At 51.7% G+C, this 131,538-nt stretch overlaps 4 protein-coding genes and 1 long non-coding RNA gene across 8 annotated transcripts; 2 read left to right on the top strand and 3 right to left on the bottom strand.

Annotated features, from left to right (window-relative positions):
- Positions 1-23,192: 23,192 nt before the first annotated feature.
- Positions 23,193-29,221, bottom strand: DECR2 (2,4-dienoyl-CoA reductase 2). 2 transcript variants are annotated; one of them, XM_030459687.1, is made up of 9 exons: positions 28,912-29,221; positions 28,714-28,782; positions 28,291-28,342; positions 26,832-26,967; positions 26,359-26,483; positions 26,166-26,259; positions 25,385-25,489; positions 24,770-24,958; positions 23,193-24,079 (listed from the first exon to the last, which is right to left on the bottom strand). In XM_030459687.1, exons 1-9 carry the CDS (start codon positions 29,079-29,081, stop codon positions 24,045-24,047), a joined length of 975 nt encoding a protein of 324 aa, XP_030315547.1. In that variant the 5' UTR covers positions 29,082-29,221; the 3' UTR covers positions 23,193-24,044. The 2 variants fall into 2 exon arrangements, with proteins under 2 accessions (XP_030315547.1, XP_008494958.2); XM_008496736.2 differs by having other exon boundaries at positions 24,741-24,958; positions 28,912-29,219.
- Positions 29,222-30,254: 1,033 nt separating this feature from the next.
- Positions 30,255-32,763, bottom strand: NME4 (NME/NM23 nucleoside diphosphate kinase 4). The gene is made up of 5 exons (XM_030459700.1): positions 32,640-32,763; positions 31,108-31,238; positions 30,920-31,021; positions 30,521-30,633; positions 30,255-30,448 (listed from the first exon to the last, which is right to left on the bottom strand). Exons 1-5 carry the CDS (start codon positions 32,728-32,730, stop codon positions 30,328-30,330), a joined length of 558 nt encoding a protein of 185 aa, XP_030315560.1. The 5' UTR covers positions 32,731-32,763; the 3' UTR covers positions 30,255-30,327.
- Positions 32,764-32,875: 112 nt separating this feature from the next.
- LOC115599147 lies at positions 32,876-33,467 on the top strand. Its single transcript, XR_003988170.1, has 2 exons — positions 32,876-32,957; positions 33,063-33,467. It is a non-coding gene; the product is annotated as an uncharacterized LOC115599147 (long non-coding RNA).
- Positions 33,468-35,897: 2,430 nt separating this feature from the next.
- On the bottom strand, positions 35,898-82,228 carry XPO6 (exportin 6). Of its 3 annotated transcripts, none has more exons than XM_030459670.1 (24): positions 82,096-82,228; positions 67,428-67,518; positions 66,077-66,189; positions 63,169-63,366; positions 60,489-60,648; positions 60,087-60,164; positions 57,595-58,042; positions 54,408-54,534; positions 53,591-53,700; positions 51,284-51,392; positions 50,431-50,523; positions 48,794-48,863; positions 46,893-47,052; positions 46,127-46,219; positions 44,699-44,843; positions 43,804-43,950; positions 42,918-43,107; positions 41,624-41,779; positions 40,299-40,413; positions 39,642-39,813; positions 39,087-39,248; positions 38,746-38,844; positions 37,628-37,858; positions 35,898-36,423 (listed from the first exon to the last, which is right to left on the bottom strand). In XM_030459670.1, the coding sequence occupies exons 1-24, from the start codon at positions 82,096-82,098 to the stop codon at positions 36,322-36,324; spliced, it is 3,372 nt and encodes a 1,123-aa protein (XP_030315530.1). In that variant the 5' UTR covers positions 82,099-82,228; the 3' UTR covers positions 35,898-36,321. The 3 variants fall into 3 exon arrangements, with proteins under 3 accessions (XP_030315530.1, XP_030315531.1, XP_030315532.1); XM_030459671.1 differs by having other exon boundaries at positions 50,431-50,520; XM_030459672.1 differs by lacking the exons at positions 67,428-67,518; positions 82,096-82,228 and having other exon boundaries at positions 63,169-63,253; positions 66,077-66,150.
- A 5,459-nt stretch (positions 82,229-87,687) lies between these two features.
- SBK1 (SH3 domain binding kinase 1) lies at positions 87,688-102,602 on the top strand. The gene is made up of 4 exons (XM_008496734.2): positions 87,688-88,445; positions 99,517-99,719; positions 99,830-100,032; positions 100,485-102,602. Exons 1-4 carry the CDS (start codon positions 88,384-88,386, stop codon positions 101,265-101,267), a joined length of 1,251 nt encoding a protein of 416 aa, XP_008494956.2. The 5' UTR covers positions 87,688-88,383; the 3' UTR covers positions 101,268-102,602.
- The last annotated feature ends 28,936 nt before the right edge of the window (positions 102,603-131,538 follow it).

The raw sequence follows: 131,538 nt of genomic DNA, 5'->3' as shown, positions 1-131,538 counted from the left end.
TGGATGAGGCTGTGAGCCCAGGGAATGTACCTTCTCCTGCCTGACACAGTGGTTATTTGAGCAGCAGCAACCCCCCTGCACACAGGGGGTACCCATTCCTGGTGGGCTTTTCTCTGGAAGACAGATGTTACAGATGTTTCTGCTCAGAGCATGTGTGTGAATTACACAACTTGGTCATTGCTGCTTTTGAATTTGAGCAAGAGCACTGGTTTCCTACAAAAAGGAGACATTAAATACGTCCTATGGATGCCGAGAGGAAAAAACAGAAACATAAACCAGGCATATGAAGCTTAAAAGAATTTAAATATCCTGACAAATAAAGGAATCTGCTTTTGAGAACATATCTTGCTGGCTGTTTGCATCCAGCTGTGGCTGACACTACCTGGACTTTGTGTCTGCCAAAGAAATCTCCCTCCTGCACCCACCTCTCCCCTTTGGTTGAGGCACCCTGGCTCCAGATTACAGACACCACCTCACTACCCCCTGCCCCACGCTCAGCACCTTGCCATACAAACAGAGATCTTGTATCTGGTCTGAATTTCCCAAGGGGCTCACACATTCCCTCACACCCATTTCTCACCAAGAAGATCCCCCAGGAGCTGCTGCTTCTAAGCACGATGGATGCAGCAGTCCCTCTGGCTCCCTCCCCATAGCTTTTCCCCTGCAGACTCAAATATTCCCTGTTGGATCTCACCAACTGTAGCCATGTCCACCAGGTTTTCCTCTGGCTGTGGATTCCCCCAGCATTACACACCTTACCTGGCTTCTTTACACATGCTCTGTAACATATTCTCCTCCTTCAAATCTCTATCAGTCCTGACTCCACTGCGTTATCAGCTTCTCCAGTTTTACAATACAAGGCCATAAAATTTTACTTTTCAGAGTTATTTCTCATCCTGAATTGCCACCAGTGCCTGTGACCACAGTTTCCCCTCTCTGCTTTGCTGTTCCCACACTGCAGGACTGGCCAGCTGTCCAGGCACCATTCACACAGAGTAAAAGCAAGCAAACCACATGCTTTGTGGAGCAGAGACAGGGGTGACAAGGCTGTCCCAGCAGCCACACCACCCCCTGAGGACACAGCAGGTTGCAAGAGAGCTGAATGTGTCTCTGAGTCTGCCTCCCCGTGCCTGGGCAGTCCCTCTGGTCCCTGTGCCAGCCTCTCCTGAGAGAGGTTTGGAGCTGGGCTGGAGAACAGAGAACCCAGGGCTCACCAAGTCCCAACAGAGGCCTCCAGACCCCCCCACCCAAAGCACTCTAATGGCAATCACAGATATGAGCAGCAGGGATGGACACACACATTTTCCTATTAAGTCTTCTCCTTGGGGAAGGTAGGAGCCAAGGCAGCCACAACTGGCTGAAGACTCTTGTTGAAGTCTCAAATCCACTTTGCTCTTTCTCCTCAACCACCAAAGATTTGCTAGTTTTACACTTTGGTTTGCCAAGCTAGATGTAAAATCCCAACTGTTCTGCTAAGAGTCTCCAAGAGAGGGGGAGAGGGCAAGAAAAGACAAGCATCTTCATAAATAGATCCTTCCCTACATTAAGACAGACTCTGCAAGGCACAAGCTTACACCAGATCTCATTCAGTAACTGACCAAAGAACTACAGAGAACCAGGAAATGCAACAGCACTATCTCTGGATAAAAACAGGCCCAGCTAATTAAGAAAAACTTGTTAAAAGGGACACCCAAAAGCAAACATAACCTTTTCTTTCTTTCCAAAAGGGACAATCAATACTGACTGTCCCAACAGCAGCAGCAAATCCCCAAGATCACTTCAATGTGAGCAACTGCTCAGCTGGTGAGACTCAAAGAAACTCTCTCTGTACCCTATCCAGGATTTCTTTTATCACTACATAATAAAATATTCTGCTGTGCAACGTTCAAGAGCTCTGTCTTTCCTTGCCACTGCAATAAATACACAACAATCTCTTTCAAGTTCAATAAATAGAGATCCTAAAAGCTTTGTCTGGATCTGTTGTTTTCTTTTTTTTTTCCCCATTCAATTAATATAACACAATGCCAGAGTGATGAATTATTGAAGAGAAATACAAGCCAGAGCGTTCTCAAGCACACTTGGCTCCAATAGCAATTTATTGCAAATTAATAGCATGCTGCAGCTCCTCCTGCATCCTGGGAGCTGGGAACCAGCTGCACCACCAAGCCACACCAGCCACCCAAACTTTGAAGCTGCCCTAAGACATGGAGCAGGCTGGGGGTGGGAGAGGGGGAACAAAAAAAGATGGACAAGTCACAGAACAACAGAAGTCACTTCTACTTTGAACCTCCTCCTTGGCTTGACAATGACTTTCAGAAAACCAAACCCACGTTTGTTTTCACCAAGTGACTTCTCAGCTGGGGTAACCTCTGTGGCATTACTTTTGGACCCCTTGCAGCAGGCACCAAGCTCACCTCCATTTTTGATAGCTCTGATCCCCCGATGGAAATCTTCGAAGCTGATGACTCCAAGTCCACTTGGATCGAGGTACTTTGTTAGGTCCTTCACCTGCAACCACAAAAGCAGAGTTACCCAGAGAGCCCTTTGGGAAGATACCATCTTCCCCCAGAGAAATGCCTTGAAACAAATTTTACCTCCTTATGAAAGAAAAAAATTGAGCAAATTGTGAATTTCTTAAACCGACTCCAAACCGTGGCTGATCTCCTGGAAGGGAATGTAAGTGATCAGTGCAGAATGGGATGGTTACCACTTGGCTGGTGCTGAAATCATTGCTTAGTTTTGTAACATAGGTTTGGGCTGTATTTCTTGCAAGAGGGTCCTCCTCCTCCACCAGGGATTTGTTTATTTTAATGTTTTTTAAAGAGGTCCTACCTTAATTGGGAAAACAGCAAAAATAGGCTGCCCAGTAGGAGAGCCCAATTAAAAGGATTCAGTGATAATGAACTGCTCCACGTTACAAATTCAGGCCATGGAACTGAGACATTTTTACAATTAGACAATGCCTGAGGGGGAAGGAATCACATCAGCTAGAGAGGATGAGGATAGGGGTGCTGGGATAGGCACGGGTGGAGCAAAGAATGCTTGGAGACCTGGGAGGGTGATCTGGATGATCTTCAGACAGAACAGGCTACAAGCTGGAGGCAAACCCACCATGTTCAAAAAGGCACATTTGGTTCCTTCCTCCCACGCTGGCACAAGCCTGCCCTTCAGAAAACTCCTCACACCCCTGGATGCTTCTCAGGTTGAGACAATCAGACATTTTTCCACTTGAAAAATAACACAGACTCTCATTTTAAGGGATATTGAGGTACCTTCCTCTATTTTAGAACCACATCCTTCAGCCAGAAGCAAGCCCAGGACAAAGCAGGGTGTGAGAGGAGAAAGAAGGGCTTGAACAATCAGCTCCATACTCACTGCCCTGACCCTACCAAGCCCATCAGCCTCTTCTCCTCTGAAGCCAGTGCTCAAAAGGAAGAGTTCAGCTCTCAGGAGCACAAAATGCCTTTTCACTCATTTGGGTCATCTCTTGGGTTTGTTTTTTTCTTGGGGAAAAAGACAGTCAAACACCCAAGTCCCCTTCCAGGGAAGGAAAACCTGACATCCAAAGGAGATCCAACACCTGAGGGTGAGGAAGAGAAGTGAGCAGTGGTGCTCAGAGCTGCCCGACTCATTGGGCATCAGCAGGAGGCTTTGTTTGCTTGATTTCTGGGTTTTTGTTTAAGCCCTGCTCTGACTACACAAGAAAGTCACATCAGAGTGTGTCCATGTGGTTTAGAAGATGATGGGGGGAGGCAGGAGATATCTCTGCTTTGGCTGTGTCTCTTTGGGGCTGCCAGGAGGGAAAGCTCAGAGCCCCAGCACAGCCTTGCCTGCTGGGCTCACTCCATCACCACCAGGGAGAAGACAACACAAGCACCATCTCCAGTTTTCTAGGGAACCTTTTTGGTAGAGTTGTAACAAAATTGATTAACTCAGTGGCAGGCACTGACTGGAATCTGGGCTTCTTGTATGCTAAATAAAGGCATTTTAGAATAATAAAAACTACTCTTCAGGAATGTGTCAGTTCCAGTTGATGAATCTGGCAGCTTGAGTTCAAAAGCTGCAGCATTATTTGTATCTGTGTATATAGGTAACAGAAATGCAAGTGACATTTCATCACACTTGAAAAGCCTTCAGGTGATCATCCTGCCACACTCTGAAGTGATGTGAAGATCCAGCCCTTGAGATCAAGGAGGGCTTCCAACCCTCATGCCAACCCCCAAAAGCAACTCTCCCACCTCAAGGCTTGTGCAAAACCAATAGGGCAGCTGGACAAGGATTTTGTTCATGCAAAAGAAGCACCTATGTATTTCAGTTAAGGAGTAGGCAGTGGGAAATGAGAGGAAACCTTTCTGAAAAACATCACAACCCTGACATCACAATGGATGCAAACCAACAGAAGCAGTGCAGCTGATGAAGCTCAAGCCCAGGGCAGTATGTGCTGATCCAAACCTGCCTGTTACTTGCTGGCCAGGCTTTAAAAAGGACTCTGACCACGAAGCAACCCACTGAGATAACATGGCCAGACTGAGTGTGAGTGGCTGCTGGCACTCAGGAGAGCTTCTTACAACACACAGAAGACAAGAACATCAGCAGTGCCTGCAACAAGCTACGCAGGGAGAGCAGAGGCTGCAGATACCACCCAGCATCACCCAGCACCCACAGTGACAGTGCCAGGGGTACTGGGGGGGGATATACCTGACCAGGCTCTTCACTGCCACAAGCACCTAAACCAAACTCCACCACTGCAAGCTCCAGCAAGTCACCACCTGCGCTGGATGCGAGTGGTTTCTTTTAACTCTTCTACACCCCTCTCCTGCTATTTCATCAGCTTCCTCCCAGTTCTACCAACAAAGACATGGCAAGGTGCAAGTGTGATCCCCCTGGACCATACCCTCCTCGCCAAGGGATCCCAGCCTGTCCACCCTCCCATTGCAAGGCAGCTGCCCCAGCCCCTTGCCCATTTTAATCACATCTCCCATTCCCTCTCCAGCTCCCCTCACCATCCTTTCTTTGAAGCTGAAGGCCAGCAGTGGACACATCACTCAAGACAGGGCACATCAAGACCTGGAATGATGTCAAACAGAGGTCCTGGGTTTCTCTGAGACCTCCCTACTTGCTGACAGCCAGGCTGCCACAGCACTGAGCCATTCCCATGGGGAACAGCCAGATACAGCTCCAGCATCTCAGCCCTGGGTTGCAGCACCCAGTCTTCTCCATTGCTAAAAATTCCTCCTTATTAGGACAGTTGGGAAAAAGCTCAAGCATTATGGCTCAAACTGGTTTAGATTAGCAAATCTTAGCAGCTCTGAAGTCACAGATTTGTTGGTTTTAGCTGAAGACTAATCTGCAAGAGGGGAGTAGCTCACACTGCACTCCCAGTAGTGCAAAGCAAAAGTTAACACTCTACCAGGCTGCAAAAGCTAAATACAGGCAGATAAAAGCCACAGCCACAGGGAGGTTTCTGGTTTTGGCCAGCAAGACAAAATTCAAAAGAAAGGTTTTGCTTACTGTGCAGCTGGTTACAAACTCTTCTTGAAGAAACAAGCTAGAAATACAGAGCATTAAGGAGTCAAAGGGGATGATGTGGTTTCAATAACATGCAAATCCTGGTGGCAAGGGAGATGTTTAAACTCCTCCAGGTCTATCTGCCTCCAGCTGAGCAGCAGCAGAACTGGTGGGAAGAGGTGTCTGAGGGGCTCTGCTCACCCTGTGCTGGGGGCAGGGCACAGCCCCGACTCAGGGTGGAACCAGCTCCAGGCACGAGTCTGTCAGGGATTTCTCCTGGCAAGGGACAGGGAGAGGGAAGCAGACTGGGGAGGAGGAGGAGGGTCACCTGTCCATCTCAACAACAGAACAGGAACATTTCACCAACCACACTACCACATCTCCTGTTACTAAAGAGCTCTGCACACTCACAGGGCATTTCACCTGCCAAAAACCAACCAGACTTTCAGCCAACCAACACCCATCTCCAACCATCCCCTCCAGCACCATGCCATGCCCGCTGGGAGCAGCTTTCCCAGCAGGCAGGACACAGGAAGAGCTTCCTTTGCTTCCATGCAGTGACAGCAGCTCAGTAAGGGATTTCCAGCCCCAGCTAAGCCAGCAGTGACAACTCCACATTTGAATTAACACAAAGGCTTGGCAGGCACACAATGAAAGTTTTCTGGGGTGGTGAGGGAGTCCCCAGCTGTGAGTGGCCCTGTTCAGCAGGCTGGAGGAAAAAGAACCTCCAGCCTTTTTTCTTTACCTTATGGATGCTTCATGCCTGCACGACACACCAAATGGATTCAGCAGAACAAAATACCCAGTGTGCTTGTTGTAATGTGGACCTCTGAAGGAAGGGAGGGCTGAGCTGGCCAGATGATACCCTCCCAGTAACCCCCAAGCCTGCCAGAAGCCTTCCTTCATTTTCTGTCAGAGACTGGGGATGAATCAGCTTCCAAAAAGAAATTCTCCAGAAGCAAGGGTGGGAGATTTCCAGTGGCCACAGCACCCCACAGGGAAGAGCTGGCAGAGCTCAGCTTCTACAGTCATAGGGTATCTCATAGAGATGATGCCCCCAGCCCAGCCACAACCAGGGCCACATCTTGTCCTCTACACAACATCAACTCCTTTTTGATGATACCACAGCAGGAGACATCAGGCAACACTGCAGCACTGTGTTATTTTACACAGGACCCACAGGAGATGTAGAGGAGGCATAAATACTGACATCTTCCTGATTCCACATGCTCAAATACCCCAGGCAGGCCAGCAAGCAGTTCCCAAGAACCTGTGCACCTGCAGCCTCACACACACTGCAATCAGCAAAGACAGAGGCTTTTGCCTTGAAGTTGCTCCCTCCTTTCCTTGGAAAGGATTTGAAGTGTGAATCTTCTGAGTAACAGCACAAGTGCCAAGGCAAGTCATGGGAAACAGAGTGGGAAGATGTGGCCTGCTCAAGATATGACTTCTCAGGCCCCCAAAGGGACCAACTGCAAGGATTATGTGCAAAAAGAACCTAGAGAACCCAGACAGCTATTAGAAAGACACCCAGAGATAAGGAACAACACGCTGGAGACTTACCAAGAGTCTGGTTAAAGCAGGCATCTGGCTGGGCATGTTTTGGTGACTTGAGCAATCAACAGGGACAGGCCAGCTCACCCAGCAAAAAGTTCACAAAACCAGTAAGCCCAGTCCAGATTCTCAGTGGGTAACACAGCATGGTTATTACTGGCTGGGCCTGGATTTTATCCCAAATTACCAGACAAACTGTTAACCACCAGAGGAAGAACTTCACCAGGGAACTCCTTGCCATACACTGACCTGGTGGCAGCTGCCAAGCACTGCTCAAAACTTGTGTTTCACTTATTAAAAACTATTTCTACAGAAAGGCAAAGATTTAGCCTAAAAAGTGAACGCTGAGGCATTCGGCCTGAAGCTTTGACGGCAAAGGAGAACAGGGAGACCTGACACCACATATACAGCACAAACCCACACCAGCCCCACCACCACCTCTTACCAAACTCTTTATCAACAGGAAATTTTTCTCTCCTGCATTTAATATTACAGGCAACTAATAGGTTTAAGGACCTCACCCTTGTCTCTTCCCCTTCAGAAGAAATGGGAGCCTTTGTGGTCAAATTTAAACACCAAGTGAGGCAGGAGCAAGGAAGGAAGCAGGATCCTGGCTGGAGAAGCTTCCACATCAGCTTCCAAAGAGCCAGTTTCCACCTGGTGCCTTTGAAAAAAGTCTACAGAAGGAAAGGAGCCAGCCCTTGGGTGGGCAGAAAGGGAGGCAAGTAACTGCAGCCCTTCACAGGCCAGAAAGGTTTCCAAAACATTTCTGTAGCTGTTTAATCAGCTTTGCATGATTAAACACAGCACAAGCAGACATCGTTCCCCAGGCATCCGGATGGTCGGCTTGAACACCAACTCTGAAGCAGTACAAACAGAAAATAAAACTTCGCTTTTAATCCAATGCTGAGCATTCTCTATCAGCCTCTACTTTCCTTTTCCTCCAGCTGGACACACACTCTGCTGCTTGGATCTCTGCCTGGCTTGGTGAAAGTCTCCACCCCAAGTGAAACATGCCCAAAGCCTGCCTTTATCTTCTGTTTGGCCTCAAAAACCAGGCTGCTCAAACCACCTTGCATCTGAAGCCTTTGGCTTGTAGCAGGATCTGGTTTACAAGGACCTGTTTGCAGACACCCTGCTGTGCCCAGCAGCACTGGGTTTGCTACTTCATACCACTCACAGAAGGGTCTGGAGAAGGGACAAGCCCTGGGACAGCAGGGCCAGACCCTTGCCAGCCAGCAGCCACTGCTCGTGCCAGCACACTTTCTACCCCCACTTACAATCTGGGGAGCTTCAAGCAAAACAGAAGACAAAAAAAGTCCTAAAATCCAGTGGGTCTTGGAGCTTTAAACACAGGAACCTCACTTCCATTTAATAACCAGGTCCAGATCAGTTATGGGCACACAGGGGATCTCTCAAAGCCTGCTTGACCCAGGACACACAAATCCAGGCACCTCCCATGAAAACTCCAGCTTACCCTCTGCTCTGCAAAGAGCTCTGAACACCTTTTATCACTGGGGGGGAAAAACAGCATTGTAAGTCAAACAATCCCCGAGCTTGGCAGAGAGCAAGCTGAGTGCCACACTGGCACAACTGCCAAGGAGAAGGGGTTTTCAGTAGTTATACCCTAAAGCACAGGGGAGGGCTCAGACCAGATGCTCTCCTCTTTATGTTCAGGCAGATCTTTGGCCTGAAGTGGTACACAGGAATTTAACAGAGCGAGCCTATGCAATATAAAAGCTTTCATGGTTATGCAAAGGTGGATGCAGCATCTCTACCTGCCACATTTAATTGAAGGGCATGAGCCAGCATGCTCATTCAACCCACTTTGTCTCTCAAGGGTAAACCCATCCTTTCAAGACAAAAAGAATTGTATTTTTAAACGCTAATTTAAATTCTCTTCAGACAGAAGTCCAAGTGGTTGTGGTTTTTTTTCATCTTTGGGAAACGTGCACACTGCTGAGCCTCCTGCAGCCAAAGCCCAGCTCTGCAGCCTGCCAAAGGCACAGCTCTCCCTCTGCAGCCCTTCCCTCTCACTCATGCAGCCACCAAATCAATGGGTTGCAACGTGATCAGCTGAAATGAACTGATCCCTCTTAATGCAGCATTTGTCTGGGCTAAGGCCACGTCTGTCCCCCCCGTGCTGGGTACTCAGAGACCATGAACACGCCGAGGACACCAGGGTACCATACCAGTGCTTTACGTGACATTACTGCCCAAGGGCTGCCGGGATCTGATCCACGAGTGCACAACCACTGCACTAAATACAGTGACTGATGGGCAGTCCCCAAAACCAGGAACACCCTTTCCAGCCCTTCACTTCTGTAGCTTCAGCAACATAAACAAATGGAGCTGAAGGCTGATAACTTGGGATTACAGTGGCTCCAGCAGTGTTTATAGGAACCCACTTACTTGTTACAGGAGCTGGCATCACAGAAAGCAGGCAGAACCTGGGAGCAGGTTGCTATTCTGATGCAATTACATCTAATTAACCAACCTTTAAAATACCCTCAAGGGGGCAGATCTCATTACAGGGAGAAGCCATGGTCAGTTGTGAGTAAGCAGTGCAAGTGCTGCATTATTTATTTTGCAAGTGGCAGCACTTATCCCAGGCTGCTATGGAAGAAACATCAAACCTACTGCTATGGGAGGCCAAAGGGGATAAGCCTTTGGTGGTTGTCCATCAGCCTGCAAGGATTAAAAGAAATGGAACTGGAGAGGGATCACCCACAAAACAAGCAAGACAAGCCCCTGAACTTTGATCATTTCCTTGGAACTAGATAACCAAGTTGCCCGAGGGGGACAATTCCCCTCCATTCCTACCTGCCCAGGAAGATGATACTCTCACCACTTAACACATCCACTTAGCTAAATCCTCCTTCCTCCTGTTTATCCAGGAGAAAAGCTGCTTGGCATGCCATTGAGTTTTTGATGCATGTCACCTCCTTTGGGCAGTTTTTACACTAATCTTGCACCCATCCCACCTTAGCTCTGAACCCTGAGGCACGATGATGCTCACCAGCCCCTCCCAGGGTCAGGCTCTCCCTGCAGGTGCAGGAAATACCAGAGGAGAGAGATGTGAATACATCATGAACAGGAGATGATTCCTCTTCAGCAAACCATGCTTTTCCCTTTCAGGAAGAGGAAGGGAGAAGTCTCTAAAGTCAACTGTGAACCAAGAAGAAACACAAAGCTGATGCAGAGGAGGGAATCGACTGTGCTTTCCTCCCAAAGCAAGTGTCCCAGTGCCACACACACCAGGAGCCCACAAGGAAAAGCCTTTCCTTCCAGCCTTGAGTTCAACAGGAAGAAGAATAAGTAGCCAGAATTCGTTTTATAGAGTTTTGTTTAATTTTGTTTTATGGAAAAGCCTGAGGACACAGAGCCTTCCTGGCCACCCTCAGAGAAACCCCACAACAAACCAGTGCATCCAGCCAGCCCCTCACTCACAGCGTGGAGCTGAACTGCAGGATGTCTTCTCCAGCCTGGCTCTCTCATTTTCAGCAGTTCTGGGTTTTTTACCTGCTGGTAGAAATTCCTCTGGGCTGTTCTACATACAGGCATGAGTACAGGACCTTTTTGGACTAACCCTACCAGCTCCAAGGCTCATCTGCAGGCAGCCCCAATACCTCTACACTCTCCAGGGCTTCAGAAGCCTCTCTTAGTGCACCCTCAGCCATCAGGTATGAGTATTTCCAAGCTGTCCATCAACTGCTGTCACTGAAGTGTAAAAACACATTTAAGGAAACAGCTCCAAGGATCGTTTGAAAACATTAACAGGAACCTAAGTTACACTGAAATGGTTTCATCCAAATTTAATTGCGTTTGTCTGGAGCGTTCCAGGTTTCCTGTCGCTACCCAAGGGCTCAAAGGCTTTGGCAGTGACGCTCTGCTAGAAACATATTCATTTGTTTAATGAAACTTGAAATGTCTTCTTCCTCCACCCTCCACAACACTGATGGCTTTGTTTTAAGCTTTTGTTCCTCTAATGACAGGGGAAACCTGTTCTCACCCTTCCAAACACACAGCTCAGAGGCAAGAGACTGGATTAAAAAAAAAAAAAAAAAAAAAAGAAGAAAAAAAAAAAGGTTTAGTGCTAGGTTACTTCTTATATAAAACCCAGGCATTAATGTAGGCTGGAGCCACCCCCGGGGGAAGAGCCAAGTGCCACAACCGAAGTCACCCCAGGCTGGAGGCAGGACGGCTGCATCCTGAGGAGCACAGAACTGGGGCAGGAAAGTCTATGCAGGACTTGAGAGCTGATCTGAACAGACAAAAAACAACTCTATAAACAGGCCTTGTAACAAAACTTGCAACAAAACCAAGTATTTCTGTGATGAGATGTATTTCTGTTTGCTTACAGGACAAACTGTCCAAGGTTTATAATCCCAGGACTGCAGCTTTTCCTCCCAACCAGGTTAGAAAGCAGCACAAAAACTTCATGGGATTACCCAGAACGAATCCTGTCACCACTTCCAGATTCACTTTTACTAAGTCACCCTCTCCAAAATGCAGTGCATCTGCCCTGCTCCCTAAAACAAGAAGACAGGAACCAGAGGAACCCATCACTGCCAGTGCACAACCAACCAACCACACTGAAAGCAGGGCAGCGAGTTGCATCTCAGCTCCCAAACCCTGGGAATTTGGTGAGCACAAGAAGCCTCTTGGGCTGCAGAGGTGAAGCCCATGTGGGTACAGGACACCAGCCTGTCCCCAGCCAGGCAGGAAAATATTAGAGAACTGAGCATCAGGCAACCAACTCTCCTTCCCCTGCCACACTGTCAAAACTAAGTTTATCATACTACAAACAAGCAGGATTCAGAGACCAGCAGAGCATAAAGACTCGTTTCATTTTTAGCTCCGCTTCAAATCATTCCCCTCCTTTTGGCAACCCCTCATGTAGCCTTCAGAAAGGGCTGTTTGTGCAAAGGCAAGTACCCAACACAGACATGCCCAAGGGAAAAAGAAAAAACAAAACCAACCCAGAATGGTTTCTAGGCTGAGAGGTAGATTCTCCGCAGAAGACAGAAGAAGCTGAGATGCCATGCACAGCTTGGGAAGTCTGGGACTTCCAGGGCAGGGATTTTAAGCAGCAGGCATACAGCCTGCCCACAGCAACAACAAAATCCCCCATGACAATGTTAATGCTCCTGCAGCAGCCACCAGGTCCCCAGATATCTCACCAAGCCCAGCACCCCCCAGCTCCTTCAAGCAGCAGAGCAGCAAGAGGTCTGTGCCAGGCTGGCAGCCAAGTCTCCTGCCCTTCACCAGGGATATGCCTCTGTGCTCCAGGCTTCAGTCCCACCTCCCCACCAGCACCCCTCCTCTATCTGCTACACCTCTGCCACATCCATGCTGCCAGCCTGCCCCCACGGTGCCACCAAGGATGCTCCATGGAGCCTGAAGGGGTGCAGCACAAAGCCCAAGAGCAAGCTGCTGCACACCAAGATCTCCAGCATCTCCCTTGGACCTTTTAGGGCAAGCAGCACAAGAGTCTGCTCTTTGCATCCTTCCCCTGTGCTCCTGCCAGCACAGTAGTCCCAGAGCTCCAAGTAGCCAGGAGAGGATTAACAAGTTGTTGCGTCCATTTAGCAGGCATAGGAAAAATGTTCCACAAGAAAATCCAAATTTTGGGCTGTAGTCTCCTCACGCACCCACAGTGAGGTGAAAAACTGCCACTCTCCTGGAAAAAAATAAGGAAGGTGGCCATGCCAAAAGGAGACAACAGTTGTCGTTTAATCCCTCTACAGCCAAAGGTGGCATTGGAAGCCACAATGACCTGCTTGGCTTTTAAAGCCAAGGTGGAAATGAACAATTTTTTCCCATCAGAAGGGTTTCACTTCCAGCACAACCACACATTTCCAGGGCCCCTCCAGCAGCCCCATTCCATGCCACGCTCCCTCGGGACCCCCTTGGGACAACCATGCAGCAGCTGCCTGGACCCCAACCTGGCACCACATCCTGCACCTCACTGCAGCAAACACTCCCCATTTGTTTCCTGCCCTTGACAACTTCTCTTCTTGCAGAACTGCTGGTCTGGGCTCCTTCTACCTCCTGCGCATTTTGCTGGAGCCCAGTTTCCTACTGGACTCTGGCAGATGGATTTTCCACAGTCGTCTCCACCCAAGCCTTGCCAGATGATGCAGCTCCCAGCACCACGTCCTCTCCCTGTGGTTTTACTCCTTCTCAGGGGAGAAGGATCAGCTGGACCAGCCTGGCAGCTTGCAAAGCTGAAAACGCCTTCCAGAAGCAGCAGTGGCTCCAACTCAACGTAACATTTCTGGTATTTCACCAAGGGATATTGCACAGAGGAAACTGCAGATCTTTTCTTTCTGAAGACCTACAATGTGTTATCAAACAACAGAAAAATCAGAAGAGTGTCAGGCTGCTGACATCATAACCCAACAGAGGGACGTTCAGCCTGCAAACAAAGCCTGGCCACCAACTGCAGCCAACCCTTGTAGGATGGACAGTGGGGCTGCTCTTCCCACACAGGGAAGGCACACTTCCTTATCTCCATCAGGAAAAATCCCAACTCAGCCCCAAAAGCACAACAGCAGAGCACTGCCAAAGGACCTTCCAACACCTATCACAGATTCCTGGTTGGAAAGGATGTTTAAGATCATTGAGTCCAGAGCTAAACCCTGTCCCTCAGCATCATGTCTACACAGCTTTTGAATACCCCCAGGGATGGGGATTCAACCACCCTCTAGGCAGCCTGTCCCAGTGTTTAATTACCCTTTCAGTACTGAGGTTTCTCCTCATCTCCAACCTAAACCTCCCCTGGCACAACTTGAGGCCAGAAGTTCCTCTTGTCCCATCCCTTGTTCCTTGGGAGCAGAGCCCGACCCCCCCTGGCTCCAACCTCCTCTCAGGGGGTTGCAGAGAGCCACAAGGTCTCCTCTCAGCCTCCTCTGCTCCAGGATCAACACCTCCAGGGCCCTCAGCCCCTCCTGGGCAGACTTTGTGCTCCAGACCCTTCCCCAGCTCCATTCCCTTCTCTGGACTGGCACTTGGACATTGCTGACTTTGAGTTCTGCCTGGGCTCCCCTGCATCCTGCTTTCCCTGTGGGGCAAATGCCATCCACTCAGCAGCTGGGGAGGATGCTGTCCCCAGGGCTGCCCTTGGACTTGTTTCCTCTTCTTCTCTCCTCCCCCATGAGCCCAGCAGGCTGCTAATAACTTACTCTGCCCTGCCCTAACTGCAATGGAGTCTCTGAGATGGGGAAACCTCAGCATGAACTGAAGTTTAGCAAGAAGAAACAACTTCTGTCCAACTCAGAGCAACACCAAAAGCCCAAGCTGGCATTTCCACTGCTCTGTTAGATCTTTGGAGCTATTCCTTGGGCCTGGATGCTTTGGGTTCCCAAACCAAGGTTCATGTTAGGCATCGCTGATGTGGGCAATGACCCCTTCTTTGAATACAGAAGATGAGGGAACCCTTTAGGCCTGAAGGTATCCCAGTATCTTCCTGCTATCAAACACCAGGGATGAAGGCTCAGTGATTTTTATGCTGCATGAAATCTACCACGTGGCAGCATCTCTGCGTCACCCATGATGCAAGGGCCACTGCAGCCCCGCTGCCACCAGCACCATGCAGCTCAGCACCCACCTCCTCTAGGCAGGAGCATCAATTTGAAAGGGGAATGGAAGTTGCAATGGTTTTAAAAATGGAAAATGAAGATACAGGAGCTTTAGGGAGGGGAGGAGAGGGAGGAAGGAGAGGAGGTCTGCTGGACTTGAACAACTTAGAGGAGCATGACTGTCTTGCAGATTTGGCTCAGTGAGTTAAGCAAGCATCTGTACTGCAGATGTCATGAAAAAGCACAGTCAGGAGAGCAGCTCCGGGCAGCTGAACAGAGCTCTGAGAAAAGGGAGGTGGAAATGATTTGGCACGTGGGAGCACAAGAGTCGCTGTGAGTACAAAAAGCCCCGTTCCCCAAGGACAAACCCACTCTGTGTCAGCAGGCACATGTCACAACATCAACACAGCAGAAAAGCTCTCAGCTCACTACCTAACCCTACCCCTCCCCACCAACCTGCCCTCCTGCCAAGCTGCTGGCTGGCACCTGAGCAGTCCAATGGCATTCTGAGCTCCAAGATGCTGGAGATGACTTTCTATCTCGTCCCCACCGTGACACAGCAGGTAACACGTGAGAGGCACCACTGAGACCCTGGCCCTGGGAAGCTGTGGCTGCCCCTGCCCTGGCACTGCTGTTGGATGGGAGGTGTCCCTGCCCATGGCAGGGGGTGGCACTGGGGGAGCTTCATGGTGTTCAGTCTGGGGTTCTGTGATTCACCAGAACCAGTCTGGCACTGCTGCACCCATGTTTTCCTCAGGTCTTTGAATTTAAGCAAACAAGGAGGGGGAAAGGCTGGCACTGCTGACTCCAGTGCAGGAACCACTTCTGTGCCCTAGACCAGAAACCCAAGCAGGACTTTAAAGGATGCAGCCAGGCAGGAGAAATAGGGAAACGCAAGGCACAGTCCCCCCATCCCAGTGCCTGCTCTCACAGGGCCCAAACCAGCAGCTGGGAACCTGATGGTCCCAGGGGACACCCCGGGTGGCCCAGCGGAAGCAGATCCCCTGCCCGAGCAGGGCCATAGGCTGCAACTAATGGGAAATCATTCATTTTGCAAAATCAAAAGCTATTTTAAAAAAGAGTCAAAGTTCAAAGCGACTCTGATTTGACAGCAAACAGCAAATGAAAGAGAACATAAGAATAAGAAGGAGAGAAATTATGGAGAGAATTGCAGTAAAGACTATCAGTTACTGGCTGCATTGAGTTACACAGTGGTACGGGCAGCTCTGAAATGCTTTGAGAGCATGCAGTTATAGGCAATATCAGGTCAAAATGACTCTGAAAGAGGCATATCACAGTGCTGTGCTGCAGTATCATATTCCAGCCAGTTAATTATGATGACCCCAATTCAATTCCTATTAGTCATAGCCTTAGAAAATACCCTGAGAAAGGAGAAAGCCTTTTGTGAATCCACCTCTATCTGGCAGAGAATAACCTCACACAGTGCAAGCATTATGGAAAGGGTTTTATTGCATTAAAAAACACAATCCCAGGAAAAAGCCCCTGCAAGCATCTCAAACAGATAATTTTAAAAACACAAATGCTTTTGACAGGGTCCTCTTCCCCTGCAGGGCTCCCAGCCCAGCCCCCAGCAGCACTCACCAGTACAAACTGGCCTCACAGATGGGGATTACTGGGTGCCTTCTTGCCCACAGGATTTGCAAACTCTACAAAGGTGGCACTGATGTTTTTAATTTCTTCTGGGACACAGGGGGAAGTGAGCATTCCTTTCTTTGCAGAAACAGTCTCAAATTCCAAAGGAACAGATCTAAAACTTTTATCAAAATCTCTAATTAAAACGAATCAACCCCCTCTGCTCAGCAATAATTCTCCACGTGAAGGAGAAATTAAGACAAGGAGGGTTCTCAAATCAACCAGTAGCTGGGATTAAGTTACCATCCTGCTCATGCAGACAAACTGTGCCTTTGAGCACTCAGTCCTGCCAGACCAGCTCCAGCCTGGATAAGCCATCAGTCTGATTACAGCCACAAATGTAGGTAAGAAATGTATCATCAAAACGATCTGTTTGTGGTACCAGACACTCCCAACCCTTCCCAGCCACCCTGAGAAGGGATGCCTGAAAGAAGCTTCAAGCCAGAAAACTTCAGCAGGAGAAGCCCAAACCCAGGAGCACAGAAATAACCTCTTTATTAGAGTCTTTGGGACATTTACAAATGAATAAACTTCTCTGCAAATTCCATTTCCAGCTAACCAACAACCACCTTGCCCAAAATACATGACATGAAATATGTTGGCTTGGAAGTGTTTGCCTCTTGGGGGGAGAAAGAAAAACTCCAAGCCTCCAATCTCCCATCTCCTGCAGCAGACAGATGTGCTGTTAATGGGGATAAAACACCCTTTGAAGAGGCAGATCGGCCGCTCCCAGCCAAGCCAGCCCCGGATCTGAGGTGAGGAAGGGCTCACGTCTCAACCAGCAACACCAACAGGAGCTTTGCCATGAATTTCTGTGGTGAAAAACTGGGCCCTGGGTCAAAGCAAGGGAAATATTTCAGATCCCTTCCTCTTCCAAACCACGCAGAGGCCCGAGCGTGTCCGCAGGCGTGCTCAGACCCACTCCACACCCACAGCATCGCCCTCCCTGCACTCCCAGCTCCACTCCCAACAGCAGACACCAACCTTAAAATGCAATTAAAAACCTCCAAAGGGTGCAGCAGAGTTGGAGGCAACTGAAGCTGCCAAACAAATGGCAGGAGGTGGGGATGGGATGGTCTTCAAGGTCCCTTCCCAACCCAATGGCCTGTAAATCCATGCAAGGTAATTTTAGAAAATCTCTTCACAGGCAAAGCCAGAATTTCCTTTGCTCAAAGGGTACAATAATAAAAAAACCCAAAAAACCAAACCAAAACAAAACCCAACAAACAATCAAGGTTTCCTCATGACAGAGATCCAAACTATTAGATTTCACAGGGAAGTAGGAGAAGACCAAGAGGAGTACAGAAGGCAGCCAAGATCAGATGCAATGTCAGCAACTCCAGAAGAGAACTACACTGGAGGTAAGAAGCATCTGATCCAGGGTCTGCACAGTTCCCAAGGGAGCCACTGGAGCTGAGCAGGAAAAGCAAGCCTGGATTCACCAGGGGGAACCCTCTAAAAACCTGTAGCTTGATACTAGCCTTGGTTCCATAAAATAATTACCAAATCTTGTCAATTGTTCTATTCAAAAATCAAAAATGCCCAACCCTACAGTGCAGCCACCTGCTACCCTCAAAACGTGATGTTTTTCTGCAGCACCCAGCTCAGGCTGGGCACTTCATTATAAGAAGCTGGAAAGCTGGTGGGAGGGCAGAAAAGCACAACAAACCTGATCAAAAGCTTCAGAAACCAACTGGCAAGGAAAAGTTAAGAGCTGGAAACGGAGAGCTCAGCTGAGGATTAGTGGAGGGGGGAGCAGAGAAGGGCTGGTAGTTAAGGACAGACACTTGGAGGATGCACACGTTAAAGGAACGAAGCTTGCACTGACCATCAAGAGAAAAAGAACAAAAAGTGAAGTCTCTGCCAGAGCATGGGGTGCAGAGATGCCATGGAGCTGGGAGCGTTTGAAAACTCTGGGACTTCTCTTAATTGAGCAGAAGCAGAGAGCTCCTGTGGTGCAAGAGGCTTTTCCACCTCCAACTGCCTTCTGGATCACAAAAAAAAAAATACCAAGGCACCAGCAGGAGACTTTCTCCTCATGCCTTACAAACACTGGGTTCTCCTCCACCCCAAGGGAACTCTGCCTTTCCAGACAGTACCAAAGCTGGTGAGAAAAGGCTCTGTCACTGGGCAGACGGGGAGCAGCTGGACCCTGAGTGAGACAAAGTGATGTCTTTGCTGTTGTAAAGATATGCACAGCAGCCTCAGATTCTGTACAACCCACCCAACTGCAAGACACAACTTCCCTCGCTTTCCAAGGGGCCGTAACAGCTATGGCAACTCTGCTTCTACCTCCTGACTACACCAACCTTACACCAACTACACCAACCTTACTCCAGTCTCTGGTACCAGCCCAGGGGCACCTCTTGAGCTGCTACAGCAGCTCGGAGGGAGCATCACATCCCTGGTGTGGTGAGAGAGGGGAGGGAAAGGAGACAATAAAAATACAGCAGCATTATAAAGAGACTCATGGGCTGCTAGCGAGTGGTCCAGAAGTTTCTGCATCAGCTCAAGTGACCAGCAAGACCTTTTGCCCTCACGTCTTGTTTACAGGTCCCCAGAGCGTGCCCGGGGCCCTAGCAAGCCTTCCAAGGGGCACTTGGACAAGCAGCCACTGTCATACAGCTGTATCTCCTCTGCTCAAGGCCACCCCTACCTGGGGCTGTCATCCCCAGCTGCTGGGACTCAGCACCACCCTCCTCACGCACACTGGCTGCAAAACCAGCACCCTCAAACCCAGAAACTTTTGCCATCTCAGGAGAACAAACTGCCTTTAGATTTTCATGCCTTGATCTCCCTCAGTCCACACCAACACTTCAGTGCCAACACCACAACCATGAAGCTCTTCAGGACAGGCTTTCAATGAGCCAAGCTACTTAAGAAAAAAAAAACACCTTTCCTTTTCCCCTGTTTCCTACTCATGGTTTTCATCACATAGAGAAAAAAAAATCGTAACAAGAATTTGCAATCATGTCATTTTTAAGGAATAAATGCCAGTTGGTCTCTATCCTTTGACATTTAGCCGATAATTGCTTCAGCCAAATAATCTGACAGCACTGAGCTCAGCAGCCCATAAATGCCTCTGGTGTTTTACTGAACACTAAAGATAACACTTGCTGCTCTCCAGCTCCCCAGTCCATGTGGTTATACACACACATGCTTCCCTTACCCCCCAGCCTGCCCCAAACCCTGGGATCAATCAGCCATGACTTGCTGTGCTGAAATGCAGCAGTTTGTTCCACCTGTGCATACCTTCTACCCATCCACTTGTGGGAGAAGAAGGCAGGAGGAAGGAGGGGGAGAAGAAAGGGAAGCAGATGCCTCCTCCCCTTGCCAGGCAAGAGGGACAGAAAAAGGACTGGAATTTGCTCCTCTGGAGCCATCAAACTCTGGCACCTCTCTTGGGAGCTTCCCAGTGCCAGCTGTGGCACAACCTTTATTGACATCTTGAGATTTCATCTTAATGCCATTTTACCCACCTGGTGATGTTCCTCTCCTCTAACTTTCACCTGAACTAGATTTCCATTTCTCAAAAAAACCCCCTCTCTTTTTGGCCCAATCTACACCTGCTTAAAACATATGTCAAAAAACCTCCCTAGAACTCCTCCCACTATAACTCTGCACATCCAGTGGGAGCTTCCAGATCCCACTGCCAACCCGTTCTCCTTCCCAGTCAGTGTGTCTCCTTGCTTTGCTAAGCTCAGGTAATGCACAAACATCATTTTTCCTCTCCTGGAACGCCTCTGCCAAAGGCACCAGGCTGCCCTCCCTGGGTGAGCATTTACCCTTTGGCTCAGCCTCTGTCCCATGAACCTCACCAGGGTGTTCAGCACTGGCTTCACCAAGCAAGAGGCACTTGTTCTGCATGCACAGAGCTAGCGAGCAAGTCTCCTGCTGAAGATAAATGTATCTAAAAAGCATAATGTATTTCAGCATGGCCAGCATTCCTGGTAGCTGTGCTCAGTAGGAACGAACACCACCTTTAAAGGGACACCCAGAGCAAGGAGCCTGCAGACAACACCTCCTCAGCTGGATTCCATCCCAACCAACAACTTTTAGTGGCACAAAACCTCCCTGCACGCCCTGCTTGAGTTCAGGAGAGACCTTTAAGATCAAACAGCCGCCCCTGCAGGCCAAGATCTCCAAGCACTTCCCAGGCTGACCGTGGAAGCACTGGCACAATTCCCACCTCAGAGCCAAGGCTCATGGTGGGGGCAGATGGGGCTGAGCTGCAGAGGCTGCCGGCACCCAGACGTGTCCAACCCACCTGCCAGGCACAAAACATCTCTTTGCCTTCCCTTCCCACTTCCTTCCCACTTCCTTGGACTGCTCCACACCAAGAGCACCCGGAGAGGCGAACAACGGGAGGGCCTGGCAAAGAAGTGGGGTATCTACACTTTATAAAGGTGTTTTCTTACATGAGAGTCTTTATTTTATCCTGAAGAGGGGTTTGTACAGTGAGGACAGAGACAAAAAAATCCACCTCCTCCACCAAACCCGCTCCTCCAGGCAGGGTAATTTGCTTTGTCATGCCACTTCCACACACGCACAGCAGCTGCAGGCAGAGAATCAAAGCACATCTCCTGGGTAACCACATCCAAACTTCACAGCAATGCCTGCACACCTTAAAAAAATAAACTTATTTTCTTACAGCACAAGTACCAAAGGACAACCGATTCGTTTCCATCCCCTAGCATGCTGCCAGAGCTCTCTCTCCATTTTAGGTCGTACCAGGCAGCTTCAAATTACATCGCATCTGATCCTCTGCAAGGAAACAGGAGCTCAGCGTGGCACAAAGCAGAGGAAAGGAGGAAAAAAAGTGCAACGAGGATTGTCAAAACTGTGAGCAGAGAGCCAGCAAAGCCCACGCAGGGACCCTCAGGTGATGGGGACAAGGAGAGGCCTGAGGTGCTGGGATCTCCCTGCTGGTCCCTGCCCGGAGCTGCTGGGACGAACCTCGATGCATTATCGATGGAGAACAAAGAGAGGAGATGCGGGCTCCGCCGGGATGCTCTTGCTCCCTGAGGGATGGGACCTGGAAAAGGAGATCTCCAGCCCCTCCAGGCTCTCTCCACACCTGCAGCCGCTCATCCCTCCCCTGCCCTTCACCCGGAGGGCCCGCATGCCACCGATGCAGACGCTGTCCTTGGCCACGGCAAAAGCTCACCCGAGGGCAGCCGCTGGCCACACCGCCCGCCTTCCCGCACCATCCCGCGGGGACCGCCCCAGGCTCCGCACCGGGGGATGCCCAACCGCGGCAGGAGGCACCACCCAGGGTGGGCGTGAGGGGAGAGACCCCCAGGCCTGACCGGGCCGGGGTCCCGGATGGGTCGGGGCAGCCGCCAGCCTCACCTGCTCGGCTCCGTAGGCCGTGGCGAACTGGACGAACTCCTCCACACGCACGAAGCCGTCGCCGTCCCGGTCCAAGGCGTCGAAGACGGGGCGGAGGCGCGGCTCTTCCTCCTCCTCCGGCCGGGCCGGGGGCTCGGCAGGGTCCTGCAGGGCCGGGCAGACCCCATGCTCCGGCGGGCACCACGGCGGCGGTCCCGGGGCGGGCTCGGCGGCCTCAGGTGCCCATAGTTCCGGCTCCGGCCCGTCCCGCCGCAGTCCCCGGGGCAGCGGGGGCTCGGGCACGGCCGCCGGCGGATGCGGCTCCATTTTCACCGGCGGCGCTGAGCGCCCGCCGCCGCCCGCCCCGCCGCTGCCCGGCGGCCATGCCCCGCGGCCATCCCCCCCCCTCACATCACGGCCGCCCGGCGGGGCGGTGCCGGTCCCGGTGCAGCGATGCCGGTGCGGTCCCAGCGATTAGCTCCGCCCGGGCACACACGGCTTTGTGCGAGGCGGCGCCGGCTCCGCCCGCTGCACCGCCACCGGGGGCGGCTCCGACGACCCGCCCCGCCGGGCCGGGACCGGCGGCGGCTCCGGGAGCCGGGGATGGGGGAAGCAGGGAAGGGGAGGGGGGACGGCGGAGCCGAGAAACAACCCCTCACTCCCCCGCCCGCACCGCCCTCACGGGGCAACCCGCCCGCCAACCACCGGATCCACCCCGGGAACCGCCGCAGTAGCCGGGGCGGTGACGTCACCCGCTGCCTGTGCCCCCCCCCCACGCACCCCGAGGCCGAGCGGAGGCCCCGCCCACTGACCCCGCCCTCAGCTCGTGCGCCGCGCGGGGCTGGCGCGGGAAAGGGGCACGAGGCGCGCCTGCACGTGCCGCCTGCGCCCCCCCGCCCAGCGCCGGGAACGGAACCGAACCGCGGGGAACGGAACCGAACTGCGGGAAACGGAGCCGAACCGCGGGAAACGGAGCCGAACCGGGGGAAACGGAACCGAACCGCGGGGAACGGAACCGAACTGCGGGAAACGGAACCGAACCGCGGGGAACGGAGCCGAACCGCGGGGAACGGAGCCGAACCGCGCACCGGGGCTCTGCACCCCCTGAGAGGCAGTCGCGCCCGGGGGCAGCACCGTGAGCCGAGCCCCATGCACCGCACCGGAGCAGCCAGCCCTGAAGAGCCGCCCCTCACCCCAGCCCCGGGGCGCTGCCGGGCCCAGCACGGCCCCGGTAACGGGCACAAACCCACCACGGCTGCTGAAGGCTTCCGGATCCGGTTTCGGGAGTTTGGCATCAGGGAAGCAGCGCTGGTCCGGAGCGCTGGACCACCCCGGCCAACGCTGGGCAGGGCCCAGGGGCCCGAATCGGAGCACCAGAACCGGCCCACACCGCAGGGCAGTACCGCTGGCTTTGCTCCCAACAGCACCAACCCCGATGCTGTGCCCGAAGCCTGGCCGGGCTTGGTCAGCTCAGGGACAAGGAGCTGGGGAAACCTCCCCGTGGTCAGGTCCAGAGGCTGCAGGATCAACCTCCCCCCAGCACCAGGAAAGGGACCAGACGTGTGGCAGCTCAGGGTGGAAGTTCTTTATTCCTGGCCTGGAGGAAGGAGCAAAACCTGGCAAGTCTACAATCAAGTAGAAAACACAATCAAGGAGGAAAAGAAGCTTCGTGGGATTCAGGATAAGCTTCAAAATTGTCACCAGCAGCAGGAGGCTGCTGCAGGCAAGCAGGAGGTGTCCTCTGAGCTGTGGCACCGAGGCCCACGTCCCCCGGGGTGCCACCAGAAGGGTTTCAGTGAGCAGACAGGGGTCTGACAGACAGCTGGACACCCTACAGAGCACAGTGGTACAGAACCAGCTCCAGTGGGCTTCCACCTCACAGCACATCTGCTCCTGGGACATCCCAGCTGTGTCTGCACCAGCCTGTGGGGACAGTGGCCCTACCCAGGAGCCCTCTGAGGGGACAGGGCCATTCCTCCCTGCCAGGGGACAGTTTGGTCCTTTGTTCCTCTCTGAGAGCTGCCCCCAGCAACCCCAGCTTGGCTGAACCACTCCCCCCTCCCAAAAGGAGCTGCTGGAGGGGGCCCTGTCCAGCTCTCAGGCTGTGGTGGGGGTGGGAGAGGACAGAAATCCATGGACATCACTGCCTGGGATCACGGAGATGTGGGGAGAGCAACTCAGAGGGAGATGCAAAGGGACAGTGGCAGTCACAGCCCCCACACCCCACACCCTCCCTGCGCTCTTGGCCACCGCAGCTCCCAGGACAGTGACAGCAGAGAAGGGGGGTGGGCCAGCTCCCCACCCAGCACCCTGGGGTTCCCTCCCCCCCGGCAGGATGAGCAGTGTCACCACCACTGGCTGAGCCCAGGTGTCACCCCACTGTGTCCAGCAGCAGCAGGGTCAGGTCCCAGTCCATCACTGATTCGTGTTTGCTCCTGCAGCCCAGAAACCTGCAAGCAGACAGTGGGGAGGTGGGTGCACAGCCCTGCCCACCCCTGCCCTGCTGGCACAGCCTGCCAGGCAGGACACAGGAGGGGGGCAGAAAGGAGACCACCCCCCCCTCTCTGTTGGCACCACCTTCTGCAGGTGTACAGAGTCCTGGGTGCAGCTCAGCACAAAATGTGGCCACCTAACCCACGGAAGAAAAAAAAAGGGAAGCAGAGGCAGGAGTCTTTGTGCCCGACCCTGCTGGTGGGGCACAACAAAAGGAGCTTCAGGAGACACTGAAGTGTCTAGACAAACATCCTCTGGCAGAATGACAAAAGACAACACCATCACCCACAGGCTCAGAGGAAAAACTTGGCAAGTTCTCCTGCCCTTCCTAAATCATCTCTGGGACTGTCCATGAGGACTCGGAGATGGTCCCTGCTCCACCACCTTCCCAAAACCAGAGGAAGGCTCTGGAAAAGTGCTGACAAGTTGAAACCTGGGCTGGCTGCCCTCATCTTGAGACCCCAACACCCGTGGTCTGCCCCCTCTTCCCTCACAGGGCATGGCACAAGGTGACCAAGGCGATGCCACCACCCCTGGCAGCCACATCCCTGTGAGAGGGTGACGGGACTTGTGACAGGAGCCCTGCCCTAACCCCGCGGAGGGGAAAGGCACAGTCACCTAGAGCTTAGCAGAGGATGAAGCAATACCCAGCATGGCAGGGAAGTTGTTGGCAGAGGTCAGCCAGCTCCCACCATCCACCACCAGGGTGGTGCCTGTCACGTAGGAGGAGAGGGGGCTGGCCAGGTAGAGTGTGCTGTGGGCGACCTCCGTCTTGTTCCCCGCACGCTGGAGGGGGATCATCTCAAACTGGTTGGCCTCCTTGGCAAACTTCCCACCTAAAGGGTAGAAGAAGAGGTCAGTTGGGACCATGGGACCACAACCACCACTGCCTGCCAGACACCCACAGCACTGCTTGGACCCCAGGGGAGATCCTGGCACGATCCCCTTAGAGCTTCCCCAGCCTCCAGGGCAGAACAGGCACTGCTGACAGACTGCAAGACCTACAGCACCAGGCTGAGCTCTGGGAGAACACATTGAGGTGGCAGAGAGCTCAAAAAGCTGCCACGCAACAGCAAAAACAGCCCCCTGGGAGGTAACAGGGATGTGGGAAGGGCTGCACCCCCCAAAGGGATGTGCCAGCCATGCCCAGCAGCAACTAACTGGATCACAGAGCCTCCAACATCCATGGCACTGTCACAGCCCCCTCCCAGACACCCCCTGGCCACCACCAGGGCAGGGACAGGAGCCCCTGGACACCTTACCCAGCCTCCTGTAGCCCTCAGTGCCTGTGATGGGGCCTGGGGCCAAGCTGTTCACCCGGATCTTGTTGGGTCCCCACTCCACAGCGAGGTGACGGGTCATGGCATCTGGGGAGGGGTTGCAATGGGAAGGAGGAAATGGAGAGCAGAGCCATTCTGATAACTTCTGTTACTTTCTTTTGGGTTTTATTTTCTTGGGGGGGAAAGCCACAAGTGACTGTTCAAAAGCAAAAAGCCCTGGAAAAGCAAGCCCTGGGGGAGAGAAGAGCCTCATCCCAAGCACAGGCACCTACTAACCAAACCTATTTAAAGTCGCCTCTCACAGAATCACAGTCATGGTTGTATAGGACCTCTGAGATCACCCATACACACAAACAAAAAACCCAAAACCAACCAAACAAAAAAACCCACACCAGAACAAAACCCCTACAATCTTGGCCACTAGAGTGTGCCCTGAAGTGCCACATCTACACATTTCTTAAATGCCTCCAGGGGAAGGTGACTTCAGCACCTCCCTGGGCAGCCTGTGCCAGTGCCTGACCACTCTTTCAGTAAAGAAATTCTTCCTCGTATCTAATCTGCTGCAACTTCATAATCATATGCTGCAACTTCAGACCATTTCCTCTGGTCCTGTCATTATTCACTTGGGAGAAGGGGCCAAGCCCCATCTCCATGCAACCTCCTTTCTCCCACAGACATCTTCCCATTCCAGTATCTGGGAAGACTCAGCTTCCTTCCTAACCCCACAGAGCTGACAGAGCCCCAGCATGGAGCATTCAGGTACCTATGGCAGCTTTAGCAGAACCAGCATGCACCTGGAGGGCCTGGCCTCGGTAGCTCAGGGTTGCTGTGATGTTCACGATGACCCCACCATGGTCCTGGGGAAGGATTGAGGTGGCATTAGGTGTGTGTGTGGGGTCAGGAGAGCTGGGCTAGGAGGGACAGACACAGAGTTCCCTGGCTCCAGTTCCACTTACCCGGAAATATTTCTCAAAGAGGACTTTGGAGGTGTTGAAGGTGCCAATGGTGTCAATATCTATCACTGTCTTGAAGGCGTTGAAGGACAGGGAGCTGGCTGGGCACAGGAAGTTTCCTGCAGCATCTGAAGAACAGGGATACAGTCAGGATGGGGCCAGGAGGGGATCGGGCAGGTTCAGGGCAAGTGGGAGGCTGAGCAAAACTGCTTGGGTAAACTGGAGGGGGTGTAGAAACATCCTTGATAAGGGGATAAACATCCTGTGGCTTGGGACAGCCAGCAGCATGGCCAGGCTGAGGTTCTGGGGCAGCCAGAGCAGGGATGGGAGAGCCATGCAGTGAGCACAACTCTCTGCTTCCTCCATTCCCTCTGCTCCCAGGCACACAGACACTGGGCAAACACAAGCCCCAAGTCAAAAGCCACCCAGCAGTAGGTCTGTGGCAGTTCTCCCCCCTGCCCACCCCTGCAGCTCACTGTTAACCAGGATGTCAATCCTCCCAAACTCTTTCAGTGCCTGCTCCACTGCTGCCACGATGCTCTGGGGCTGCCTGACATCTATGGAGAGAGGGAGGCACTGCTGGCCCGTGGCTGCCACCAGCTTTTTAGAGGCCTGGAAAAAAAAACAAGCAACCAACCATAAACCAAAACAAAACCAGAGAGGTGAGGTTCTTTTGGGGACTGTTTCAGCAGGGGTTGGACCCAGACCTTGTGACAGGCAGGAGCACACAGCAAACACTGCAGGCAGGGTAAAGACCTGCCCCACAGCACCCTGCAGCCCTGGGCTGCCCAGAGGAAAACCCTGCAGGCCCTGTCCCAGCTCAGTGCCAGCCTGGCCCTCAGGACACAACTCCTGAGGCCAAGTTATCTCCAGGGCCTGTCATCCACACAGCACAAACCAAGCAGCATCTCTGCAGAGCAAGTACAAAGGTTGGACCCCAACGAGGCATCTGTGGCATGAGCCCAGAGATAATTAACCTTTAGATTAAAAATAAATAAATAAATAAATAATGACTGCCAGCAGGCAAAAGGGCAAAGGCAAACTGGCTGCTGCCGGGGTCTCTGAGAGGCAGAGCAGACTCCAGCTCTGCAGCTCAGCATCTCCCACAAACCCTCCCCAAAATGTTCAACAAATGAAGCACAGGGCATGGGCAAGCTCAGCAGCTGCCCAACCCCCAGCAATGCTCCCCAGTCCTGCTTGGGCTCCTTGGGACCTTCTGGGAGAAGCTTTCAGCTCAGCTCTGCACATGTCCGGAGTGCAAGAACCTGGGCAGGCAGTCCCTGTGTCCTCAGGAGACCCCAGCCCCTGAGGGCTAAAAAGCTGCTGAGCTCTGCATCTCCTCTTCTGGCACAGGAGTGTGAGGGAATGTGGAATGACAGCACTGACCCCCTCCAGCAGGCAGCTGGGTGATGCCAGCCTCCTCCCAGGCTTTGATGTTTATTACATCTCAGTGGCATCCACACACAGCTACCACAAACCTTGCTCTGCTCCATCTCAAGATATAACTAAATTTTAGGGTTCAGTGTTCCCCTCAACCCTACTAATCCTTGGATAAAGGGTTTCTGCCCTCCTTGAGGCTGATTCCAGCCTGACCTTGGGCTCTGCTGACAAACCCTCAGCACCACAATTTGTTTCTTTCTGCCTCATCAACAGAAGGGTGATCTGATCCCTGGAACAGAGCCCCTCAAGGCTGGTGGGGGAAGGCAGCAAGTTCCACAGTTAACTGGGCTCTGCTGTGAGGTGCAGCCCCCCCTAAACCATCCACCCTGCTCATCACCTCTGGGAGGAGACAGGGCAGCACTGCTCAGCCTCTTCTCCTGTTGCACTATTCCCAGGGCTCCTCCCAGTTTCACCCAGAGGAGATGGCAGAAGGTTCTCCAGGGGTTCCCAGATCCCCCTTCTGCCTGCCCACCCCACTGCAGCCCAGGGCCTCACCTCTGACACCCGCTGCAGGTTCCTGCTGGCAATGACCGTGTGGCAGCCGTGCCTGCAAAGGAGGGGGTGGTGAGGGGAACCACCCAGCACCAGCTCCTCAGCCACCCCGGGACTCTGGGGACAGCCAGGAGTGTGGGCAGGGAGGTGGCACAACAGCTTTGGAAGGGAGGAACTGCTGGCTGCTCCTCCAGGCTTGCAGGACTCAGGAGTCACAGCACAGCAGAAACCTGTCCCAGGGGAGAGGGTGGGGAAGGGCAGGGAGGGGAAGGGAGGGGAATGGGAGCGAAGGGAAGGGGAGGGAAGGGGAGGGAAGGGAAGGGAAGGGAAGGGAAGGGAAGGGAAGGGAAGGGAAGGGAAGGGAAGGGAAGGGAAGGGAAGTTCCATCCCCTCCGCCCCCCTGGCGCCCAAGGAGAGCTCCCCCACCTCATGAAGATCTCGGCGATGCGGAAGCCGATGCCGGAGCCGCCACCGGTGATGAAGGCCACCTGGCCCCTGCGGGAACAAAGGGACACTCAGTGCCGAGCGCCAGGCACGGACCGGTGGCCCCGCTCAGCTCTTCGGCCGTGCCACCCTGCCAGCCCCAGGCCGCGGCCCTGCAGAGCGGGGGCTCCCGGCACTCACGCCAGGATGTCGGGGCTGAAGAGGTGCCGGTACTCCCCGAGGCAATCGTCCGTGTCCAGGTCCGGCGGCGCCCGGGGGGCTGCGGGCTCCGCCATGGCGGCAACGGGAGGGCCGTGCCGCAAAGCCTGATGGGAACTGTAGTCCCGGCCGCCCCCGCCGCCGCTAAGCATGCCGGGAGCTGTAGTTCTGGCTGGGGTGCGCTCCACCAGCAGCGCATGCGCAGCGTCGGCAGCCGTTGCCTGGCAACAGCGGATCCCGGCTCGGGGTCCCACAGCGCCGCCCAGTGTTCCCAGTGCCGTAGTGCGGGGACAGCGACAGAGCCCTGGGCAGAGCCTCCTGGCTCCCAGTACCGCCCAGTGTCCCCAGTGCTGTAGTGCGGGGACAGCGACAGAGCCCTGGGCAGAGCCTCCTGGCTCCCAGTACCGCCCAGTGTTCCCAGTGCCGTAGTGCGGGGACAGCGACAGAGCCCCGGCCAGAGCCTCCGGACTCCCAGTACTGCCCAGTGCCCCCAGTGCCGTAGTGTGGGGACAGCGACAGAGCCCCGGCCAGAGCCTCCGGACTCCCAGTACCGCCCAGTGCCTCCCAGGGACAACCCGGTACTTCCCAGAGCTTCCCGGTGCAATTCCAGTTCCCCCAAGACACAGCCCAGTTCCGCACAGAGTTTCCCAGTATTGCCCAGTGCCCCCAGCAGGGACAGCTCAGTGGCACGCGGACCTTTCCAGTACAGCCCCTCGGACAGCCCAGTGCTTCCCAGTACAGCATCAGTGTACACTGGGAACAGCCCACTGTCTCCCAGAGCTTCCCAGTACCCCACAGAGCTGCCCAGTGCACCCTCCATGGACAGCCCAGTGAATCCCAGGGCTTCCCAGTACCACCCCAGCGCTCCCCAGGGAGAGCCCAGTCCCTCCCTAGAGCTTATCAGTATCACCCCAGTGCCCACTGGGGATATTCCAGTGCTTCCTAGAACTTCCCAGTTCCACCCCAGTGACCCCTGTGGACAGCCCAGTATCTTCCAGAGCTTCTCAGTAGTGCTCTAGTGGCCCCCAGGAACAACCCCAGTGTCTCCCAGGGCTTCCAGTACTGCTTGATTGTCCCCCCCACGGACATCCCAGTGCCTCTTATAGCTGACCAGTATTGCCCCAGTGCAAGCCCAGTGCTTCCCAGTACAGCCCCCATGCACCATGGGGACAATCCCAGAGATTCCCAGTACCACATTGTGATCACCAGGAACATTCCAGTGTTTCCCAGTGCTCCCCATGGACATCCCAGTGCCCTCCCAGTGCCCCAGGGGGACATCCCAGTGCCCTCCCACAGCCCCATGGAGCTTGCGGGTGGCACCCGAGGGCAGTGAGTGGCCCGAGGGGGAGGCCTTGGGGTTTATTGTGGGTCTGGGGGTCCCTCAGGCCGGGGGTCTCTTCAGGGTCCATAGGTGAAATCCCGATCTCCGCTCTGCCAGGCCACCAGCTCGTTCCTCTGGAACCAGAACCCGATCTCCCTCTGGGCCGTCTCCACCGAGTCGCTGGCGTGGACCACATTCCTGGGAGGGGACGGTGACAGTGAGGGTGACAATGGCCTCGGGGGTCCCACTGCTGCCCCCCACCCTCCTCACCTGCTGACGTGCATGCTGAAGTCCCCCCGGATGGTGCCCGCGGACGCCTTGGCCGAGTCTGTGTCCCCCACCATGGCCCGCGTGGACCTCACCACGTTGTAGCCCTCCCACACCTGGGGGACAAGGGGACACCTGAGCAGCCTCCCACCCCTCCCAAACTCACCCAAACCCCAACGCCCCCATCCCCTCTCCTCTATCCTACCCCATCCCATCCCCCCCATCCCAACCCCTCTATCCCACCCCACCCCATCCCATCCCACCCCCTCCATCCCATCCCATCCCATCCCATCCCATCCCATCCCATCCCATCCCATCCCATCCATCCCATCCCATCCCATCTCATCCCATCCCATCTCATCCCATCCCATCCATCCCATCCCATCCCCCCCATCCCCTCACCATTGCCACCACAGGCCCCGAGCTCATGTACTGCAGGAGGACGGGGTAGAAGGGTTTCTGCCGCAGGTGCTGGTAGTGCTTGTCCAGGAGCCCTTGGTCTGCCTGAGAGCAACGTGTGGTGACGGTGGGGACACCCAGATGGTGACCCCTCCCCTCCCCTGTGTGCCGGGGGTCCCTGGGGTGGGTACCTGGAGCAGTTTCATGGCCACCAGCTTGAAGCCGCGGCGCTCGAAGCGTTGGATGACGCTTCCCACCAAGCGCCGCTGCACCGCGTCCGGCTTCACCAGCACCAGGGTCTGCTCCTGCAGCTCCGGGGGGGCTGCGTGGGGACCCAGGGGATGGGGTCACCACCAGGTAGGGGACACGGGTGACCACCAACCACAGGCAGGGGTGGCAGGACCCCCAAGCTGCTCTCCTGGGGCACCAGAGGTTGCTGACCCCATCCCCATCCCTGTCCCGTGCTGGGGCTGCGTCCCTCTGACTGAGCTGTGCCTCGCAGACTGGAAAGGTCCCAGGAGGGACCCGGGGACACTGCACAGCCCTGCTGGGGTCTGGGGACGTGTCCATGGCCAGGGAAACCCAACACGGGACAGGCTGGAGCTGGTTTCAGCCACAGGCACGGCCCTACCCTGGCCCGCCAAAGGTCTGCAGGTGCCACCACGGGTGCCACCACCCCTGCCTGGCCTCGAGGACTCCCCTGGACACCAACTCTGGCACAACGGGGGTCCCTGGTTACAGTCCTGCTTTGGTGAAGAGTAAGATCAAGAACCATGGGGTGGCATTGCTGTGAGGGCACACAAGCACCCCAAGGGACAAGTAGATCCCATCCACTGGAGGGACAGAGGGGACAGGAAAGAGATGGGGAGAGGGCACCTAACCGAGGCGTTTGGCCACCAGTCCCGGGCTTCGTGGCCCTGTCTGGGGCTGCCAGAGGGGACAGAGCAGGAGAAGTGACCCCACTATTTCACCCTCTTATCTGGGCATTGATAGACACCCTGGTGCTCCACCAGACTCCCACCCTGTGCTCCCCAGGACAGCACAGGGGTCCCCCGGGGGACCTGGGCACCGGGAGGGGAGGGAACAATGACAGTGGGATGGGGACAGGAGCCCCGAGCAGCAGGACAAGCAGGGGACTGAGGACAGGATGGGGATGAGGACTTGGCCCCCATGGGAAGAATGAGAATGGGGACAGGGTCCTCTGGGACAGGACAGGGACCAGGTCCCCAGGCAGGATGGGGACAGGGTCCCCAGGGACAGAATAGGGAAGGGGCTGAGGGCAGGACAGGGATAGGCACTGAGGACAGGATGGGGACTTGGTCTCCAGGGGCAGGACGAGGATAAGGACAGGGGGACCAGGAGCAGGACAAAGTTTGGGAGTAGGTGCTCAGGAACAGGGTAGGGAAGGGGTTGAGGAAAACATGAAGTCTCCAGGGCAGGAGGAGGACAGGGACAGGGTCCCCAGGGCAGCACAGATAGGGAAGGAGCTGAGGGGAGGACAGGGATGGGGACAGGGTCCCCCGGGGCAGGACAAGAGTGGAGAGAAGGTCCCCTGGGGCAGGGCAGGGATGGGGACAGGGTCCCCAGGGTAGGATGAGGACGGGGACAGGGTCCCTAGAGGCAGAATAGGGAAGGGGCTGATAGCGGGACAGGGATGGGGACAGGGTCCCCCGGGGCAGGACAGGGATGGGGACAGGGTCCTAGGGCAGGGGCCGTGTCTCACCGGAGCCGTAGCAGCGGGGCCCGGGGGGGCAGCTCAGCCCCGGCTGCCCCCTCAGCAGGCTCCGGGCCAGGCAGCGCCCCAGGGAGCCCATGGCGGGACCGGCGGGTCCGACCTGGCCGCAGCGGGGATCCACCGCCCCGCAGAGGCTTTAAGGGGCCCGGCCGAGCCCGGGGACGGGTCAGATTTCCGTCCCTCCCCTTAAAGCAGCCGCTGGGACCGACCGGGAGGCCGAGGAGCCCGCACGGAGCATCCCGGGATGGGGCAGCAGGGACATGAGCATCCCGGGCAGAAGAATCCTCCCGACTTGGAGCATCCCAGGTATGGAGCACCCTCCCAGTCCAGCCTATCTGACCATGGGGACACATCAACCCAGAACAGCCCAAGCATGGAGCATCTCACCCTGGGACACATCTCCTTGTACAGAGTGAGCTCTTCCCGGAGGGTCAGAGCCTGCACCCAGACCCCTGCCTGACCCAGGAAGAACGAGGGGCCCGGGCCCTGTCAGAACCCCCAGACCAGCATCATGCTTTGTCCCTGATGGTCCAGGCAAGGTGAGAACAGCAGCTGAGCCCCCGCCAGGAGGGCAGGATGCTGCTCTGCACAGCCTGGCTCCAGCTCAAGATTTCCTTAAGGTTGAATTAAAGTAGGGGGTGGGAGCTTTGCCTGCTCCCTCCCCAGGCAGGTGTATGAGGCCTCAGGATCCCCCATCCCAGCCCCTGTGGTGAGAAATCCCTCATCCTGGAGCTTCCCTCGCATCCCAAACTCCCAGGACACCTCATGGGACAGCAGCTTGACACAAACGTTGCTATTAAAATATTTACAAGTTCATGGGAAGTCCTGGTCACCTGGGGCTTGTTCTCTGAACCTGTGAGAATTGGAAGGGGGTGAGGGGGGTCCCCATCTGCAGGTGGCAATATGGGGGCTGTCAGGACAGACTTGAACCTGTCTCCAAGGTGCATTTGGCTCCTTTCTTCTTTCTTTCCTGGCTCCTGAAGGTGCAGGGAGTGGTGGGGGGCACAGCCTGGGAGGGGTCCCTGGGGGCTCCTGGCTGCAGGAACCCCCTCTGTGTGGCCTCTCCATGGGTAGGGAGAGCACCAGCTCTGTCCCACCAACACTTCCCTGCCCAGAAACTGGTGTCACCCACCCAAAGAGGGGCTGGGAGGGGGAGAGAGGTCCCTCTGCTGCTGCACAGGGAGAGGATGGTTCAGAGGACGGGGTTTCTTTGGGGAAGATTCACCCAGGCAGACCCAGGCCCCCAAGCACCCTGGGGTTATTGTCTGCTCACCCTCCAGGGGTGGCTCCAGGCTTCGGGTGACAAAGGACAAAAGGCTTTGTAGGAGGAGGGGTGGCAGGTCCCAAGCTGGGCTCTGGCCACCTGCCAGCTGCTGCCCTTGACCAAGGGAACAACATGCCCTGTCCCCTCCTCTGTCAACCAAACCAAACCAAATGTTTTGCAAGACCCAGAGGCAGGAGGGTGCTGGGACCACAGCTGGTGACTGCACTGAAGGGAGCCACAGCCAGGGTGCTCTGGGGAGCATCCCAAGCCCCCCAGCTGTGGCTTGGAGCTCAGGAGGACAGAGAAGCTCTGTGGACAGGTTTGGACCCTGCACCCACCAAGGTGCAGCTGTGACCCCCGAGCTCCTGGTGCAGGGTCTGGCTGTCAGGAGCCCTTAGGGGGGTCAGAGCTCTGCAGGTTGGTCTCAGATCATCACCCCCTTCCCCCTGCTCTGCACACATCCATGAGTCACTGCCCTTGGTACCTGGGGAGGCATCTCCTTGACAGGCTGGGCTCTGGTTCACCTCAAGTGGCTTATTGCAGGGTCCAAACAGCTCCAAACATCAAACTGGGCCCAGTCCAAGCTGGATGCCAGTCTCTGTCAGCACACAGGTTATCCAAACAGCAGATGAAATCTCCAAACAGCAAACACGTGCATCACAGGGTGTTTTGCACAAAACTGCAACCAAAGGAGCCATGGAGCAAATGCTCCTGCACCCCTGGTGCCTCCCAGCTGCCCATGCTCAGACATCCCACTCAGTTCCATGCCCACAAACACTGATGGGAGAACATCTCCTCCAGCCTTTGCAATGAGTGACTGGTCCTGTTCCCACCACACAGCCCTTACTGCAGCTGCCTTTGTAACCACAGAGAATTAGGAGTGATTTCATGCTCTACACCAGGTACCTGATTTAGAGACTTCAGGGGAAAGAGAAAAAAAATCCATGACCAGAGACTCACAAGCTCCAGAAAACCTCATCCTGTCTGACCAGGGACTGGGATTTTAACCTTCTGTCACTGTCAGGTTTTTCTGGCCTTCAGCTTAGCTCTCCTGTGGTACAGCCCTGTGAACATCAGATGTTCTTCCTGCCTCTGGATCACTTTGGAGAACACTCTGCTGGTGGGAATGACCTGATCAGCACCAGGGGTAGCAAAGCCCCAGGGAGGACCCAAGGGATAAAGCAGCCAGCATGGATCTGCATCCTCTTCATGTTTAGGTGGAACCTGCTATGTTCAAGTGCCCATTACCTCTTGTCCTGTCCCCTGGGCACCACTGAAAAAACCTGACCCTATCCTGTGACACCCACCCCTTTTTATAAGCCTTGGTAAGACCCCACCTCAGTCTTCTCCAGACTAAAAGGACTCAAGCCCCTCAGCCTCTCTCTCCTGATAAATTCCCTAATCTCCTCCTAGTCCCCTGATCACCTTTGTAAGCCCTTTGCTGTCCCCTCTCCAGCACTTCCCTGTCCCTCTTGCACTAGGGAGCCCAGTGCTGGACACAGTTCTCCAGAACCTCCCTCCACTTACCTGCTGCCCACACTCTTCTTGATGCACCCCAAGATGCCATTGGTTTTCTTGACCACAAGGACACACTGCTGGCCCCTGGCCCTCCTGTTGCCCCTGGGTGCAGTGCAGGCTCCTGGGCAGGCTGCAGATGGCTGCCTGCATCACAAAATCATTTTCATCGAGTCAAGTGGCTGAGTGACAGACAGGCCTGCCAAGAAACTACACCAAATTACCAACTCGTTATTTAAAACAACAAAGTAAGCACTTTATTTCCATTAAGCATGTTGTTTTAGTATCACAATGGAATGATGAGAAAACGTTTAAAAAAAAAAAAACCCAAAAAAGTCTCTAAACCCCACCAAGAGCAGGGAGGTTTTTTTTTTCAAGGCAATTTAAAACCAAAGGGAGTGACAGAAGTGCCAAAAGAGTCCCAACATCAGGAGACTCCTCCTCTGAGAGCTGGGCAGGGGCAGGAAGGTGGAATGACACGAAGGTTGAATGTCTGAAGTAGGTCTTTGGCGCTTCTGACGTGTGGGGATGTCCATGGCCCTCAGCAACTCCACAGAAATCCTCTGGACACAGAAAGTGCTGTGGTGGTGGAACAAAACCCCAGCAGCCAGGACTTCCCTTGGAGCTGATATGCCCGGGGGGGTGGGTGTTAAGACACATCCTGCAGACAGTGCTGACTCCAGCTGGGGAGCTTTGGGCTGGGAGAGGAGAGGAGGGGAGGAGGGGAATAAAAAAATCCAACCAAAAAGGAAGCGTGTTGGTGCGTGAGTCCAAGGTGTCCCCGTCAGCAAGACACAGGGTCCTGCACAACCAGGGAGGAGAGAAGGTGGTGGCAAAAGGAGACATGGATCCGTTCCCTACAGTGATCAAAAGAGGAGTCCAGTGCAGTAACTATAGTTTCACAGTTCCAGGGGGCAAACTGTCATTGCAGAGTCTGTAGTAACGCAGGTCATTCACCAGCCTGTGCACATTCTGGGTAAACGATGGCAGGTCCTGCAAAAGATCAAACACCACACGTTGTACTGCAAACAGAGGAATCCCACAGGTGGGGGCTGGGGGTGGGAAGGAACCAAGAGAGCCCAACACCCAAGTCAGTTTTGACACAGATCCTGTCTGAGCCCAGGACATCAGAGTTTCTGCTGCCCAAGTCCCAGCAGCAGAGGTGGCTCCAGAACTGATGACAGAGCCACACTAAAGACCTCTAAAAATCACTGCATCCAACCACCAAGTCCTCACAAAATAAATACAAATTTAAAAAGTCACTATGCCCACCAGAGCATGCCCTGAAGTGCCACATCTACATGTTTTAAATCCCTCCAGGGATAGTGACACCACCACCTCCCTGGGCAGCCTCTGTCCACTCATTCACTAGAGAAATTCTTCCTCAGATCTAACCTGAACCTCCTCTGGTACAATTTCAGCTCATTTCCTCTGGTCATTATTCACTGGGGAGAAGAGGCCAACCCCCACCTCCCTACAGCCTCCTTCCAGGGAGCTGTAGAAGTCAATGAGGTCTTCCCTCAGCCTCCTCTTCCCCAAACTGAACAATCCCAATTCCCTCCCTTGGGGAGAACCGGGCCAGGTTCACAGCACCACCTCCTGGACTCACAGGTAGCTGCAACACCAATGGTCACACTCAGCCACCTGCAGCACCAACTGCTCACTGCATGCTGCCAGGCTGCTGGGTGCCACCTTCCCCATCACACGGGGATGTTCCTATCATCCCCCCAAGGCTCTCTCCCCTCCACCTCCAAGGGAAAGGAAGGACTGAAGGGCCCAGGAAGCCTCAGCAGATGGAAAGCAGGAGCTGCTGCACTGTTGTGATGGTGCAGGGGGAGGTTCACGAGGGGTTTGAGAGAGCTGTGAGCCAGGGCAGCTGCTCTGCTGTCTCCATGGTAACCCTCACACATCTGGACAGCAGCTGGAGCAGGATTTTGGCAAGTATCTGAGTGTCCCCCTTTAGAAAATGTCAGTCTACCCCTATGAAAACTTCCTCCAGGAAACATTACTCCCTAATTCCCACAGCATTCAGCAGTCTGAGAAATGAGATAGCAGTTCTGCCACCAAAGGGGACAAACCCTTGGGTTTTGGAACAGAAAGGGTTTTGCCTCAAACCACCTCCCTGAGCAGCTCATCCCCCTGCAGCACAGCCTGGGAGCACCATCCCTCCATCCCTCCCTGCTGCTGCAGTTCTTACCCGGTCCATTTTGAAGTTCCTTCCCAGCACATTTTTCTGGTTGGAGTCCACACCATCACAGCTGGCCAGGAACTCGGGGAGAAAGGCTGAGTAAAAGCCATCAAAGTCCACTGAGGCCATATTGTAGGTGGCAATGCCAATCTCCTCCTGCAGCAGGTCGTGTGACTTGTGGACAAGCACCTGAAGTAGGACATTGACAAACTGGAACAGCATGGTGGTCCTGAAGATCTTCTGCACAATGAGAGAAGCAGAGGGTCAGGGAGCTCCAGAGCTCAGCACTGGAGGAGGACACAGTCCTGGAGGGAGTGAGGATGGCTGCACAGGGCCACTGCAACACCACAACCTTCTGAGCTATCTGCAGGCTCTTGGAAGGACAGAAATCACTTCCTGATCTACAAATGGCTACAACCAACTAGATTAATATCAGCTGGAAAGATAAGGGTGAGCCTGGCTACACTTACCTCAAAGACCTGACCCAACTTTTAAGCATTTAAGTGAAGAGCATCAAGTCCCATTCCACCTCCAGCCAGTTTCAGCCCTGCATAAAGCTCCTGAAAACCAGGGAGTCTGCAGCAGGCAGCTGGTAATGTGATGGGTTGGCTTGCAGCTGCCACCACAGATGGGAACCTGGAAGCTCTGCTTTCACAGGCTAACCAGAAGGCCAAGACCCCAGATTCCAGCTCTAATCCTTCATGACAGCAGTTAACGAGTCTAAATTAGCGGGTCTGGAGGATGGGTCCTACACAACAGTGATGGACAACCACCTGGCAGGGACCAGCTAAGTAGTACACCCTGTGGCTGACCAGATGAGAACAGACTGATGATCCCCATTTTTGCTTCCTCAGACAGACTGTGCTGTCACTGTGCATGTTCTCTGCTTTCCCTCCTTGTCACAGGAGGGGACACCTCAAGGCTTTGACTGACTGGAGCTGGGGTCACTCCTGCAGCAGTACCAGAGAGGTGGCAATGTCCCTCTGACCATCAGGATCACAGCAACCAAAGGCTGTGGCATAAAAGCCTCCAAATCCTGACCTGAGCTGTCTGAACCAAGCCTCAGAAGGGCACCCACCCCTTCCCAGGCACAGAGTGACCAGTGACACTGGTCAGCCAGGACCTACCTTATGGTACAGCTTCTGCTTGGTGTTCAGTGTCTCCAAGTAGAAGAGATTCTGCTTGAACAGATGAATGTCAGGCTGCAGGAAGGATTGGCCAAATGCCTACAAACAAAGAATGGATATCACATCACAGGGAGCAGCAGAGCTGCCAGGCAGAACATTTTCACCCGAACACAGAACAAACCCCTGGGAGCTTCTGCTGCTTCTCAGCACAAACTAATAAGGGAAGCAGTGAAGTCAACCGTGCTGCTGCCAGGCCAAGGGAATGAAGATATTTTAGTGGAAACATTTTTCACACAAGGAGCCTGCACTCCATCACAGGAAGTGCTGGGCAGCTGTGGTACCTGCATAATGGCACTGAACTGTGCCTCGTTCTCCATCTGCTCCTCTGCTGCTCCTCTCTGGACACTTGCCAGCACACTGGATTTGAAGAAGTACCGCCAGTTGTGGTGGAGGACCCGGAAAAGCAGCTCAAACAGCTCTGCTTTCACATCAGGAGAGGAGCGCTGGCAGGGAAGGAGAACACACAACTCAAAGCAGGCTCCTGTGCTGGGATCCCCCCATCCCCTACATAGCAGCACCCTGCCCAGGGCTGAGCTTTGTAGCCCAAATCCCAAAGCATCCAAGTGTTTCTTCCCGAGGAAGGCATCAAACCCAGCACCTGCTGGATTGTGCTATGAACACGCCAACAAGTTTGGAGCTTCACCTCCTCCTTTGAGCACGTCTGTAGCTCCACCCTCTCACAATTCCCCCCAAATCCCACTGCTTACATTGCCCACTGCCCACTCACCAGTTTTCCCTGGGCAGGGAGTGAGGTTTCCAGCTCTTCCCCCACCCAGTGATGCCTTCCCCTTCCTGTCCCCCCCTCCTCCCTGCACCCCGTGTCAGAGCAGCCCTACCTCAGCAATGATGGGGTAGACCTGCTCCATGCACAGGGAGATGACACTGGGCAGAAAAGGCTTGAATACTTGGCCTGGCTCTTGTACCACCACTTGAAGGATTTTCAGGAATTTTTCCACCACCCGACAGCCAGTGCTGCCCTCGTGGAGAATGCTCTCTGCCAACTGCTCCCTAGGACAAAACCCAAGTCATTGCAGAGCAACCTCCACAGAGATCTGCATCTAAAGGAAAGCAGGCAGTGCCTCTGGACTTGCCCAGCTAAAACAGACCAAGTACATTAAGCCACAGATGAGAGTTAAGGTTTGATAGACTCCCTTTCCCAATAAAAGCCTGACAGGTTGGTGGGGTGTCCTCAGATCTTGGGTAGGAGCTGACAGGCAACGTGAGACTCCAGTTCAGTCCTGCACATTCCCAAAAAGCCATTGGGAGAGCTGAAACTGCAACACAGCCTGTGGGACTGATGTGCTTGGCCTGCACGACTTCAGACCTAGAAGCATTTTTCCTTAGATTTAGCCCAGGGACATGAAAAATCTCTGGACACAAAGAGCTTGGAAACATTACACTCTTTAGGAGCAGAGATCTGTTGTGTCAGCAGTTTACAGAGATAACAACACATCCTGAGGGATAAGAAAGAAGTGACCAACATGGGGCAATACCTGGTGAACATGTTTAGGAAGGTCTGTATGATCTGCTCAGTGAAAAGCACTCCCATCTGCACCCTTAGTCCTTGAAACAGAGTGAGGAAGAAGCTCAGCATCTCATCTGTCACATCTAAAATCAGAACAGGAAAGCAAAAAGAAAGTGTTAAGGTTAATTTCAAATTCATCACTGTCTTTTATGTGATACTTGCTCCTCTTGTACAGGGCACCCCATTTACTCATGGAAATTTAGCAGCAGACTGGCATTAAAAACTGGATGCAACAGCCAGTGCTACAGGGCTCAAAGATTGCTCATCCAGTTCTGAAAACACCAGAGATGAGAAGCACAACCAGCACCAAACATCTTGGAACAAACAGGACACAATCAGCCAGGCCCTCAGTCTGGTCTGCCTGGAGAAAGCTCTGGCCACAGTCTGGGCTCATCTCCAGTTGCTCCTACAGGGTTAACAGGAAACAAGGAAATCCAAAACAGCTTGGAATGGCCAGGAGACAGAACCCAGCTTCTTTTTTATTATTATTATTATTTTTGGCAGGAACTGAAAATACCCTGCTAGCTTCAGAAGTCATCTTCAGCGCGTGGTTACGCAGTCATCACCACAGCAAATTCCTCATCAGTCCAAACACAACAAACAAGGTTAAGATGAGAGGCTGTGCAGCTTCATACAGCCTTCCACAGCCAAGAAAAAGCAACAGCAGGAGGCTGCCAGCCTGAAGGCAACACGTCCCTGGAGTCACAGCATCAGCTTGCTATCTTGGATCCTCTCTGCATCTCAGCTTTGTTTTGTTTCCCTGCTTCCCTGAAAAAAATCCCACCTAGCTCCAGAATGTCTCCTGGGACACCTTGCTCTTCATGAGAGGTGCTCCTGGGCATTCCAGCTACCCTGATGTGACAGAATATAAGCTGCTGGCCACAAGATTGCCAAGCAACAGTCCTGGTTACATTTTGGGAGCCTTTCTTTTACAAAGGGGGAAAAACTCCACATTGTTTGACCTAATCTGATGACATTTTTGTCTTCAAGCTTCTGGAGAGTACATAAAGGGCAAACACAGCCAGACAGGGTATTTTAAAGTTTTTTGTGTTCTCAGGATCAGCTCCATCCTTGGTTTCACTGCTGAACACAACATAAGGCATCTCCATCTTCTGGAAGTGGGACAAACCTTCAGTGCCTGGATCCTGGATGGGGGAGATGACCTTTTCCCAGCCAGAAGCAGAGACTCAGAAAGCCACACACTTCCCATGAACACCCCCACAATTCTATGCTGATGGACTCTGGATGGTCATAAATCTACTCACAGCACCAAAGCCTGTCCTGTGGTTATACCTGACTGATGAATGAAAGCTGGGAAGAGGGCTAGTGAGACCTGCACGGATTCTTGCAGAGACTGATAACAGATCTGGCGAGACTTGGTGGATTCTCCAGAGATACTTTCCACAATATCTTCTAAAACGCTGAGTGTCTGATGGATGATCACTTTGGCTGCAAAATAAAGAGAGGTGACACCTGCATGCATTCAAGAGACTCCTCAGAGGCAAGAAATTAAGTTAAATTCACACACACACACTAAAACATCCCCCACTGTGGATATACAGCAAACCCAGGCTGGAGTAAAAAACTCAAGGTTTTCTTCACATTTGTGTTCACATTTTAAACATTTAAACAGATTCAATTAGGTCACTGTGGGTACTTGCTTTCTGAATTGATACAGGTTTACTGCCCTAAGGATGCACCCACTGCTCTGCTACTTGGGTGCTGAGGGGAGCTCTAAATGATGTTATTCACAAGATGCTAGTGCACTAGCAGAGAAAAAAACCCAGCAAAATGTGACAGCAAAATAGAAATCTTTAATGCAATGAAACACAAATCTTTAATGCAAAGACTGGAGTGCCAAACCATCACTGTATAAGCTAATCCAAAAGCTGGGAGAACTTCCCTGGCTCAGCTCAACACACGTGGACAGTCTGCTGATAATCTTCTGACATTTTTTAAAGTGATTCTCAAAAAAAACCCCAAAAACAAAAACAAAAAAACAAAAAAAAACCCAAAACAAACAAACAAACAAAAATATCAACAAACAAACCAGACCCAAAAGCAATCCCAAAACATCCACAGAAACTTCCAAAGGCCCCTAAGCCCCATCCGTTCAGGCCCCCCCTCCTCCACCTCTACACCCTCAACAGTACCTCCAAAGTTCAGAAAAAAGTATTTTTCCCCCCCCTAAGTTTTTATAAGCATAAATTTCATCATTGCTGCCTCCAGTGTTTAACACCACCATGTGGTACTCCCAGCAAGAGGCTGTTTAGTAGCCCTGATGCAGTGAGTGCTGTTCCAGGTTTCATCCCAAACTTGGTGCCAACTTCCCTGCATGACTGAGGAAGACAGGACTTTGATAGAAGAATTTACAGACAACCTGGGGTGAAATAGCTCTGTACACACCCCCAGAAGAAAGGTCTCTAAAAGGAAAAAAAAAAAAAAAGAAAGAAAACACAAATTGCTCCTGTCCTGCCCTCCCTATCCACACTAACTCCGGTTTCCCAGCTCAGTTATTAGACGGGCAGCTTGATGCTTGCAGTGCAGCTGTCAGGAAGCAGCACACCCCAACAAACTTGGTACTTACTGTCCTCCAGCTGCACTTTCCTCTGTGGCAAGATGGCATTGGATTTTAATTGGCGATATTCCCTCGTTAGGGCAGAAATGAGGCTGGCATGGTTGGTGGAACGAACCGCCCACTGCTGCTCGCTCTCGGGGAGGTTTGGCCAGGGCAGCAGCAAGACGTTTGACAAGGCTCTGCACACCAGCACCTGGGCCTGGAAAACAAGGAGGTGTTCAGACAAAATTTGATAGTGACTGTAGTTTAGTTTTTGCTAAAGCACAACTCTGGAGTGAAGGGAAAAAATTCAGCAGTGCTGACGGAGGAAAGGGCTCAAGGGCTCAAAGGTGAGAGAGGAACAAAACTCCATCACCTAAGAGCTGGAGCCGGCTCCCAGCTCTCCCTGCAATGCTAAGTCTCTGTTCTTCATGTTCATAAAATGAAGATGATGCCACTTGCATGGCTCCTTGCCTGGCTGACATGCTAAGGTTCCATGTTTGTACAATAGCACCAGCACACAACACAACCATTTCTGTAACAGAAATGCTGACTTGGGTGTGTGGAATATCACAGAATTCTGTTTCACAGGAAACTCCTCCTGCATGTCAACATCAGTGTCCCTGTGCTGTGAAGATGATGCAGAACCAGGGACTGTGTCAGGCCTTTTTCCTTTCTCACTTGCTAAGGAATGCAGTTGTGGTTTTTCCTTATGCTGCTGCCTGAAATACATCATTACTGACAAGCTGTACCACTGGCATTCCCAGATACCCTCAGCAGAGAGAACTGCTGCCCCTCGCCCCCCCTTTTTTTTTTTCAATGTTCATTTTTGAGGCTATACCTCACGACAGTAAGAACTGAGGCCCAGTTTCCCACAGACATCTATCCCACTCCCTTGATGTTTAGGACCCATCACCTTATCGGGCAGGCGCTGAGCAGAGGTGTCTGTGATCCTGTTGAACACTTTCTGCACTGCTGGGATGCTGATCAGGAACACGGGACGCACGGTGGTGGCCAGGGAGACCAGGAGGTGGCAGGCAGACAGCAGCAGCTTCTCCTGCACCTGGAAGAGAGAGGGTGGTCAGGCTGCCCAGACACACGGCCCTGCACACCCAGAGTCATCATGGCTGGAAAGGACCTTCAGGGTCATCGAGTCCAGCTCTCAGTCCTGCACCACCCTGACCACTAAACCATCTCCTGATGTGCCACATCTGCCTGGGGTGTGAATACACAGCCATGAGCTGCAGCCCAGCCAGATGTCATGACCAGCTTCCTGCACACAAGACACTTCCCAGTATTCATTTCACAGAATCACAGAATGGTGAGGGGGCTGGAAGTGACCTCTGGGGATCACCTAGTGCAAGCCCCCTGCTAGAGCAGGATCTCCTAGAGCTGGTTTGAAAGGAATACATCCAGGAGGGTCCTGGATGTCTCCAGGGATGGGGACTCCACAAGCTCCCTGGGCAATCCAATCCAGTGCTGTGTTACCTTCAGAGTAAAAAAGGTTTTGCTCATATTTAACTTAAATCTCTTGTGTGCCAGTTTGTGATTTGCCAATCAGAGCACAGGTCTGATCCCTTAATAGCACGGAAGAGAGAAATTTCTCTGTTTTAAAGCCACTAGGCTGAATTTATAGCCCTGTGAGCTGCTTACTCTTGTACTGTGCTCTCCAGCATCGTTCTTGGTCCAACCATCCATGGACCATCTGCTGTGGCTCTGTGCCAGACCCCAGCTCTCCCCGACTGATTCCCCCCTGCCCAACAGAGGGTTAACCCCATCCCCAGCACTCCAGCCCAGCACTGCACAGGTACCTTGGAGCTGATCAGGGGTGTGATGGCCTCCAGGGAGGTGGAGACGAGGGAGATGAACTGCTCCGGGTTCTGCCGGTGAACTTCACTGTAGAACTGTGCCAGCCAGTGAGCATAGGCCTGCAGAGCTGCCAGGGACTGTGCGTGGCTGCAGGGGACACACCAGGGGTCAGGACCCACGGGGGACAAAAGCCACGAGGGACAGCTGCAGGTTTTTTGTTTTTCCCTGCACCCTGTACATTTAGGGCACATTTCAAGCTGTGCTGTATCCAAACTCACCCACTCAGCAATAGTATTAAGCCAAAGAATAAGAATAAGCTAAGGTCAAACTCTAATCATATCTCATAGTTATACTTTGGGCATAGTGCCTTTTCAAGAGTTTTTTTGAGTCAGAACATTTCTTTGGAACCACACAGGCAGTGTCCCTCAGACATCTGACAGTGTACCTTTGCCAGGCTAGCTTTAGAAAAAAGATCACAAACTTCTTCAGGGATATTGGACAAAGGAAAGGATGAAAATCCCTTTGCTAAGAGAAAAAAAATAATCTTACAAATTATTTTAAACCAGGAAAGGAAAGAGACTGCTAAAGGAAGATAAACAGCACAAATTTGGGGTGAGAGGCAGAAATCCAGGGACCTATATGATGAAATCTAGTGTAAGTTTTCCAGCCTTATATGAAATCACAAACTAGAACAAGCTCTTGCTGTGTTCAAAAGGACAGCCTTAAATTCTGCTCACAAGACACTGTCAGGCAGCAGGTTTGTGCTACACAACATTAGGAATGGAAGGCCTCTAACAGGCTGTCAGAGGGTTTTCTATTACCAGCAGCATCAAGATTTCACACCTAATGTCAGCTTCTGGATTAAAGGTATTTGTCTGTTGGCTGGCATAGCTGGAGGGCATTTGTTTGTCTTGAAAGGATATGGTTTGGTTCCTTGGCTAAAAGAAAGACACCTTTTAACTGAGCCATAGATCTGACTCTGGCAGCAAAAAAATCCATCAGCTGGAACAACAAACTGACAGTGGATCTGGTTCTCAGGATACCACTATTGTAACACTTATTTTACCATTTAATTACTCTGTGGAAGAGTGAAACTTTTACAGCCACTAATAAAGGGCAGAATAATAGGTTGCTTTCACAGCCAGTGTAATAGGGCATTTTGACTTCTAATCACTATTTTTCTCTAAATAACCTCAGTCCATCAACTTGAGAAAACGGGGGTCCAAAAATCCCACCAACAGCCCTGACCTTCAACCATTAAATGAAGGTGCCCTCCTGGTTAGCTCACAATCACTGCTGAGCTTGCACTTTGCAGAACATTGACCGAGAGAGTGGTTGGAGCATCAAACTGAGGAGATGTCAGACTGCCTCTGTCCCCTGTGGGTACCAAATTTGGGCACAATCACTGGGAGGGTACAGCTCATACTCACACATCAATGAGGTCAGGTTTCAGGACTGATGGTACTGCAGTCTCAATGTTGTACAGCTTTATCTGGGATCCATACAGTGTGACTTTTACCAACCTGGAAGCAAACACATCTCTGGTGGTAAAAAGGGACTGTCAGGTGGATATGCACACCTACAAATCCACAAGAGCATCTTAGCTGAATGCAGCTCTCTGCCAGACTGAGCCAATAAACAGACATGACATTTAGGCCATTCAGCTGAAAATCATGTACAGCCTGTGCTGAGATGGAACAAGTAAGATGTTCCTGCATGGACATGAAAAAACCCAACATATCCAAGGCAGCTGTCTGGGGCCCTGAAATTCTGTAATTTGCAACCATGAGCTAACTGTTTCTTGGAGGGGAAGAACTGAATGATGCCTGCTTTTCAGTTTTCACAGGTCTTTTCATTTAAGAAAAGAGACTTTGGTGATTTAGCTTTGAGAGACACAACTCTGAAGTAATTAAACCCTACATCGCATTTCACTGCATCACCAGTGCAGATGCTGGAAAACAAGTCCCTTTTCCAAGTGACTAATTTTATTTAATCCCTCCTATTAGTTACGTCTTTGGTGAAGGATTTAGAGAGCCATCTGGGAAACTCAACACTGATGAATGGTTCTGGCCATCCAGTTGTTTGTGTCTCAGTTTAATCAGAGCACGGGGAGGCAGGGAGAAACCTGGGGATTTCACCTGAGCTGTGCTGCTTGTCCTGGTGAAGGGGCAGCAAATTCCCCCCTCCCACACCTACCTCTCCACCACTGTAAGGGCATCATTGAACCTGGCAGCAAAGACATCCCCAGTGAAGTATTCTGCCAGCCTCCCCACAGCCTGCAGCAGGGAGCTGAGGTCCCTGAGGGAGCAGTGCAGACGGCGGCAGTCGTTCTCTGCAGTGATGTTCAGCCTGTGACCTGCAATGACAGGAGGGATCACCACCAAGGAAGCTAACAAGGCCTGAGGTGTAATTAACCACTTGTGCTAATAGCCACTGACTAAGAACCCTGAAACTGAAAACTCATCCTGTAAAAACCTTGTACAAGAAGAAAACAAAACCACAGAAGCTTTTGACTTATAAACACAGCTCTCTGGGATGGGAAACGTCACTGCAAAGCTACAGGAAATGCAAAGTTTATTCTAATTACATTACAAACATTCTTCTTAAATTAGCTCAGCAGTGGGTCACAGGTCAAACCAAAGCACTGCCCAAGTGACTAAAACACTCTGAGTAGGACAAGTTCATCTGTTCCACTTGCCACACTTCAAATTCCTCTTTAGAGGCTGCAAAGGATGTTACCAACTACTTCAGCCTTTTGCACATTTTCTTTCTTCTGCCTGGTACTGACACCTGCACACACAGGAGCCTTTCTGGCTCTCTGCAGTCCAGGAGAAGCCACCCCAGCTCAGGGGAGAAGCTCATTACTCACACTCCCTCTGCTGGCTGCAGGGCACTCACTGTTCCAGAAGCTTGTTTCAACAAGAGTCATTTGCTCCTCATGTCCAAGTGTGGTTATTTACTTTCACATTTCTCAGACACTGATTACTAGATTTGCCACTAGATTTGTGGAGGTCTTATCACCTCCACAATTGTCCTACACTGGACTGGGCATACCTGGTCTCCAAACATTCCAGACCTTTTAAAAAAAAGGCAAACCTGTTCTGCAACCCCATGTTTCAAAGAAAAGCTGCTTTTCTTTCCACTGCCCCTATTGCATTTTGGATTAAGTTTTCAGCAACAAGTTTGCCATTTCATACCTCTGGCATCAGAGCACTCCCACCCCCTCCTGAATCCCCAGCTGCATCTGAGCTGCTGCTTCTGATCCATCACCTGTACAGCCAGTCCATGTCACAGCTTCTAATACAGACTGGTGCTGCAGCATTAAAAAAACCTAAAAGTTGCTTCTCCTAGGTCTGAAATGAGCCTAAAATCAGAAACATTTTGTCCTGCACTGCCCATACAGCAATCACCATTCTGCCATGAATAGAGGTATTGAAGATTCCTCTCCTGGTTGAACCAGAAAACTTAAATATCACCTTAGCTTTCCTCACACACATCTCCTTACTGCTCCTTTCCTTATTTCCCAGGAAGGAGCAGCAATACTTGGGATTTTTATTCAGTTGAGAGCATTGGTATCTTTGTGCACTAATTCATACAAGAAGGCTCCTGAAGTACTAACCTAGGGAAGTCTTCAGAACCTCCTACTACACTCTAAATACTTAATTCTCCCCATTGACTCACAGTGGGTTTAATTCAAGCTTAAATAAAAATGCTCATGTGACAATTTCACACTGGGTCTGAGGCCAAAGCAAACAGGAGCACAACCTTCCCTGAAACAGGTTTCAGTGGCAGGAAAGAAGTAACCATTAGCCCTCCACGTTACTCTGCTGTTTGGTGCTGCATACCTGTTCTTAACACAGGTGGCATCATGATTTCTAGTACCAGAGTAAGGGAAGAACCATACCAAGAGAGAAAATAAATTGCATTATTAGGCTTTTGTCTGTTGTTGGAGTTTTGACTGCTGAGCCATTAGACACCATACAAGTGTTCAGATCCTCAACTGATGAGAGGAAAAAGCAACACAAAGTGGGTTTGGAGTGTTCCTGCAATCAGCTCCTCCAGCAGTGAGGATGGGAGTGCTGGATGCTGGTTATTACCTGTCCCTGAAGTGACCACAAACTGCTGGAGTCCCAGATACACTTCCAAGTTATCCTGCAGAACTGGAAACTAGAAGAGACAAGAAATGAGCATTATTTTGGGGCTTTGCAAACAGTTAACAGCTAACTACTAATTACTCAGAGCAATTTTCTTATTTCTCCCTAGTGCCTCCAAAAAGACATCCAGAGAGCAGGAGAGCTGCTAGGTCCTGGGCTGATCCTACACGCCACAGCTTCTCAGGGCTTGACAGCTGTCATGAAAACAAAAAAAATCACCACTCTGAGGGCACTTCTCTGTGGTAGCTTTCCTTTTCCCCCAGATACCAGCAATCAGCCTAACAAGACAGTGGCCTGACAAGCGATAGCTCAGCATGTCACCAGTAGCAGATGAAGATGGATGTGTAACTGGTGTAACTCCTGGAGCTCAGGAGGCTTGGGCTTTATTCACCTCACCCATAAGCATCTCAAAAATCCAGCTATCAAAATGTTTACAGACAAGCCTCTGCATTCAACAGCACTGATGGGAAAAGCACCTGAAACTGCCTGGGCATCCCCTAGGTTATCCAGAGGTCAAAACTGAACCAGTTCAGGGCTCAAAGCAAGAACCCACTATCAAGGTTCTAATTAACAGCTGGGCATCTTTGTACAACTGCAGGGGGAGAACTATTTTTAAAAACCAGACAGTGTTCCTCCTGTTAATGTGTTACTTCAAGGAGGCCACATGCTCTTCACCCTGTGATGCCTCTTGCTGAAACAGCAGCTCCATTTGCTGGCCTCTTGCTGCCCCTCACTGGCCACCACACTGCAAGGAACCTCTACTGTCCCACACAGACTATTTTGTTCTCTACTTAGAAGTTTCTAGTAATGGGCTCCTAGTGCTTATCTTAGCCAGAATGTTTCTTAAACAAAAACAACAATTTAAAAAGTTCAGGTCAGGCACCTTCTGCCTCTGCAGCAGCTCAATTTTCTCTGTTCCTCGGGAGGATGGTTCAGAGGCATGCAATACCTCCAGCAGAATTCAGAGACTTGCTGCACTTGCCCTTCTCACCCAGAGAAAAGGCATCAACTAGTCTGAATTTTGGGTTCAACTGGCTTACAGCCTCAAGATCTCCTCCTCAGAAACCACGACAATGCTACAAACCCTGAAGACTCTTATACCACCCATTCAAGCAACAGCAGTGGCACTTGCTGGAGAGAAGCACTTATCTGTGTTTATCAAATGTAATTCCTGATTGTCTGAAGCATTCTTTTCAGCATCTGTATCTAGCCTTTCAGTTAAACAAAGATTTCACTCTCCTTAAAGCCCTAATGACACTCTCATCTGTCCAATTCACAGCCCTGCCTCCTAACAAAAAAGGCCAAGATAAACAGCAGGGAAGGGTGACTGTAAAACATTTACACTTTGAAAGTTGTCAACTTCCAAAGAGTTCAGTGTACAGCAAGTAGGACTCAGATGCTGACTGAAGTACCCTCGTTAAAACACACCAAGAACTGTCTCATCCTTGCCAAGCTTTTGCATCCAAAAAAACAAATCTCCCCACTTGTCTGGCACTGGGGTCCCTATCAAACAGCTTGTAACAAACTCCAGCAGTTGGTGCTCATTTCACATTCTGCTTCTGGTCTGGGTAGCTACTCACTAGTGTGGAAAAGGCATGAGTTGGCAGGAGCTCCATGACTTTTGCAACCACTTCCAGGCTCTGGCGCAAGTACCGCTGCCACTCCGTCTGCTGCTGCGGGGAGAGACCTCAAGGTAAGCACAGCACTTCAGAGGGAAACAGATGGGGTTTTTGGTGGATTAGTAGGTTTTAATTGATGCTTGGGACTAGCTAGCTCCCTTCCAGAGCTTGACTTTTGCAGGCACACAGATACTGAAGAGATACTGTCATGATGACTACCGTATGCTGCCAGCACCTGGTGAGAATGACCCTGCCCACCCCAGCTCTGGGTCTGCACCAGGTTCCCTGGAGGGATGAGCCTCAAGGGTTCACTCCTGATGCTGCTCAGATGACCAGCACTCCTCATGCAGACCAACCTGCCCTTCCAAGGGCTCTGGCCTCCATCCATCTCAGCCACCTACTCCTCTTTTATGTTTATCAGTGCTGAGATGATGTTTGCCAGGACTGACTTGGGAGAAACAAGCTTGAAACAAAAGCACCAACCATATGTACAGCTTAAAGCTTTTCTCTCAGAGCTACTTCAGCATTCAAATTCCAAAGGAACCAGACATGGACACCTACTGCCTCTGATCATCTGAACCTGAGTATTTTCTTCTCCACAAGAACCAGTTTAAAAACAGAGGCTGTATTCCTTTCAGTGCAACTAAGAACACTCTTGTTAAATGCCTTTCATGCTGACTTAAACCTCAAAGCCCACACACAGTGGGAGTGAAGAAGCAGCTGCCTAGCTTGTACTCCAGAGCAAAGACATTCTAAATGCTACCAGTGCAAGAGTTAACATCTGGACCTGTCCTTGGTTAACTCTGCTCCTTACATCATCATCCAGTGTCTCGTCATCCAGCTCCTCCAGCTGTGCCTGGTTATACCTGAACTGGATTCGATTCAACACCTCTGTCAGCAACAGAACCAAAGCATCTTCGTACCTGGGAGCAGGGAGAAAACAGAGCAGGAGTTTGAGCAAACAATTCTGCAGAGATTGCTGCATCCCCAACCCCTCCAGGGAAGGGAACATGTAACACAGGTGACAGCAAAGAGCCTGTGGCACAGATGTGGAGGTTTGGTGAGGACACACCAAGCAGATCCTGGGATTAAGACTATCAGGTCATTTCAGGCCACAAGCTTAACCTGTAAGGGAAGAGCTGTGGTTCTCCCTCATATCCCACTAACTCTGAGAGGGAAAGGGGGAACTTTGGGAATAGAAACAGCCCAAGAGTTCGAAACAAGAAAGGTAGGAGTGGCTTGCATGGAATAACCACAGATGTACACAAACAGGAGGCACTGACAGCTTCTTGTTGCTAAACTGCTCCTCAGCAGCCTGCTTGATGCTCTGCTTTTTGGGCAGCAAATGAGGAACAGATGAAATAGGGTGGAGTTATTGCTGCCTTCCTCAAAAGGGGACCTCCTCTGAGGCTACTTGTTCTGCTGTCCTTTTTCTCTACACTGCTGGTCAGTGAATTCAAGCCCTTCTTCTCTGAAGCAAAGCCATCACCTTTCCTACCTGCACTGTGACACTAAAGGCATGTCACTGAAAGGTATCTTTGCACCTCTCAGGAGCTATGCAGCCTGTATGGAGCATGGAGTATCCTCCTTCTCACAGATCACCTAAGAAAAATGCCAAGCTGCAAAATCAGCACAGAGCCACCTGAGCATGACAGTGGCAATGCCAAAGTTTGGGGACTTTAAGGGGGTTTGATTGTTTTAAAAATCTCCTTTCTCAAAACAGCTGGGGCCAAATGCAAGACGTCATGCTCTTCCCTAGGTGAGATCAGGTTGGAAAACCAGGCATTAGGATAACACTCAGAGCAACCCAAGTGTCAGACTAGTCAGCTGTGCAGCTGGAAGCTCTCTGTGCAAGGTGGCTTTGCTGCTGCCACACGACCTAACTCTGGATTTGGCAATTTATCCAGTAGTAAAAGTTGTCATCTGGACAAAATGCAAAGCTTAGAAACCACAGAACAGGAAACTTCATCTGTGCTGCTGTGGTGTAACCACTCCCAGGCTGTCAGACTGCAGAGCTCACACGTCTGAGAGGCTGCAGGGAGCTGCAGCTACAGGAGTTGTCACCAAGGGCAGGGAGCTCTGGCACAACACTATGTAAACAAATGGAAGTGGTTGGAGCTTGCAGGCTGACACATCTCCTAGAGCAACAGCTATTGGTTCAGTTTTACCCAAAACAAAGTATTTGACACCATGAGCACATGTTCTGTGCCAGGTGAAGCAGAGGAGCAGGACACCGAGGCAGAGCTCAGAACTGTTAGGCAGGGAACAGCTAATTAGGGACAAATGATACCAAAGTGCAAGTGCAAATACCTGTTACTTGAGAAACGTAGTAAGTGCAGTTCCCATGCTGACAGGAAGAGAGCTGCCTGCTGTAAGCCAGTTCCACACTGGCCCTTTCTGGTTGTGATGCCAGGCTGTCTTTCCAAAACCAACCACTTAAGTGTGCTCCAGAGAAAGAAGTTACTTTCTGCACTTAGTGGCAGGTAGTATGGCACAAAGCATGGTTTAAGCCTCCAAAACTTGATCAAGATCATGGTCAAGTTAAATGGCAGCAAAGGGACTTTTCTCAAAAGAGAGCCACCTATTTCAGGTGACTGCATCTGCAAAGGAAGAGCTGCCAACCACTGCTGCAGTTCATACACAGAGAGCAACAGAGGCAATCAAGTGGAACTCTAAAATTCCAAACACAGCCTCACCAAGTATTTCTCAGAAACACATCCTCCATTTAAACAGGAATTTTTAATTCCTAATTAAATTTTAAAAAACTCTAACTCGTTAACTAGCTGTATGAGCTGCATGAACACTTACTAGGCCACTCACTCTGCAGTCTCCTCCTCTGACACCTGCTAAAATGTGCTCTGAAATCTGCTGAAGTGCATCACAGTTCTGCTTCAGGCTACAAGGCTGCTGGGCGCACACACAACACGTGTGACAGGTTTCCTGCACTACCTTGCTCAGTTTGAATTCGTTTGAATCAGTGTGAAACACTGAAGTTTGCACTTCTTACACTTCATGATTTTGGAAAAAGAAAGGACTCAGGCACATGTGTAGCTGGAGTGAGAGCTTTTTGTTCCCAGTGACCATGAAGTCTGCTCACAGCTCTCACCCCCTGACTGCTCACCTGTTGAGTACTACTTCTTTGTCTGCCAGGCGACTTTTAATTTTGCTAGTCAGGTAGTCCAAGAAGAGTGTCCAGATGTCCAAGCAAGAAAAATACCCTTCATGGGTAGGCTGAAATACACCAAAATTCAGAATGAGTATCAGGAGCTACGGCAAGATCTGATTCCACACAACGAAAATACAGGTCAGCACATGCTTTAATCCATGAGATGAACTTCTTGCTTTATCTTAAAATTTCTACAAGGCCCCTGGAGAGGTTTAAAGCTGTTAAAAAATGAACAACAGCTTTAGCACAAGGGTGGAAATCCAGGAATCAGAAGGCTGGTCTCAGCATTAGCCCACCCCACGGCTTGCTGCATTTGATAAACCTGCTCCCTTGTCACTATTCACATGTGGGGTAAATAGGGCTGAGCTGCATCGTGACAACTTTCACAGCAAGGTAACAGGCACTAAAAACCATCCTCAGATACACTACAAGCAGCATATTCAGAAGAAAACCACCCCAGACACATAACAGCAAGCTAGAGATATTTTTCCTGATCCCATTATCCATTCCAAGTACTAGCTAAAAAATAAAAGCAGAAGCCAAGTTAAACACCAGACAAGTTATTCTTGCAAGGTAACTACATGTGACCTCTGTCTCCAAATAAATCCAAGAGCACATGAAGCCATCTCCAACTCCCCAGGGTTACTGGGGAGGTGCCAGTGAGAAAAGTGAATTGATTTTCTCTGGGTTAACTTTAGGCTTTCACTAGGGAAAACTAAGAGACAAGAGAACAGAGAACAGCCAGAGGAAAAATGATATTGCAGGCCTGTACCTGATGGAAAGTGTATTTGAACAACAGTGCCAGAAATTCCACCACAGGGAACTGGGAGTAGGATTCAATTCTTCGTAGGTGGACACTCACAAAGAGACGGAGAAAGTCTGTGAACTTCTCAATGTAGCTGTAAGGGGAAAAATACAGCTGAGAAAACACAAAGGACACCACAAGGGAAAGCAATCTCATTGAAGCAGTGATAAAATGGACTCAAAACCCTTTCATTCATAAGAAAGTTACAATTAACAGCCAGTAGAATAATTAAAATACAAAGCCCTGCAACAATTACCTACAGGATGGGCAACCCTTCATTCCATTAATACCTGCAACAGCAGAAAAGAGTCTAGTCAAAAGCAACTTTAATATTTGGATAAATGTAATTGAGTTCAATCTGAAAATAAGTGCACTCCACATCCCCCCTACCCCAGAGAAATGATTTATTAAAAATGTCTCAGTGATGTAGAAAGGATTAGTGAAAACCTCTACCACTGAGGAGTTCAGCTGGAAGCAAGAAGTTAATGCAGCAATAAGCAAGAGATGGGTTACATCTACAAGGGGCAGTGGGAGAGGCACAGAGCTGAGAGGTGGAAAGGACTGTTTCTTCTGCAGTGTAAGTCAGCTATCCAAACACTTCTGAACTGAGCCCAGGCTTTTGTGACTGAATTAGATGCTAGAAATCACCTTCATATTAAGACAGGAGAGAGTGAGCTCCTCCATCAGTACCTAGGACTGATGCATTGCAGCATCACACAGACAGCAAAAGCTCCAGCAACCCCACAGCAAGCCCACCCTTCCCATATGGTAAGAAAACGTCAAGGTTTTCTTTTAAATCCAAAGTTAGGCTTAGCCAAGTTTCAGAGAGGCAGGAACAGTCTGTCTGGTTTTATTGTACAGCCCTGCTCTTCTCTTCTGCAAAACTTTTTATTCTTGGAGGGAGGACTCCACTCAAGCCCAAAAGCATTGCCAGTCAAAAAAGAGCTGCAGCCCTGTGGGTTATTACAAGCCTACAAAACCACAGCATAGTTTGAATATGCAAAAAAGATTCAATTTCCTTTTTATTTGATACTGCCTACTTGACAAGAGATCACTAAACATACCTGAACACAGATCAAACACTTCAAAAATAAAGCCAGCAAAAAAGAAAAATAGAGTCCAGACCCAAACACCTCTTTCATTCCTTTAATTTTTATTTTTCAAAGAAGCTCTGATCTGAGACTGGTGAAACTCTTACTTAGCCCTGAGCTCTGCCAGCTCCAAAGTCCCTTCTGCAATCACCACACCATTGCCTGGATTCTTGCTAGAGATTTCCAGTGTTTTGGAATCCTCATGTTACAAGCCAAACACAAATAAAGCAGAAGACAGTTTGCTTACTCTCTTTCTGGACTAGTTTGGCAGTTCCAGCTGTTCATTTTGTAACAGACCAAAACTAACCAGCAGCCCAGAGAGAAGGAACAGACCCAGGGCAAGCATGTTCTGAAGACAACATTCTACTGGGTGCATCTTCTTCAGTGTCAATTGCCTTCAGGATTTTGCTAGTCCAAGCCAGGATGACACTTTCATGCAGTTAGTTTTGAACATAAAAGTATAGCTGTGCCCTTGAGTGACAAAAGGAAAATCCTCACATCCTTTTCCATGGAGAGGACAGAGTCAGCTCAGAGAAACCTCCACTCCTCCAGAAGCCAGCTAGACTCCTCCAGCTTCCAGAATATCTTTGTTACATCCCTATTTCAGTCCTGAGCAACGAACAAAGAGGGGTCTCACCATTACAGACACCAACAACCTCCCTGGGTAATGGACCTAAGAACTAGAACATGGCAACACCATCCCTGTGAAGGCCAGCACAGCCACAGACCTCCCACAGCCTGGCCAGGCTGCCCTGATGGTGCTTTCCTTAAAAGAAAGGACAAAGTCAAAGCAGGGATGGTGAGTTTCCATTTCTGACACCCAGAGTGTAACTCCTGGCTCTCTGTGCATGTGTCTGGAATGCAAAGGTGGCAGATTTCTGCATGTCTCATTTCTAAGGACTGATACTGAAGTCAGAGCAAGTTAGTGGGGAAAAAAATGAGTATGTAGGATTCGCTGTTAAACAGGAGTCATGATTAATCCAGAGTTACCATCCAGAAGTTCTGTGTGTAACTAGACATGGAAAAAGGGAATTTTACAGACATGCAAGTTCTCTTCAGTAAATATATATATAAAAAAACAACACACCACCAAAAAAACCAAACAACAAAGCCTTGCTGCTGCATCTAGGGAACAGAAATTTTATACAACAGCCCCAGAAATGGATTTTCACCACCATATGCCTATAGCAAGATACTGAGCACATCTCCAACTTATTTGCAGCAGTCTGCTCACCTTCCCATGGCCCCAGCCCTGCAAGGAGAGGCAGCATCAAGCCACCACCTCTGCCACCACCTGGGTTCAACCACTCAACACACCAAGTCTGCCTTTCCTCCTGCAAGGAGGAATATCCCATACAAAAGAGCTGAGCTGTTTTAAGCAACAAGGATGGTAGTAACTGCCTAGAAAATGGCAATACCATCCCTCCAGGATGCTGGCACTTCCCTGCTGCCTCCAGTCAAGCATGCCAAGCAGCTTCTGCAGCAGGGCCACTCACTGCTGCTGTGAATGGAATTCCCCAAGCTGTCTTTTGGTGGTGTTTAAAAATACAGACCCCATAAAAGTAATTAAAAAAAGAAAATCAGAATCCATCACATCTCAATGAAGGGTAGGAAACTACTTCTACTTTCTTTCAAGTCATGACTTGCAGAGCATCTGCCCACTCTTTGCCTGTTTGAGTTTAAGCAGAGAAGGCAGATACGGAGCAGGAGAGGGAATACTGCAATGCCTTTACCTCACTGAGCCTCTTCTGTTTTCTCTTACAACTGAATGAAGGGCAGGTTCAGCTCTTGTGCCACCTCAGACCTGCAGTCAAACAGCAACGAACGGGGGGAAAGGGGAGGAAGAGGAGAGGAAAGAACACAAACCTGTGCCACCACGGTCCCTTAGCAAACTCAGCCCCTTACCACAACCTTACCTGTGGACACCTACCTTCCTGACTGCCTCCCCCAGCACAGTACTCTGAAAAAAAGGCCATTAGACACACCATGCATGACCACAACATAATAAAGATGGTCCCTCAGAAAGCAAGGGGCCCTAGCACAGCTCCTTCAGCTCCTCTCACCTCTCATCCAGCTCCTCGAGCCGGCTCTTCACCGAGTGCGCGTTGTTCTCCTTGGTAATCTTCTGCAGGAGGTAGAAAGTCTGCTGGAACATCCGGAGCAAATACTCCTCAAACTCCATGGGCACACAGTTCTTGGACATCAGTTCGTTGATGCAAGCCATAGCCAAGACCCCCAGGCGGCCCCGCTCCTGGCCCAGGCTCTGGCTGCTCCCGTTGACCGCAGGCACCTTGCGCAGCCGGGGGTCGCAGCCGAAGCGAGCGAAGTGGAAAATGGTGGTGAGGAGGGAGGGGGTGATGCTGGTGGACAAAGGGATCCAGCTGAAGAGGTGTGCCAGGCACTCCAGAGCCAGGGAACAGACGTACTCGCTGTCAGTATCGAGGACGGGGATTGGCTGGTTCAGTAATTTGGCCGCACTGGGACTCTGCAGCAGGCTGCTCAACAGGTCACCTGGGGACAAAGCACAGCCCTGCATCACAGCCAGGACAGACCCCAAAGCCCCTGCCCTGCAGCAGAACCACAGCCTCCAGCACTCAGGGGGCTTCCCCGCAAGGGTTTGATGGGAACAAACAGTTTTTATATTCCGGAGTTTTCCTAGCTTTTGTTCAGATGGTAACAGCAATGCCACGGGGTGGGTTTGAGGAATTCATTGTAAAAGTCACAGCCCTCAAAAGGTCGAGCATCCTTGTTGTAAGCAGTGTGACCCATGTCACATTGAACCCCAACAGAGCTGCTTCTGTGTGACAGCCTGGGGATGATGGAAGTGCAGAGGTACCAACTCAGACCAGAACCTGACTCAGAACAGTTCCTTTCCTTAGTGACCCAAAGCCCAAGGCAGGCACCAGTCACATTCCCCATCTCCAGCTGCTGGCATTACCAAGGAATTCTGCACACCCTCAGGATTTATCTGCCATGAATTCACCCAGTCTTCAACTAAAGCCATATAAACTTCATTTTTCAACATTTTCCAACAATGCAGAGACTCACCTCACCCCTGGTGGCCTCTGCTTTCTCAAAAGCCTTTTAGCAAGAAGACTTCTTGAAAGCTTTATGGAAATCCAAGCAGACACTACCAGTGAGGCTGTCCTTCCCCACTAGCTGCAGGCTTTCACAGACCACAAGCTGCAGAACCTACTCACACCATCCCCAGGTTACTCAATGCACCTTCTCTTCCTCCAGTAAAAATATTCTCTTCACCTTCAGAAAGACACAGGCACTTGCCATGTTACAGAACTTAAAGTTCTTCCCAGAAAATCTCAGTAATTTGTTTTGAAAGTGAAATGACCCAACACATGAGGAATACGAAAACAGCAGATATGATTTACTGAGGTATGTCCAAAGTACTCCAAAGCATGCATGATGAACAGATTCCTCTTCAGTCTCCATTTTTCATCAGGACTGATGTCCTACATCACTTAATTCATAACTTCCTAGCATACCTTATCATTCTTTCTCCTCCACTCCATGAGTTTAAGGTCTTGTGCTACTGCAGCTGAATTTGATAATCCTGCCCTTAGTCTTAACACTGAAGCAGCCCCTGTGGTAACATTCACAATTACACACTATCACCATCAGTATGACCCTACAGAAAGAAGTATTTGACCCAGAAATGTTTCATCTTCTCCCTAATCACAACCAGGTATTGCAGGCCCTAAGCCCTTCTTCTTCCCTGTTAAAAGCAGACAGAGCCAAGATCAGATAAGATACTGATTTCCTTGCATCATGGCATTTCTTCTTGCTTTGTTTTCCAAGAAGCAGAACAAAGACACCAGGATCTGCCAGACAATGCTTGGGTGAGAGCAATGCTAACAGCAGCCTGGGTTACACCAAGGCCCAAGAGAAACTGGCAGGCATCAAGATCAGTGTTATACCTGGGGTGACCCCATCCATCCATCCACCCACCCATCCACCCATCCCCTATTTAGCTGTCACAGGGTAAGTGAAATGTGCACAGAGTACAAGGATATGGAAATCTTTTCCTTCTCTATTTCAAAGGTAACTAAGAAATATGCATGTAAATGAGTGCAGATCAGACAAGCACCCCCACAAGACTAACAGGAATAGGCAGAAAACAAACTCTCACTATATATATATATATACACACACAAAGTTCTAGCTACTTTTTTTTTTTTTTGTACTTAGGGCTTCAGTTTTGCTCTGCTCTGGCTTTTGATGTGCTTACAGCTGAAATTCATAGAGACCAGTGCCAACCTGGTGACCTTAGAGCACTGACACTTCAGAAAGCCTTTTGCCATCCGAGGACAAGCAGCAGACATACTTTCACCTGTCCATGAGGTGGCATTTTCAGTGGGGCATCCCAGCAGTGGAGATTGCTTCTTCATCTAAGGTTTCTTTCCACCAAATACCTGTCTGCCTACAAAAAGCTCTAGGAAAGGGTTCTTACTAGAGGTGAGATGGAAAGGAAGGAATCTGCAGCTGACATTGCAAATTTAAGTACATGGAAATGTCATCTTGTAGCTTGAGCAATCCTTACCACTTTCTCCTGAAGTCGGGGATGGTGGTGGAGTGGCAGCAGTAACACTGTGCTTGTCCCAGATGCTCTCCAGAATGCCTGCCCAAAGAGACATTTTTCAGAACAGCCTGCTAGGAGACAGGCTGATCTAACAAACATACTGGATACTGCAAGAGAACTTCAGTAGAACACATCTTGAGTGCTTTGACAAGAAACTTTGCTTTCTCTCAGCAAGCCCAAGGAAATGATCAGCTGCTTTTACACATGATGTCACACCTCTTCTTCATACAGAGGGGGACATGCAGCTACACAAGCTTCTATGACCCATCGTACTCAAGGGGAGAGTTGAGTGTTCAGTGTTGGGAGCTCACTAGCAGCTCAGAGGGGGTGTAAGGGGACACCTGATTCAATCCTAACTCCTACCTGTGAGGAGCCCAAGCACAGTTTGCACCTGGTCCAGGAGCAGCTTGCGGAGCTCTTCCTTCCTTGCCACGCTCAGGTCCTCCCGGGGACACGCCAGTTCCTCTGAAGTTGTTTTCAGCATGATCAGTCCCAGAGGAGTGGTCACAGGAGACTGAATTAACTGAGAGGAGAACAGGGGAATGCAACATATAATGATAACATTCTGCAAAGCTGACAGGCAGGGGTTAGTAACACTACTAGCAGTTTACAAATGCTCCCAGATGGATGGAGCAGCAGTTCCCAGTTTGCAGCACTGCGAGGCTGAGGGAAAAAAGAACCACAAGTATTCCATGTCCCCAGACATTAATTTATCATGTTGCAACAGTTCAAGTACCATGGGAATCCTTGGGGTTTCAAGAGAGCTTTCATAATGTCATTGCACACATTCTCAGTTCCAGCATGTTTACCAGCAAGAGTTTGTTCCTCCTGTTTACTGCTTTCTGCTGACACCATCACTTCTCACAACTGTCTCAGCACCACTGATTTCACCACAGAACAGGGCTGGCACTGCAGCCAGGCTCAGAGCACTGCCTGCACCTTCAGATGAGCACTTTCCCATCAAAAAGGCCATCCCAAAGAGCTGCAGCCAGTATGGGATGGCACTGGAACACAGCCAAGGGGTACAACCACATCTCCACCTGGAAACTGCATTTACCCTCAAGAGTATCTTCCAGCATGGGCAGAACATGCAGGAATAGGACTGGTGAAAACAACGATTTTGGTCTTAAATAGCCACTGAGTTATTAAAGACATTCAAGTGGGACAAAGTTTTATTTTCAGCTGGAATTCAGTGCTGCTCTCCTCTGTGGAACTGGAATATCCAAGGCAACTTATGTGCTATTCCCCCCCAAGGAAGAAAAAGCCCAAGGTCTGGCATGACTGCTACAAGAAGTCCTTGAAGCCATAAATTCTGCAAGAGAGGCTGACCTCAGTCCTAATCTCCTCGACCCACGAAACCAGAGACAGGCTGATCTAACACTGCTAAAGCTACAGTCTGGTGAAGTAAGTGTGAGGGGAAAAGCCCTTCTGAGAACTCTCAGTCTAGATGTGTGTTGGCTTTCAGGAAGGAAACAGGATGGCACAGAAGCAAACAGCTTAAAAAGAAAATTAAATAAAATCGACAACTTGTTAGCAAGTTGCCAAGAGGTTAACATCTCTCAAAATGCTTTCTGACAATACCAGGAAGTTTAGCAATACCAGGCACTGGGAACACATTTCAGTAACAAACTTCATCCCCCTAGAGCAGCAGCTCCTCCCATGTAAAATTACTGGGTCTGCATAATGACACTACAATAGTCCAAATCACTCCTCCACCTCCTTCAATGGTTTCATAAAAGTTTTAGAGACTACTTAAGGGTACTAGGATCCAAGTTAATCCATCAGCTGCTTCAAAGTGTCTCAGAAGAAAAGTCTTGAGAGAGGTTCTTTCTGTTTCTCTCTCTGAGGTCTTCAAGTTCAGTATTAGAGTTTTTCTTCCACTTCCTATGAACATTTTTGGAAAGTGTCTTCTATAGAAATTAATTTATGGGCTCCTTTGCCTCTGAAGCTGAGTTCACAAGGAGAGGTTAAAGGAAAAGCAGATACTCAAATTGGGCTCTGCAACCACTTAATAGAACCTCCCAAGTGGTAGAAAAGCAAGAAGCTCAGAAATTCAATCGTGAATGGAGGTGAAATTAAAGCCAAAACTGCAAATGCAGACAGTTGTCTCCAGAGTACTTCTTATCAAATTGACAATTCAGGAAAAAACTGTAGCACACTGTGCTACATGAGTACAAAAAGCTATCTGAAAAGCTATTACACCCATCAGCAGCAAGCTCTGTGTGCAGAGCTAGCATTTTTTTTAATTTTGCATTTAACCTTAGATTTCATTTGTTTTAAATAAACTCCTGATACTCAGGGATATTTTTTTTTCTTTTTAAATAACTGCCCTGTGGTTTGCCTGTGGGCACCATTGCACTTAAATCATGTAATTATATGAGCAGAAAAAGAGTGTGCAAGCACTTCAGTTTACACTCAGCTTCTTTAAGCCAATTAGGAACAATTTTAAGAGAACTGGAAAAAAGTAATCTTACCAGAGGAGGTTTGCAGCAGCCTTGCTAGGTAGGGGCTGCAGCAAGCAGTTAGCCTGTCTCAGGTCTCACTGATTTACAGCCAACATTCCATCCACTGGCACTGGCTCAGCCAGGATCCCCCAACACACTGTCCAGTCCTCTGCAAGAGCCCTCTCAAACACCCCAAGAACCTTCCACGAGTGACTTTACACCATTAGGTGAAAAATCTCCAACAGCCACATTCAGAAACTTCACTTTTGAAAATCATCCAGTGATGCAACATGAGTTTTACTGGACTTTTTTTTTTTAATTTGAAGAACAACCCACAACCCTGCATTTTCAACAACTACTCCCAAATATTTCGAAGTGCAATTGATAACATGCAACATAGCTTTGTTCCTTTGTCCAAATCCAACACTAGGGAAAAAAAAAAGCAACACGTAAGAAGTTAAGGGTTACTTGCAAAATTAAAAAGGAAAATAAATTTAAGAGGCAACAGTGTTTTTCATGTAATTATTTAATCTTCCTCAGGAAGACAAAATATTGTTTATCTGTGCACAAACCAAGTTTTCTCTTTAAGAACTCCCTACCTGCAAGATGTTGGTGAAGAAGTCATGGTAGAACATGGGCCAGTCCTGCCGCCCGATGTCGACGATGACTTTGCAGAGTTTGTTCCTGATGAAGTAAGGCAGAGTTTTATGGTGAGCCAGAAGAAGCTTGGGCAGGCAGCTCCGGATCTCCATTTTGTCTTCAGATGGGACCCCAAGCCACATCTTATTGATTAGGTTCTGGAAAAGAAGCAGACCCCCCAAGTGAACTCAGACAAACTTCACTGCAATTTCACAAGAGGAGAATGAGGACACCAATCTTACAGCCCAGGCAACAGAGCAGCTCAGGGAGGGTAAACCCCACACCATATAGGAATTTGGAATCAGCTTTGCTACCTAACAGGGCACTCCAGGAATCAAAGACAGTGATGGCTCAGACCTCACTGAGCTTGGCTCTCATGAGCCCCAGTCTTCAGGGATGAACTCTAGCAAAACCCCACCATAAGTGGTTGGGTGGACATCACAAGTGCATCAGAGGTGTAGAAGCCCTCCAACACTAGAGCTCCACAAGAGAGGGGTTTCAATGCCCCAGAAATGGCTACCAGTATCTCTCTGAATGCCCCATCATTTCTATTAGCTGACAAAAAGGTGAGGTGCTGGTTGCTGTCACTTGACTGGTTTTGGGTCCAGCAGAACTGGTTGGCATGCAGATCAAGTGTTTCCATTACCTTTTAGTGTCCATTACCCTGGACACCCAGATTTCCCCCTTTAAGGGGGGAAGTATAGCCCTGTATGAAGCAGGATTAAAAAAAAAAGAAGAGGGGAAGCAAGTTTGGCTTTAGGTGACTCTGATGCCACCTGGGTCTCCTGGAGCTCAGCTGGAAGGAGTGAGTGCCACCACTTTAACAGAAAGCTTTTAGTCCACTTAAAGTCAGACAAAATCCATAAGGCAGAGCTGCAAATTGCTTTCCTGCCATGCTGCCATCCCATTTAGGGGCTCTGGAGCATTAGGAGCTGAACCTCTCAGGATGATTTGCTGAGGAGTTCTGGTACTGAGGCAACATCTGTACCCATCTGCAGGCACGGAGCATGGAAAACCCAAAAGCAGGAGGCACTAACAGAGGGGTTTGTTGCAGAAAATGGAAGGTAATTTATGGCCAAGGCAGATGCAATTCACAGTACAAATGTACTGTACAGAAGTACCAGTTCACAGCGTAGAGGTACAGAGATGTATTTTTATCTTAAGTGCCTCTAAGAGGTTGCTTTTTGGGGTTTTCTTTCAGAGAAGCTCCAAAAGCAGAGCTTTAAAACAATGACTTGACCAAACATAATGTTCCTTGATGCAAGTCCAGAATGAGAATTTCAAAAGCCCCAGTAAAACTGGAGGATGCTTTAGCTTTAATACCCACACTAATGCCCACTGAGTCCTGTCCTACCCATTTGCCAGCTTTCAGTGGCAGCTTTCGCCAACTGGGCAAAGTTTTTTTGAAAGTTGCTCTCTTTTCCAAGAAGTGAAAACAGTTCATCTGGCTACAGGCCATGAGAATTTTTCATCCCAGGTTCACTTTTAACTTCCTAGACAGTCTAGAAAATGCAACGTTCTTGGGAAGTTTCTGGAACAATCCTTGTATTCAAATTCACACTTTTGCTGCTGTTCAGCACTCACAGACAGCTGCAGACTGATGGAGCTGAGGACCACTCAAATGCACAGCACTACATCAGTTCACTTGGAAATTCAAGCTCCTCAACAGAGAGATCCTCATCTCTCAGATGAGCTGTGGACTCCTTGCCCTCACTTTACACAGATTCCTTTGTTCTGCTTAGTCCTGGGCAAAGTTGTTTGGGTTTTTTTTGTATAACTGAAATTAATAATCACATTTTTCAATATATACATGGAGATTTTTTTCTCCCACCCCTCCAACGAAGCAGAGGCTCAGTAATCAAACACATTCCCCCATTCCTGAAAACTGGTTTAATTCTTGCAGGCTGGTGCTGTGTGACACCCATCCCCAGTGCAGGGAACCACTCCTGTACCATCTCTCCTGATCACCTCCCTGTTGAGAGGACAGCAAACCAGGTTCAGTTTGCAGATCAAGTTCAGTCTCTCTGTGCAACCCCAAACAAATAAAGTGAACATTTCAAATGGGAAGTCAAAAACAACAACAGCAACATGGATAGTTTGCCAAAACAACACAGCTTTTAAGAAGACAGTTGTTTGCTCTATCTCTGACTTAGGAACTCAGAGTGCCAGCCTGGCCAAGAACACAAAGCAGAGGCCACAACCAGCCCCAGGGTGAGGTGTGACCTTGACCAAGCCCCAGAATATTGATAGGGAAAGACACTGCACTGGTGACTGAGAAACCAGCTGGCAAAACAGAGCTATTCACAATGCTTTTGTTTCTTCCAGCAGATGCACAAGTCGACACTTAGGCTTTTAAATTCTTTAACTTTGTTCTTTTCTAGCTAAAGAGCATGATGTGGTCTTCTAAAAGAGACCTGACCTCCCCAAACTCGTGGGATGGCACCCAAGAGCATCAGCCACAACCACAAGATGTCAGAAATAAAAGCAACTTTCTCTTCTTTCTTAGAATTACAGTTTGCAGTAGATAATATCAGGTAAGCACACACATACTTCTGACCATAAAACGAGGACAAAAGCAATAAAACTCTTAAAGGCAATGTGCAGAAAACTCAAGCAGCCTCTAAAACTGTAGGTAATATGTACTTCCAGATGCCAGGAAATTAATTCTTCAATTTGTGTGCAAAGATTCATATTCTCCTACTCTTAGCCTGCCATTAAGCAGCCTCTCTAGGAGAGAGCACTAAAAGCATCCTTCATCACTGTACTTAGGAGGACTGCCATTTTAGACAAACATTTTCAAATGAAATTGATTGCCATATAAAACTGCAGACAGAAAATGGACTAAGCAGGCAGCAGGACACAGCTTACCTCAAACACAGTCAAACTGTACATCATGACATAGTCGTTTCTTGTACTGGACAGAAAATAGAGGCAGAATCTCCAGGCTCCTATCTGCTGGGCAAAGTTGTTTAAAAGCTCCTCTAAAAGAAAAAAAAAATCACAAAAAATGACATTAAAATCCTCCAGCTGTAAACAAATCCATACCAGTGTATACTGACAACACAACAACACACTGAGCATAAAATAAACACTGTGGTCAGAAAAGGACTCAAACAAACTGGAAAAGGGGGAAAAAAGTAAAATCACACTCCCAAGTAATAGAAGTAATCTAAGAACAGGCTTTAATGAACACAAAACAGGTGTGTCCTTTTAGAATACAGTTTTGAAATATGTACTATGCTAGACTGAGAGTTGAATATGAAAATAAAATGGCCAAAAATTAGATTATTACCATTTCATCTATAAAACCCAAATGTTGAGCTATCAGGGCACTGTGAAAGACTGGGAGTACTTCAGATCACGCACAGCATTACAGAACAACCATTGGCTTTGCTACAGGTCAGCAGATCAAAATCCTCCTGGAAACCTCGGGTAGAGGATTTGGACCAGGTACCAAACATGGTGAAGAGAATAGCTGCACGGGCTGTTTTACAGGCTCATCATTTAATGCCTTATTTCCTGCAACTAAGCAGGAAAACAGGGGATGCTGAAGGATTTTACTTTTTCCACAGCAGATCTCCACAAAAGGAAAAAACAAAACCCAAAGACTTTCCTAGTTGCTTATTCTTTATTTTACCAGACTGCTGGGAGAAATCTTTCAGACATGCTGATCATACTTTTGGCACTTAAGTTACTGAGATGACAAATTTGAGAATAAAGGCAAGAAGCCTATTTACACCCATCAACCAGAGATGCAAGAAGATAATCTGGAGCAGCTGTAAGATCTCTACTGGTTTGCAGAAGGACATACTGAATAGCACCAGACAAAATGACTTTATTCCCACTTATCATTTCACAGAAACTCGACAGCCTTCTCCTTTCCCTTCCTAATGCTGAACAAATCTGAAGTCCATGCTTCATCCCTAGGCAAAAGGGAGAAGTTTTCCAGGATGTTATGTCCTGGCAGAAAAAAGACCACATTCTTCTTCTCTAAGCAATTTGCTTGATAAAGCCATCTCCACGCTCCCAGCAGTGAACAGCTCCTGACATCCCCAGTACCTGCAGGAGCCATCACGAGGCTGTTGAAACCCAAACTGTGTAAACCTTCATGTCAAGTCCATACAGAAGCAGGAGAGGCTGAGGTGCCAGCACGTTCATTTGCTGTGTTTAACACAACACATCCCCTCTGAGGTCTGCAGGAGGCAGGTCCTGAACTCACCGATCTCGCGCTTCCGCTCGTTCGTCGTGCAGTTGTGGAAGAATTCCGTCATGAGACTCTCCAGAGCCCGCAGCGAGGCCTCCTCGGATGCCTGGGAATAGCATTGCAAGGAAGGAGTTAAAACCAACTTCCACTCTGACTTGCACTCAGGAGGTTGGTGCAGCTCATGGCACTGGTACACCCCAAACCCAACCAGAGCTCGAAGGCAGAGAGCAAAACCACCTGGAACTGAAACTGCACATCAGTGTCAAGCAGTGACAAGAGGTGTCCAGTGCACATGGAGCTTTGGATGTGAAGGAACATCTGCCCAGCTGCATTAACTAACAAAAACAATACTGGGAGGTTTCTTTCTTTTTTTTTTTTTTTTTGTGGCATTCAGTGATTTTAAGGTACTCGTCAGGTCATTCTCAAAAAGGCAGCCACTAAAGATGCTTTCAGATGTTCAGGTATCACAAGCCCATGAGGAGGCATCATGAGCTTTGAGGGCTCCTGACACCTATCCCCATCTGTGCCTTGATGCTCCACTGCCCCACGCTGCCTGCTGCAACACCAAAGGTGCTCAAGAAGCAACAGCTTGAAAGATAAAGCAATTTCCATCACTTTGATATGCAACATTCAGTAATTTCATACAGGAAGAGCATCCCCACCATCGCTCCAAAACAGCTTTTATTGTTGGAATTCAGTTATAGCTGAGTGTTTATAACTCCTTAAAAAAAAAAAAAAAAAAAAAAAAAAGAAGATCAGAATTAGAACACAGCCCTTGCAAGGTCACTCTAGTTTTGCAGCTCTCTGGAGCTGGGATGATTTGGTTCCAGCAGAAGCTCACCATGAGCTCAGCCTCGCTGGCTGTGCCATGTTTCCTGGATGGTCTAAACCTGATAATGGATAGCAGCAGAAAACTGGGCTGCTGCAGCACAGACCATCAGTCATTCCTCTAATGTTTTCAACACATGCTAGCAATAATAAATGCAATGAGATTCAAGCTCCGACCTTCCTCTGCACTGAAACAAAGTCAACCATTAAAGAAAACCCAAAGTTTTCCCTGAAAAAAATCAAACCAGAAGCAAACCCCGTGACTGTCAATCTCCTGCAAAGAGAAGAGTGAGTGAGACAACTTGCAGAAACACTACAAGCCTCTAGATCCCATCTCCACACAGAACAGGACCAAGGAGCTCCTCAAACAGCCCAGGGTTGGATTCACCTGCCAGGAGAACCAACAGCATGGGAAGGCAAATTCAGCTCTGTTCTCCAAACACCTGGAAAGAGATGATCTGTAGGACACTGTGTCTGTCCAGTGACTGAGCAAGGAACAATGTCATCCTAACTGCTAACCCAGCTGCTCAGTAAGCCTCACCAGCAGAAAATACCAACCCCCTGAAGAAGTGATTCCCAACGCTGGGCAGATCAACCTGACAAACTCCTTGGCCAGAAGCACTCTCCTCCCATCCCACCCCACTGGCCAAGATGAAGATCACCTCAATTCCAGAGAGGCATTAGCTCCTCACACAGGAATGGCAGGGCTCAAACATTTTGAGAAGCTGATTCAATCCTTTAGGACAGACAGTAAGTCAGTTTTCTTCCCTGATTGTTCTTCTGGAAATAAACTGCAGAGTTCTCATAAATTTTGAGCATCTGCCATGTCCTCTATTGACTTCAAAGGGCCTCAGTGCTGAAGCTTTGAAGACAACAGCCTACTCCTCGAAACATGCTTCATCTTTTAGATAAAAATATCACTGTCACAATATCCAATGTAAAAAAAAACCAAACACAAAAAAAACCCAAACAAAAACCAACACCAAGAAAACTGAGAGTGCACAGCACGTGCATTTCAGGTAAAAAGCCCAGGCTGGCTAGAATCCAAGGTCAGCTCAGGCAGAAAGAACCAGCATGACCTCCGAGATTGTTTTCTTCTCCTCTTTGTCTTCTCCTGGGTGTTTGGGAGGTTGGGCCAAAGGAAGGTGGAGCAGCACAATTTGTCTGAAGCAAAACCCAGCCCAGGTCTTCCCCCAGGTGCTATCTGATGGCCACACCAAGCACACCCCTGTGTGAAGAGGGCAGAGTTCTGCATTACCTAATGCCTCTTGGGTATTCATCGAGTTAAAAAAAGAAGTTCCTGGAGCAAACATTTATCACCCCCCTTTCAGGCAGAAGCTGTGATAACCAGGTCAGTGAGATAAAGGGGACAGCACTGCTGGAGGCCTGCAGAGGACACTTACTGAGCTTGTATCAAGGTACTCCAGAAAGGGGATTATCTGGAGATAATTATCTGTACCTGCCTGTAGTGTACCCAGCTGCACCTCAGTATTACTGCTCAGGTTAATGTGCAGTTTGCTTTCCTCTAGGGCTTGGTGTTTACTCTGCACTGAAGAGCAGAGCAGGAAAGGATCACCAGGACGTGGGAAAGAAACGCCGATGAATCCAGAACTGAGCATTAGGGGCTGCTTCAGTCCTGCAAGACCAGGACAAGATCAAATCCCACAGGCACTCACAACCAGCAGCACTCAGTCCAGTTTCTGTCTGTTCTGGAATTCGGGTATTTGGGTCACCCACAAATTTCATTGTTAAAGCTTTCCAAAGTCAGGAAGCCTGGCCCATCAGCATCACCATTCACTTCAGACCTTCTGGGAAGGGCTGGCAGTTTGCTTCACCTTCATGAGGCATCACTCAGTATTCAACTGTTAAAAGATAAATACTTTCCAATGCCTCTCAAGTTGTAAAGTCCCCTGTCACTTCTCCCAAGTGCCTCCCAGGGTACTCAGGGCTGGATCAAACCACCAGGAACTGCTGTTTGCTCTCTTCTGACAACCATTTGAGAAAATCTGCTCAATTCTATGAACCCTGTTTGCAGAGCAGGTAATAAGAGCTTTTTCCTCTGCAGTTCACTAAGAACAGTCAAGGCAAGATGAGTTGGTTGAGATCCATTCCCACTTTTGCCTCAGGGCATTTGCTAAAGGTGTTTCATGAACAATTATCAAACCAGAAGTGTGTAGCTGCTTACTCATACCATTTATCTCTGAACTCCAACCCTCAATACCCTCCTTACACACCCCCAAAAATGAGAGATTAGCAGCTGCATCTAAGGCTTCCTGTTTTGTGAGAATTTATTATATTTGCTACCAAAACTGTGCCTATTCAAAGACATTCTCCAGCCACCAAAGTACCAAAGGAAGGATCTGCAAACCCTGGATGCACCACTTGATTTCTGGAGTACTGCTCAACTGCATTTTAAGAGGCATAAACCATTAACTGATTTCTGTTGATTAAAGAAAAAAATATTAATAGCTGCCACCTTAGTGCATTTTAGGCTGTTGAAACTCCAGTTCACTGCCCCTCAATAAAGCTCTAGAGAAACAAAATCTTGTTATCTTGCTGCTTGGCCAAGGACTCCACTGCAATCTCTTGTTTAGCCTGTAGCCTATGACTAAAGCATCTGGGCAGGATGAGTTACTCATCCAAATCTGGTGAATAACAGAGCAATAATTTTTGGATTGCAATTGTGACATTGCATATTTACTTGGATAGAAGCTACAACATTAATTTTAGTTTGCATATAACCAAAGACAACCCCACCCCTTAAAACAGTCCCTGATGATTCTGGAAGACAGCAAAGTGCTTCATAAAGATATTTCCATTTTCTCTGCAAGTGCTTTCACTTCCTATCTTTTACTCCCTGTTACATTCTCTAAGGTGATTGTTTCTTTTAGGGAGGGGCTCTTCTTTAAAACTTTGCCCTAAGAACACAAGCTGTTAACCTTTTAACATTTTTTTGTTGGCAGCTTGGCAGAGCATCCATCATACAAGCAATGGTTTATATGTAGCAGCTCAAGCTTGTGACAACTGAAAGAGGAGAGTTATGTCTGCTGATTATTTCTAATATATTTGCAAATGGCTAGCACTCCAAAACAAAACTAAGGCAATCCTGCTACAAAGCTTTTTGTTCAGTGAGACATTGATAGCAGCTGCAAAGTCACCAGTGTGACTCCAGACATCCTTCTGGCAGCACAGGAACACCTTCCTCTGACATGGAAGAATGGATTTTCCATCCCACAAGCTGAACACCTCCTTCCATGGCAGGTAGGAAAAACACCAGTGGAATCCCAGCAGCCCTCCCCACAGCTCTTTACCCCCCCTGCAACATCTCTACTCTTTAAATAAAAAGGACAGGGTCTTTTTCTGTCAGGGAGCTGTTATTCACCACCCCTCTGCACCCTATCACGTTTTTCACTCCAACACCCACTCGTGTTCCATCCCTTTCAATACCTGCACTGCTGAAGCTCTTTCCACACTGTATCTAACACCTACCAGCCCAAAAAGCCTCCCTACACCATACAGCAATAGCAAATGGAGGGATTTTTCCAGCACAACCCTAGCTTCCCAGGTTTTTGAGCCTGCTTCTCCATCCCCTCCCTACCCACCACATCTCCTACTGTCACCAGTGCAAGAAACACAACCTGGCAAAATTCAGCTGCCTCCTGGATATCAAGGTTTGAGTCTCACGGTGCTTCAGCCATCTCTGCTAAATGAGTTCCAGCTACACCTCCCAGCTTGTGCTCCTGATGGGCCATTCTGCCAAGGAGAGGAGAGAGCAGGAGAGCACATGGGATGAAACCCCCCTTGGCTGAGGCATTCCCAGCAGGAATTGCTGTAATGGCACCAAGAAGCCAGAGCACAGGGTGAAGAGAAGAAAAAACACATGCACTGGCAGCTGCCAGTGTCAAGTAACTTACGATAACTCTGCCTTTGCTGATCCACACTGTCCCATCCTATTCCACTTCACAGCCTCCTGCTTCCAATTTTGTGCAGTTTTAATAGTAAGGTCATACAATTGTGCTCAATAGTACAACCATACAAACACAAACCCCTGCACTTTAGCTGCTGAATTTTCTTCCTTTATCCTTTCCTTTATTCCTTTTCATTGTTGCTGTAGGTAATTTTTAAGGAAACCCAGTCAAGATTACATCAGTAATACACACACCTACAATGCATGTGCACTCAAGCAGTGATTTACTCATTTCAGAATTCCTAGGCTGTCGTTCAGCATCCCTCCCTGCCTAAGCCCTAAAATAACATGATAACAAACACGTCAATTGCCCATTACACACTCAGAAAGATTGTAGGTCATTTCCACACAAAACCCTAGTGTGGGTCACTAAACCCTTCCTTTTGCAGCTATCAGCAAAGCTGAGATATTATCACCACTTCAGTGAACCCCTGGAACAGCCTCGGGCCACTGGATGCAGTTGATGAAAGAAGTGCACCATTATATTTAGCAACAAGAGCAGAATTATGAAGTGGTTTTACAAAAAACAACCCCAAAGCTGTACAACACCCAGCGCATCCTCTCGAAAGGATGAATGCACACAACCAAGGCAGAGATCTGCAGGTTTAGTGACTCCTTTTAATCCCTACAACTCCTGGTTGTAGCAGTGTGGGGTCTCCATGGTCTCCTTCCCAGTGGAACCACAGAGGGGTCTCCAGTGAGGAGGCAGCGTGCAGCACACCCAGCAGGATGCTGCTGATGGTATCGAGACACAGCTCAGTCTTTCATCTCAGTTTCCTTCTTGCATTTCAGAGATGGGTTTATGGGGTTTTTTTGTGGTTTAATGAACTGAAACCCACGTGGGCTTCACTCTGTGCTTTGACAACAGTTCAGGCTCCTGGTGCTGTTTCAAGAGATGTCCTGGCTGCAGAACACACCCCTGGCTGTGAGGGACACAACTCTGGCAGCTCACTAATGAGAGGCAGATCTTGAACACTCATTCGTGTTATACCACAATTGAAGAAAAAAAAATCTACTCTAAAAGCCATGAATTACTTTTCTACCTCAAGGCAACTGGCAGAGGAATAAGGGCACTGTGCTCTTCTCCATCTCCCTGGTGTGATGATGTCCAGCACAGGAGCTGCTCCAGGCCCTTCTGCCTGTACAGCTCCTCACTTCAGAAAACCCCCCTGCACTTCAGAAATCAACATGGTTTATTTAAACATCAGCTAAGGACCAGGAACAACCACAGGCACAACACTACTGCTTGGCACAGGCTACGGAGAGCCAGCAGTGATAATCTGATGCCTTGGACAGAATAAGGAGATCATCTTACCTGTAAACACTGCCTGCTACACAAGTAATCAGGCACCTTTCTGAATACCTGAGGGATCTTATTTCTTAAATCTCCTTGTACAGGCAGTTTCAGTTGACCAGGCTTCAGGTCTGAAAGCTGAACTTTGACTAACAGGCTCAAGTGTCTGAGGTCTGATTCTTTCTGAACCAGTAACTCTTAATGGAGGTGACCCAGCCCGGGCTGCACCAAGCACCCTGTGCTTCCTTCACTGCTTACAGAAGGGTCTCAGCACATGGGAACACAGCAAGCAGAGAGCTTTCAAATTCAACACCTAGAAAGTCTCTCAGGAACCTACCAGAGGAATTAAATTATCACAGCAAGCTGGCCAAGGACAAGCACAGAAGCAATTCACTTATGGGCTCCCCGATGCCCAGGGATGTGCTGGAGATTTGCCAATTGATTTATTGTGGTTTAACTCCTGGAAAAGACTTAGCAACACAGTATTTCCCCAAACAAGCTAAAATGCTGATCCACAGATGAGAAGTGCAGAAGTATCCAAAGCAGAGTACTGGAGATCAGTGCATTTCACCAGAGCACATTTTGCCACAGAGGTGCCACTAGAGCCACTTTTTGGATTTTGGATTTGTCAGTCCACCTACACTCATTAGACTTTCCTTAAGGACACACTCTGTTCAGACAGCCCTCAGCTGCAGGTTGCCACTCTAATAAAGCCACCACTGATAGCAGGTGGTCAGTTTGGGGGATAGTTGAGAAAAGAAGCCCTGAAGCCAGAGCATGCTCCTCAGATGGACACCACACAAGGTTCCCATCATCTGCCCAGGTGTTCAGCTGGGCACAAGGCACTTTCTGGATGCTAAAACAGTGCAAGGTGACTCAGGTTCTCTCTCAGAGCACAGAGGCAACCTAAATTCTTCCAGTGAAGTCTAGACACTCATCTCTGAAGGGATCAGTTTTGCAATCTCAGTGTCTGGGTCCATCCTCTCACCTCACCCCTCCCTTTGTTGGGTTCCCTGAGATATGCCCACACTCCAACCAAGCCTGTGACCCTTTGGAAGAAGATCCTTGTTCTTTCTTGTGAGGTGATGCTCATGCAGGAGCTCCAGGATCAGGATCACAGGGTGCAAATCACTTCCCTTTCTTCTGCAAAAGTAAATCTGGGCTTGCACAAACAGGGCCACAGGGCTGGCCCAAACAATGCACCCAGCGTGAGACACCCCAAGGTGACACTTCCCCTGCCAGTTTAGCTGAAGTAACCCCAGTTTTAAAAAAGATGTAAAAAAACCCCACCAAGGACACAAGAATGTTGGAGTATTTATGGAGGGAATAAAAACCTCCTAATAAAAACTCTTTACTAAAATAAAAATGCTTACATCTTCTTACTCAAATGGTCCAGAGCAATCAATACATGAACAGCAGCATGTAAAACAAAGGTACAAAGTATCACCTTTCAAAAAAGTTTTTAAAAGCACACATCTTCAGGTTTTAACCAAGCCTTCCTACAAAGGTGGCTATTCTTGCCCTTACAGTGGGATATCTGACACTTAATAATAAGGCTTGCTCCTCACCATGTGCTCAAACGTGGCAGCTCCTTAGACCAAAGAGAAGAAAAAAAAAGATGCTTAAGTGATGGGAGTCGTAAATCTGGTGTGCTTGCAGATCAGCACCAAGGCATCCAAGATGCATTAACAGATTTTTAAAAACACTTTTCAAATACTGTACTGTCTGCACAGCTGAAAATAAGCCCTTATGTATCTCAACCCACAGCCAACTCACAGTGACACAGGGACAGTCTGAATTGCAGTTATTTGCAACCTGAACTTTAGGAGTCTCTGGAAGTGTGCACATATGCAGAGCTGGAAATGGAAAGCCCTAGGACATGCAAAAAAGAAAGCAAATATGAGAAGAAAACAATTATTCAGCATGTCTCTTAAAGTGGCAGTTGTATTCAGATGCAGCTCCTGAAAAGCAAACCTCCTTGGAGAGTCTGAACTGCAGACACATCCCAGCAGCTCATTTTCCAGGCAGTTTGCAGACATCCACTTCTGCCTGGCAGGATTAAGACCATTACCATGGGGAAAAACTCTGCCAAGACCAGACTGTGCAATGTGACACCAGGGCAAGGTTTAAGGTACACCTGGGGGAAGGATTATACCTTACCCAATATACTTCACCAGCCAGACCTGATTTCCAAGGAGGTCTGAGTATACTGCAGGAAACAAAAAACCCAAACAGTATTTTATAAGACCCTTTCCTCTGTCAAAGAGGAAAAAATACTGAACCAAAAAGATTGTGTAATTGCAACTTTAATTTCTGGCATTAAAACCTGTGCTGGGCATTGAAGAGGTTATAATGAAACCATTGTGGATTAAACTTAGCATGGGGATAACTCTGCAGTACTTTTCTTTTTCATTTTCAGTGTTTCCAGAGGACAGCACATGCAAGAACATGTGTCTCACTTGGAGAGGAAGCTGCTGACAGCTCAGGTGCAGGAGCACTGCAGGCACTTCTCACCCAGGCACCTCCTGCAGCTTGGGACACCCACAGGGGCAGCCCCTGGGGAAACGTGCAGGGTTATGTCCCAGGACTGGGGGGCTCTGAGGGACCAACACAGGGCTACCTGCTCCAGGACTGGGGGCCTACGAGGGGTGGGCACAGGACCATCACCTGCGGGATCCTGGAGCTTGGATGGGCCAGCAGACAATGGGATTTTGGTTACCAGAACCTGGCTCCTTTTGACAAGAGCCAGCAGGAAACAAGGAAAAGCAGCTGAAACTTCCCTGCAAGGTCCTGCAAAGCAGCCTCTTCCTCCCTCACTCCTCCCTGCTCACAATCTGCTCCTCCTGGGATGCTGTGGGAGCAGTGGTTTGTCCCTCAGACACAGATGGGAGCAGACACAGCCTGGCTGCTCAGCCTCACGCTTGCAGGACAGAGATTCCAGGCTATGGATCACATCTTCCTCTTCCTTTTTCCTCTATGTTTGCAAAAAAGCAAGCCAAGGAATTCTAGATAATTCAGTCTTCTCTCCACAAGCACAGGAACTGCTCAGTGGTATGGGGGGTGAGTGACACAAATCTGACCACTGCAGAGCAGCTCTCTTTGCTCTATCACTTCCAGACCTTGACTTGGAACACGCTCTTCTCCATCACCAGCTGCTACTCCAAAACACAACTACCAAGGCAAACTTCAGTGGAAGAAACCATCCTCAGTCCCAAAGAAATGGACTTACTGCAATAGAGAAGAAATCAGTTCTGGTTTCTGCCCACTGGAGCAGGCATAACCCAAGCAGAATACAGATTATTTTTTTCCAGACAAAATAATATCTCATAAGGAAAAAAACCCAACCATTCCACAAGGCTGCACCCCTATATCTAATTGCTGGCTTTGGCATCCTGACAAGCCAGTATCCAAAACAGATACGTGTGCTCCTTTCTCACAAAAAGGGACAAAAGAAACCATAACAAGCCCTCTCAGGAAGAAATTAATGCTGCAATTAAAGCTGTAATAAAATATTAAGTGAAACCACTAAAAATACACACAGACACACAGACCCAGACACAAGCTTGGAGGTGCTGAAACAAATAAAAAAACAATTTGGAGCCTGAATGCAAAGGGCTGGGAAATGGTAAAATATAGTTCTAGGCATGATCCTCATTTGAGAGGGATCAGGGAAGATGAGAGGAAAAAAAGAAAAAAGGCATTTGTGATGTTGCTAGAAGAGTCTGAAACACTTAAGCTTCCCATCCTGACTGTAAACAGAAAAGAGGAAGGAAGGCAAAGAAAGCATTAAGAGGTGCAGGGGGTATGGTTGGATAAAAGCTGCTTCACTGCAGGAACACCTTCCCTAAATACCTGGGCTTGGAGAAGCTGCATCCATCATTCCCTCCCGAGGAGAGGGGCACCACTGGAGCACCCACCCTGCTCCTGACCACAGAAAGGAGCCCCAAGGACAAGCTGCTGCTTCAGTGTCAGCAGGAGGAGAAAAAAGCTACACAGCTTACCTCTATAAAGGATATTCTGAGCCTTTTATTTTGACAAAACAAAGCTGACAAACATTTTTTTCCCCTCCCCAAATAGAAGATTGCCACATGAACACCTGGGATGCAGCAGTGACCCAAATACAAATACAGCTCTAATGTGAAATACCTGCTGACTGATAAAAGACGATGATTTGGAAAGATTTTAGGACGTTATTCTCCCAGCGAGGTATCAGTCTATGCACATAAAAGCTACCATTGGTATTTTTTTAGTTTTGCATACATCAACATCTGGTAAGAGATACAACAACAGCAGCTCCTTCTCCCTGCTGGAAATGGCAACACCTAATCATGTGCATTACAAGAACCAAACAGAACACAAATTCCTGAGAGCTTCAAGGTATCTGCACACTGAGGGATCTCTTTCCAGCAGCAAACTCCACTGCTTGAGCTTAGCAGCACCTGCTACCCAGGGCTTTGAAATATGGCCTGGGTACCACAACTATGGATCCTGAAAGGTATTAACCACTGCACTAAATTAGCTATTTTAATTTTTTTTTTCCAGAGAAAAAGCTTTCATTATGACAGAGTCATCCTTAAAAGCCACACTCGAGCCCAGCTTTCCTGCTCCAAACTCAGTTCTGATTCCTTGTTGTTCTCCCTCTGCCAAAAGGCACAGACAGGTCCTTGCCTCACTGCAGCCTGATGCCACCACCAAGGGTGACACTGCAGACAGAGCTGCCCACCCTGCTGGGCACCACCCCATCCCATCCCACCCTCTGCTTTGCTGCAGAACCAGGAGGTGTGTGGAACACATGAAATCTCAGCTCCTGATTGACATCAGGACAATACAGGGGCAAAGGAAGTGACAGGACTTGAAGGCCAAAAAAGAAAGGCTGGAACTCTGAAGTTCCTGTTCTCTTGTTACTCTGCTCAGTCAGAATGGTTTTTAAACAGGGTTTACAACTCTTTTTAAACCATGTACTTGAAGGGGCTGTACAACAAGCAGGCCACAGTGCTCTGGTGCTGATGCTGCAGCTGGAGCAGGGGATGAGCTGACCCAGCTCCCTCAAAACCTCCCAAAAACCTCAGCCAAGCAGAGGCCACCTCCTCCCCAGGCACCAGGAGCTCCCTGTGCACAGCTCAGCCAGCAGGATCTGTTCTCCACCTCAGAGCCCAAGCAGGATTCAGGCACCTCCTGCACCATGGGGCAGCCAGAGAGCTTCTGCACAAGCTGCTGGTGCTGCCTCCCCAGCAGAGCAGACACAGGAGTGACCCCAAACCCAGCACACAGCTCACAGCCCCGGGCTGACCCAGCCCCAGCCCCAGCAGCTCAGCTCCAGGGAGAGCCACACTGGGCAGCAGGGATCTCAGGAACCCAGGAGCAACCTCCCTGGCAACCCTGGTGTCAGAACAGCTACTGCTCACCAGCAACGCCTGGCCTGCTGTGCTCACTCCTCAGCAGACTGAGGGCTTCAGCCACCACCAGGTCTCCAAAGGAAGCTTTGAGCATTAAAAAGACAGCACTTACTGCTAAAACAAATGGGCAAGTGCTAGAGGGCTATGAAATAAAAGCTAGGATGCTGCTGTGGGAAACTCAGAAAGATTCAAGCAACACACCCACTGCCTACTTCCATTTTTGCAAGTTATATTTGCCTGATGCAGAACAGGGCCACGAAGCTCCTGTGGATCTGCTGCTGCTTCTACTGTCTGCTTCCCACTTGGCTACACATTTATGGAGCCTGGTGACACCCAGAAAGAAGTGTGACTGCTCTGGTAACTAAAACCAGCACTTCTGAGGAGCCTGTTTGCTGTTCTCTGCCTGAAGGGTTGACTTTAAATCTGCAGCCTAACAATAGCATTTCCTGGAAGAAGTCCCTTCTCCCAAGTTGTTGTTCTAGTTGCTGGTAGGATACAAATCCCAGATAACTGAAGAATGTGTGTGCTGACTTCCAACCTCACATGGGGGTTACCAATGCACTTCCCAGGTAACTGGTTCACTCAGGAAATCAGAACTGAGCTCTGACAGCTTCAGACATGGCTCATCCTTGCTCATGGGAGCAGGAAAAAGGCAAGAGGGTAAGTGGTGAGAGAAACGCAGAGTGTATTTGGATGCAAAACACAAATGCATTCAAGGTTTATTTCCACAAACATTTATTTGAAGCTGTTCACAAAAATCACCTGGAAAGATCCTAGAAGTTGACTAGGGAGCCATATTAATTATTTCTGCTCTGTTAAAGAAAAACCTGAAGAGTGCCACTCAAGTCCCTAAGTCAGAGCTAGTCACCCCTGTTCAGAAGTTAACCTGAATCCACAAAAATCTGCCTGAGAAGCCTGTGTCCTGCCTACCCTTTTCTCTACAAAGACACCAAGACATCAGCCCAGCACTGACACCTTTTTCACAGCAAGGCACTGCCTGGGTGCTGTACAACAACTCTGGCAGACAGAGAACCTGCACTCACAGCCTGACCTGCCAGAGGTGTGCAACCACCACCACACGTGGTCCCAGAAGGCTTGACACAGCCCTTCACAAACACCTCAGCAACCTAAGGGATGATTCAAGCTTCCTCTGCAACTCAACAGCTTTTCCAGAGTGGTGGAAGGTTTCTGAGCCATGAGCAGCACCTCACAACAGGCACCTGTTGTACAACACACTCAGGTTCTTCCCTCCCCAACCCAGCTCAACTCCACCTGACTGAATCTGCTCCCCCAAGCCTGATTTTTGACAGCAGGGTTTAATTATGTTCCACTCATCCCAGTATCCCTTACAGCATCTCCTCCTCACACCTTCCCAGCTGTTTCTGGGAAGGAGGGCAGGCTAGCAGCAGAACATGCCCATCTGTGAGCTCCAAGGAAACGGGAACACGAGGGGAATCTTGCTCAGCAGTCACATGAGGAGTCACAACAGTCAGCTCTGCAGCACAGCCTGACAACTGCTTCTCAACTCACAGAACCAGCACTCAGCTTGTAGCTGAACCAAACATTGGATGTTCAAGGTAAAGAAGACACCAAGGTGTAACTCATCAGGCTAAAAGTGCATCCATTTGGAGGCAAAGAGAGAACCCAGAAGTCCTCCCGCAGTTCTAAGAGCACACCCTGAGCCACCTCTGTAACCTTTCCACATGCAGGGCTGGTTTGTTGCATACAACTACCAAATTCTCCAGGTATTATTACTTTAACCCCAGTATTTATTAATCCTGGTGAACCAGAGACAGTCACCAAAAAGAATCCACCTCCAGAACATCACCCTCTGTTCTAGCTCTGCCTAAAGCCAAACTCAGGAAGAGCCAGGGCACGTGGCAGCCGAGTCAGGAGGCTGTGCTGAGCAGGCAGGTACATCCCTCACCTACACACACCACCAGTAACAGGCTGCTACTGGTATTTGTCATGTCCCACCCCACCAGACACTGCATGGAGCTGCAAGGCCTCTCAAAGGGATTAACAACATTCACCTTGGAAGGGCTACAGAGAGCAAGGTGTCAATAAACCAGGGGCAGAGCAAACAATGTGCACGTGAGATTACTTCAGCTCTTGGATGAAGAAATTACCAACTGCAAACCAAGATCCCAATTGCCCAAAGAAAAAGGACACAAGGCCTGAGTCAAGGTTCTCTGAAACAGCTTAAGTTAGAAACTGGTTGGAAACTAGATCAGTAACTGCTGCCTGTGCCCAGTGGGACTCTGGCTGAGACAGGAGGGGAGGCAGACTTCCAAGAGCAGATCCAGGGCTGCCAAACACATCTACTTTCTGATCACATGGATCACAGTGTGGGAAGAGGTTACAGAGGTGGCTCAGGGTGTGCTCTCAGAACTGCAGAAGGACTTCTGGGTTCTCTCTTTGCCTCCAAATGGATGCACATTTAGCCTGATGAGTTACACCTTGTCTTTTTACCTTGAACATCCAGTGTTTGGTTCAGCTACAAGCTGAGCACTGGCTTTGTAAGTTGAGCAGCACATGTTTAGGGTTCCCTTTTGTCAACCCAATAACTGGGGAAAAGAAGGTTTCCCTGCAGGAAGAACATGGGAAAAATGAGAACAGGAGTTGTCACTGAGCACAGCACTGCCAGCACTTGGTGTGGCCACAGTGAGCAATATCCTGACCCTCTGCAGACAGATTTCCAGCTCTGCGAGCTCGGCTGCCTGCACCCCACGGACTGAAGATCTTTTATCTCCTTTCTTATCAAGGGAAAAAAAAAAGAAAAGATTGTGCAAATCAAAGCACAAATCTCCGGACTGCACAGAGCCCCGGCTGCTGCTGCGGGAAGGGGGCAGGAAAGCAGCAAATACCCGCAGCAGAGGGGAACCGGGCCACGTCTGCAGCTCGGCCCGGCCCGAACTGAAACCGAACGGGGCAGCTGCACGGCGGGCACCGAGGGGAACCCGCGTCCCCAGGAGCGATTTCTGCTGCCCAGGCTTCATCCCGGCTGCTCCCGAGGCGGCTCCGGGGCCGAAGGCCGCCCCGAACACCACCCCGGGACGGAACGCTGCCCGCAGCAGGCCCCGCACCGCCCGCTGCCCGTGCCGGGGCCAGGCCCGAGGGCTGCCGGGCCCGGGCCAGGCCTCAGGCCCCGCCGAGGCGCAGCGGGGTCCCCCCGCCCCCCTTCCCCTCCTCACTCACCATGGCGGCCGGGGCTCCCGGGGCTCCCGGGGCTGATCTAGGCTGGGCCCCGCGCTCCGCTCATCTCACGGCCGGCGGCGGCCAGCGGAGAGGCCTCCCCGCCCATGCACCGGCCGCAGAACCTCGGGGCGGCGCGGGCGGCTTCCCCGACCGGAGAGCCGCCGCCTCCTCCCAGCCCCCGGGCCTCCCCCGGTCAGCGGGGACGGGGAGCCCCGGGGCGCTGGGACGGGCGGCCGGAGGGCACGGGCCCGCGGGGGCCGGGAGGGCGCGGCGTGGGGCGGTCGGAGGTACGAGGGAGGCGGTGCGGGGAGCAGCACGGTACCGCGGCGGTGCCGGTGCGGGCGCTGCCTACGCCAGGCGCATCCCCGCGCACCGGGCAGCGGCCCCGCCCCGCCCTCCCGCCGGAAGCGGGGCCCGGGAGGCCGCAGCCAATCAGAGCCGAGGCGGGGCGTGGAGCGCATGCGCAGATCGCCGCGGGGCGCCGGCTGCCGCCATGTTGGAGAAGGGCGCGGTGCCCGGCGGTGGGAGGGGGCGCGAGAGAAGGGGCGGGACCGGAGCTGCGCCTCGCCCCGCCCCCAACGCAATGCGCATGTGCAGTCAGAGCTTCCCGCCCGGCAGGAAGCGGCTTAGGGGCGGGGGCTGTGAGGGGGCGGGGCCAAGGGGGGCGGGGTCTGTGAGGGGCGGGACCAAGGAGCGGTGCTGTGAGGGGCGTGGCCTGTGTGGGGCGTGGCCGTTCCTTTCCACGCCCCCAGAGCAGGTGAATTTCCTTAAAAACGACAAAAAACCAAACAAAACAGAACAAAAACAACAACAAAAAAACCCACCACCGAACCCCAAAGAAACCCAACCACAACCTCCCGCCTGTAAAGCCCAGGCAGCTGTGACCACCCGCAGCCCAGACCTCCGGAGCTCACCCAGACCCCAGCGCTCCGTGCGGGTCCCCGCGTCCCCCGTGGCGCTGACAGCTCGGGGAGATGGCTGGGACTTTGGAGGGACAGTGTCCATATGGGATGATGCGAACGCTTCCCGTTACGGGAGGGGATCAAACACAGACAGAGAGGGAGGAAAATAAACCCTGCATGGGGTGTAACCACCCTGAGGCTCAACAGGAAGGTTCTGGCTGAGCAGCTCGGGGGCCTCTCCACACCTCGTTTATTCCCCTTGCTCTCAGCAGAGCGCTGACCCCATGGCCCCCCCAGTCCTGCTCACCCATGGCTGGAAAGGCCCTTCCTGGGCCCCCGGGCTGATCAAACCCCATCGGGAAGGAGGTGTCTGCCGGGAGGTTCATCTGCTCACTGCCAGGGGCTGCTGAGTTGTACCGGGAGCTGCCCCCAGGCAGAGCCCTGCCTGCAAAACCTGCCCTCCAGAACCTCCAGAACCTCCCCAGCACCTCCAGAACCCCTCCAGCACCTCCAGAACCTCCCCCGCACCTCCAGAACCCCTCCAGCACCTCCAGAACCCCTCCAGCACCTCCAGAACCTCCCCCGCACCTCCAGAACCCCTCCAAACCCACCCACAGTTCACCCCAACATCTCTGAAACCTCTCCAACACCTCCAAAACCTCTCCAAATACCTCCAGAACCCCTCCAACATCTCCAAAGCAGATTCCAGCATCTCCAAAAACTCCAAATTCCCCCCAAAACACTCCAACGTTCTCACCAGCATCTCCAAAACCTCTCCAACACTTAAAAAACGTCTTCATAAACCTTCCCAACACCTGCAAACCCCTTCCAACGCCTCAAAAATCCTCCCAGTTCCTCTTCAGCCCCCCCAGACCCCTCCTGTGCCCTGCCAGGCCTGGGGGTGCCAGCTCAGCAGCCGCGGTGCAGCGGGCAGGTTGCCATGGTAACCATCACCGGGATAATCTCATTATCCTCATCTGTTATTCTGGGGGGGCTCCACATCGCCTGAGCATTCCAGCTGCTGGACAGGGAGCTGCTGAGCCACCCTCACCTCACAGCTCTGCACTTCTGCTGCTGCCACGGCTGCTTTTTTGGGGGTGTTTGGGTTTTTTGGGGTGTTTTTTTTGGGGGTGTCTCCACATCAGATGCAGCCCCAGCTGAGGTGGGAGGGAGCTGGGATGCCACGGGAACAGAGCAAGGGACCAAGCAGAGCCCCAAACCAATGGAATTAATTCAGGTGGTGGGCACCAAAAGAAGGTAAAGCTCCTCTGGCTTCTCTCGGGGAGCTTCTCTGCTTTCTTCCTACCTCCTCTGCAAAACCCCAGGGGATGCAAGAGCTTCTAGTGCAGGATTCGGGGCTGATGGTGAGCACCAAGCCTTCTTCCCTGCTTCAGGAGGGCATCCTGGTGCCTCCCACTGCTGTGGAAATAAAGGCTCTCAGCTGGCCCTGGTTGGGAGCTCCTCAGCTGCAATGACCACAGCTGCCCCCATTTCCACTGTAAGCAGGCACAGAAAGGTGCTGCAAGGTGACTTGAAACCCTCCCACCAAAGCTTCCTGCACAGCTCCACCCATCTGCGTACACACTGGAACCCTCACCACATTTCTCTGCTTTATTCTGCAGAGTTTGGGGTTTGCCTGCAGGCTGAGCCTGAGCCCAACCCAGCAGCTGCTGATGCTTCACTGGATCCCAGCTGCGTGGCTGCTCCCTTCTCCTTTCATTGCTCCCACCACAAACTGGGCTGTAACTCATTCCCGGGGTGGAAATGAGCATCCTCCTGCCTGGCCACCTCACAGGAAGGAATGGGCCAGAAAGGGTTAAACCACAACTCACCAGGACAGGAAAGGTCTCACGAGTGGCTTGGCAATAGGTTTGCTTCTTTATCAAGCTACAAAAAACCCAGCAGGATTTAAAAGCCCTGAGTTGAAATACCTGCAAAAAGTACACAGGGGTGAAATGTATTTTAAGAAAACACTGCAGAGAAAGGGTGCTCCTGAGACCTCCTCCCCACCATGGGTATCCTTCCCCTTCCACCTGTCGCTGCTCTGTGCCAGGCGTGGGTACCCATAGCATGGTGCTCCCATCCCACTCCATCCCTGTGACATGGTGCTCCCATCCCACTCCATCCCAGTAGCACGGTGCTCCCATCCCACTCCATCCCTGTGGCATGGTGCTCCCATCCCACTCCATCCCAGTAGCACGGTGCTCCCATCCCACTCCATCCCTCATCCCCGTGCTGGGCAGCCCAGCTGGGGTGTCCATCCTGCCCAGGGGGACTTTGCTGAGCAAGTCTTTTGTGGCCCCCACACCTCCCAGCCAGGTCCCACTGCATCCATTGCTGCTCAGCTCCACGCCCCGTGGGGACTGATCGTTTGGGTCCTCAGGGGATGTCCTTTGGGCCACATCCGTTGTGTCCCTGGGAATGGCTTCCCAGTTCCCATGGGAGGGCAGCTGCTTTAGGCTGGGACGAAAGTAGCCCATGGAGCAAGGGTCTGAGGCATGACAGGAGGAGCCCAAATACCCAAGGGGGCAAGACCCTGCTTCAGATGGGCCTTGCAGCTCTGCTCTTCCACGTGTGTTTGAAAGGGAGAACTGGAAATTCATCCCAGTGTCCACATCACCCCTGCCAATAGCCCCAGGGCCAGAGGAGCAGCGTGGGTGAGGGGCAGCTCAGTCTCTCCCATAGGAGACCCCACCACTGTCCCAGGCAGGGGTGAAAGGGTCCGTGTCAGGCTGGGGCTTTTTTAAAACCTCCAAAGTTTGGAGCCTGTCCTTGCCATCTGCTGAGACTTCAAACAATAAACCCACCCGTGTGATGCAGCACACCCACCACTTTGGGAGGGGGCCAGCAGAGGTGCAGGTGGTGGGAGGAGGACAGGAGAGCTGGGATTCCATGGGCAAGGTCCTGCAGGATCCATCACCCACCATGGGGCATCTACCAGGAGCCAGATGGATTTTTGGGTTCCACACCTCAGTGGGCAGTGGGAAGTGGCTGATGGGGTTTTAAAAAGCTGGGAGCAGAGTCGGATCACCCAGGCATCACCATGGATCAGCAAGGGTTTTTTCTCAAGGTTTCTGCTCATCTCTGCTCAGCCCATTATCCAAGGCATTAAATTTTAACATTTTTTGTTGCTCCTTGCAGTCTGTTTCTGGTGAGTGGGTGCCTGGGTTGGTGCCAGGGCCTCGGCGCCATACCCGGGGGGCTCTGCGTGCCCGTGGGAGTCTGTCTGTGGTGGGGGGACCTGTCTGCAACCCCTGGGCTGGAGAAGAGCTCCCCAGTGCCAGACACCTGTGGGATGCTGATCCCAGCTCCCAAGGACCAGCACAGCAGCATCAGCCCTGCAAACACCCTGCCTGCTCCCCCATCACCCCTGGGGTGGGCAGACAGAGGTGCCCAGCAATTCATTCCCTGTGCCCTGCAGAGGGGACATGGTGTCCCCACCCTGTGGCACATCCCCCAGCCCCCTTTTGCTATGGGTCCCCAGCGAGGACTCTGTAGGGTGAGCTCCACTCGCCATGGCCAGGGCCAAGGAGAAGATGAGGCCTCGGAGGACCTTGGGGTAGCAGAGTCTGGTTAAGGGCAGGAGAAATGCTTGGGATGGAAATAGCTGAGGGAAGAGGATGGCTCCAGGACGAGCCCTGCTCTGAATCATGAAGCTCCCGCTGCTCCTGACTTCAGACACCATATGTGTGCCCAGCAGGGCAATAAAATCACCCAAACCCCAGGCTGGGTGCCCTGTGCCCTGGGGCAGCCAGGACAGGACCCCCGGGAGGCAGGGCTGGGAGATTTCTGGCCAGGGGAAGCCAAAAAGCCATCGATTTTTGCCATTAGGAGGGGTGCGGCTGGAAGGCTGGAAGCAGAGCCACACGCTGAATAATTCATGGTGAGAGATGACAAAGCCTGTGGCCAGGCTGGGGAAACCTCTCTGTGTCACCCCCAAGGACGTGGCCTCTGCTTCTGCCCCGGGGCAGTGGGTGCGGGCTGGAGCAGCTCTCAGTCCCGGGGGGCCCAGGGGACCTGTCCTGGTCCCAGCAGGTGGGGACAGCAAGACCCCAGAGCTGTCCCGTGAGGGTCTGCAGCCACGGGGCTGAGAGGGCTCCTGACCCAGCACACTGCCCCTGAGGTGGCCTGGCTTGTCCCCTGGGGGTAGGTGGACACCACTGTCACAGCTGCCCTGGCTGGCACTGATGGCACAGGGACACCCCTCGTGGGGCAGAGACACTCCTCGTGGGGCAGGGACACCCCTCGTGGGGCACCATGATGCTCCTGCCACGCACAGCCTGGTCTGGCCACGCAGCCTGGAGCAGCTCCACAGGAAGGTTTCCCGGGCCACCTTCTCCACCACCATTCTTCAGGGCACCCACAGACACCCGTGGGCACCCAGGCTGAGTCAAATCCTCTCCTGGTCATGCCACATGCCAAGGGTTGGCCAGGGCAGAGCCTTAGGAAAGAGCAGGAGCGGGCACCAGGGGACAGAGCACGGGTGCCTCAGTGACACCCATCACACTAAGGGGATGTGCTGAGTCTGCAGGTCCCAGCTGCAGCCCTGGGTGAGCCCCGAGGCCACAGCCCCGAGCCCAGAGGGTGCCTGGAGTGGGGAGAGGGCCGGCAGTGGCAGCTGAGGAGTTAACTTCCCAGCCTCTCCGCATGAATCTGGAGCTATTAATACTCACACACTGGTGTAGCTGTCAGAGGAGCGGCTGCTCTGCCGCCCAGACCAGCCCCGACGCTCGCCCGCAACTCAACTTTCCTGCACGGTGCTCCTGGCCCTGGACATCTGCCTGCCAGACCCTGCCGGACCCTGCCAGACCCTGCCAGACCCTGCCAGACCCTGCCAGACCCTGCCGGACCCTGCCAGACCCTGCCGGACCCTGCCTGCTGCAAGCCCCTGTGCAGGGGAGACTTTCTTGGCAGTGCTGTGGGCACTGTCCTCTCTGCCCAGCGCTGTTGGGTGCCACATGAGTGCTGGGTGCCATAGACAGGCAGCCACATCCCCCTGAGTGACCCCAGGGTCTGGCCAGGGTCTCATCCTGTCCTGCCAGACCCCTCAGTTTGGGTGATGCTGCCCCAGGCCTCTGCTCACACCTCCTGAAGACCAGTGCCACCTCCAGCTGGGTAGCACAATGGGTGCCAGGGTGGTTCTGGACATCACAGGTGACAGGGTGACATGGGACATGGCCCAGCCCAGCGCTGGGTCCCTGCGTGGTGAGCAGCCATCCCCAGCACCCAGCCCGGCAGCCTGAGGGGCTCCCCAACACCATGGCCTCTGCCTGAGCCTCTGGCTGCTGGTGGCACTGCCGAGGAGAAGGAAGATGCCAACACCCCTCCGGCACTGCCTGTCCCGTGGTCCCCCTCACCCAGGTGTGACAGCCACCGGAGCCGAGCCATGGATTCCTTCTGCTTCGTCTGCTTCCAGAAAGAGGAGCTGCAGCCCCTGCACCTGCACAGGTCAGTGCTCTGGTGCCCAGCAGGGCAATGTGCTGCTGGGAGACATGCCAGGAGCCCTGAGGGACACGGGAGCATGACACCGAGCCGGGCTGGGGGGTGATACCTGGCATCAGAGCTGCCTTGGCCGTGCCGAAGTTTCCCTTGGAGTAGGTGCATCCTCTCCTGGCTGGAGGAGTCTGTGGCCTGGTGCCGTGATGTACCAGGGAGAGGCTGTGTGTGTGGCTGCCCCAGGGCTCAGGGTGGGGGTCCCGGGGTTTCCATGCCATGCCGAGCGGTGCCACTGTGCCCATGGGAGGGGGGCTGCTGGCTGAGGTGTGCAAACCCACGGCACCCTGGAGACATCCCACTCCCACTGGCCTGAGCACGGTCCCCAGTGTGCTCCCAGGGACGGGGCGGTTGGGCTGTCCCCAGGGAGGGCACAAGGCTCCCCACAGCCTGTCCCTTTCCCCCCGATCCCCCCAGAGGCTCCTCTCCCACCCGCGCTGCTGAGCGGCAGCCAAGGGGAATGTGGCAGTGCCGGAATTAGCCCTGCAGCCGGCTGGGCTGCGAGCTCTGAGCGCTGGCACCGCTCCTGCCCAACTGCTGCTCCCTGGCACCCCGCCACTGCCACCTCCTGTCCCACACCCCCATCCCCGGGGCACAGCTCCTGCCCCGCCACGGCCGGGAGACCCCCGGGAGCTGCGGCGCGGAGGTCCGGGGGTGGCGGTACCGGTGCCGGGCAGGTGTCCAGGCAGGGCTGTGGGCCAGGCTGTGGGGACGTGCCAGCCCAGGTGATCTGTCCTTCCTCCGGGCGTGCAGGAAACAGTAGGATTTGGTGTTAAATCATGTGGGTTTGGACACTGTGTTCCCATAGGTTGCTGCCCACGAGCTCGGCGCTGGCAGGGAAGGTGCTGGGAGTGGGGGGGACCAAGATGTAAGACGTGCCTTGGATTGAGGTGCTGGGGAGGGGTGAGGAGCATCCCCTGGGCTCCTGCCTGACAGCCCATCCCGGGGTTGGAGCCAGCTAGGCACACCCACCCTGTGCCGGGCCACAAGTGGCACCAGTTTGGTGTTCTCAGGCAGGGAGGGGAGCACCTGAAGTGGCAGTGAGGGGGCCCGAGGCCCCGCGTGGTGGCTGCAGCAACCACCCCTCCCTGTGCAGGGGGACAATGAGTGACTGACCCCCGCGGCTTGTCCCCAGAGACCTCTCCCCGTCCCCACCTTAAAGGGTGGGCTGTGCTGGGGGAGCTCCCCATCCCCAAACACCCCCAGGTGTCCCCACCCTGTCCCCAGGAGCCTTTCCCTGCCTCCAGCCCCCGGGGACAGGGCTGTCACCGCCTGACACAGCCCGCACAGCAGCCACGGGGCCGGGGACCCCCGGGCTCTGGCTGGGGGTTCTGGCAGACAGACCCACCGAGTGCTCCCCGCTCTGCCACCGCCCGCCCCCGGGCCTGTCACCTTGTCACCATGCCCCCGGGGAGCGTGTGTGCCCACGCGTGGGCGCGGTGGCAGCTTGCCTGTCCCCGCAGCCTCTAGATGGTGCCAGGAGAACGGGCTCTGTGCCTTGGCGGCCGAGCGTGCGGTGCCAGGCTGCCCCGGGGAGCCAGATCCAGATCAGTGCCGTGACCCTCCAACACCCCAAAACCCCACCTCCCCTACGAGGAAGCCCATTCTGCATCTTTTCAGAGGAAAAGATGCTACCCAGTGCTCCTGGAACCATCTCCCTCTGGCCCCTTTCCTCTTGCAATCCCAAAGGCTGTGCCGGTGCCTGCGCAGGGATGTGAGGCTGGCCTAACAGCAGGGACGGGGCAGGAGGTTTGGGGGGCTCGAGGGGTGCTACAGGGGTGGGAAGAAACACCTAAAAGAATCTGTGAGGTGCCCGTGGCATCTCCCCAGGCTGAGCGTGTCCCCTTCCACCAGGGCTTTGGTTCCCAGCGGCCTTCTCTGCTGTGTCGCCTCCCTCCTTCCCTCCCTCCTGCTCCTTCCCAGCATCCCTGCCAGCATCTCAGGGAAGGTTTTAGCTCACGTCACCGGAGTGTGATGGGCTGCTGGTGGCCATGGCACCCCGACCCGTGTCCTGTGTGGGGCACGGCCCCTTGGCTCCCACTCTGCTGGGGGGCACCAAGTGCTGGTGAAGGGACAAGAGACCTCCTTGCTGAACTTGAAGTGGATCAGCCTTGCTAGAAATATTTAGGGCTTTTCAGGTCATCTCCCCTCTGAGTGCATTTCCTGGGTTTTTTTTTTTTCCCCGAGCAGAAATCCTGGAGGCATTCGTGCTCCCTTGGGGAGCTGTGGGCTCATTGCACCAGGGGCTGGGATGAACTAGGTGATAAACACGTTTGAACTGGCTCCTTTGATCTCTCTAATCTCAATTAGTTGTTAGTATACTTGATGTGTTTTGAAGACTCAGGATGCAAACTTTAAATGGTGCTACTGGTGTTACTACTGTTCAGTCTCTGTGTGTGACCCTGATGTACTGGGCTGCAGCCTGCTCAGCCCCACGGAGCCCCGTAGAGCCCCTCAGAGCCCCACAGAGCCCTGATGAGCCCCTCGGAGCCCTTCTGAAGCCCTCGGAGCCCTGCCACATCCCCGCTGGTCCCTCACCCACAGCTCAGCACCCGGGGCACAGCTCAGTCCCATCCTCCAGCACCGGGGCAGTGACACCAGGAGCCAACCCACAGGAGGGGTGTGTGGTGCCATCCCTGCAGCTACCCCGGCCCTGTGCAGGCTCCCCGGGCCCCAGCACCTCACACCTGACCTAGAAAGAGCCCCGAGATATAAATAGGGTGAGCCAGAGGAGATGTGGGAGGCACAGCTCAGAACACGGTTATCAGGAGGCTGCGGGAACACAGCTGGGGGGTGGCACAGCAAGGGCAGGCAGGGGACACGGGGGGACAGGTGCCTTGTGTGGGTGCTGAGGGGAGGGACAGGGATGGACCCACTCTGTCCCCAGCACCCCACACGTGTGTGTTGGGCTGTGGTGGCTTTTACCAGCCCACATCCTGCTCATGGAGTGGCACAGGGAGCACCTGCCAGGTCCCAGCTCTGTCCCCTCTCCCACACCATGCCCTTTCCTGGCACCTTGGCCCTTAAGCTGTTCTTCTGCCCCTTCCCAGCACCCATCCAGCCATTCCCTGGCTTTCTGGCTCACGGTGATGTAGGGATGCCCCATTCCAGTGGGGCTTGTCCCTACTTGGAGCATCCAAGCCAGGGGTGCTGGGAGCTGTGGCAGGGGCCAGCAAGTCCAGGGGGGTCAAGGGGACCAGCAGGCTCACAAGCCACAGCTGCCTCTTCTGTGCCCGACTGGAGGCTGGAGATGTCCCACGTGGCTGCCAGAGAGGAGAAGGGTGGCAATGTCACAGCATTGGCACCAAACTAAGGAGAAGTGTCAGAATATGATTCAGCCTCTTGCTTTAAAGTCATTCATAAAAAAACCTAATTGCTCTGTGTGCTAAACTGGAAGTGGATTAGAGCCACCAGTGCATCAGTGGCCAGGCCTCCCATACCCTTCCTGGTGGTGGGAGCTCTGGTGGCAGTGGGATGACCACAGTCTCTGCTCACCCGGTCTGTGCAGTGTTGGAACAACCCACTGTGGTCCCTGGGACCCACGGCTGTGGGTTAGCTCAGGAGCAAAGGGACCTGGCACCCAGTGAAGAGCCAAGGAAGCCCCAAAGCAACCCCCAGCCCAAGCCCTGATCGGCTCCAGGAGGAAATCCAAAAAGACTGAATGTGCCCAGGGATGCTCCGAGGAGGAGCATGGTACCTACGCCTCACCTTGCTCCAGGAGAACTGACACCATCCTTTGGGCTGTAGGTGCCCGGGAGTTCCTGGTGCCTGGCATGGCTTGCTGAACGTGTTGCCAAATTGTGACCAGGCTGAACCGGAGCTGGTGCAGCATTTCTGACCCAGACGGCGTTCCCTGGCTCGGTGCAACTGTCCCACCGGTTCGGGGGGAAGCCGTGTGTCCTGAGCGTGTTCTGGAGCAGCACCTGGGGGGGGCGAGCCGGGTGAAGGAAAAATACAAGGGGAAGAGTTACAAGGAGAAGAAACACAAACCCCGGGAGAAGACATCCGAAGGCTTGGGGGGCTCAGGGAGGACAGGAGGCAGGGGACCTGCTGGCAGTGGGATGTGGTCCTGGGCAAGGACAGTTTCCATCGGGTGGTGCTGATGGTGCTGAACCCCAGATGGTCCCTGCCCGGGCTGTCGGGGTCCTTTTGGCTGCAGGCGGTGGCGAGCGGGGCGGGGGCGAGGAGCCCGATTCCCGGGTGGGTTACCGGGAGGTCCCTGTCCCAGCCCCGGCTCATCCGCCCCTGAGCTCCGAGACCTGCGGGAGGCGGCCGGCTCAGCGCTGACCTCCGCCCCGGAGGAACCCACCCGCGACCCCCGGGCGGTGCCGGTGCTGAGGAAGGGTCTGGAGCAGGCAGCGCCCTGAATTCCCCCCCCCCCCCGCCCGCAGCTGCCGGGGCACGGTGGCGGAGCCCCCCCCCTTCCATCCTTCCCGGGGGCTGCGGGGCGGTGCCGGTGGCGGGCGGAGCGCGGGGCGGAGCGGCGCGGGGCTGTGCGGGGGGGCCGCCGCTCTCCGCTCCGCTCCTCCGGTAGCGGCGGCGGGGCCGCGGCATGAGCCCGGCGGGGCGGGGGGCGAGCGGCGGCGGCGGCTCCTCTCCCGCCGAGGACGGGGCGCGGCGGCTCGCCCCACCGGTAAGGCGGCGGTGGGGAGGGGATGAGGGGGACGCGGGGGGCACCGCCCTCTCCGGTACCGGCCCGCGCCTTTGTGGCGGGGCCGCCCTTTGTCTACCCGCACGGTGCTGGGGTGGGGGCGTGGGGTGGCGGGTCCCCGCACGGCACAACCGGGAGGAACGGGGGGGAGGAGGGGAACCAGCGGGTGTGGGGAGGATGCTGGGCCCGGGGGTCTTGTCCGCGGTCTGGTCCCCCCCCGGCCGCTGCCACCTGCCCGCCGGCCCTGCGGCTGCGGGGACAAATTCGGGGCCGGAGACGGAAGCGGCGTGAGTCACACCTGAGAGGAGTTTGTACCGGAGCGGGATGGAACTGGGGGGCCATGGGGGGGGCTCCTGCCTTGCTCTGCCTCCGGGGCCGCGGGCGAGGCCGGATTCCCGGAGATAAAAGGGATCCCGGTGAATCGGGGAGGGGGGGAACGGGCGGGTCTGGAAGGATGCGCTGAGCTGGGAGGTGGCTGGAGACTGGGGAGCAGGGAGAGGAGAGAAGAGAAGGGAGGAGTGGAGAGGAGAAGGAGAGGACAGGAGGGGAGAGGAGGAGAGGAGAGGAGAGGAGAGGAGAGGAGAGGAGAGGAGAGGAGAGGAGAGGAGAGGAGAGGAGAGGAGAGGAGAGGAGAGGAGAGGAGAGGAGAGGAGAGGGAGAGAAGGGAGGAGAAGGAGAGGAGAAGGAGAGAAGGAAAGGAGACATTTCAGGCCAGCTCCCCTCGCTTGCCCTCGTCATCTCCTCTTGGTTTCCCTCATCTCCCCCTGGTAGCTCTCATCTCCTTTTGGTAGCCATTATCTCCCCTCAATAGCCCTTATTTCCCCTCGGTGGTCCTTTCTAGCCCCCCCTCAGTAGCCCACATCTCCCCCTGGTTGTCCCGGTCACCTCCCCCTCAGTTGCCCTCATCACCCCTCAGTGTCCCTCGGCACCAGGATGGAGCAGGATCCGGCCTCCATCCCTCTCCAGCCTCCCGCTGCTGCAGCTCAGGAAGGGGGAGTGTGACCCACTTTCCTCCGGGGCCGGCCTTGCCGTGGCCGCGGGTGGGTGATGCTGGCTGGGGGTCCTGCAGCACCTCGGGGATGGGTGGGAGGTGTGGGGGGGATAGGTGGTTTGGTCTCAGCACCCCTCCACACCGCGTCTGGCACTGGGGGGGGCAAAGCTTGGGAATGCCAGCGTGACCACGGCATGGCTGTCAGTGTGTGCTGTGCTGCCCTGCCCTGCCCCGGGTGCTGCGTTGGGGGCGAGGGGACGAGAGGCTGAGGCAGGGGACAGGCAGGAATGTCCCCCTCGGGGGGAGCCAGGGCAATGCTGGGGTCAGAGCAGGATGCTGGACCCCAGGCTGCAGGGTCAGAGCAGCCCCACAGCAAGCAAAGGCCGTGAAGCCCCTCGGAGTGGAGGCAGGGCTGGTGCTGGCAGCAGGGTGATGCAGCTCGCTGCCCCCGGGAGGCAGAGGAGGTGAGGGTCCTGCTGGCCCTGCCCGGGGGAGCAGGAGGGTCCAGGCAGGTGCCGCTCGGGGCGTTTGTCTTTGCAGATCCCGAAGGCGCGATGCTGCCGGTGCTGGTGGAAGAGTTTTGGGAGGGAGATGATGGCAGGCTGATGAAACCAATCAAACAATGAAGTAATCATAAATCCCTGGTGCTGGCAACGAGGCGCGGTGAAGGCGGGAGGAGCTGGAGGCTGGAGCAGCTGAGGTCCTAACGAAGCCATCTCACTCGTCAGGAAAAACCCCAGGAGGCTGAAACACCTCTGAAAGGTGGCCGAGGTCCCACTGTCAGGGGTCTGTGGAAGGTGTGGTGCGGACAAGGGCAGGGAAAATCCTACTGGAAGCTCTGGGAGAGCAGTGCAGAGGTGCAGAGGACACAGAGGATGGCAGCAGGAGGGGAGAGCCGGGGCTCCCTGGGGAGCAGCAGCCGCCCATTGGAGGAGAGAGCCCAAGCACTGCTTTATCTGCTGTTCCCAAATTTTTCATGCTGAGGCTGACTGTGAAACCTGAATCCTGGAACACAAGGCTGAAGAGGCTTGTCGGGGGCTGACAGCTGAGATGGGAGATGGTTCCTGCTATGGGGGATGCTACAGAGGGGTGTGCCCGGGCCTGATCCTGCCCTGCAGCTGAGACATCCCTGCCAGGAGAGCCTGCGAGCTTCTGGGTGTTTGTTGGCTTTGCTGAAGCAGATCCTGGTGCCAGGCATGCTGCTCTAGTCCAGGCAAGGAGCTGGTATGAGGAACTCTGGATAAATGGGAAATCGGTGCCACTGTGCAAAGTGCCTCAAGCTGGGAGCACTGGGAAGTCCTGTTTTGGCAGAGGTTTGTTGCTGGTTCAGGCTCGTGGTGCAAGTGGCACTCCAGTGCTTCCCAGCACCTTCCCACCACCATGGAGCTGGCGAGAGGTGGGAGCACACAGAGACGTGTGCCATCCATCACCTCTGGGGGGTGACAGCTCCTCCTGGGTGACAGAATGCTGGCAGAGTGGCTGCCCCCTGGCTGCTGCCCACCCACAGCTGCTGGCACCCGTGCCACGCGTGAGCTCCCAGACACACTTGGCTTGTCCTGAGCCACGCTGGGACAACCCCAGGGTGAATGGGCCTTGTCCCTACGAGTGTTTTGCTGCTTTTGATGGGATGGGAGGGGCTCTTTGGAGGCAACCCCTTGCCTGCCTGAGGTGATGGGTACCGCTGGCTCAGAGCTCCCACAAGGTGCCTGTTCCCCCCCGTGCCCATGGAGACCTCGGCCTCGTTAGGTGAAGGTGCCTTTGTGAGCCCTCCCTGGGTGCTGGTGTGCTGCTGCCCCTGGGACAGCAGTAATAACACCTTGCTCTGGTGTGCTGGTCCCAGCGGCATGGAGGAGATGATGAGGATGTCCCCAAAATGGGGTCAGGAAGGGAGGTGGTGGAGGCTGGAATGGAGCAGGATGCTGGGATGTAGTGGCTCAGGCATAGGCTGCCCCCTCACTGTGGGGTGGTGCTGGAGGTGGGGCTTAGAAATTACTTTGCCAGCTCAGCAGGTTTTTTGGGGGAAAAGAGGGAACGTTTGGGGGCCAACTGGGGTGCAGAAGGAGTGAGTTCCCTCCCCATGGCTGCCCTGGCCTCCAGCCTGCCAGACTCAGTGCTGCCCACTGATAAGACCCATGACACCATAATTCATGAGCACGTGGCTGTTGCAGGGAGCATCACAGCAGTGAAGGGTCTGGGCATGGGGGAACCAAAGCTCTGCAGAAATCATGTGGCACAGCCAGGGCACTACATGGCAGTGCCTGTGCCCCCACCCCGCTGCTCAGCAGTGCTCCTTTCTCTGCTCTCTAAAGAGATATCTGGGTCTTGTAAAGCCCCCCTACCCTGCCTTGTGGAGATTCTCCCTTCCTCTTCCCAGTTCCCTGCCCTGAAGCAGTCCATGGTGTGAGTTCTGGCCCCTCACCAGCATGCTGCCTCACCATAGGGACCCCAGTGTTGAGCTCCAAACCCCTTTTCCTTTGACTTCCCTCAATAACCAGGTTGTTTTTCTGGCCTCTCAGTCTCTGATATGGCTGGAGGGGAATGTATTTTTTTTCTTTCCCCTCTTTCTTACCCAGCAGCCTCCTCTTCTGGGTGCCTGGAGGAGCTCTCCCGGGTGGCCTCTGCTCCTCTCAATGAGCTCCTAATGAGTTTGCAATTACTTATTGGCAGAAGTGATGTGCCCAGGGCTGGGTGTGCAGTGGAGCAGGATGCAGAGCAGGGGGAGAACATCCACTTGCAAGGAGCAGCATTGGGGTGGGTGCAGGTTGGTGATGCCCCTGCTGCCCAGTGGGATGCCGGGTTCCCTGGAGCTTCTCCACAGTGCTGGGGATGGAGCTGGAAAGGTTTGGGGAGAGGAGCAGCCGCTGCCGACGGGAGATGAGTGGCTGCCTATAAATACCTGCCAGGGAGAGAGGAAGAGGTGGGTGGATTATCCTCCTCACTCAATGAGATAAATGGTTCTGAAGCTTAAACACAAAACAATTTTAGTCTCAATAGTAGGAGAAAGGGTTCAGGATGAGGAGATGACGCCACAAACCGCCCGTGGTGAGCAGCGGGGTCCCGATGCCACTTGGCAGCATCTCTGATGCCTCTTTGCTGTTTCCTGGGGTCTTGTGTCACAGGGATCTTCACCAGGACTCAGCCAGGATGTGCAATGCTCCTCCCTCCTTTTAAAAACTCTTTTTTCAAGAACACCAAAGCAACGGAGCCGGGTACCATCTGCTGGGAGGGTGGTTTTGGCTTCCTTCAGGCGTGGCACTGGCTCCTCTTCCCCACTGGGCTGTGGAAGCAAGAGCAGAGCTGGTGTGCTGGGGAAAGGCCCTGTTTCTGCTCTGCTTTCACCCATAGACAGAGGATGCAGAACCTCCGTGCCAGGCTGGTGGCATCTCCTGTCACATCAGCACCAGTACCCTGTCCTCTGCCATCCCCGTGAGCACTCGGAACCAGCTGGAAATGAGCCCTTGCTCCCTCTCTCTGCTGCTGCCCCGCTTTGCTGCTGACATCAAACTCAACGTGTTTTCAAAAGCATTTCAATTTTTAATGAAAACTTCTACACTTATGCTTGGCTTGGCCTCAGCACGTGGTAGGATCCCATTTCTGATGGAGGTTTCTCAGTTGGCGGTGGGAAAGGAGCTGCCTGGAAAACCCAACAGGTTTAACCAAGGAAAAAAGCAAACATCCCTTGAGTTGGGGAGCTCTGTGAAGCAGCTGCCAGTCCTTCACCTCCTCTCTGCCATCCCACCACTTTGCTTTTTTTTCCTCAAACCCCAACTTTGCGGATGTGCATAATTGCATTTCAACACTGGTTAATTAAGAGACATTGATGAGCATGATTGTAAATTCAAGTGTAGACAGAATGCTTCTCGCAAGGATGCTGGGAGCTGTTTTTAGTCATGCTTCCATCAAGCTGCTGCACTGATCCACCTCCACCTCCAGCACCCAGACGCTGAAATGGTCTCCTCTTCCAGGAGGCCAAGAAAACACTATGGAGATGAGCTGCTTTGGAGATCTTATGAGTCAAGCCGTTACATTTTTGGAACATCATGATGTTGAAGTTCCTTTTCTATTTTTTGCCCAACTTCCCAGAGAAAGAAAAAAAAAGAAAAATCAAGAAGCTGAGAGGCAGGAGATTAGGCTCAGCCTTGTTGGGAAAGGGTTAGGAGGATCCTTGGGCAGGACCCTGACCCTGGAGTGCTGTGGGTTCTTCTCAGACTCCATCTCTGGAGGCGTGGGCTCCCTGTATGGGTGTTTTGGAGGCAACAAGCCCATGGCTGGTCCCAGCTCCATCCTGATCAGATCCAGTGGGCACTGTTGGTCCCAGAAGAAAGTGGGATCCATTTTGGGTGGGTTTTTCCTCCCCTCTGGTGAGACAGCACATTAAAAATCAAAATATAAACCAGCGCCCACTCGGCTGCTGTCCCATTGCTTTTCCAATCTGCTACAAAACAAGGAGCAGCTGGATTTATCTACTGGGGTCCCAGATTTATCTACTGGGACAGCTGTGTCTCTGGTTTGGGTTATGGGGCAGCTGGTTGGGATGCTGGGATTGTGCTCTTGGGGGATGATGACGGGTGAGGCAGCATCTTGAAGACATCAGAGGAGATCTCAGTGGGGGTTTGGTGCTCTGGTGGGTGAGTCCAAGCTTGATGTAGGCAGGGTGAGGAAAAACCTCTTCTGGTTTGTCAGGAGTGAGGAATGTGGGTCCTGTTGTCCATGTGCTGCTGGCAGTGCTCTGCATTGGAATGTCCATTTCCTTGGTAGAGGAGAGCCAGGAGTTGGTAAAGTTGGATGGTTAGAGGTATATGGTGGAGTGATGTCCTAGAGAGTCCTGCTTGGTGGCTGTGGTGTGGCCCTGGTCCCACTCCACAGCATCGTTGGCTCCTGGGTGGGTTTGTCTCTGGAGCAGGTTCTGGGGCTCTGCAAAAGCTGAAGGGTGGAGAAGATGGGGCCAGCTCCTGGGGTACCCATTGGAGTGAGGAACCCCCAAAGGACCTCAATTCTCATCCAGTGCTGTGGCTGTGAAAACACCAGGGCCTAGAAAATGTGTGTGTGTGTCCATGTCCCTGCCCTGCTGGCTCTGCTGTGCCCAAGCCCCGATTTTGCCCCCAAGCACCCCAAAAGCTAGAGGTGCCAGGGCACTGCACCCCCAGCCTGCTCCCATGGAGGCTGGAACATCTTCTCCAGAGCCATCAGGTTGGTGGCCCCTGGAGACATGGGGTGGCACCTGATGGGTGCTGCTCAGCACTGCCCAGGGCAGCCTGGGGCCCTTTTGCAAGGTGTTGTGGCTGCCAACTGCAGGGATGGGATGGGATCGGACAGGATGGGACAGGATGGGGTGTGTTGGCTCTGCAGCACCCACTGAAAGCCACTGCATCTCTGCCTTGCAGCGCAGCCATGAGCGCGGGTTCGATTGAGCAGGAGCCGTCCCGCAAGCTGGCGTGCTGCGGGGTGCCCCTCATCACCGAGGACATGCAGTCCCTGGCCATCCGCACCCTCTCAGGCACTGACATCAGCAAGCACTACGACCTCATCCGCGAGCTTGGCAAAGGCACCTATGGCAAGGTGGACCTGGTGTCCCACAAAAGCACAGGTAAGGGGAGCGGGTAGGGGCTTGGGGGGGACGCGGCCACGCTGGGGACGGGGTGTCCGGCACGTCCCAGCTGTGCCCCTGCGCTCACCTTCACGCCCTGCCCGCTGCAGGCACCAAGATGGCCCTGAAGTTTGTCAACAAGAGCAAGACGAAGCTGAAGAACTTCCTGCGGGAATTCAGTATCACCAACACGCTCTCCTCCAGCCCCTTCATCATCAAGGTCTTCGACGTGGTCTTCGAGACCGAGGACTGCTACGTCTTTGCTCAGGAGTATGCCCCCGGCGGGGACCTCTTTGACATCATCCCGCCGCAGGTGGGAGCCCCCGCCCCTCCCTCTGGGAACCTTCTTGGGGCTGGGGGCTCACTGCAGGGTGCTGAGCAAGCTGTTGCTGTCCTTCAGTGGCCACGCAGCATGGGACCAGGCAATCCTCCGTGTGTTGGCTCTGACCACGCTGGGACCCATCAACTCATCCCTGGGGTGGCCCAAGACCTGTCCCTAGAGTAGCCTGGGATTCCTCACACATCCCTAGGGTGGCCTGGGACACACCACCCACCCCACAAACCCGTCTCCTGTCCCCATGAGGTCCCGAGACCCATCACCCATCCCTAAGGTGGCCCAGGACCCACCACCAGAGAGCACCCCAGATAAAACACCCGTGCCAGTGTCAGAGGTGTAAGGACTCACTGCTGCGGCAGTCCCCGAGGTGGGTGGGATCGTGACGGGGTTCGGAGGTGCGTGGCTGACGCCGTGTCCTGTTCCCACAGGTGGGGCTCCCCGAGGAGCTGGTGAAGCGCTGCGTGCAGCAGCTGGGCCTTGCCCTCGACTACATGCACAGCAAGAGCCTGGTGCACCGGGACATCAAACCGGAGAACGTCCTGCTCTTCGACCGCGACTGCCGCCGCGTCAAACTGGCCGACTTCGGCATGACCCGCAAGGTGGGCTGCCGGGTCAAACGCATCAGCGGCACCATCCCCTACACGGCGCCCGAGGTCTGCCAAGCCGGGCGGGCCGAAGGCTTCGCCGTGGACACCAGCATCGACGTCTGGGCTTTCGGGGTGCTCATCTTCTGCGTCCTCACCGGGAACTTCCCCTGGGAGGCGGCGGCGGCTTCCGACGCCTTCTTCGAGGAGTTTGTGCGGTGGCAGAAGGGGCGGCTGGCGGGGCTGCCCTCGCAGTGGCGACGCTTCACGGACAGCGCCCTGCGCATGTTCCAGCGCCTTCTCGCCCTCGACCCCGAGAAGCGCTGCCCGGTCAAGGAGGTTTTCTACTTCCTCAAGTGTGACCTGATGGCCGAGGTGCGGCGCAGACCTTCCTACCGCTCCCGCAAGCACGCCGGGGACAAGCTGCCGGCCGGTCCCCATCGCCACGAGGTGTCCGGCTCCTGCACCCCTGCCCCGCTCAAGAGGACCGTCCTGACCGAGGGGAGCGGAGCCCGCGGCTCCGAGCCCGGCGTGGGCCCCCCGGGGACGGCCGGCAGGACAGAGGGACGGCAGGACAAAGGCAAAGGGCAGATGGTCCTGGCCACAGCAATAGAGATCTGCGTCTGACGGCGCTGGGGTGGCACGGGGCAGCTGCCTGTCCTGGCCCCCTGCCCTGGCGAGGGGTTGCTTGTGGTGGTGGCATGAGCCAGGACCAGGCTCTGGGTCTCCCAAAGCAAAGAAAAAAAAAAAAAAGAAAAAAAAAAAAAAAAAAAGAAAAAGAAAAAAGAAAATCAAACAAAAACAACGAAAAGAAAAAGAAACAAAAATGAAGAGGAAAAGGACAAAACTGGTTGCGCAAGGATGCTGAGACCTCCACCCCGCCTGGGAGGGAGCCCTGCCGAGGGCACCCCTCACAGCTGGGGAGGACATCAGTGTTCCTGGGCCCTGCCATGACCACTTTGCCCTCTCCAAGGTCCTCCCCCCAGGATGGCATGGGGAGGGGTCTTCTCCCAATACAGGGAGGTTGAGCTGGGGGAGCTGTGTGGGTGAGGGGTCTGGGGAAGCCAGCTCCCACCGGCTGTCCCCTGCCGCATGCTCAGCCCCCACAGGGGTGAGGGAAGGCCGATGACCCCGCAGTATGGAGGAGGCCTTTGGGGGGGGTTGGGTGGGTGGGATTTGCCCCATTCCACTGGTCTCTGCCCCTCCAGCAGTGACCAGGAAGGGATAGAGGGGTGGGTGCTGGGCTGGCCATGGGGAGCTGGGGAGTTGCCGGCAACCCGGGACCCCCGGCAGCCCCAGCTGCCACAGGAGGTGCTGGCAGCCATCGATGTAGCAAGTGTCCCTGTCTGTGTGTTGTTGTGTTTCCCAGGCACAGCCAGACCCCGTCCCCCTGCCCTGCCACACACCAGCCCCAGACCCTGGCCGGAGGAACAGGGCTATCCGGTGGGTGGGATGCTCAGGGCCAAGCTGGTTCTGCCGTGGTGGCACTGCCATGTCCCCTCTGCAGACTTTTTGTACCCAGGGACTTAAAAAGGTGGTGGAGGCACCAGGGTAGGAGCTGGGGAGCAGGGGAGGGGACTTCAAGCATCCTTCCAAGGCTCCCCACACTGTCCCCATCACCCCTCCTTGCTGTCACCCTTCCCAAACCCAGGTTCCCTCTCCTGGGGCTGGCAGGGAGGAGACAGGGGGTAAATCCCCCCACAGGGCTGGCTGCGGTGGGGCAGCTGGTGGTGGCAGGAGCCCCTTAGTGACAAGGCCGTGGGGTGGGGGGGGGGGGAGTCACACCTCCCCTCCTGGTTTCAGGCACCCAGGGCACCCGAGGGCTCACCCCGCTGCCGGGATGGGGAGGCCGGGGGCACCCCGAGGCAGCAGCACCCAAGCCCTGGCATGTTTTGGGCTTCCCTCCCATCGGGTGGGTGCCGTGGGGACCCCCCCGCCCCCCCAGTTCCCCTGACAAAGGGCTATAACGCTATTCAGCAGCAGCAGCAGCAGCAGTTTACAGAGCAGGCGGGCACCCGGCCGGACCCCCCCCCCGCCACCGCCGCTGCCCCTGTCCCTGCGGCACCCACCTCTGCCCCTCGCCCGCCCACCCGCGGGGCTGAGGGTCGGTTTTAGACGTAGCATTGCCCCGATGTAGAGACGCTAGGCGCGGTTTTTTCTCCTTTTTGCCTTAGATCCCTCAATGTCCTCGATCTTTCGTGCAATAATGTAGATAAGGGATCATCCCGGGCGCCCGCCGGAGGGCCGGGTCGGACCTGCCCGGTGCTCTGTCGCCCACGGCGGGGGGACCGGGTGTGGTTTCTGTTCCCGTCGAGGTCGCTGTGTCCGTAGGTTGTCGGGTTTTTATTTCCAATTCCCTCGGCTGTCGGGTTTCGGACCTTCTTCCCGTAGGAGAGGCTGTAGTGTCACAGACGTTACCTCAGTTTGTCACTGTTAAAAAGGATTAAAAAACAAAAAACAAAAACACACAAAAAAACCTTAAACCATGAAAATGGCAAAATACATAGTTATAAAAGCAACAAAAAATTCTCAATGGCAGTGAAGACTTTTTTTTTTTTTTTTTTAAATAAAACAAATGTGATGCTCCTTGTGCAGGTGGGGGCACTGCCTGGTTTCACCCTGACATGGCCTCGGGGCTCACTGTCGTCGTCCCCCCCACCATCCCCACTGTCACGGTCACCCCTGGGCAGGAGGGAAGGGGAGCAGCACAGCAGGGCCATAGCAGCACCCATGGGTAGGGGGCACCCACCTGCCCTCAGTGTAGCCCCCTCCAAACAGGCAGGGCTGCCTGATGCTAAATGTATTCCAGCCACGTCTGCAGGCTAATTTCAATTTCCTGGTAATTATGCAAATGAATGTGGATTTAATTAAGGGCAGATTTCATTAAAGTCTTCTTGGGGAAATGAGAACAGGGTGGGGAGAGCAAGGATGAGGATGAGGATGAGGATGAGGATGAGGATGGAGGCAGGGAGAGAGGGATGAAGGCAGTGCCTGCCCTAGAAGATAAATGGTTGCTGGGAATCTGATGGGATGGGATCCCTTGGGAATGGGGGTCTGCCTGCTCCCTGCCATGGGATCCCCACCACGGGAGACCCCAGCACAGAAGTGGGGGGGCCGCAGGGGTGCAGCATGGATGGGGGAAACCACCCAGGATGGACCCTGGAAGATGCAGCAGCAGCAGCAGCAGCAGCAGCAGCAGCAGCAGCAGCTCCTCCATCCCTGCCCAGCTCCATCCCTGCCCCGGGGGGATGAGGGCAGCGAGCCCCAAGACTCAGCAGAGCTCAGCACTGAAAGCAGGGAAAGCATTCCTTTGACACGTGATTATTTTTTTTCCCCTCTTCCCCAGCTAAAAATACAGATTTGGCCACGCCAAGAGGTCTAGGAAATCAATGTCATTGTCACCAGGCACTGGCTGGCAGGACCCCCTCCTCCCCAGTTGCAGACAAAAAAGGAAACGCTGCCATTTGACGTCTTTGAAATGAACCATTCGGGCTGCGTTCAGCTGAACTGCCTTTAATTCAAAGTGAAATGGCTAATTTTATCCCAGCAAGGTCGGGGATGCTGAGAGCCCATCAGTGCTGGGAGGAGGGGGGCTGCTTGTCTCTAGGTGAAACCTTCAGACCCCAGAACGTGGCAAAAGCAGCAGCTTGGCAAAGCCATCACCTACCCACGTCCCCTCTGAGTTTGCTGCCCAGAAAGCAGCTGCCAATGCCACAGCTGCTGACCTTGGGCAGTCCCTGAGGGATGGATGAGAAGCACAGGTGCTGCACCCCCCCCAAAAAATAACTGGGGGATTTGTAGAGATCCTCCAGGTGGTTGTGAAGCTGGAGGGATGCCAGGTGTGAAAGCAGCACCAGTGGTGCAAGTGGGATGGGTACAGCAGGTCCAGACACACCAGCAGCCCATAAAACCAGATACTTCCCAAGCTGTGAAGGGCAGCTGGCCCTGGTTGTGATCCTCAGCAGAGCCTGCCCACCTCTAATTTCACCCAGCCCTCTCTTGCTGGAGCTGAATTTTGCCCATTTTTACTTAGAGACAAGTGAGCCACTGCAGCCCCAGCTGAAATACTGGAGGTTGAGATTAAAAATAACTGTGAATGATCTGCTGGTTTGGAGCACAAATGATCAATGCCAAGCTGGCATCACCAAAAAAAAAAAAAAAAAATCCCCAAGCAAGGCCTTTAAAAGGAAATATTTTGCCACCAAGATGCTGCTTCAGCTCCCTGATGACTCAGGAGGAGCTGCAGGATGAGGCCCACTGCAGGCATTCCTGAGCAGGAGGAGAGGGCAGGGACTGAGCTCCTGGTGGCTTCCCAAGCAGGGACAGGGAAGCAGGGAAGCAGGGAAGGGACACGAGCCAGGCATGGCAGAAGCAGGCATGGAGTGTGCTTCTGAGGGCTGACCCACTTTCAGGATCACTGAGCTGGATGGGCATTAGAGGGAAATGTGACTTGTGCTACCCAGCAGCTGAGCAAAATGGGGTGAGCTCGAGGCCACCATGGAAAATGAGGAACAAGGCACTGCCCCGGGCTGCTACCAAGGACAGGGGCTGGGGAAGGATGCGTGGGGACACCTGATGCCACCCCCAGCAGCTGCAGAGGGGATGCAGCTCAGGATGTCAGAGGGAGGCAGGATGTGTCAGGAGGCACAGTGTCCTTCCCACTGCTGTCTGCAGCTCCAGTGCTGGGGAGATGATGGACATGTGTCACTCAGAGCCTGGCAGCTGCTGAGGGGCCCTGTGGGGACAAACTGCTGGAGCCAGGCACCAAAAACCATCCCAAGGCGGGGAAAAATCCTGTCCTGCTCCTGCAGGGTGGCTCAGCACGGCCACAGCTGGTGGCAGGCAGGGAGAGGTGACCTTGTGTGGCAGATCCTGCCACGTGTGGACAAAGGGAGAACAGAGCTGGTTGCACCCCAGCCCCAATCCAGCCCCAGCCCATCTCCCAGGTAGGTCTCTGCTTCCTGGGAACTGCCCATGAGTATCCCAGAGGGAGCAGCTCTGAGCCCAACTCTGCCAGGTGCTGCCTCAGCTCCAGCCTCAGCCAGCCCAGAGGATTTTGTCATGGGGGCTCCTGGTGTCTCCAGCTTGGCTGTGTGCTCCCTGCAATGGGTCTGAACATCTTTTTTTCACCCATAGGTGTTTCTTCCCCTGGAAAACCCAGTGGTTTTCAGCAGGGTCTTGTTGCTGGTGAAGGGGTGGGTTGGTCAGTAGTGGGAGGACGGGGGGTAACCCCCATTCTGGGGGGTGGTGAGGTGCCAGGGCCCAAGGGAGGTGTCAGGGAACACATCCAGCCCCACACAGCCCCCCGCCCCCCAACAGTTGGGCTACAGGCTCCAGCTCCACAGGCCTCCCGGGTTGCCATGGCAACTGCAGCATCCCAGCCTCGGCAAGGACAGGAGATCTCCACCATTCCCACCACTGCCTGGCCATGGCTGAGGATGCCAGCACGGGTGTCACAGCCACCCCCCTCAGACCAGGCTTGGGGTGACACAGGCAGCACCTTCTGTGTGTTGGGTGCTATCTGTGCTCAGCTCCCGGGTGCTGGTCCCCACTCCTCCTGATTCAGACCTTCCTTCCCACTCCTCTGAAAGCCACAGGGCTGGCAGCAGTGGGTGCAGGAGATGCTTTTGCATTTTGGGCAAGGACCTGCCCATTCCAACCCTCCTGCAGCCTGGCACTGAGCCCATGCACAGCTCACACCACTGCAGCCACCTGCTGGAACATCCCTCCGCCAGGCACAACGTCCCCAAACCCCCCTGGTCCTCCCAGAGAGGACAGGGTGGGCAGTGAGTTCCCAGATCACTGTCCCCTCACACTAATCAGAGCCTCAGCACAGGCAGCCCTTGCTCTCAGCAGCCTTGCAAGACCTCGGCTCTCATCCCAGTGAGGTCTGGAGCTAAACCCTCAGTGACACTGGTGGCATTGGGCTGGAGAGAAACGCAGCTCCTTGTCTCTGAGCCCCTTACACCTCCAGAAAGGTCTCATGTGAAAAGCATTAACAGAAGATTAATAGAGGCTTTAATAAACAGTGAATCACCTGCTCACAGAGCCCAGCTCCTGAGCCATCTGTAAACACCCCAGGGGCTTAAAGGCATCCAGAACAGGCCTGGAACACGCTTAGAGTGGACGTTAATCCCCTTGGAGCCCTGAAGATACCACACCAGAAAGAAACTTGCAGATAAGAGGTTGCAGATGAGACAAGGGACCTGCCACCTTCAGAGCTTGGGTCAGAAGCATTGTCCCCTCCCAGGCTGGCATGAAGGCAGGCAGAGGAGTTTGGGTCACCCTTGTGCCCAGCAAAGCAAGGCCAGGTTGGGCAGGCACAACCCCTGGGAAAGGGCACCCATCCTACTGAGGGGGCACAGGACACTGCCCCAACCAGGGCAAACACTGAAGGTGGCCTCGGGTCCCTCTCCTAGGGCTACACCACCTGAGCAGCTTCACCTTGTGCACACTCCTTGATGAAGCTTCAGCCCTTCATCCCTCTGCTCTACACCTCCCCAAGAAGATCCCTCCTCCCAGCACTGACAGTCTCAGGGATTCCAATCCCCTTCCTCAACCTCCCTTCCCCAGGCTGAGGAAGCTCCAGCTCCCTCATCTCTGCTGGGATCACTCAGCTGGGACACATCTGCAGCCCCTCAGGGAACTGACCCCTCAGGGAACTGCAGCACAACACAAATGCATCCCCCAAGCCCCAGAGGAGCTGCCAGCTGGGGGAGAGCATTCAGCTGACCCTGACCTGTTGTGGAAGATGATGAAATTCCTGGAGACAAGAATCTATCATCTTCTGAAGGTCATGGAGCTCTTGGGAAGTTCCTGATGGCTGGAAAATGGCAAATATTGCATAGAACTTCAAGCAGGAGGACTCCAAGGGGTAAAGATAAAAGGTAACCCCCCGACCCATCTCTTTACCTGGCAGAGCAGTCAGGCACAGCCCCAAGGAAGGGCCAGGGACCTGGAGCCCAGCAGAGCCCAGCACCATCCTCCAACTCCTCCCTGAGGTTTTATAGACACAGCCCAGACCTGGGCAGGAGCAGGGAAATGAGGGATTGGCCAGAGACAGCAACACAGCAGGGGACTGGTCAGGAGTCCCTGCAGAGAGGACCAGTCCCAGCCTGAGATGATCCCACAGCCACAGGATGAGCACAGCTGGGTTCCTCCTGCAGGACCTGGGAATGTGATGGTTCTGCATGGGAAAGGGGATGGGTGGGTTGAGGGATGGATGAGTGGATAGATAGATAGATGGAGATGAACAGATAGAGATGGACAGACAGACCCTGCAGTGTTGCCTTCTGGTGGTGGCCAAGCCAGGGACAGGTTTGCCCTCAAGTGCTGCCAGCAGTGAGTGTCCCAGTTAGAGCATCTCAAAATGCTCCTGACACACTGGGTTGGTGTCTGCCTGAGCCAACCCCTGTTTCAAGCAGTTTAATCACCCACAGCCTGAGTCAGCCCCAGAGCTGCTGGTTGCAGCCTGGCAGACAAAGCACCCATTGTGCTCCTCCAGCCTCTGTCCCCTGGGAATTGCCAAGCACCCACTAATCAGCAGCTCCTGCTGTGGCAGGATGGGGAGATGGGGAGATGGAGCTGCAGGAACAGAGAAGGTGGGGGAGACCTGGGACCTGAGCCCAGGTCCTGATCCCAGGCAGATGATGGGGAGACAGATGCTTACCACCACCACTGCCATATCCTGATGCTGGCCTCACCCCAGCTCTCCAGCAGGGTCAGGACTTGTGTGTGGTGCTCCAGTGAACCCTGGAAACCCACCAGAGGTGGCTCAGCCAGGAGAGCTGGGGCAAGGAAAATACCTGTGACCATGGGACCCTGGCTCCCCCAGCCAGGCCAGGAATGGCTGATGGAGGGAGAGCTCCAGGAGGTCCTCCAGCTCCTCACAAGCCAGGTGTGACTCTCAGGAGAGGAAAACCAGAGCCTGGTTCCCAGCCCGTGGCTGTGCAGCTCACCTGGGCTGTAAATCCTGTTTGCCATGGAGTGATTTTCAGGCTGCTGGGTCCGAGTGGTGACGTGAGACATCCCTGGTCCTCAGCAGGGCTCACTGCACGTGGCCACAGCAGAAAGAATCTTCTGGGGGCTGAACGTAAATGTTAAGAAAAAAAAATAAAAAGGTTAAAGATTTATTCTAGCCCAAATCAAATCCACCTTGGTGTCAGGGGGGTGTTTCAGTTCCAGGTGTCTCCTGTTTTCAGATCTGCTTAACACAGCAAAAGTAAGGGGGGTGGTGAGACACCAAGGTGAAATACCTATAAATTTTGCTCTGGGGTGATGAATTTTATTTTGGGTTTTTTCCTTGTCTCTTTCATACAGAGAGGGGTGAAGGAGTCCTTTTGGCCAGGCTGCAAAACCTCTGAGCAGCTGCTGAGTCTGCATGGGTGGCTGGCAGGGGGATGTCACCCACCCCTCCCAGCAGCTTTGGGACCCTGACCACACAACAAACACAAAGCACCCACACCCAAGGGTGCTGGGCTGAGCTCTGCAGGGGATGTGGAACTGCTCTGCACCCCCAGGCACTTGTGTCCTGAAGGGAGGTGATGACTGGGCTGGAGAACAGGGAGAAAATATAAGGTGGGCTCTGGGTGCTGCATCCCCTCTTCCCTATCACAGGACCCTAAGGGGTTAACACAAAATGCCACCTCCTGTATTTTATCTCTCCTCCATTGAGGCAGCACTGACACTGGCAGCAGAACAATGCTAAATTCTGATTAGCTCTGGTTTTCCAGTGAGAGGGGAGGCACGAGAGGGTGGGGAATTAATACTATTCTGCATAATTTTTAATCTAAATTCCATTTCTTTTCTTTTCTTTCTCTAGGAAGCAAACAATCTAGGGGGTTTTGTACTCAATTTCTTGCTTTCACAATCTAAATGAATTGTTTGCAAGTAGGAGCCAGCTGCAAAGCTGGCAACCTCAGATCAAATCTGCCTTTCTCCTGGTTCTAGCAACCACTAATTTGCTCCTCAGCTCTGATGAGCTAATCCTGTCTGCCTCCTGGCCCTTTGCAGGGAAAAGCAGAGTGTGAGCTGCAGCTCCCTTTGCCAGAGCTGGTGATGTCTGCAGGGCCTGGGGTGCTCCTGGTTGTCAGTTCTTGGGAGAGGAGTGGGGATGCTCTGGGAGGAAGGGCTGGCGAGGTTATTTCTGGAATCCTGGCATTTGGGAAATATCAGAGGATGATTCTCTCCCCTGTTCCATGCAGGGGGTGCGAGTTTGTTACACCAAGACTCAAGAGCTGGGCTTTAAAAGAGGAATAGAAGGCATGGCAGCAGCCTGTCACTCACCTTCTGGTGCTGACCCATTCTCATGAGGTTTCTGGTGCACCTGGGGGATGTGGCACCTCTATCTCACAGGTGGGAAACTGAGGCACGGGGCTGTGTGTGCTGGGGCTGGCTGGGAGGGAAGGTAGCATGGGATGCCTTTTATACCAGGCCCTGGGTTGGGTTTTTTCACATGGAGAATTAAGTCACAGTCTCAGCTCCTGCCATGAAGCTCAAAGAGCTTCCCAGTGAGCCAGGAGCAGGTCAGGGTTATCTGGATGGGATCTCCTGCCAGCCACCAGAGCATCCCCTCCCTGCCCAGCTCCCTCTGATCCCATTTTCCTGGGGTCCAGGTGAGTTGGACAGGGTGCTGGTGGCTGAGGTGGCTCAGGGCTGGCTGGGTTCAGGGCTGCTGCCCCTGTCCTGCAGGCAGCTCCAAGGCCTTTTCTGTCAGCTGCATTTTTATTCCTACAAGCTCCTTTTTCAGGTCACATTCCCCGAGTGCTGGGGGTGGATCCTTTTAATTTTCATTTGTTTCAAAGCCGTACGTGGCTTCCAAGCATGACAGAAATGTGCCTGGAGTGCAGGAAGTGCCCTACTTAGCTGCAGGAGCAGAGCAGGGTTTTCCATGGAGCAGGCTGACTCCTGGGACAGGGGACCTGCTGCCCACTTCCCCCGTGGGAACCTGTTCCTGGGGCTTCTCTCCAGGAGATGTTTGGTTCCACCATAAGGACCAAACAGCCCCAGCAGGCAGGATGCTCAGGGGTGGCAGAGGTCTGGAGGACACTTCCAAGTTCAGCCTCCAGTCTGCTGAGCAAGGCTGGGACAGGTCCCTCTCTGGGTCTCACCCCGTGGACCACGACCACCTTTGGTTGATGAACTCTCAGTTGTGTCAGCTGATGGCCAGGGAGGAGGAGGAGGACTGGTAGCAGGCTCCCCAGAGGGAAGGCAGTGCAGAGCAGGGGTTCACCCTGCCAGCAGCACCCTGCTCTGCCTCAGCAGCAGTTAGGGAATGGCAGGGAAGGCTCTTGCTGTGTCTGGGATGCCTGGAGCTGGATGCACACACATCTGAAAATAAACATTTCTGTCTGCTGGGCTCCTTGTGAGCCTCACAGAGAGGTGGCTGGGCCAGGGCTGGGCTCAGTCTGAGCTGCTGTGAGCAGACCCTGCTTCCACCAGCACCAGGGGGATTTGGTTCAGTGGCTGCCAGAAGCAGGGAGCAGAGCTGGGAATATTTGCTTTTTCTCTTCTCTATTACAGAAAATGCTCTAAGCCCTTTTTCTGATAGGCTGCCTTCCCCAGAGCCGTGAGGCAGAAGGGATTTTATGTCAGCCAGAGATACAGAATGTCCTTTCCAAAGGAAACCAGGAGGCAGCCTGGCCTTGCTGCCCTGTCACAGCACAGGCTGTCACCCTGCTGTCACCCTGCTGTCACCCTGCTGTCACCCAGCCACATGCACCCAGGGAGAATCCCACTGAGCCTGCAGAAAACAGCAGCCACACCACTTGTGTGAAGTTTGGGGGAGCTTTGCCTGGTTTGAAAGCAGGAACAGAGACTGCAAAGAAGGCTCAGTCTCTGTCTCTTTGTCTCTTTCCAGGCTCCATCCTCAGAGCTGGAGGCAGCAGCTCTGGGTGCTGTGCTGCAAACATCTCTGGCTCTCCTGCTGGGCCTTCCCAGGGAGCAGAAGGGATCTTGTTTGCTTTGTACTAAACTTTGATGATTACAGACAGAGTTTTAAAGGTATTTATGCAGTTTATTCCCATTAGCTGCCCACGCATCTGCTAAAAAACCTGGAGCTCAGTCTCTCCCTTCTTGACGTGAGCTACTGAGAAAATACCCATCAGCCCATCCCTCAAATGAAGTTCTCCCTTCCATTTGGATTTGGGCTTCTGAAACACAACAGGACACATGCCAGCCAGGCAGGAGGGCTGAATGAATGTTTCCTGTGACTTATTTTGGAAAACTATCACAGTGTTAGTGATACTTTTATATTAAGGAAGCATAACACTAAGTGTTGATTCTTCCTAAAAAGTAACTAACATCTATGGAAAATAATGAATCTTTATCAAATTCTCCAGATGTTTTGATCCCAAGTAGTGCCATCACTGTGATGTGGAAGACAGTCTGAACAGGGCTTTGGTCCCACCTTCTCCCCTGTGGGTAAGCCAAGGCTTGGGGCTGTGACAAGGAACCACCTCTGTCTCACAGAAATTCAAGTTTTCTTCTAAAATTCAACCAATCTGGACAAGTATCATTCCTCACAGAGGCACAAAGGACACATATTCGTACACATAAATTTCTCTACTTGCCTGTTTCTCATTCTGGGCATAAAGGAGATCCCTCAGAGTGTCCAGGACTGACTGCTTCTGCCAAGAGACCCTGGGGGAAAGGAGAGATGGAAATCCAGGTTATGTTTCCACCTGAGCTGTCTGTGACTGCAATGACCCAGCTCTGAGGAGGCCCCTGCTCTGTGCCAGCAGCTCTGGCTATGCACATCTGTTACTGAACTTCTTTACACAGATAAATCCTGGGGTTTACAGAGCTTTGTATAAATGGATTTTGATTCTTAAAATATAAGCCTTCAAACAAACAGTATTGACCTCTTGCATAATGGGGTCTCTGGGGCAGTGGGAAATACACATAAAATGTCAATACCAAGCTCTGTGCAAGGGTCTTGTTCTTAACAAAGATAATCTCTGACTTTTTCTCCAAACCCAGGACTTTCTAAATTGTCTTCAGCAGCAGGGGCTGCTGCTCTGCTCCATCTCAAGCCACACTTGAGCTGACCACAAGCAACAGAAACTGAAAGGCAAGATACTCATTTCAAAAGTGCCTTTTAGAATAACTCTGTGCTCAGTCTTAGGCTTGAAAAGTCTCCAGAGGCTTTAGGCACCACTCCCTGCTCCCTGCCCCCATGTCCAGGTATTGTGCTTGGCAACAGTTTTCCCTTCAGTTGTTTTCCAGCAGCTCCCAGATTTTACACCTCGCGCCTTCAGGTTTTGATTTCCACACCTCCTTTCCCTCCACAGCTCCCAGGGATGAGCTTCCTAGAGGGATAACACCACTCCCCACTAACAGCAATTAGCACTTGGTAAGAATATTTCATCAGAGAGAGTAACAGCCAGATGAATTCCTTAGCACTTGGCTTTTGTTCTGATTGTCTGAAACCAGGAAAGCAGAAGCCCTGAGACTGCTCTGATTTTCTGCTGCTGCTGCTGCAAGGTTTTGGGTGTGCTTTAGCTGAACGCTGCTCAGCAGCTTCTGTACACCAGCTGAGCTCCTAACACTGTGCCCAACATAGTTAAGCCCTGAACAACCTTATGGGCACCTGGAAAAACTTTTTAAAAGCTCAGGTAACCACAAGGGAGTAATCATTGTTCAATCAATATCACCGATTAGGGGAGCTAAATCTAGTTTGTCATGCATAAAAAGCAAAGCATGCTTGTCTTCCAGGAGCTGCTTTGAATCCACTTGTAAATTCTTCCCTCTCCTGCCCTGCAGGTAGGAAACCTGGCTGTAAAAACAAGTTATGGCAGGGAAAATACAAATGCTTTCATTGGAGATGCAGGCAGCAGGATGCTGACGGAACTGGGAGGGTTAAGTCCCACATTGTTTGTCCTGGGCTGCAGGCAGGATTGTGTCAGTTCCTTCTCTGGATTCTCCCTCCAGTCCCCACTGCTCTCAGGCTGTTTCAGCTCCTCCTCATCTCTTCCAAACACTTACTTCACTCTGCCCTAGGAGCTGCCCTTGGCACCCTCCCAGAAGCTCCCAGATTCCTGCCTGGCTCTGCTCTCAGCAGCTCCTCAAGCTCAGAGGCTGCTTCTGGGCACTCACCTGCACGTTTATCCCATTCTCTGTTCTTCCTGCCTTTTGGTGCCTTCAGAGATGTCCAGAGAGGGGACAGAGTGGGCAGTGCTGCTGAGCAATGATCCCTGCCCAGCTACGGGGCTCTGGGTCTGTCTTTAAGGCACCTGCTCTGCACAGCTCATCCTCCAGAGACTGAATCCCTCTCCTTGCTGGGCCTCTCCAGAGCTGCCTTAGGGAAGCTTTAACCACCAGCAGCTACACCAGCAAAGCCCACATTGTTCCCCACAACACCTGACCTCCAGCTCTGACATCCTATCCCAGGCTCCCATAGGGATGGGAATCTTCCTCCTCGGGGCACAGAGCCTAAGGAAGGTGGCTCAGCTGTGAATCAGCTCCCAGGGCTGTAAAACATTCCCTTGCACCGTGGTGCTTCAGCAATGCAGATGAAATACAAGCCAGAACCTGTGCAGGTATTGGAATCTGAGTGAAATTAATACAGAGAGATTTGCTCAGTACAAGAAATGTCACGTGGCTCCTGCTGATGGAGTCATAAGTGTAATTAACCTCAGACATTATTTTGAAATGTTTATAAACTAGGCAATGAAGATGTCTTAGCTTGAAGTGTCCTTATGAGACACTAGTTGAAAGTCAGGCTGGGTTTTCAAAGCTACTGGCAAAGTTGATTTTAAACAGCATGATGGCTCCTGATACAACAAGGGTTTGAGGTTCTTGTTGGCTAAATGTGATCGTCCTGAGGATCTCTGCCTCCTCCCCATCCTTGGGCACACCTTATTCCCCTCCCTTCCACGAGCATTATGGAGCCAAAACCAGCTCTACAAAAACATCTTTAAATGGCTGCATGATCTCTAGTTCTGGCACTGGGGTAAGAGGCAGAGCAGATCCTGCCTTTCGGGAGTGCCTCCTAGCAGCTGGAAAGCATCCATGGGAATTTTGGCAAGGAAGTTTATCCATTTCCCAGAGATCCAAAGTGGCACGGACCAGGATGAGGGGATGAAAGATGGAGCTGGGACTGGCACCTCTTCCTCCTGACGTCTGTCTCTGGGCTCCCTGTGCAGTGAAGGTGTGCTCTGGGGGTGCTGCCTCCTGAAACACATCCCATTGAGCTTGCAGAGGAGGGAATGCAGCACCTGGGGAAATAAAGGAGGAGGGGATCAGCTCTGCTGCCAGTCACTCTCCCAGAGCTACCTTGAGTGGTGATCTCTGGGGTTCCCAACAGCTCAGTTTTTCCCTGTAAAGGTAAAAAAATTCACTGTAAAGGTCTTGGGCAAGTTGCTCTTTGCTTCCCCTTTGTGCTGTGCCTTGCAAGGTGACAGGCTTGGGATGTGGCTCCCAAGGGTGTAATGTTAAACTAATGGGAGAAATACCTAAATTTTGTCATTAGCTTAAGAAAATAATTTTTTAAAAAGATAGTAATGAATTTTTTTCCAACTTCCCAGGTGTGGCCCTGTGACTGAACACCATAACATTTCAAAGTACAAGAACTCCAAGGTGTCTACCAGCTGAACGTTCACACTTGATACCCTGGATGTTTGTAAACTCCAGCATCCTTGGATTCCTTATTCCTGCCCCACTGGCAGTGTCATCTGGAAGTCCTTTGGAAGTACAGCCCATGTCATGACAGCCTCCTTGATGTGGCTGCTGGACTGCTCTGTACTGAACCTGTCAGAAAAAAGACTCTCTGGGCTTCCCTGCCCTGAGAAAACAATGTGCAGGAACCACACATCACATTGCCAAACACCAACCCTGTGCAAGGAAACTTTCCCTCTGGGGGGCGGTGGGTTAATTGGCCTGAAAATCATTCTGTTTCACTAATCAGTCCCTGCAGAGGGGTTCTGTTTGTTTTACCAGGCTTAAAAATCCTCTACCCACATTTCTGATGATTTATTTCAGAGGATGATTTTTGATTTTGCTCTCTGGTATTTATTTTAGGTATTTTCTTTTTTTTTTCTTTTTTTTTTCTTTTTTTATAGCAAACATAGACTCTGCTAAGATGTGTCTCCTAGGAATTCTATTGATTCTGCAGGTCTATTCCCAGTGTATGCCCTCATTTCAGAGAATTCACTGTATTTGTGGAACCCCATTGCCAAGCCTCATAGACACCCCAAGTCCTTAACAAACAGTATTTAAGGTCCTGAGTGTGGGGCTTTGAAACTGGGGAACGCTGAGATATTGACCCAATAACAACCACATAACCTGGGGAAAGATGGACTGCCTGTGAGGGGCACCTAACCTCACGGGAGCCTGAACTGGAAGGGAATCAGAGAAGCAAACTCATCTGCTCTCTGCCAAGGTCTCTGTGCTCACATTGTCCTCACTCACCTGTCCAGCAGGGAGCTGGAGCAAATGACTGCATTGTCTGACTGTGCTGCCAGTGCCAGGCACAAAGCATCCATTAGGAGGGAACACGAGGAGAGAGGGAAGAACAGAGCTTTGGTGTTGCTGTCCACTTCAATCAGTCTGAAGCCTCAGCACTGAGCAGCTGAGGACACAGAAAACTGCTCGGGTGCTGTGGGAGGGGGTGGAAGGCACAGAGCAGCAGAGTCGTTCAAACTGAAGGAGTATCATGTCTGAACTGTTAGTTCTCCTGCTCCTGTGGCATGCTGTTATTTCTGTTCCCTTCCCTTGGAGTGAAAATAAGCAGGTTACTTAGGTGTGTTACCCAGTCCCTCAGTCTGCTGGAAGCAGGAATACAGAGATAGCCATAAACGTTTTGATGCTGGAGCAGAAACCCTTATTACTTGAAGGAGCCCATTTCCCTCCTGGCAAGGGAAGGCAAATGCTGTAATGTTCACCTTTGTCTCAGCAGTGCCAGACCCTTCTGGAACCAGGCCAGCTCTGCCCAGAGTAATTCATCTCTGAGAGGAGGAAGTGTTCCCATGGCCAGGGGAGCAGAGCTGCTGCCACGGCTCCTGCCCACGCACCCAGTGGCTTTGTCCTTCCTAGAGAGCTGTGCAGGGGGTGGCATCCTCAGGGGAACCACGGGAGAAGGAACCAGTGCTGAGACTAATTGGATGCTAGATGTAATTGTTATTCTATAAAGAAATACTTCAAAGGGATGCCATCAGCTTAAAAAATCATAAACCTGAGAAGATCTTACCTCTTCTTATTACAGATAACACCCAAGGATCTTAGAATTGAAAGGCTGGAAGCACAAACGTTTGTATTTTTTTCAGAGAGGCTGCTGTGTGTCTCTGACAGCCCTTTGTTGATTGCTAAGTAGTTCATCCCCTTGTTTACTCTCTGCTCTTGACAGCACTTTCTTGCATATCCTATCTTGCAGCTTTGCCCCAGAAAGGTTCCTGAAATGGTGAGCTTCTCCACCAAGTGCAGAGAGAAAAACAGTTTGGGCTTTGCTGATGTAAAGCAAATGTCTTTTGGGCTTTGCTGATGTCCCTGCTGTGCAGCTGGTGCTGATGCCCCAGGAGCATTTGTCCCAGCCCCACGCTGGCTGCAGCTGAACCATCAGCTCCAGCTCAATGAGAGGAGAAACAAAACCTCTGCCCACAACTCCAGGGCACAGCCCAAAAAATGGAGGAGTTATTTAGCATTGCAGAAGAGGATTAATGGGGTGTGATTAGAGCAAGGGAAATAGAAACTGTATTTATCTGGGAAAAACAAGACAGGATACAGCAGGAGAACACACACGAGAGCAACAACTGCACGCTGAGAGGTGAATGGAATTAAATGTTTACCAGGACTGTGCCATTCACACTGAGGATCTGTTCACACAGACTGGTGTCAGGGTTAGGCATCAGGGAGGCAGCAGAGGCACAGGGACACCAGGCTAGCACGGCACGTTGCCCACATTACTCACCAGAGCTCTCAGAGCTCAGATGCAGTGCTGAGCTCAGAACTGCTACCAAAGCAAGTTTACTGGTTTCCTTAGCACAGCGTGGCATTGAGAGGCTCCTCTTTTGTGCAAAGGAAGCAAAGCACAACTCCAGCTGGTTCATACCTTTGCTGCAACACAGCACTTTGCCCTGCTTAATGTTTCAGAGATGCAGGGAGCTGTGGCTGGTCCAGCAGAGTCAGGCAGGCTCCAGTCACCAGGAGATCTTGGCCAATAAACTTACCAAGCAGATTAACACAAGGTGGGTGCTCTGAACCCTGAAGGACTATCCCAGGCAACAGGAGGCAAGTGGTTTGGCAGAGGTGATGATAACCATGGCCGATCTGATGGGAAAAGATCAAAACACAACAGATTCTTATTTTATATCTACTCCCTCAGATGCCAGCCCTCTTAAGCAGTTCCTCCTTGCCACAGACAAGTAACTGGAAGATCAAGAGGCACTCAGGCATTGTTGTATGGTTTGGGATGTTCAGAGAGGCAATTGCTCATCCTCAGCTGTCAAACTGCTGAATGTCTACGTGGAGATCACAAGGCAGCAGTAGTGACCCCATTTCAGGAGTCAGCCAAGGACAGCTGCTGGGTTGTGACAGGAGATACAATTCAATTTAATTTCTTCTAAGCAAAGAACTCCGTTAATCCAGCTGCTTTTATAATCCAAAATGTAATTCTGATCAGCATACATAAGACTTAATGTATTTCATATTTTCCTCATGATAAACCTGCCTGTCCATCAGGCAGCAGCTTTGTGGTAATTACTTGCTGAAAGCAGAGGTTTCCTTGCGTGCAAGAGCTACCTCTAGTGTTCACCAGAAAGTGAGTGATGTGTCTGGCTTGCTGGAGGCACTCACTGTATTGTGCCTGACAGTTCAGAGATCACGTGTACTTGGCTTTTCCAGGACAGTAACTCTTTGAAATACATTTTATGAGACACAAACACTGCTTTCCTTTTCCACTGCTTAGACATCGTCAGAGCCAATAGATCCTCACGCACCAGGAGATCAGGGACACGTATTCTGAGATTTGCTCCCAACAAGCAGCTGCACAAAGCTTGCAGAATTACTTGTGCACCTTTCACAGCAAACTATTTATTTTATTTTCTGCAATCTCTTCTGAACCCAGCTGGAGCTGACATAGCCCACAGGAAAGACACCAGAGATGTGATCACCCCTGTGCAGCTACCCAGAGGCAGAGGTCAGGCAGCCCCATGCAGAACAGCCTGGTGTCTCCAAAAGCTGCTCTTGGAAACACACAGGGGTCAGTCTCTTGCTTCAGGACCCACACGAGGGCTGGGAAATGTCAGTAACAGTGTGAGAATGGCCTCACCCCTCACTGCAGGCATCAGTTAAGGCTTAAACCTACATGCAGTCAGTCCCTGATGAATTAGTGTGCAATGTGAGCACAGGAGCTTGCCTGAGGATTTCTGATTTTTGTAATGATCACAAAGCACGCGCAGAGCACAGCCCAAAGCCAGCATAAGACAGTGGAAAGGATTCATTGATAATCACCTTGGGAAAATCCTCCTTCAGAGACACCCTCCACAGCAGTGACTTGATGCCTACCAAGCAGCTGTGCTGTCACCCTCCTCCTGGCATCCCCACAGCTGCTGCTATGGGGTCAATGCCCAAAACTCCTGTGTCAGTAAGGGTTTAAAATGGGATATGATGGTCTGTAATCATGTAGCATTTTTATCACACTCTTCAGCCAATCCCTGACAATCCTGGGGGTTTACTGCCAGGGTTAACAACTGCAGCAATGGGGCACAGCACAGAACATTGCTCAGCTGCCCACCCTCCTGCTTGCCAGTCCCAGCAGCTCAGGCTACAGGAAGGAGAATGACCCAGTTCCAAACAAGTTTGCTCTCCCGTGAACATCACAGGGATGCTTTACCTGATCACTGCTTGTTTGTAAAGGCTTGGGATCAATCCACAACATCCCAAGATGGAAGCATCCCCCTGTGTTGGTGACATCTCCTGGCACACAGGATGCTGCAGCACAGCCCGTGCTGTACACGTGCCCATCAAGTCAAATCTACAGAAAAGGCCCAGGGAAACTGGAGGCATCTGAGGGAACTGACTGAGGCTTCAGCTTCAAATCAAAGTCAGAGCACAGCAGTAACTGGAAGTCATTTTGAGCTGGCAGCTGTTCAGCAGCTAGTGGGAACTCAGTGAGAACAGTTCCTGAGAGTTAGATGTCCACACTGCCAAAAGCACACCCTGCATAAATTGTTATTTGTCTGCTCAAGAACAAAACGTCTCTCCCAGCCCATCCCTGAGGTGCCATGGCCTCTCCTGTGGCATGGACAAGCAAACCAGCCCAGCTGGGGTTGGAACGCATTGGCAAGGCTCAGCAGAGGAACGTGCCCTGGTCCTGTGTGGATGGTGCTTGTTCTGCTGCTGCTGAGAGGGGCAGCACCTCCAACCCACCTCTGTCTGAGCCCACAAAAGCACTGGGGGTGGAAAGGCCTGGAAGGAAAACCATTAGATGGCTGGACTCCACCAGAGCTGTTCTGTGCAGCTCAGGGCTGTCCTTCTGAAAGGACATCAGTACCACATCTTGCTGCCACCAGCTGGTTTGTCCTGCTGTCCAATTAATCAATAACCATCTCAATCTATAAAAAGAGTTATGCATTTCCTTACCAATCCTGTATGGCTGCTTGGAGCCCAATAAACTGAGCTGTCTTCCTGCTTCATGTTTTATCATCTTGCACTGCTTGCTGATCTCCAAACTGGCCATGGGGTCACGTTTCAGGTTATAGACCTGCAGGAGGGAAGAGAGGGAGAGAGAGGCAAGTCACATGAACACCATTATTTAATCAGAAAAGATAAAACTTTGTCAGGATCGATTCAGACAAGCTGTGAAGCTTTTGTTGGTGTTGTCTAGGTCTGTAATTATCAGCCTAGAAAACACCTGCTTGCCCAGAGATACAAGAACATTTTTTTTTCCTTGGGGGTTAATTCAGTGCAGCATCTTCTCATCCTTTTAAACATCTTGTATTCAGGCATCATTTTAAGGTCCCTGCTCCCAGCTTTTCAAGGCCAGAAACTCAAGTACTGTGAGTGTCCGATGCCTTTATCCAGTGCCACACTGGTGTGTAGCAGCTCCCCTCCAGCTCTGGATGAACTGGTACCTCCTGACGTCCCAGCACAGCCAGGATGCTCTGGGCTGAGCACTACTACAGATGTGGCTGCTCCCAATTCCAGAGTCTCCTTGGACTGTCCCAGCTGAGTCACCTCTGTGCCACATGGACACAGCAAGGCTCAGAAATTTCCATCCCTTCGTTGGGGATAAATAACCCAAAATCATTGCACACTCTGGTCTGGAGAAATGATCAGAGTGGGAATGACATACAAAGCCTGCAGAGTAGGAAAGATGGTTTCATTTGAGGTGGTTTGGTCACAGACCAGGACCTACAGAGTGGGGAGGACCAGGTGAGCCCAAGTCATTGTGCCTCTATCCATGGGGATCTTTGTTGTATCTTTTCACTGCTGCCTCTGCTGGCAGGGCACAAGGGACAACATCCTTGTCACACAGACAGGGCAATGCTCCACTCTGTGGGAATACAGACCAGGGGGGGACACTGGGCTGCCAGCAAGTTTCATTACCAGTGGTCCTGCTTCCTCTCCATTCCTGAATGCCACATGAGAAAAGCTGATAAAGCAAACAGCCTCTGGGCCAGCTGTGTCCCAGCAATGATGCTGCTGTCCCTCTCTGTGACCTGGTTCCAAAGCAATGTTAACCCTAAGAACATTGCTGCTGAAGCATGAGCCCTCAGCCCTCCTGAATTTACAGCAAATCTCATTGAACAAGCCCAAAAAAACTTCTCCATTGAGACTGTCAGCACAAGGTTAGCATGTTGTGGTACAAACAATCACAGGAGAAGGAAAAAAATCAGCAGCTGGTGAAATACAGAAGAAAAAAAAAAGGCACAATCTGAAAGATAGTAGGAAAGAAGTCATGAGATGGCAGGGCCAAAGCCTTTGCTCTGGCACAGCAGGACACTTCTCGGGGAAGGGCAGAATCCTGCCTCCTCCTCCTCTGCTGCCTGATGCAGCTCCTGGGAAAAACAGCTTCGTATCCCAGACAGCTATTTGATAGGATGTGGAGCCTGACAGATAAACACAATGAGAAATCCTCTCAGGCCATGAATTAAACATTCTCTAGACTCGCACTCATCTTCCTGAGATTGATGATGTGCAACTTACTGAAGTAATTGCTCTAAAGGCCAGCTGTTCTGTACAGTAATAGCAAACATTTGAAACCATTATATTCAGAATAGTTTCATTGCCCTCTTAGTATTTTGGTTGTGTCCTATTATTGCTCAGCTTGTTCTTCATGTAAACAAGAGTCCTTCTATTTCCTAACACTGTACTCAAGGGAACTGTGTTAAGGAGCCTCTGAAACTCTCCAATACCAGCTCCAATTCCCCATTATTGTTCCCTTGCTTCTGGATCATCTCAGGGTGATCATACTGAATGGGAACAAGCTACTAGTTTGGAAAACAAATGTGCTTAATAATAATAATACAAGTCCAGATATGTTGGGGGCTCTGATTTACAACAGGAAACAGACTTGTTCTAAGCCACTGCTGACAGCAGTACAATTCCTGGTCACCCGTGGTCAAGAGAGGTAAATTTAGACTGGAACAGGCACAGAGAAATAATGTGAGGGTCAGAGAAGGAGCAGAGAATCATCTGAAGTGTTAACACTTAAAGACTTTGGCTTGTTTGACCCAATTAGACACAAAGCTGAGAAGGAATCTGTTTTCTGCTAAACACAGCAAGGTACAAAAGGTCAGAGAAGAAAAAAGGATTACTTAAAACTGAAGTACAGGTACTGGCACAAGAACAAATGGATACAGACTATAGATGACTAAGTTGGAGAAGGTAAGATTTCCATCCACCAGAGCAGGGAAGCTCTGTAACAACCATCCAGCTGGAGCAGATGCTTAGGAAAGGGAACACATGATGGGGCTGTCTGGGGCAGAATTAACTGAGCTCAGTGACTTGAGAGGCCCCTTCAGGCTTAGCATCTGAATGCTTCCTGTAAAGCAACACTGTCCTAAAGCACTGCTCAGGATGTTTTCAGGTTTGGGGGTGGAAAATATTAGAGAAGGAAAAGCCATTGCTCTGTAACTGGAATTCAGATAGATTGTCAGTGTGCTGGCACAGCTCCATGCTCCTGGGATACAGAAACACAAATATCTTTTGAAGTATTATCCCCTTTGCAGGCTGCCCATTCACCAGTTCATATTTTACAGCTCTTAGAGCACTCAGCCCTGTCTGAACTTCATAATTCTGGGTGTTGTATAGGCAGAGTCTGTAACACAGTGGTTTACAATCCTAAGGCTGCGTAAGTCACCAGCATATAAATTGTGTTGGATCCTTTATGTGCCTCTACACCAAATCTTCCTTGTTTAAATCATTGATGCAATTACAGAAGACATAAATGCTCCCAAAGCTGGCAACATTTTACTCTCACTTTGCTCAAGGTGTAAGACTGTACAAGATGTACATGTAAGAGCTCTTTGGGTTCAAGAAAAAGCACTACATGGTGACTTCATAAGGCCCAGCAGAGATGACAGGGCAGGTTTAGCAGCTGAGCCTCAGAGAATTTAAACTGCATTACTTAGTTCAAGGGTATCACTGGAACCTGCTCTTCATCTTACTTGAATTTCCCCAGTCACTTCAGGAGGGAACACACAGCTGGAGCAAAGCTGAGCAAGCTCTGTACTCCCTCCTAAGGACAGAAGATGCTTTTCCACCCTCACCCCAAACAATTATCCATGCAAAGATTACACTCTTCCTGCTTAACTTGAAGGTAAATGTTTCCCCCTTCTTGGAGGACAAGTTCTGGAGGCAGAAGGGGTTACAGAACACTCCTTTCCTTAGGGACAGACACTCCCCTGGCACAGCAGCTGGACCAGACTCAATCAGAGTCAGGAGGTACCTGAGCTGTAGCTGCATCTCTTTCCCTTCAATCTGTGTAAGGATGGATTTGTGGGCCAGGCATGTGGCTGGCTCCAAAATAATGCACAAGCTGGTCTTGGAGGGCTGGTGGTGGCCAGCCAGTCCAGCTCTGTGCTCCAGCCCAGGGATCTGAAGGGAAATCTCTAAGCTGGCATCTGGGGGTTTCTCTAACACAGGGAGCTCTCTGTCACTCTGAGCAAAAGCCAGGACGAGGCTCTGCCTCTCCTGATAACACAGACTGATCTTTAACTGAGTTCAAGAGTCAGGGATGATGCTTCAGCTGTAGAGTGGGTATCTTCAGTGTTGGATATATTTTACCCATTCTTAGCCATGACTGGTAAGTTCCTGTTCTCCAGGCAAACTGAAAACACAATCCTTTATTCCTAAAAGCACAAGAAGCAGGGGCTGATAATGGGAACGTATCTGGTGAAGAGCCCTGACCATTTCTGTTGTGTGGGTAGATCCTTCTCTTATACCTCTGCCCTGATGCTTAATTCCTCATGATCCTTTGAGTTGCATCCTTCCCTCCAGCAATACCTTTGGCTCTCTCCATGCCATTCTCCCAGCAACACTTCTCATTTTCCCCATCCTTCACCCAGGCTCTGGGCTATCTCCCACCCATCATCCCAGTTCCCTCCCTGCTGGTTCAGGATGCTGAGATGCTGGTGGTGCCTCTGCTCATGAGCCAAACAGCCCATAGCTGAGTTCACCTGCTTGCTCAGCAAGAGCAATTTTTGGGTCACCTCTCTCTAACCAGTCATTAATGTTTAGAGATGTTACGGTATCTTGGGAGGCTTTTATCCTTCTGTGAAATCTTGCTGCAGTTGGCCAAGGGGTTATGAAGTTACCAGAGGGGGATTCAGAAGCAGACAGAAGACAGATGGGTTCTTGGGGATAATTACAAAATAACCAAGCTAAAAGTACAAAATGACCAAGTGTGAAGAGACCAAAGCAAATTTGTTCTGATGGAAGACAGATCTACGGCTGTTCTGGGAAGAAATTAATTTTAAATTTATCTTCCAGGAGAATATTTCATAGCCTGAGACACTCAGCTCAGCCACCAAGAAAAACAGGGAAGCCTTTCAGGGAATAATGGTCTCTGCCTGCCAAGGCTCGATCTGTATCAACAATGCAGGAGGTAGCAGTACATAACATAGTTTTTTCCATTGGCATATCTGAGCCTTTAGACTTCTCTTTTACAGAAACCTACCATAAAATCCATTTTGGACTGTGCTGACACCACACTGAGCCCTCCAGAGGAAGGGGTCCAGTGCTCAGGCCACTTCAGAAGCCTCTGGTCCCAGTAAATCTTTCAGCTGCTTCACAGCATTTGGCCTCTGAGGACACAGCAGGAGAGCAGTGCTGGAGGTTAGGCAGGTACAGGGAGCTGCTAAACCAGCAGGATCCTGAGGAGAAATGACAGAGATGGAACAGATTATAATGAACAGTGCTGGGAACATCCCAGCTTTCCTTTGGCCAGACCCACTCCTGTGTGCAGCAAGACCTCCCTTTACTCCTCGCTTTCTCTCCTCTTTGTAATATACTCACTAATGGTCTCTGCAGAGCATCTCCAGTGGTCACTGAGGCAGCAGCTCTTGTGACATCCAGCAGGTGACAGATCTGAGGCCACACGGAGCTGAAGACAAAGCCACACACTGGCTGTGAGCCCTGGCAGCTCCTGGTGTTGGTCCCCAGGTGCCACACCAGCCAGGGGCAGATTTTACACGTGCAAACAACAGGCAGCAATGTCTTAACATATTTTAGTGAGGAAGGAAACAAAAAGCTTTGTGCTGTGCCTTGTTCTGTATCTGTACAGGGTGGGTACTGGGGGTGGAGTTCATTTTCAGGAGGTAAGGACCAAAAAACCAATTGCTGCTCTGCTCTGTCTCCTGCTGAACCTTTGATTCGTGTGATGCATGGGCAGGGAGGAAGCAATGGCTTCAGCAATAGCAGGAAGGCCCTGGTTTCAGCTCTTTGCCTGAACTGAGCCATGGCTATTTCTTTTTTTTTCCCCCCCCTTTTTCCCAATTTTTGAGGAAATGAAAACAAAGGAAAAAAAAACCATCACTTGATTCAGCTGAATCACATCATCCAGTCCCCTAAAGGTTTTAATCCCTCTGTTCTTAATCTTCTGAAAGCACCAGAATATGGCAATTCTCTGGACAAAACATCCTGAAAAGAAAATCCCATCTTTTCACTTAAAATACAGAGATAAAATACTTAAAGGCCTCTTTTGCTTTTCTATCATCTGAAACCATTCACTGACTTTGACCCAAATCTTTCCTGACTTCATTCCTCCTAAACTGCATTTCTAAGCAGAAGGCTAGAAATTGAAAACCAAAGGTTCAATCCTGATACTGTCTCCTGTCTTTGAAAAATGCAGAAATGATCCCTGAGAAAGCCCCTCTAGCCTTACCTTGGTCACCTCAGGGATGTGATCCAAGCTGGGACAATCCTCCAGTCACATCCCACGGCTGCAGAATGGACAGGGAAGCTCCTCCTGGGGTACCAGAGCTCTCTTTAGATGAGGATGAAGAGTTTCAGCACCTCACAGTACACTGCAAAATTCTGGCATTCATTCAGTTCTGTATAACACAAACTAAACTCTTTTTGCTTGAAAATTTGAGTTAATTAAAGAAACCCCAAAATGCAACCAATTCACTTTTCTAAAGGCTTCTCACTGAGAGGTGAAAAACAGTGATTTGTGACAACTTTCAAATAGCCTATCAACATTCATCCACGTCAGAACATCTGCAAAAGAAAATGTTCAACAATTCCTGTTAAACAGACCATAATAATTGAAATTATTTTGTTCCAGAGTTTCTGAACAGTGCTTGCAGACCTACATTATAAAACCCTTTTGTCTCCCTTTCCTCTCTTCCAGTTGTTCCCCAGCAAAAGTGCAGACTTTGGGTTACAGACCCTGCTGTTCCTAGTTGCTCCCAAAGGTGTCAGGGAGCAGAGGTGACTCCTTTCCTGCTCAGAGGTGCTCAGAGCTGCTCTGCACTCTGCCAGCCCAAGGACAACTTTATTCCCATCCTTCCCCTGCAGCATCAGGCAATGTCCCTGCTGGCACCCAGGCAGCTGCCCTGACCCCAGGGAACAATTCTGTTGATGCACATGGAGAGGAAATTCCAGCTGTGCTCTGGCTCTGAAGGACTAGCAGGATTAAAAAGCAGCAAAATTCTCCTCCTGTCTCCAGCGTCAGAATCAGAAGACAAGACTGGAGGGAACCCATCAAATCATTGAGTCCAGTGACCTGCTCCTGCAGGCAAACCTACTGTAACCCCTCCCCAGCAGGATGATCAGGTCTCAGGGTTAAAGACAGATTTCCAGCCAAACCTCCCCATTTCTGCTGGATGAGCACAGAAAGGAGATCCCAGCTCCAGAGGCAGAATTCCCTCCAGGAGCAGTTGCTTCTCACAGTCTGAACACAATGGGCTCATGCTAGGAGCTGAGAAGACAATGTCAGCTCTATTTACCTGCCCTTTTTTTATTTATTATTTTTATATTTCAGCTAAAAAGTATTATCATGGTTGATGTGATGAGAAAGCCTCAGCAAACAGCAGACCCATCCATTATTTATTGTATGCCAAAGGCCAGAAGCTGCTCAGATGCTGAATGTTGGTATTTAAGTTGAAAGAGCAATCATGTTTCTGTAGGTATTTGTTAACATGCAGGTAAATAACACACTGGGGTGAGGAGTTGTCTTCCTACCAGTGAATAAACCCGAACCTGCCATCAGGTACCACGTACACAAAACAAACTGGAACACCCCATGGGAGGTTTGGATCAGGTTCCAGGTGAGACAGACAGAATCTTTGGAAGGGTCAGACACACTGGCTCCCTGTTCTTCAACAGGAGAGGCTAAATTTCAGCAATTTTCCCTCATTTTAGGAGCCTCATTTTAAAACCAGCCCTGGATCCCATTGCTCCCTAACCTGAGAGTCAGCTCCACCACCAGCATCACTCCCATCCAAATACTTCAGATGAAATCCAGTTCTGCCCCCACCAGCTGCCATGCAACACTTACAATCCAGATTGCTAAAATAACCCAGTCCCTGGAGCATGCTGAGGCTTTCTGAAAACCTACCTACTTCTCCTGGGAGCTCAGCCTTTTCCAGCCCTCCTGAGGGAAGGACTTTCAGAGGTGTTCTAAAAATGAGAAGGAGCCCCCGTGCAGCAGAAACCATTTCCTACTGCCCATTGCCCCTTGCCAAGGGCAGGCTATTATCTCTGCTTTCTTACTTTCAAAACCTGTTTTTTTGGTTTTTTTTTTGCTTCTCCATGAACACAACCCCAATAGTCTGTAATTTTTCAACTCATTAGTCACCAGCTCTTCAAGGAAATAAAATCGATGCTCAACAGCTGCTCTAGTGCCTTAGAGAACTCCAAAAACAGGAGGAAAATGTTCATGAAACAATCTCTCCTCAAACTCACCCCAGCATCCCTTGCTTCTGAGACAGACATTTGGGCTTTTTCAAATGTTTTCTGTTGCAGATGATCACCTAAGCATTTCTCTATTTGGCTGCATGATTGAAAACTGCATTGGAAAGCTCTTTCCCATCTAATAGCCACTACATTCCTCTTGAAAGTGGCCTGTAAATATTTAAAAAACCAGAGACTTGTGCTCCATTGCTTCGCCATCATGCAGGAGGTATTAATTGTTCCTGACTGCTGGTTCTCTCCTGCATGTTCCTGTCTTCTTCTGGAAGGCTCTGTTAAGAATTTCTACCAGAGGGTGCTAGAGACTCTCCCAGTTTAACCCAAGAGCAGCATTGATTATAAAGGCTTGGTTTTTATAAAGGTTAATTGGTTAAATGTCTTCCTGAAATCAATCAAATAAAAAGGATTTTTTTTTCCTAACAGAAAAAAAACCCAAAAAACTAACTCTTCTGAAATGCTCAGCTTTCAGTTTTACATCTTTCACAATATCTTTACACTCATCTTCTGTCATCTCAGGATATTTCAGGTTGAGGAAAAAAAAAAGGTAATTTCTAATGCTAGGAAAGAGCAGAAACACAAATCTAATTTTAGCTAACAAAACCCCATAACACCAAGATCTAAAAAGCCCTCCTCATTGTTTGTGAGACATCAGGAATGACAGCAACTCCATTTCCTCTCTTTGCAGATCTTTCTTACAGACTCCTGAACATTTGCTCCTAGAAGAGACCCAGGGGTTTGTGTGATGCCAGAGCCAGAGCCCAGCAGCACAGACCCTGACACTGCACTGGAGGTTTCCCAGCCCCAGGTTTAGGGATGGGGGGGACATCAGGGACACTGCACAGGGGGAGTCACCCTGGGGAAGAAGAGAGGAGCCCTGTGTCAGTGAGAATTAAACAGGTTCCTGGGAGGTCTGTGCTGCTTCACATCCTCCCATTTTGTTTTAGGGAACCCAGGTCTGGTCCTTGCTGGGCAGGTGACAAAAGGAGCTGTCAGCACATCCGCTGCCTCTGTGTCTGATGAGCTCCAGAGCTCACTCCTTACAGCACCTCAGAAATCCCAGGTGGGATCTGATGGGTTTTTCAGGACTTACAACTTTTTCCCCTCTCAAACCCCACGTGTAGCCACAGACCCACCAGTTCCTTACCAAACCTGCTTCACTCCAGAGAGAGGAGCCCTGCACGGATCCAGCTTTCTCTCTTTCCTTCCAACCACACTGAATTTTTCTAGGTTTGGTTTTTGGAGGATCCTTGCAAGATGATGGCTCCAGGCACCAGGTTTGATCAGCAGCTCCATGCAAAGGATCCAGGCTCCTGTGACACGTAAGTGAAACCCAGAGCTGCTCCTAAAAACAGGGGTAAAACACACAGCAGGTGTTTGTGTACCAGCCCAGACAGGCAGGTGTAGAAAGGGGTTAGCTAAAAGCTGCCTGTAATGTTCATAAAAATTTAAACAAAATAATTAAAAACCCTCTGCATATAGGATTTTGAGGGGGTTTTGTTTGACTTTTAGTTTAAAAATATAACTAAAACAGTCCAGGCTCGTAGATTCTTTGATTTTGCAGAAAATCTGCTCTTAGTCCAAAAAGTTCATATGGCAGGTCTGTAGGATAAGACTCAATCCTTTATATTACACATGAATTTTTTAAGAGGGATAAAATATTAACTTTTGCATATTTCATGTGAACTGTAGTGATTATGTGATATAATCCCCAAGGCAGCTGTTAAATTCTTATTCCTCATGGTTTACCTCAGTGTTCTGTATCTCTTCTGTTAGAGCTACTTTTCAGAGAGGCACTAACAAGTGGGACAGGTCCCAGTTAATGTTATAAACCCATTATGTACAGAATCATGTTTACTAAAACTGAAATTTCAGCAAAACCTCTGCTTCTGACAAAGCTCTCCCAGCAGAGGTGCCAGCCAGGTGCAGCACTCCGTGTGCTATGAGAAACAAAACCCAAAATAGACCAAGAGAGTTTTGCTGTCTAATGGTAGAAAATTAATTAACAGGAAGAAAAAACATTAGTTTCATTTTTACATTACAGCATTTTAAAATTATTTAGCTGAAGTACCTTCTTCAGCTTTTTTCAGATTTTACCCAAACAGCATCCTTTGAAGATTTACTGGCAACTGTAGTGTCAGAACCAGTCAGCTACCACCCATTAACTTCTGGTGTCTCACCATCTCAATTAGCACGAGGCAACAATACTGCAGGCTGCTAAAATTGATCTGTGATTATCTGTTTGTGTACAGAAAATGTCATTTTCTGTTTCCTGAGCAGCCCACTACTAATTATACAGATGTCGATGAAACCAAGCGTCAACAACGCCACATCCGATGTGGTGCCTGCTGCTGTTCTGAACCTGCCAGCAGCAGATTGCTGATTTCTGCCCCTGCAACTGACCCAGAAACTTAACCCTTACGGTGCAGGGAGCCCCTCTACGAAGGATCTGCTGTTTTCTCCAAATCCTTCTCGATCAGGAAGGTTTAAATCCCATGGCAACAGCCTGCAAGTGCAGAAGCAAAGGGCTTGGATGCACTCAGCTGCTGGCATGCAGAATGGAGCTATGGAGCTGCATAAGCATTCCTTGTCCTCAAGATGGTTTACTCACCATCTGCTGTGTTTCTGGGCAAACATTCTCCTTCTTGTGGTCTGTGAATCACTTCATATCTGGGGATTTGAGACACTTCAGGAGGGATTTGTCTCGTGTCATTTTCCCATCTTGGTCTGACCAAAGCCAAGCACTGAGGACAGGTGGGACACCTTCCCACCTCGAGTTGTTCTTCTCCCCTTGGTCACTGGACATGACAACAGTTGAAGAATAAAAGCACATCTCTGAACTACCATGAAACCCTCTGAAGAAAATAATGCCCACCTGAGCTGTCTGCAAACTGAAAAGGAGCCTTGCCCAGGAGAGGCCATGGGAAACCCTCAGTTCTTCAGAAAACCTGTCCTCTGCCTGGAGCCCCTTTCACCACATTGCCCACAGTGTTCCTGCTGTGCTAAACATAGCCAGACAGGGTCAGCTTTCCTGACCAATTTCTTCTGCCCTCCCCAGGAACTGGGATCACCTGCACGTGGTTATTGTCCCTGGGCAGCAGGATCTGGGGGAGGAGAACTCAGAGCCCATTGTCAGCAGCAGCAGGACAGCTCTGCAGGGTCAGACACCCCTCTGATTGCAGAACTGATCCAAACAGGGTCAGACACCCCTCTGATTGCAGAACAGATCCAAACAGGGTCAGACACCCCTCTGATTGCAGAACTGATCCAAACAGGGTCAGACACCCCTCTGATTGCAGAACAGATCCAAAAAGGGTCAGAGCACACATCTGGTTGCAGAACAGATCCAAAGGAAGGTGACGAGGTCTGGCACTGCTCTGAGCTTCCCTCCTACCCAAGAAGATGATCAAAACAAAAGTGGTTACTCCACAGAAACAAATCTCAACCTGTTTTCAGTTTCAGTTTTTGTTTCAGGCAGAGGTGATGCTGCAGCTCAGAGGGGCCAGAAAAAGAGTCAAGCATGAGGAGCAGGAACACAGCAAACCTTTAC

Source organism: Calypte anna, chromosome 14 (genome assembly GCF_003957555.1).
Source record: "Calypte anna isolate BGI_N300 chromosome 14, bCalAnn1_v1.p, whole genome shotgun sequence".
Lineage (NCBI taxonomy): Eukaryota > Metazoa > Chordata > Aves > Apodiformes > Trochilidae > Calypte > Calypte anna.
Note: the sequence above shows the minus strand (reverse complement) of the source record. Positions and strands in the feature narration are given on the sequence as shown.

Excerpts from the sequence above, each read along its gene's own strand:
- XPO6 (XM_030459670.1), bottom strand. Across the intron at positions 60,649-63,168 it reads TCTTCACCAACATCTTGCAG|TTAATTCAGTCTCCTGTGAC; the intron begins GTAGGGAGTTCT and ends TTCTCCTCTCAG. Across the intron at positions 46,220-46,892 it reads GCCCTTACAGTGGTGGAGAG|GTTGGTAAAAGTCACACTGT; the intron begins GTAGGTGTGGGA and ends GTTTGCTTCCAG.
- DECR2 (XM_030459687.1), bottom strand. The coding sequence starts at position 29,081 with ATGCTTAGCGGCGGCGGGGGCGGCCGGGACTACAGTTCCCATCAGGCT. Across the intron at positions 28,783-28,911 it reads TTCAGCCCCGACATCCTGGC|GGGCCAGGTGGCCTTCATCA; the intron begins GTGAGTGCCGGG and ends TTGTTCCCGCAG. Across the intron at positions 24,080-24,769 it reads CAACTTCCCTGCCATGCTGG|GTTTCTGGGCTGCAGGAGCA; the intron begins GTATTGCTTCAT and ends GTCTGCTTGCAG.
- SBK1 (XM_008496734.2), top strand. The coding sequence starts at position 88,384 with ATGGATTCCTTCTGCTTCGTCTGCTTCCAGAAAGAGGAGCTGCAGCCC. Across the intron at positions 99,720-99,829 it reads GGTGTCCCACAAAAGCACAG|GCACCAAGATGGCCCTGAAG; the intron begins GTAAGGGGAGCG and ends TGCCCGCTGCAG. Across the intron at positions 100,033-100,484 it reads TTGACATCATCCCGCCGCAG|GTGGGGCTCCCCGAGGAGCT; the intron begins GTGGGAGCCCCC and ends CTGTTCCCACAG.
- NME4 (XM_030459700.1), bottom strand. The coding sequence starts at position 32,730 with ATGGGCTCCCTGGGGCGCTGCCTGGCCCGGAGCCTGCTGAGGGGGCAG. Across the intron at positions 30,634-30,919 it reads CGGGGCCTGTGGTGGCAATG|GTGTGGGAGGGCTACAACGT; the intron begins GTGAGGGGATGG and ends CTTGTCCCCCAG. Across the intron at positions 30,449-30,520 it reads TTCAGCATGCACGTCAGCAG|GAATGTGGTCCACGCCAGCG; the intron begins GTGAGGAGGGTG and ends GTCCCCTCCCAG.